Consider the following 144,179-nt stretch of genomic DNA (forward strand, 5'->3'; position numbering starts at 1 on the left):
CGTTTTGGCCATCTTGCGTCTGGCATACGCTGTAAGTGACCATACCAGAGTAGGCGCTTCCTTTCTGTGTAGTCTAGGCCCGCATCTCGTGGTCGTGCGGTAGCGTTCTCGCTTCCCACGCCCGGGTTCCCGGGTTCGATTCCCGGCGGGGTCAGGGATTTTCTCTGCCTCGTGATGGCTGGGTGTTGTGTGCTGTCCTTAGGCTAGTTAGGTTTAAGTAGTTCTAAGTTCTAGGGGACTGATGACCATAGATGTTAAGTCCCATAGTGCTCAGAGCCATTTGAACCATTTGTGTAGTCTAGGATTGTGCTTTTGACATTCATAACCTCTCTGATCCTATAATTTCTAATATGGTCAAATCTGGAGTATCCACAACTCCGTCTCCAGAATCCATCTCGACAGCCAGCAGGCGATCTTTCTGCCTCTGAGTTAGTTCCCACAACTCTGCACCATATGTTGCGCTACTTTCAATAATTGTATGGTAGATGGTATGTTTTGTTCTGCGCGTTATGTTTTTGCTTCAAAGAATACCATTTAGTTGTATTATGGTTCGCTTGCCCTGGCCTATTTTATTGTTTACATCATCCATACTTCTACCACTGGACGACATTGTCACTCCCAAGTACTTAAAATTATGACACCCTTTAACAGTATCAGAAAAATGGGTCAAATGGCTCTGAGCACTATGGGACTTAACTGCCGAGTTCATCAGTCCCCTAGAACTTAGAACTACTTAAACGTAACCAACCTAAAGACATCACACACATCCATGCCCGAGGCAGGATTCGAACCTGCGACCGTAGCGGCCGCACGGTTCCAGACTGTAGCGCCTAGAACCGCTCGGCCACTCCGGCCGGCAACAGTATCAGAACCGAGCTGTAAGTCGTTAACAGTGTTTTCTCCCACTTTCAAATATTCTGTTTTAGATGCGTTTATGACAAGACCCCATTTCTCATATTCTTCTTTTAATTTGCGGAGCATGTAATTTGGATCTTCCTCATCTCCAGCTACTAACACTTGGTCGTCAGCAAACAATAGAGTGAACAAGATCTCGTCGTCTATGGGGACACCCATTCCTCCGCATATCCTTTTCCATGGTTTTAGTCACCTCTAGGTAGATCTTAATGAGTGTAGGGGCAAGTGTGCTTCCCTGGCGTAGTCCCTTTGTCACCTCAAACTCTTGAGATAGTTGATTTCTCACTTTGACCATTGCCGTACAACCTTGGTAGAGGAGTCTGACAGCTTTCACATAGCTCGGTGACACACCATTATCAATTAGAATTGTCCACAGTTTGTTCTGTGGAACTGTGTCATAAGCTTTCTGGAGGTCTACAAAGACAAGGTGGGTTGTAAGGCCCTTTGCTGTCCTTTTCTCCACTAGGTTTTTGAGGGTAAATACTCCATCAGTACAGGAGCGACCAGATCTGAATCCATTTTGTTCTTCAGATTCAGTTATTTCTTCTTCTATCCTCTTTTTTAGGATACGGCCATAGACTCTCGCCATGGATGGCATCACACTAATACCACGATAGTTTGTACAATTCCTCCTGTTGCCCTTCTTAAATATTGATGCAATTGTTGCCTTTTTCCACTCCTTTGGGGCTTCGTCACCTCTAAGGCATTTGTCAAAAATCACTGCCAATATCTCAAAGAGTTTTGCGGTGCTGCTTTAACCAGTTCTATATAAATTAATCCTGGACCTGGCGACTTTCTGTTTTTCATGGCATTAATTGCATTTCGGACTTCCTTTGGGGTTATCGGTGGTATATTATCATTCCTGATTTCAATGCCTGGTGGGTTCTCAGTGAATGCAGCTCTTTTCTCAGTTAGTAGTCCTTAGTAGTGTTATACCCAATCCTGCATGTTAATGAGGTTTATATTTGCTTTATCTTTATTCTGTGTTCTCATTGTTTTTAATACCTTCCAGGCTTTATTTACTCGTGTCTTCCCCATGCTTTTTTCTATCTCTTCACCGGTTTTCTGCCAGGCTTCGTTTTTTTCCTTAATTATTGTTTTCTGTGCATCTTTCCTCCGCTCTCTGTATTCCAGCCAATCATTGTCTGATCTTGAGTTCAACCATTTATTATAAGCTTTCTTCTTACTTTCTACCTTCTCTTGTACCGAGTGGTTCCACCACTCATCATATATTCTATTAGTCTTTTGGATTTCTTTTTTTCCCAGTGCTTCATAAGCTGCGTTATGGATGGCTTCTTTAACCATCTCATACATCTTATCTGCAGAGGGTTCTTCAATGGCAGCAAGTTTTTCTGCTAGCCTTTGCTGGTACAAGAATCGGGTAGAACTATGGTCAAGGCTTTGTAAATTATATTGAATATTATTGGCTTTCTCTGGTTCGGCTTCCACTTGAATTTCTGTGTCTTTGATAAACTTGAATAATATCTTAGACATTGGCACAAAATGGTCTGATCCGCACTCTGCACCTCTCATAGCCCTCACGTCTTGTACTACTAGCTTTGTTGTTTGCTTTATTATGACAGTCTACAATGGACTTCAGGTTAACGCTTGGTTTCATCCATGTGTATCTGTGAATGTCCTTATGCTTGAACCATCCATTCATAATTCTTAAGTCATTTTGCATGCAGAATTCTATCAATCTTTCACCATTATCATTTATGGTTTCTTCACCATATTGTCCCACTGTGTTGTCATTATCTTTCCATCCTGTTCTGGCATTTAGGTTTCCTAGTAAAATGACTTCTTTGCGATTCCCTATATCTTCAAGAGATCTTGTCAGTTGAGTGTAGAATAAGTCTTTCTTCTCTACATCAGCGTCGTTGTTTGGCGAATAGACCCCAACAATCACCACAGGATGGCCCTTTATTTTCATCTGTACTTGCAGAATTCTATCACTGACATATTCCCAGGTGGTTAGGTTTCTCTTGAGTTGTTTCCTTATGGCAATAGCAACTCCACTTTGAGCTCGTTGTTCCTTTGGTACGCCACTATAAACGTATATGTAATCATTTGTCTCTGCTGTACTATACCCCTTCACTTTGGTTTCTGTTAGGCCCACTATGTCGACATCAAGGGGCTTAATTTTTTAAAGACTTCACGTTTCTTTGTAGAAATTCCCTGTATATTCTATGTTGCAATTCTCATTGTCCTTTTTCGTGCCTGTTGTCGTCTTCGTTTTGATCCATTCCGTTCCGAGGCTAAATTGGGAGGTTTAGCATTTGATTTCTTTTGCTAGGGTGGAGTGCAGGTCCAACGCCTAAACCCCCAACTTGGAGGCCCAGGTGATTTTTATTCATGGTTTTCTTCCACTAGACGATTGCCTTTCTGGGCTCAGGGACTCTGTCTATCCCTCCCTTGGGTTCCTCTGGAAATGAGGTGCCACTTACGCCAAGTCCGCCGTACCGAAGTCCATCTTCTTCGCCTTCCTTGCCGATGTGGTCTTCACCCGTAACCCTGGGCATGGGTAACGCGTTATGCCCCGCGATACTGGGTCCCCAGCAGAACTTTGCCACCAGCTCGAAAGCCGGACCCACCCCCGCGACATGGACGCGTCTGCTGAGAATTACCCAAGTGCGCTTAGAGGAGGGAGCTCTAAGCACCCTGGGCCGGGTTAATGTGCGTATATGATTCCACGCACAAAGGCTGTACGATCTTGTAACAGTTTAATAACAGATGTTGAATAATTATGTTCAGACTGTAACATTTTTAAGTTGTAAAAACAATTATACAAAAATAATTTTTTCGTTACTTTTGTAAGAGTACTCAACTTCATTTTAGGAATAGTTATTTATTTCTCGGGCAGGCAGTATTTAATTTTAATACTGGTCTGTGTAAAGTTTCGACAATATGCTTGGTTCAGTGATATTTTCATTGGAATGCAACTAGCGATCGTCATTCTGTACTATGCATCTGTGCATGAAGTTGGCTCGATTGTGGAATGGCGATGTTATCATGGCTTCACGTTTTACTACAAGGACGATGATCTACTGTGAAATGTCTTATTCGTAATATCTTTGGAAGAGTGATTCCAGCCACCACAACTCCATCGTATTTGTAAATAAACATCATATAAGCAGTAACGTATGCTGTACATTACAGAGGAGTTGATTAGCGTGAAAGGTTGTATAACCCTATTATGACAGATAAACGCAAACTCATTTGTGACGTCTAGTTGAAATCAATGCGTGAATCAATGTTGAGATCCTAAACCTGTATCTCATAGTATTTGTGTATTACTATTTGTTTTATAAATAAATTTGATTGCTATAGTTTCAATTTAACAGTGAAAGTAATTATTTCAGCAGAAGTTCTTGGTCACCTAAGGATATTGGAGAATTTTAATGAAGTGAAGAATACTTAATAGGAGACTGAATTGAGGAACTTGGAAAGCTCTGATGTGCTGAAGGAATTTTGATGCGGATTCTGGTAAGTTGGAAATTTAAATACACGATTGAAGCAGGAGAAAGACAGCTATTGTCAAAACAGATTTGAACCCTTTAACATTATAAATTATTCAATACGAGGGTAAGATGCTTCTGCTCTGCGATAGTGATCTTTATATTAGAAGACTGAGCAGTTACCATATTGCCAAACGTATATACAGTATACAAGAAATACCCAGATGCACTTTACTGTCGAACGAATTAAAACTCTAATATAATGTATTGCCTCTTTGCTAAAAAATTTCAACTCAATCTTCTATATACTGTCAGCTCAGCCTAAATACTATTGAGAATATATATTATGCTTATTTAAGAAGAGTTTTTCTGGCTTAATTTTATAGACCGAGTACTTTCATTGAAGCAACGAGTTCAGTAAGAGAGCATTTTACTAGACATGGACTGCACAGAAACAACCTAGGCAAGAAAGTGCTGGCGAAAGAAATTCTCCAGGTGATAAAGACAGCAGGAGTGGGTGCCTATGTAAAAATAGCACTACCTGCAACAGGTTTTCTGCCAATGACAACAGAAAAGAAAAGTGCACCAACAGCATATGAGGAAGAAACATCTGCAGATACACCCTATGATGAAAAAATTACAACTGTGCAAACATGTAAAGCGTCACAGTCACCAGTGGCATTATCAGTAGCAGCAGTGGAAAAGGACGTAACAGTAGCATCAACAGCAGAAGTTTCACCAGCAACAGTAACTATAGTGCCTCTAAAAGGAGAAATGAGAATTGCAGCAGGAGAAGCAGCATCAAGTGTTACGTGTAGACGGAAAACAGCACCTCCTGTCCGTCTAAATGATTTTTTAGTGGAAGGCAGCAGGATGAAGCAGCCCAGGAGATAAGTAGTGTAACAAATTTCACAACACCTCACCAAAACGTTCAATCTAAAATAAACAACAATTATGATCTTAAAATTTGCTATCTGAATGTTCAAGGACTAATAGATAAAGAATTTATTGTAAACAGTTTTGGACTAGATAACAAATTTGATATTTTCTGTCTGAGTGAACATTGGGTTACTGAGAGTGTACGTACAGTTGTCAAACTTGATAATTATAATGTAGCAAATAGTTACTGTAGAAAACTGCATATAAGAGGTGGTGTGGCAATATATATTAATCAGTCATTCAGCTCCTCCATTGTTAAGTTGGACCTAGATTATTTATGTGAGGAACAGAACTTTGAAGCCACTGGTATAGTTACGGACAGTCTTAAGTTAGTAATAGTATCCCTTTACAGGTCACCTAAGGGTATCATCAATGTATTTCTAGAAAAATTGGACATGCTGTTAGATGTACTAAGAGGGACCAGATGGTTGCATTATGACATAGTAATTGGTGGAGATCTGAATGCAGATTTTGATATAACAACACATAAACGTACTGTGATTGAGTTGAAAAACCTTTTAAGACAGTGCAATTTGCACTCAATCAATAACAGGCCCACAAGAGATAAAGCAAGAGACAATATTTTTGTCAACTTTAAAACTGCAGATGAATCATGTGCTGTTACAGCGTTTCCATTTTCAGATCATGACTCTGTATCTTTAAACTATACAAGTAGGTTCTGTATTGATAATAGTAATATTCCTAAGCCTGTCCCAAAAGTTATAATCACCAGGCCTGTCACAGATGACAAAATTGTTCAGCTCTGTAAGTCCCTTGCTGAGAGAGACTGGTTCAACCAATGTCATGGTGACACAAGTTATAGTCTTAGTGCTGATTTGTCAGGGAAACTATTATTTGAGAGATTTTTTAAAACATTTCTGACACAATTTAATGACAATATCCCCATAAATAAATGCATATTAACTGAAAAAGGCTTTACAAACAGGGCTACAAACAGACAAAATTCATGGTTCACTAAACAATTATCAAGTATGAAAAACCAAGTTATGGTGTTGCACAATATATGTAGCAATCAGAAAACAGAACATGCCAGATTAGCCTATATAAAATGCAGGAATGAGTATAAAAAAGCCATCGTGGAAGCCAAAAAAGCACATAATTTCAATACCATTGATAATTCTACAAATAAGTGCAAAGCTGCATGGAAATTAACAAATGGTGTTGCTAAAGATGTAAGAAGCAAAACAATTAATATAAGTCCCCAAAAATTCAATGATTTCTTTATTAAATCTGTTGAAAATGTAGGAAATACTATAATCAAACCTGATATCAATTCATCAGAGTTACTTTCTAAAAATGTTTGCAGAACACCAACAGACACAGGTACGTTTATGTTCTCCGAGGTCTCACTAGTCATGTCCTAAGCATTGTAAAACGGATGAAATCTTCAGACAGTGTAGATATATACGATATATCCTGTAATTTACTAAAGAAAGTAATAGACTATATTGTGTACCCCTTAACATTCTGTATAAATAAATGCATATCTTAAGGATATTTTCCCGAAGAACTAGGGTAATTCCAATATATAAAAAGGGAGATATGGACTCACCTTGCAGTTACAGACCAATCTCCATAGTCCCAGCTTTTTCTAAAATACTGGAATGTGTAATTTACCAACAGCCTTCTGTCTATTTTGAAAAATTAGGAATAATTAGTGAATCTCAGTATGGTTTTAGGAAAAAGTTGTCTACTGTGGATGCTATAGACGTTTTAGTCAAATACTTACATCAAGTGTTTGAGGATAAGGGCTATGCTCAACTCACATTTTGTGATCTAAGCAAAGCTTTTGACTGTGTAAAGCATAAGCCACTCCTAGAAAAACTGGAATTCTATGACATTAGACATAACAGCCTTAAATTAATAAAATCATATCTTCAGAATCGTAAGCAAGTTGTTTGTGTAGGGAGAGAAATGTCGAGTATAGAGCAAGTCAAGGTAGGTGTTCCGCAGGGATCTGTGCTGGGCCCCTTTTTGTTCCTGATAATGATAAATGATCTGCCGTCATTTATCAAGTCCACCACTGTGTTGTATGCAGATTATACAACATTTCTTCATGCTAGTGAGGATTTCAATAGCCTTAAAACTTGTGCAGCAAAGACAATTGACCAAGCATCCTATTGGTTCAAGGCAAATGGATTCCTGCTGAATGAAAACAAAACACAGCAGATGGTCTGTAGTCTTAGAGACAAGCTTCTGTCAGACGATCCAAGTTATGTCAAATTTTTGGGGTATACATTGATGATAAATTATCTTGGGGTCAACATGTACAATATATTAGTGGTAAATTGTCTAGAGTTATTTACCTGTTAAGGCGACTTATGGATTGTGTTCCTGAAAAATATGTTAGAACATCCTATTTTTCATTCTTTCAGAGTATAATAACATATGGAATTATTTTGTGGGGGAACTCTAGCTGTGTACATGACATATTAATACTGCAAAAAAAAGCTATTAGGTTAATTACTGGTTCTGCATATAAGGCACACTGTAAACCATTGTTCTGTGAACAGAAAATCATGACTGTTATAAACTTGTACATATACTATGTTCTAATTTATACGAAGAAGAAATTACCAGAAACAAAAACCAGAGAAAATGTACACAGCCACAATACAAGAAGGAATAGGTGCCTCTATATTCCTTACCACAGGTTGTCAAAGTCACTCAACAGCTACGAAATCATGGGGTACAAATTATTTAATAAACTTCCTCAATCTGTTCAAGAATTACCTGAACAATTATTCAAACAAACAATTCATGACTGGCTAGTCCTCCACCCATTCTATGACATAAGAGAATTTATCAACTGTAATATAATACTATAATGTTAACAAGAAACTTGTTGTTTCTTTCAAACTATTAATTGTATTTTAGTATGTATATGACGTTGTCTATTGCTGTAATGGCCGAATGACAATAAAATTATTATTATTATTATTATTATTATTATTATTATTTGAATGAAGACCTCCAGAAAGCAAATTATGTATAATAGGTTAAGAAATAAATAAATTTGTTTTCAGAGCAAATAAAATCATAAGTCTTTCTATGGTCCTCTTAAACAAATCCGAGCCCCTCCCCCCCTCCCCCTTTGACAAGATCCTGAGTGAGACTATTTGAAAGCCAGTAAATGCTACTTTTAAGGACCGTGATGAGCATTTATTCCGTATGCTCGGACTGATTACAGTAATAGTGTCATCATCTAATCTAATTACGCTTGTTGTACATTATACAGAAGATCGTTTAAACTTATACTGACGGAAAACAATCACAACCCCAAGAAAGAATTCTCCCACATAAATGAAAGTTGGTAGGCGTATTTCTGCAATATTATGTCTGTTCAAATTTCGCGCCATTCCCATAAGACTGGCTCCAGCAGAGCCAATATGAGGATGCAAATCAGGTTTGCTTTAAATACACGCCGTAATGGTCATGAGCATTAGATACCATTGAGACTGGACGTGGTAAATAAATGTCGTGTGACTAGGGCCTCCCGTCGGGTAGACCGTTCGCCGGGTGCAAGTCTTTCGATTTGACGCCGGGCGACTTGCGCGTCGATGTGGATGAAATTATGATGATTAGGACAACACAACACCCAGTCCCTGAGCGAAGAAAATCTCCGACCCAGCCGGGAATCGAAATCGGGTCCCTTAGGATTGACTTTCTAACGAGCTGACCACTCAGCTACTGCGGGTGGACACTAGACGGGGTGAGTTGATGTTAGTGAACAATGACTTTAAGGTGACAAAGACGTCATTATCAACACCTCACTGAGTTTGAACGAGGTCGTGTGTTAGGGCTACGAGAAAATGTATGTTTCTTCTGCAGAAAGACTTGACAGGTCCGCGTGGCACTGCCGAGAGCGAAGACCATCGTGTTCGGCGTATGGCTCTGGCGCATCGTTCTGCACCTACAGCAGCAATTTGAGCATCAGTTGGCACTACATGACGCAACGAACCGTTACAAATTGGTTACCTCAAGGACAGCTCCGAGCTAGACGCCTTGTAGTGTGCAAAACTGACCCCAAACACCGCCATTTGCAACTTCAGTGGTCTCAAGCAGGAGGGCAGGGACGTCTGTTGTGTTTTCTCTTGAAAGCTGGTTCTGCCTGGGTGCCGGTGATGGCTGTGTATTGGTTAGGAGGCCAGTTGAGAGCCTGCAACCAACCCGCGCTACGCGGAGTGGTCCTGCGGTTAGAGGCGCCACGTCACGGATTGCGCGGCCACATCCCGCCGGAGGTTCGAGTCCTTCCCCTGGAATGGGTGTGTGTGTTGTTCTTAGCATAAGTTATTTTAAGTAGTGTGTAAGTCTAGGGACCGATGGATGACCTCAACAGTTTGGTCCCTTAGGAATTCACACACATTTGAACCAACCCGCGTGCTAGACACACTGGCCTGACACTTGGAGTTATGGTCTGGGGGGTGTGATTTCGTATGACAACAGGAACACTCTCGTGGTTATCCCACGCACTCTGGCTGCAAATTTGTGCATCAGTCTGGTGATTCGACCTGTTGTGCAGTCACTCACAAGCTGCATTCGAGGGGGTGCTTTCCAACAGGATAACGCTCGCCCACAAACCGCCGCTGTTGTAACCGAACATGCTGCACGGAGTGTTGATATGTTGCCTTGGCCTGCTCGATCACCAGGTATGTCTCCAATTGTGCACGTGCGAAACATCATTGTACGATAACTCCAGCGTCATTCACAAACAGCATTAATCATTTCTGTATTGACTGATCAAGTGCAACAAGCATGGAACTCCATCCCACAAACTGAGATTCGGCAACTGTACAACACAGTGCATGGACGTTTGCATGCTTGCATACAGCATTCTGGCGGTTACAGCAGTTGTTAATGTATCAGCATTTCACATTTGCAATCGGTTATCTCGCACTTACATTAACCTGTGATCTTGCAATGTCAATCACTTAAATATTTTACCTACACAAATGCACTCCCGAAATTTCATTACTCCGCATAAATTATTTTAACGTGTTGCGATTTTTTCCGTCAGTGTACATGAGTAACAACAGTGGATCTAATGTTGAGCCTTGGGGAACCCCATATGTGACTTCTCCCGTTCAGAATAGTGTCCCCGGACTACATTTGCTGAATTAGTAAGAACAACTTTCTGCATTCTTTTAGCTAGAATGGGACGCCTGCCGTTCAAATTACGGATTACGCCAACCGGATGTCTTCGTGTTGCGCATCCAACGATACTCCACACCATCAGGCCGAGTGCAGCCCCCGTACGACGACGGCGGCTAATGCAGTCTCCTCGGTGCTGTCACGCTGGATACGCCCATTGTAATGTTGTACGAAAGATCAGAACTCATATGAAGAGACGCCTTTACGCCGGTACTGTGTCCAATATTGTTCCTGAGTCCCACTGTCACCGCTCCTCTTTCTCTTTCTCTCTCTCTCTCTCTCTCTCTCTCTCTCTCTCTTCGCAGCAGCCTCAAGGGAAGCCACTGTGATGGGGGCCTTGCGGGAAGTCCGCAGTGACCCAGACGTCGTCGCGCCAAGTCCAACCAGGTACGTCACATGGCTCTATGGTCCTTCTCAGCCGAGTGAACAATGCTTCTATCCTCTCTGGCGCTAGTCGCACAGGGACTTTGAAATGGAGGGTAACACTGAACACTCTGTATTCGCATGATGGTCGAGTCATACTGACTAACGCGAGGTACAATTGGGCCAACCACAATCTCTACAGGCCATGGCAGACGTTTCTCCTTTGTGCTCGATCTTCCCACAAACGAGTAACATTCAGATTCTGTTTCTGAATGAGAAAATGGCTGCTTATCCATGTGCCACTGCGCTGAAATGATAATTATTTGCAAATCCGAGCATGCAGAAGGAGGGAGTGTTGTACCTAGAGGATAGTATACATAGTGTACAGAGTGTAAAGGAACTGCTCTTCACACTTTTTTTTCGCGAAGTGTAGAAGAGCAGGATATACTATAGGTAGTTATGAATCTTGCGATTCACTTCCTGATTTTCGTAACACACGAGGTATGTTCGAAAATTCCTGAACTTAGTCCATAAAATTTTTCTACGGTAACCTTTTACTTACTACGCATGGGCTTCTTCGAAATACTCTCCTCCACAATTGATATACCGCTCGCAACGCCGTTTCCACTTCCGGAAGCAGTGTTAGTACGCCTCTTGCTGGATCGCGATAAACGCCGTCTACGAAGTTTCTTTTATCTCGTCTATCGTTGCAAATCTTTGTCTTTTCTATAGGCTTCTAAACTATGGAGATTAAAAAATGTCGGCAGGGGCCAGGTTTGAAGAGTACGGAGGATGAGGCAGCAGGTGATGAATGTGCGGGTGCGTTACCGTGATGCAAGAGCCACGAATTGTCCAACCACATTCCAGGCCGCTTCCTTCTCACGTTTTCTTGCAAGCGTCGCAACGCGTCGCTGTAGTAGCGTCGATTAACAGTCTGTCCTTGTGGCACGAATTCATGATGAGCTAATCCTTCAAAGTGAAAGAAAATTATCCTCATGGCTTTGACATTTGACTTGACCTGACGAGCTTTTTTTGGTGTTGGAGAACTGATAATTAAATCGCCACCTAAGCTGCAAACAGGCGTTGATATACATCATTGGAAACATGTTGAAAATGTGTGCCCCGACCGTGACTCCAACCCGGGATCTCCTGCTTACATGGCAGACGCTCTATCCATCTGAGCCACCGAGGGCACAGAGGATAGTGCGCCTGCAGGGACATCCCTTGCACGTTCCCCGTGAGACCGACATTCCCAACATGTCCACACCACTACATTCGTAGTGCGCCTAACAGACGTTTGCCTATCACACTCATTACTAGTGGCAGATTAATCTACCAAGTCCCTTACGAGTTGGGGCATAGCATGTGCGTTCGCACAAGAAGGTCAATGGCCGGGTAGCCGTATTTTAACTATATATGAAGGTAGTATCTGTTCCCGAAAGAACAGATACCACTGATGACCGTGCAGCTTCTTTGGAATGAAATGATAATTAGATCGACACCCTAGCGGCAAACAGGCGTTGATATGCATCATTGGGGATATGTTGAAAATGTGTGTCCCGACTAGGACTCAAACTGCCATGTAAGCAGGAGATCCCGGGTTCGAGTCCCGATCGGGGCACACATTTTCAACATGTCCCCAATGATGTATATCAACGCCTGTTTGCAGCTAGGGTGTAGATTTAATTATCATTTCATTCTAGAGAAGCTGCACGGTCATCAATGGTATCTGTTCTTTCGGGAGCAGGTACTACATTCATATATAGTGTTTGAGAACCTTTCCCGACCCATTGTGAAGATTGAATCCTGGTCTCAACATCATAACCATAGACTCACGTCTCACCACTAGTTATGATTCTCCTGAGGAACATCTCGTTCTCATTTGCGCGATCCAAAAGCTCTTCACAGACTGCGAAGCGAAGGTCTTTCTGGTCTTGACTCAAGAGCCGTAGGACGAACTTGGCGGCAACATTATGCATTTCAAGATGCTGTGTCAGGTTTTCATGACATGATCCAACTGAAACGTTACATTCTTCTGTAATCTCTCCGACAGTCAGTCTTCGATTGGCATGCACAATGTCATTGATGTTCCTGGGTTCAGCGTTGTCGGTAGTCGTCGAAGGGCGTCCTGAACGAGGGTCATCTTCTAACTTCCGTCCGGTCATTTCGAAGCCGAGTGAACCATTCGTAGCACCGAGTACGGCTTAAGCATTCATCACCGTAGGCTTCTAGCATCAAGAAAAAGTTTTTGGTTCAAATGGCTCTGAGCACTATGGGACTTAACATCTATGGTCATCAGTCCCCTAGAACTTAGAACTACTTAAACCTAACTAACCTAAGGACATCACACAACACCCAGTCATCACGAGACAGAGAAAATCCCTAACTCCGCCGGGAATCGAACCCGGGAGCGGGAAGCGAGAACGCTATCGCATGATCACGAGCTGCGGACGAAAAGTTTTTCCTGAGTTCCACGAGAATTGTAATGCAGTCGCGTTGCTCCTCTAACTCTGCCATCTCGAAATTCCCAAACTGTGCGACACAACGCGCTAGTCAATACAGCACCGAACAATAGCTAACAGACATACAACAATGAAACTTCCGGCAATTACACATTAAACATAGGCGTCTGCAGGGATGCCAACCGCATTCGCTCTAACACACCATTGGCGCGAAATTACGAATGTTCCGGAATTTTTTGAACAGACCTCGTATGTAACAAAACCAGTCTTTCTGCTTTTTAATGAATTTTATGCTTGCTTTGAATAAATCAGGTCACAACTAAACTACACTGGTTAATCATAGTTTTATATAATAGTTTCTTTGTTTTTTGTGCCCAATTATATGAAATTAATGGTTACAGTTATATTAGCTAAGAATACTTTATGTATGGGATGAATAAACGGTTCCATTATATGTTATCTGCTTCAGATTCACATTATTGGTTAATAGTAGCATCTTCCAGTTGTTGTAAGCATCACCCCGACTGTTTTTTGTTATGTGTGTGGCGTCTTCCTGGGATCGAAAGCAGTAAAGCGTAGAATAAAGGACGCTAGCAACTTGGGCTCAGCATACAGCTCTTATTTTGGTATCCCTGTGAGGGACCAAGACAAGAACTGGTCACCACATGTCATGTTTGGGTGTTGCAGATCCATTCCCGAGGCCTGGTGTAGAGGAGAAAACAGAAAAACGAAATTTAATGTACCTAGAATTTGGTTAGAACCAATAGACTATAAGATGGGCATGAAAACCAATGTTTCTGCGTATCATACTTGCATCATCTCTTAGGCCCATTCATTCAGTGAGCAGTTACCTTTTCCTCCTCCTCCTCCAATACTGAAAGAGTGTGAAGATTGCAGTAGTGAATCAAATGCCGAAGAAGACTTCTTAGAGGATGCTACATATCACTACCCCACACAAAATGATTTAAATAACTCAAGTCAGGGATCTAGGACTTACAAAATGTAATGCAGAAATCCTAATGTCGAGACTAAAGGAGCTGAACCTATTGGGAAAGAGTTGCAAAATATCCAACCAGAGGAAACACCGTGAAACTTTCTCACAGTAGTTCACTCGGACAGACAAACTGTGCTATTACCACAATGTGCTAGGCCTTTTCAATGAAATATAGTTTAACTATGATCCAATGAACTGACGATTCTTCATCGATAGCTTCTGCAGTTGTCTGAAATCTGTTCTCCTCCATAATGGAAACAAGTATTCCTCAATTTCAACCACTCATTCAAGTCACCTAGAGGAAGATTACTCAAGTGTTCAACATCTCTCTCAGGTGGTAAAATATGCTGAGCATCAAAGGAATGTAACTGATGATTTCAAAATGATGGCATTTTTGGTGGGATTGCAAGGAGGAACACTAAGAATACTGCTTCCTCTGTCTTCGGGATAGCAGGGATACAGGCAGTCACTGAGTCTGTTGAGTGTCCATTGAGGACGGCGTTTGTGGCCGGCCAGAAAAATATGAAGTGGGAACCCCTTGTCAAACAGGAAAAGATTGTAATGCCTCCCCTCCATATTAAGCTTGGACTTATCAAGCAATTTGTAAAGGCGTTAGACACAATATCAGACGCAATGAGCTGCCTCCAGAATGTGTTCCCCGAACTATTAGACACTAAGGTGAAGGGTGGAATTTGGCTGGGCCCCCTAGGGAAAAAATTGCTTCGTGACGACGTATTCAGCAAGCTTCTAGCAGTTCAAAGAAAGGCCTGGAAGAGCGTCTGGGATGTAGTGAATGGTTTCCTATGGAATCACAGGGAGGACGGTTGCAGGTATGTGGTAGAGCGTCTTTTGTAGAACTATAAAGCAATGGAGTGCAGAATGTCTCTGAAGTTGCATGTACTTCACTCACACACAGACGTTTTCAAGTATCATGTGGGTGCATATTCAGAGAAACTGTGTGAAAGGTTCCATCAGGACTTTCAATTGTTTGAAAGAAGGCACTGAGGCAGTATAATGAGCGAATGCTTGGTGATTACATCTGGAGACAGATCAGTGAGAGTGATGTAACTTACAAGAGGAAACGTAGGAAGGCAACACAAAAAATGGTTCAAATGGCTCTGAGCACTATGGGACTTAACTTCTGAGGTCATCAGCCCTCTAGAACTTAGAACTACTTAAACCTAACTAACCTAAGGACATCACACACACCCGTGCCCTAGGCAGGATTCGAACCGGCGACCGTAGCGGTCGCGCGGTTCCAGGCTGTAGCGCCTAAAATCGCTTGGCCACACCGGCCGGCAAGGCAACACATTTTCAAGCACACTGTAAACGACATGTAAACATTTTCATGTACTCTAACACTTTTGTCATACATAATTACTGCATATACATTTAAAACCTGGTATTTAAGAATTTATTTTGTTTAATTTCAAGGGTATATGTAAACGAGTATTCATTGCTCCAAATAAATGCATTTTCCTAAAAATTAAGAAAATCGATGCCATTTCCCTAAAAGTAATTTCCCACTTGCAACATTGTGTTTACATACTGTTTTGAAACAAACTGCATCAGGATCAATAAAAAATGAAATCAAACATAATCTTTTACATGGTGTAATCATTCAAGGAAATAAAATTGATATTTATGCTTCAGCTTATGAAATAACAATGATCTGTATCTCTTTGGTTAACAATTATCAATTATATCGATAGTATATGCATATCTTTGTAAGTGAAATTCATGTAGCGCTGGAATAATCAGCAAGTTGCTGGAATCTATCTGTCTGTTGTGGAGTAATGAGATGGAAATGGCATGGGATGCAGGATTGGACGAACAACCAAACAAAAATTACAGCATCAACGAGCACAAAATTAAGTAGAAGCAATGGACTTTAATTATTACCTTATTTAATTTTGCAAATGCTTGAAAAGTAAGAAATTTGTTAATTTCCTTGGTACTTCGATTATCGTAGTCAGTACAGCAAGGAATGGGTCAGACTAGGAACACGCGATGGTTTTTGGTCGCTACTTCAGTTTAGCGACTCATTTTGGAATCACATAAAGGAATGCGCACTAGAGACAGCCATAGGCGGTTTTCTCCATTTCCTACAGCTTTTGTTGTTATTAGATACGATGTTGCGTTTTGCACAACATTTGTAAATATTTCCTGTTCTACATACTTCAGTGCTTTATAATGCAGGGCGTCCCAGGAGGAATGGTCAGTATTCAGGGATATTACAGGAACAGTCATTCGAAGTAAAAAAAGTCTAATAAAGATGGGCTCTAAAGTGCATATCTTAAAGAGTTATGAGCACTTGCTCACCTTTGCCACTCTCAAACACATCTCTTCTGCTGAACAAGTACTCGCAGCTCTTAAGACATGCATTTTGGAGCCCATCTTTACTAGAAAATGTATTTTCCTGTTTCGGTGGACACTACTTCCTCGCAAAACATGAAAAGCAAAGAGCTCACAGTAGAAGAGATTTGTTTCAAAATATCGAAGATGAAGTGCTCATAAGCTGTTAAGATATGGATTTTAGAGCCCATGTTTACTAACTTTTTCGCTTCACATAATCATTTCTGTCATATATCACAATATTGACGATTCCCCCAACACACTGTGTATATTAAATTGGTTTATAATATATTTTTAATTCTGAAAGTACAAAATATTATGGTCAGTTGATTCTGCAAATTTTTAGAACTATTTATATAACATGTGGACAGTTTGGCCATCCTTCGTAGGTCGTGCACCATCTTGTAAGGTAGAAACAGAAGAACATCTTTCACCCGACAACATGTGATACTTGTGAATGAACTGAGTTTCTTTAATTTCTTTAACTGTTTTAGCTGTCTTTAAAAGGGAAATTTCTTTTTGTTTCCAGTAGCTTTTATTTCAAAATTTATTTAACTTGTAATTGGTTTTTGGTAATGTTCTCGCTTGATTTGATTTTACTTATTGATTGCTGGTGTGCTGTAGAGTAATAATGTAACAGTTAGACTATTGAATCAGTATTGACAATGTTTTATCGATTGCTGCACTTTTAAATTTCAATATAATATACTGGGTGATAAAAAATAGTGAGTATAAATTTGAAAACTGAATAAATCACGGAATAATGTAGATAGAGAGGTAGGAATTGACACACATTCTTGGAATGACATGGGGTTTTATTAGAACCAAAAAAATAGAAAAGTTCAAAAAATGTCCGACAGATGGCGCTTCGTCTGATCAGAATAGCAATAATTAGCATAACAAAGTAAGACAAAGCAAAGATGATGTTCTTTATAGGAAATGCTCAATATGTCCACCATCATTCCTCAACAATAGCTTTAGTCGAGGATTAATGTTGCGAACAGCACTGTAAAGCATGTCCGGAGTTATGGTGAGGCCTTGGCGTCGGATGTTGTCCTTCAGCATCCCTAGAGATGTCGGTCGATCATGATACACTTGCGACTTCACGTAACGCCAAAGCCAATAATCGCACGGAATGAGGTCTGGGGACCTGGGAGGCCCATGACGAAAGTGGAGGCTGAGCACACAATAATCACCAAACGACGCGCGCAAGAGATCTTTCACGTGTCCAGCAGTATTTTTTTTTTTTTTTTTTTTGTTCTAATAAAACCCCATGCCATTCCAAGCATGTGTGTCAATTTTTACCTCTCTATCTACATTATTCCGTGGTTTATTAAGTTTTTAAATTTATGCTTACTTTTTGATCACCCGGTATGTTCCTAGTCACATGAAACTGTTTGTACCTTGGAACATGTTTTCGCATTTGCAAAAACCCTGATTTTCCGGAGTAATTTTTGTAACTACAGAAAAAGACTACAGCACATAAAAAATGAATGCCATCACTTAATAATGGGCTGCCAAAATATATTAAACTTCTGTTACAGGCGAAAGTATGGGAAGTGTTGCAAGAGACAACAATGTTCTCTTACTAATGCCAATACTGCTTTCATGGTGCTACAGTAGTGTATTTTGACCAGACACTTCCGCTCTTTTAATTTTGCGATATTGATGTATCTACCTCTCTTCTTTAGAAAACGGATCGAATAAGCACGACATGATTAAGTAGTAGCGTACACATTTATGACACGTAACGTGCTGAAATAGGCATGTACTTACACATTTCTTTCAGAATTCGCCACCAAATTTTCGAGCGTCAGCCAAGCATTTTAGTTGAGATGTGAATTTTGGGAGGCCCCAAGGCACATGCTTTATGTTACTGTTTATTAACGCTGAAGGCTGTGCCGCCCCTGCGTTAAAGCGTCTACGCGGCGTATCCAATGAGCAGGATCACGAATTGTTCACGTGCTGGTCATCATCCTGTTAGAGCCGCCTCCGCAACTATCGCATTCGGTCCCAAAGACCTTTCAGTTGAGGCGGGACACTTAAATTTGCTTCGTCTCGCCGAAGTCTGAGTAGGCCGCCAAATGGACCACGTATCGAAGAAGGTTTCCGTTAACACGTTGACGGAAATCACGACCAGAGCTAGTTATGCGTAGCTGCTGCCGCAAGGAATGGTTCAAATGGCTCTGAGCACTATGCGACTCAACTTCTGAGGTCATCAGTCGCCTAGAACTTAGAACTAATTAAACCTAATTAACCTAAGGACATCACACACATCCATGCCCGAGGCAGGATTCGAACCTGCGACCGTAGCGGTCACGCGGTTCCAGACTGAAGCGCCTTTCACCGCACGGCCACACCGGCCGGCCCGCAAGGAATTAAGACCTGATTAATTTATATTTAAAAAGGCATATGTATTACTGGCTGTAGTAGGAAATGTGCATTAATTATATTACGTTGATAACTAAAATTATGTTAGCAGAAACTGTATGAAATAAGTCTGTTGAAGCAATTGTTGAAGAACTGATAGAAATACAATTTTTTCCACCGTGTAAAAACTCTAGAGACTGATGGATGAGAGGTTACGGAACAAAAAATATCTAATGAACTTATGTCCGGAAATGCATCGTTTCCATACTAGAGACTACTTATTCAATCATACCCTTCTGGCCATTAAAATTGCTACACCACGAAGATGACGCCCTACAGACGCGAAATTTAACCGACGGGAAGAAGATGCTGTGATATGCAAATGATAAGGTTTTCAGAGCATTCACACAAGGTTGGCACCGGTGGCGACACCTACAACGTGCTGACATGAGAAAAGTTTCCAACCGATTTCTCATACACAAACAGCAGTTCACTGGCGTTGTCTGGTGAAACGTTGTTGTGATGCCTCGTGTTGTTGTTGTTGTGTGGTCTTCAGTCCTGAGACGGGTTTGATGCAGCTCTCCATGCTACTCTATCCTGTGCAAGCTTCTTCATCTCCCAGTACCTACTGCAACCTACATCCTTCTGAATCTGCTTAGTGTATTGATCTCTTGGTCTCCCTCTACGATTTTTACCCTCCACGCTGCCCACCAATGCTAAATTTGTGATCCCTTGATGCCTCAAAACATGTCCTACCAACCGATCCCTTCTTCTAGTCAAGTTGTGCCACAAACTTCTCTTCTCCCCAATCCTATTCAATACCTCCTCATTAGTTACGTGATCTACCCACCTTGTCTTCAGCATTCTTCTGTAGCACCACATTTCGAAAGCTTCTATTCTCTTCTTGTCCAAACTGGTTATCGTCCATGTTTCACTTCCATACATGGCTACACTCCATACATATACTTTCAGAAACGACTTCCTGACACTTAAATCTATACTCGATGTTAACAAATTTCTCTTCTTCAGAAACGATTTCCTTGCCATTGCCAGTCTACATTTTATATCCTCTCTACTTCGACCATCATCAGTTATGTTACTCCCTAAATAGCAAAACTCCTTTACTATTTTAAGTGTCTCATTTCCTAATCTAATCCCCTCAGCATCACCCGATTTAATTTGACTACATTCCATTATCCTCGTTTTGCTTTCATCTTTCATCTTATATCCTCGTTTTGCTTTCATCTTATATCCTCCTTTCAAGACACTGTCCATTCCGTTCAACTGCTCTTCCAAGTCCTTTGCGGTCTCTGACAGAATTACAATGTCATCGGCGAACCTCAAAGTTTTTACTTCTTCTCCATGGATTTTAATACCTACTCCAAATTTTTCTTTTGTTTCCTTTACTGCTTGGTCAATATACAGATTGAATAACATCGGGGAGAGGCTTCAACCCTATCTCACTCCTTTCCCAACCACTGCTTCCCTTTCATGCCCCTCGACTCTTATAACTGCCATCTGGTTTCTGTACAAATTGTAAATAGCCTTTCGCTCCCTGTATTTTACCCCTGCCACCCTCAGAATTTGAAAGAGAGTATTCCAGTTAACGTTGACAAAAGCTTTCTCTAAGTCTACAAATGCTAGAAACGTAGGTTTGCCTTTTCTTAATCTTTCTTCTAAGGTAAGTCGTAAGGTTAGTATTGCCTCACGTGTTCCAACATTTCTACGGAATCCAAACTGATCTTCCCCAAGGTCCACTTCTACCAGTTTTTCCATTCGTCTGTAAAGAATTCGCGTTAGTATTTTGCAGCTGTGACTTATTAAACTGATAGTTCGGTAATTTTCACATCTGTCAACATCTGCTTTCTTTGGGATTGGAATTATTACATTCTTCTTGAAGTCTGTGGGTATTTCGCCTGTCTCATACATCTTGCTCACCAGATGGTAGAGTTTTGTCAGGACTGGCTCTCCCAAGGCCATCAGTAGTTCTAATGGAATGTTGTCTACTCCCGGGGCCTTGTTTCGACTCAGGTCTTTCAGTGCTCTGTCAAACTCTTCACGCAGTATCTTATCTCCCATTTCATCTTCATCTACATCCTCTTCCATTTCCATAATATTGTCCTCAAGTACATCGCCCTTGTATAAACCCTCTATATACTCCTTCCACCTTTCTGCCTTCCCTTCTTTGCTTAGAACTGGGTTGCCATCTGAGCTCTTGATATTCATACAAGTGGTTCTCTTCTCTCCAAAGGTCTCTCTAATTTTCCTGTAGGCAGTATCTATCTCACCCCTAGTGAGACAAGCCTCTACATCCTTACATTTGTCCTCTATCCATCCCTGCTTAGCCATTTTGCACTTCCTGTCGATCTCATTTTTGAGACGTTTGTATTCCTTTTTGCCTGCTTCATTTACTGCATTTTTATATTTTCTCCTTTCATCAATTAAATTCAATATTTCTTCTGTTACCCAAGGATTTCTATTAGCCCTCGTCTTTTTACCTACTTGATCCTCTGCTGCCTTCACTACTTCATCCCTTAGAGCTACCCATTCTTCTTCTACTATATTTCTTTCCCCCATTCCTGTCAATTGTTCCCTTATGCTCTCCCTGAAACTCTGTACAACCTCTGGTTCTTTCAGTTTATCCAGGTCCCATCTCCTTAAATTCCCGCCTTTTTGCAGTTTCTTCAGTTTCAATCTGCAGTTCATAACCAATAGATTGTGGTCAGAATCCACATCTGCCCCTGGAAATGTCTTACAATTTAAAACTTGGTTCCTAAATCTCTGTCTTACCATTATGTAATCTATCTGATACCTTTTAGTATCTCCAGGATTCTTCCAGGTATACAACCTTCTTTCATGATTCTTGAACCAAGTGTTAGCTATGATTAAGTTATGCTCTGTGCAAAATTCTACAAGGCGGCTTCCTCTTTCATTTCTTCCCCCCAATCCATATTCACCTACTATGTTTCCTTCTCTCCCTTTTCCTACTGACGAATTCCAGTCACCCATGACTATTAAATTTTCGTCTCCCTTCACTACCTGAATAATTTCTTTTATCTCGTCATTCATTTCATCAATTTCTTCATCATCTGCAGAGCTAGTTGGCATATAAACTTGTACTACTGTAGTAGGCATGGGCTTTGTGTCTATCTTGGCCACAATAATGCGTTCACTATGCTGTTTGTAGTAGCTAACCCGCACTCCTATTTTTTTATTCATTATTAAACCTACTCCTGCATTACCCCTATTTGATTTTGTATTTATAACCCTGTAATCACCTGACCAAAAGTCTTGTTCCTCCTGCCACCGAACTTCACTAATTCCCACTATATCTAACTTTAACCTATCCATTTCCCTTTTTAAATTTTCTAACCTACCTGCCCGATTAAGGGATCTGACATTCCACGCTCCGATCTGTAGAATGCCAGTTTTCTTTCTCCTGATAACGACGTCCTCTTGAGTAGTCCCCGCCTCGTGTAAGGAGGAGAAATGCGTACCATCACGCTTCCGACTTTGATAAAGGTCGGATTGTAGCCTATCGCGATTGCGGTATATCGTATCGTGACATTGCTGCTCGCGTTGGTCGATATCCAATGACTGTTAGCAGAATATGGAATCGGTGGGATCAGGAGGGTAATACGGAACGCCGTGTTGGATCCCAACATCCTCGTATCACTAGCAGTGGAGATGACAGGCATCTTATCCGCATGGCTGTAACGGATCGTGCAGCCACGTCTCGATCCCTGAGTCAACAGATGGGGACGTTTGCAAGACAAAAACTATCTGCACGAACAGTTCGACGACGTTTGCAGCAGCGTGGACTATCAGCTCGGAGACCGTGGCTTTGGTTACCCTTGACGCTGCATTACAGACTGGAGCGCCTGCGATGATGTACTCAACGACGAACCTGGGTGCACGAATGGCAAAACGTCATTTTTTCGGATGAATCCAGGTTCTGTTTACAGCATCATGATGGTCGCATCCGTGTTTGGCGACATCGCGGTGAACGCACACTGGAAGCGCGTATTCGTCATCGCCATACTGGCGTATCACCCGGCGTGATGGTACGGGGTGCCATTGGTTACACGTCTCGGTCACCTCTTGTTCGCACTGACGGCACTTTGAACAGTGAACGTTACATTTCAGATGTGTTACGACCCGTGGCTCTACCCTTCATTTGATCCCTGCAAAACCCTACATTTCAGCAGGATAATGCACGACTGCATGTTGCAGGTCTTGTCCAGGCCTTTCGGGATACAGAAAATGTTCGACTGCTGCCCTGGCCCGCACATTCTCCAAATCTCTCACCAACTGAAAACGTCTGGTCAATGGTGGTCGAGCATCTGGCTCGTCACTATACGCCAGTCACTACTCTTGATGAACTGTGGTATCGTGTTGAAGCTGCATGGGCAGCTGTACCTGTACACGCCATCCAAGTTCTGTTTGACTCAATGCCGAGGCGTATCAAGGCCGTTATTAAGGCCAGAGGTGGTTGTTCTGGGTACTGATTTCTCAGGTTCTATGCACCCAAACTGCGTGAAAATGTAATCACATCTCAGTTTTAGTATAATATATTTGTCCAATGAATACCCGATTATCATCTGCATTTCTTCTTGGTGTAGCAATTCTAATGGCCAGTAGTGTACATACAGACGCAGACATGCAGAAAACAGAGAAAACGCAATGCAGCTGTAGAATATGTAGTTGATGGTGACAGGAAGCATTCGAGAACAGTGCTATACTACACCATCTGACCAGAAAAATTGCGAATTTGCACTACTTGTTAACAATTGTACTACATTTACAAGCAATTTTAGAGTACGTGCGAGAAGTGGTCATGATCCTATCGATAGCAGCAACATAAAATCGATAAAATTAAGAAAAATTGACTAAAAATACTTATAAATTGAGGGAAAATACGCCAAAATGCTGGGGGAGGGGGAGGGGGGAAGAATTGAGGGTAGTGCATGTGTACTTGCATGTCTTCTGCTTGGTGCAGGAAAATTCTTGTGCATGAGAACGAGTATGCGACATCAAGAGGTATACGAGAAAAAGTTGACATGAAAGCACCCGGAACCAGGGGAAACACTCACTTTTTTGTCCACAGCGATAAGACGATTGGGATAGAATGTTTAACATGGATGACCACCAAATGTAGAGCAGTAAAGTTATATATGTCGTGCCACAAGCCCAGCTGTGACCCCAAAGTTACCAGCAACCGTCTATAATTTTTATAAAGTGTCCTTACCTAAAGAGCGTTGTATTACCAGCTGGGGTGACTACAGAATGGATCGCTTGTTTCAACCAGTGCAGGATTGTTCAGGTGTTTTAAACCCTAACAAACTTTATTTACAATGTGCTTCTCTGTGGTCTCCATCAGTCACAGCCACGCGATGTGAGATGACAATAACCTTACAAACAGTTGCTGTGTGGCCTTTTTTCCGTTGTTCTCTCGGGGTGTATCAGTTCTGTGGTGTAACTTGCGATCGACTCTTGTACAGTTTCGTGTTCTCTGTGTGTGACTTAGAACACTATCTACCTGCGATCATTAACAGCAAATCTCTCCATACCACAGTCATCAGAGGGCTTCCAACGCATGTGTGATGATGAAACATAACCATCAATAGAAAACCTGTTTCTGCGCCCTCGTCTAGACAAACGAAGATGTATGCGATATGCTCCATTTCTCTGTCACATCATGGACATAAATCGAGTGTTCAGTTTGTTACTATTTGTTGTTACTATACTTTTCATTCGTACTATACTTTTCATGTCCGTCCTATCCAAAATTCATTCAAGTGGATCATTGGGGAGGGCGCAGGACTTCTTAATTGATTGGTATATAAGATGCACAAATATTCTTGTAGAAAAGCAAACAGCCCATGAGTATGTCAGCCATATGACCATATACATGTGGAAAACTGTGGAAAAAGTTTAGAAAATGACGTAAAAATCGGTAAAAAATTTATGTTAGAGACATAAAAATTCACGGAAGTAACGTGTAAAATGGCGAAAACCTAGTAAACTTATAGAAACTGACTGAGGATACATAAAATTAAAGACAAATGCCATGAAAAGAGTACTGAGAAAAATCAATAAAATTGCGTATTCTGTAGGAGAAAAGTAGATTGATACACACCTTAATAATGGAGAGAGATGCCATTCTGGAGACGTGGCGTCAAGGCGAAACGGTAATATTATCCTGCACATGAGCAATACAACCTACCATCAGGCCATGGCTGTGGTAAACTGCGGTAAGAGTGTTTCAGCTCCCCTAGCTACAGATCGTGGTGTTTATTTCTTCGTATGCACTTTCGGCTGTCGACGATCATTTTATAGGACTGTTGTGAGCATACCATAATTTCCGAACCGTAATCGGGCCTGAACTTCGTAAAGGACAGGCGTCATACATCTCTGCAACCCTATTTAGTGTTTGTGTTACAAAAAATCGATGTTTTCTTTGTTGTGCGAGGTGGTAGTTTTATACTTTACAGTTTGTCACCATAGTTTATCGTAAGAAACTTGCAGGGAGAATGTGTGTCATGCGCTGGGAATATATTTTTCATACTGTAATATTAACAGTGTTGCATTCCACACGACTAATAGGTCCGAAGCCGAGCCGCTCTAGCATTACAACGGGTTTTAAGTGCAGAACCGTGTAGCTTTAGGAATGTATGTGATGTGTTTATGTTTCACGATCATTTCCCTTTTACCAGAATCTTCTTGGAACTGACCCCAGACACTGCACCAATATTTCTGAATTGATTGCGCAATTGATTTATGTAAAAAGCTTCAAACTACGTCCGTCTGGAGCTCCATCATGTAAAAACCTCCCGTTTCTTCTTCGTAACCATGTGTTATATTATCACAACACTCCCATATTTATTATACACCGATAAGGGGTGATAACTTACTCCACATGTGCGCGTCTGGAGAGCTCTTGTACACTTGGATGGGAGCTGTAAGATTAGTGCGGAACAATTTTTGAAGAACAGCAGTTACAGACTCGGTTTGTTCTGTTCCTTTACGAGACGTGGAATGTAGTGCATATAGTAGCCTCCTACTTCCGGTCGGCTACAACTGAAATCGGTGATAGAGTTTTAGGGAGTGTTGGTCAAAGAGAATGCGAGGAGATCTCTCAATCTCCAACTTTATGTTAAGAATACGAGAATGCCCTGTGACTCCCATCTGCGTAGGGAAAGATGGGAAATCATAATCGTAAATAACGGAATAAGATCGAAGTACTATAAATATGGAAATCAGTATAGGACGCTGTCTGATATACTGTCGGATATACGAGGGCTATCCACAAAGTACATTACGTTTTGGAATTAAAAATAAATAAAGTATTGGAAATTTTTTTATTATATACAGATGAAAGCCACACTTAAATACTACTTTTCTACATAGTTGCCATTTAAATTAAGGCACTTATCGTAGCGATGGACGAGCTTGGAATTTCCTTCGTCGCAAAATTCGGCCGCCTGCGCCTTCAACCACGTGGTTAATCAGTAACCCGGTAGAAATACGATTTTTGTGGATTTCCTGGAAAGAGGCACTACAATTAACCCTGAAAGGTATTGCCAAACTCTGCACAACCTCAGAAGAGCAATACAAAACAAGCGCAGGGGAAAGTTGGGATCAAAGACCTTGCTGATTCACGACAACGCCCGGGCCCACACGGCAAATGCCAGTAGTGAAGTTCTCTAATCTTTTAAGTGGGAGTTGTTTCCTTATCCGCCGTACAGCCCCGACCTGGCACCGAGCGACTTCCACTTATTCCCAGCAATGAAGAAGTGGTTGGCTATGCAGCGTTTTGATGACGCACAGCTTCAAGAACAGGTAACCACGTGGTTGAAGACACAGGCGGCCGAATTTTACGACGAAGAAATTTCCAAGCTCGTCCATCGCTACGATAAGTGTCTTAATTTAAATGGCAACTATGTAGAAAAGTAGTATTGAAGTGTGGCTTTCATCTGTATATAATAAAAAAAATTCTAGTACTTTATTTATTTTTAATTCCAAAACGTAATGTACTTTGTGGATAGCCCTCGTATGTGTTGGAAACATATGAATGGACTTAATGCACTGTCATCTAGCTACATTCACACTCTTGTATATGGTACTCGCAAAGCAGTGAGGGGTGGTTTAGCAATGATACAGAAATTGGGATGCAAGCTGCCGCCTCATTGGTCAGTCTTGAAATTATGGAAGAACTTGTAAAATTGCTAAAACTGATCGCACTATCAACTGTAGTGAGTCTTTTCCATCCTGTCTGTTCACTGGTACGTTGCTGATTACCACATGATGATTGACTAACGTCACAGTTGATTACCACATTATGACTGACTGACATCACTTGTTTGAGATGGAGAGAGAGCCTTAGTCCGAGCAACACCCTCCGGGATGGCCTGCACCAAAGCAGTGATAGCGTACATGACTGCAATATGATGGATCAGTCGAAATGGGACAGCTAGACATCTGCTACCACGTCATTGTGAAAGACAACTTTAAAATGTAGAAGTCATCAATCATCCTGAGAAAGCTGTTTGGCAACTCCCCACAACACCACAAAACTCTACTAGTTTCCATGTCACGACGTCTTTTGCATTTTTTTTTTTTGTCAGTACGAAACAGAACATCTGTCTTTTATTTCAATCATTCTGTGTGTATTGTGGGAACAGCAGCAGTATAATTTATACTGTGCAACGTCAAGTTTTCTGTGAGAACCAATGGATGGAGACCTGTTAACGTCGGTTTAGCACCTGACACGGACCCCAAAGTCGTGGTGGAAGAAACAAAATGATGGTGGTGTATGTATCTGTATTCATGCACTGCTTGGATATGTTACAGCTGAAAAAAAAAAAACAATGTATCAAACAACAACACAGGGACCCTCTCTTTCAATTGATAGTATGTAGGATATGGCCCTCCCACAGTATAGGTGACGAAACTTTACCCTGATCTATGGAAGTGACTTCGGTCACGAGCCACCAGCTCCAATGAACCAACACCTGTATATTTAATAGGATCGCCACATAGGCTATGATCAATGCCGCCACACAGACGATATTTGTTTTCAATATATGAGGAGACAGGGATGCGGTAATATCTTATTGAGTTCTCTAACAGTTGAAGTTAGTGGAGTTTTTATAGTTTGTAGTTTTTCTCTGTTGGGTGGTACAAAATAAAGCGGAAGAAGAGAGTGTTTGGGTGACAGGCATGAATGCACCTTGAGAGATGCAGAGCTCCTTCGGACTGCAGTACTTGTATGTATTTTGGAGAGGTACCACAATGCACTAGCAAAAACGCTCGTACTTCTTCCATGTCCTGCACGATGTGGAGTCTTCCTAATTCTCCCAGCAAGATGCACCATCCTATCTGCTAATATTATCATTTCTACTACTTCGTGTTGCAGGGGAAAGCTTCGTTTGGTGCTGGCTTTACACATTGTACACAGTTGGCAGACCTACAATAACATGTTCCCATTTCCACCGAGTGGTCAAAATGCCGTCCTCTCACATTAACTGAGCTCGCCCCGTTTCTCCATGGGATGCAGAAGGTCTTAGATATAGTGCTTTTCGACTTCCGTTCAGGTCCAACTTAAATTGGGACGATCACATGGACGAAGCTGCAGGGAGGGTGCGGCAGAGACTGAGGAACAGTTACAAGATACAGAGGGACTGTCTAAGAAACTGCACTGGAGTTTTTGCTGTATTGGATCCTTAGCAGATAGGTTCGAAAAAGGTGACTCGTTTAGAGATATGGGAGTGGCACAAATATGATTCACCAGTAGCTGTGATCGTTAAAAGACGTTTCTACAGGATCCAACACAAGTATTTGGTTGAACGGATAGGCTTGATTGCAAATCACAGACAGCATTTCTACCAGAAAGCGTAATACTATCAGCGACTCTAGTGTGTGCCTGTAGGCCCAAGACCACTTTTTATACAGGGTGGCGACAACACAGTAGTTATGATCGCGTTTTTGGTAGGGGGATCCTCACACGACAAGTATGTTGTGAGCTTTAGATCCCTGTGTGGCTAGCTTCAAATGTCAGTTCTCAGTAGTGTTCCTCAAAAAGAACATCGTCTTCCCTCGATGGATTCCCATTTAACCTATCTGGTGAACGTAATCCCACGGTTGGAAAAGAAAATTACTCACCATGCAAAGTGACTCTCGTGATCAATTTGTTAATCTGCCTATCAAGTTAATATCAATGATCTGCCGCCTGGTGGGTCGAAGAGATGGCTAGGACACCACATGGAATGGTTCTTGACAGATGTTTTGTTTCTTTTCTCGTTGCGGCGAAATCTTTGAACAAATTTTCAATCTCCCACCTACACAGGGTGGACTGGCTCTCATGATTTGCTTCGTAAACGCTGGTATGATATGCCACCACATTGGTAGAACGAGACCTGGTATAGTGTACAAAACAGCTACATCCTCTTGAATTACAGCTTTTTGTTGTCGAATGTAAAATGATTGTGTTTTATGCAACACGTGAGCCAACAGCGTTAAAGATTGTATTCTCTAATATTATTTAACGTGTCTAAAATGTTTGTAATACACACATACATGACAATTTATTTACAGACACTGATTTGAATGCGAGAGACGCTCTCAGGTAGTGTAATTTGTCCAACAGGCTTAAAGAAATTGCTTAAGGGGGGTAGGACGTCAAATGGGCCGACTTGAAGCAGGAGAGCCATCACAGGACATTTTAATTTCCAGTGACTATACTTTTACAAATAAATTCATCAAACTTTGTCAGCATCACCAGGAAAGATTCAGGATTCATACCCATTGCAGTGGAAGTTCGAAAACATAACAAAATAAATTTTCTTACGTGCGAAATTTCATCATTTTTTCACTTACTAATGGCTGCATTTGTTGCTATAGGTACACTTTTCTTCATCAGTTAGAGAGATTCTTCGATGAATTTTGCACAGCATATATATCATACTCACAGGTGTATGAAACTCTAGAATTTATTTAATTTATGAAAAAACGAATGAACTCTTATATTTTAAACTTTATGTTTAGAAAAAACACAAATTTTATAGTTAATTACCTCAATTTTTACCACAGTTTTTAATAGATTTGGAAAATTCTAGAGTTTCATACACCTTTAAGTATGGTTTGTATGATGTGGAAAATTCATCGAAGAATCTCTCTTACTTATGAAGAAAAGTGTACCTACAGCAACAAATGCTGCCATTAGTAAGTGAAAAAAATTGAACAAATTTCAAATATTAAAAAATTATTTCGTATGCTTCCGAACTTCCACTGCTAGGAGTGTGAATTCTGAATCCTTCCTGGTCATGCTGACAAAGTTTTATGAATTTGTTTGTAAAAGTATAGACAGTGGAAATTAAAATGTTCAGTGGTGCCTCTCCTGCTACAAGTCGGCCCGTTTGACGTCCTACCCCCCTTAACAGAGAAATTTTTCTTCAGAGTTTAAATTCTCGCTTTTCTTTACTCCGATCACTATTTCGAAATAACAAGGACATTCTGTGGTGATCAGTAATTTTCGCATCAAATGTGGAAGTTTTTTCCCTGATTTTACGCAGGGTGGACATGTCTCTGCTGAACATCTGTAATCGACAGCGGTACACTTTGTTGGATGTCACAAAATAATGAGATGTAAATTGTATCCTGCAGATGAAGGTAAAAACTATACCGATTTTGCTCATAAAACTAAAAGAAAATGGACTGTGCCTATTCTGGTGGAAAGAGGTCGTTTATTATCGTCGCAGTTGTGTTTTCCTTCTTAATAGATGCTTGATTATAGGAGATGCATTGAAGTTAATGGTTCAAATGGCTCTGAGCACTATGGGACTTAACATCTGAGGTCATCAGTCCCCTAGACTTAGAACTATTTAAACCTAAGGACATCACACACATCCATGCCCGAGGCAGGATTCGAACCTGCGACCGTAGCAGCAGCGCGGTTCCAGACTGAAGCGCCTAGAACCACTCGACCACAGCGGCCGGTCATTGAAGTTAAATATAACTTGGTTCAAATGGCTCTGAGCATTAAGGGACTTAACTTCTGAGGTCATCAATCCCCTAGAACTTAGAACTACTTAAACCTAACTAACCTAAGGACATCACACACATCCACGCCCGAGGCAGGATTCGAACCTGCGACCGTAGCGGTCGCGCGCTTCCAGACTGTAGCGCCTAGAACCGCTCGGCCACCACGGCCGGCTAAATATAACTGTTACAGAGCAGTGCTCAGAACGACGTGCGCATGCTGGCTGGGCTACTAGAGATGTGGTGGCCGAGTGCTGTAGGAGGTCACAGCTGGTCTTTCCGACAAGTAACTAACTGTAAGGATAGTCCTCTTTTATCATGGTCTTATTCTGATGGATGTAGCTGCCGCACTCTATTGTATGTGTAGCTTTTGTCAGTGTCGATAATTCTGACCACCCAGCCACATGTTCGCGGAGATGCATTGTACTAAAGACACTGTACTGGTGTCTGTGGCGCTTTAGGCGGAAGGCTTCCTGTTTCCAAGTAGCCGACTTTTCCTCTTCTTCTTGCCTTTTGTCTACCTGTGACTGATTTCCGCAGACTGGAGACAGGATCTCTTTGTACACCACCAGTGGTAAGATAGAACAGTCATATATCTGTATCTACAGTGAGGAGAGGGAGGGAGAGAGGAAGGAATGTGATGTGGACGGCGGGGGGGGGGGGGGGGGGGGGAAGACTACCACCAACAAGTTGGTTAGATTGTGAGCACCCATCGAGGAGAATGCATGTTCAACTACCACCCCCTCTGCAGTCTTTTGGGATGACGATCTTCCCAGTATATGTGTTACATTATGACCCATTTATTACAAGTGCTCGTTTTTTTTTCACGATGATTTCAATGTGTAATTAGAACAGTGATGCATTTCCCATCAGTTGTGGGAAAGTGGACTGGCTTCAGTTATCTAGGCTGCAGGGTGATTGTCAAGCAGGCATCAGTACTGAACTCTGACGTCAAACAGCAATAGATACAATCTTCACTTATTAAACTCCTCTGTATCTCGTCAGTTGATCATATTTCCTGCCAAAAGAAAAAAGATAGTAGCTTACACCCCAACCTTTTTTCAAGCAGCTTGTAGGTGAAGTGTAGTTCGAGAGTGTCTGTCTCCAGTTTTCAGCGATATTGCGAAATTTTTGAGCTGCATTGCGATTTTAGGCAGTCTGTGTAGCGCTATGCATATGGTTATGTAATTAAGGCCGTTACGATTATTTACTTAATTAGGACCGATCTTTACTTAATTTTCCCGACCATTATAAATAAAGTGCACTAACCTAAACTTTGTCTCCTGCACCTGGACATTTCCATGTGTTGGGGTGGGGGGAGGGGGGGGGGGGTGCACTTGGGCTTTCCATCCAGGACCAGGGTTCGAGTCCCAGAAAGGGTATCACCATTTTTAATTCTCTGCCATTTCCCAGATGGGGATGGGGTGGGATGTCAGTACAAGCCAGGGACAAAGAAATTCCAACCGCAATTCGAAATTCCCGACGAAATTCGCAATTCCCCTCATTAGGATAGGTGTTGGGGAGGGGGTGGTGTAGGGAGGAGGGGAGTGACCTGGGGCCCTCGAACAGGCTGAGAAAAACACGTGACATCATCTGGGAGTGGGGGTGGGCATAGTTGGGCACTGAGGTAATTATTGATCAATTTAATTAGTTTGCATATCAATTTGATATCAAATTTTGCACAGGTATCGCCATCTCTCTACTACTACCATTGGCGGCTGATATTTGTAGCTCACTCACTATCACAAATGAAGCTTACAAAGCCGGCCGCGGTGGTCTAGCGGTTCTGGCGCTGCAGTCCGGAACCGCGGGACTGCTACGGTCGCAGGTTCGAATCCTGCCTCTGGCATGGACGTGTGTGGTGTCCTTAGGTTAGTTAGGTTTACGTAATTCTAAGTCTAGGGGTCTGATGACCTCAGATGGTAAGTTCCATAGTGCTTAGAGCCATTTTGAACTTTCCGCTATACCCCTTTGGATACTGGTCGACTTGAGGCGACGCTCCTTCACCAACACAATAGCATGTATAATCGACTAAATAACATGAAAGGACGGCCACCCCAAGCGCAACTCGTTCGTCTAAAATATACCGACGCAGCCCTGTCCCAACACGGAGCCCCCATAGTCACGGGGCGACCACCCACAGAGTAGGCACGCTCCCAATGCTTCCACCAGGATGGAGAACACTTTTATTTAATATCAATGTAACTCTTTCTTGCAATCTGTTCAGACATTAGTCACGTCCATGCTACGTGTGTTGTTTCACTTCTGCATGCTCTCTGGGGCCCTGCATGATATTACGCAGGTCTACCTGTTTCTTTGGCTCTCCAGTGTATGTCAGCAGTGATGGTTATACCTCGAGGAAGCAATGCGTTGTACACCACACCGTCGCTGCTTCACCAGATACAGAACATTATCTTTTTTGGATGGGCGCAGGTCTTTGTGTGGAGAGATGCTGCTTTTTCGTGCTCAACCATTCCTTTCTTTTCATTATATTAGCATAAAGACACCGTTTCTCGTCACCAGTGACGATACAGAATAACAATGGTAGGTGTTGTTCATGAGCCAATTGATGACGAGCACATGGAGATGGACATAGGGGCACCAGCTGACTTTTGCGAGTTTAGCTTCTTCGATCATGCAATACTCACACACCCGAATTTTGAACCTTCCTCATTGCATGCAAATACCGCACAATGGCAGAATGATCGCAGTTAATCACTTTTCTAGTTCTCGAGTTCACTGATGTGGATCATTCTCGATTAATGCGTTTAAACATTGTTTATTAAACCCTGAAGATCTTCCTGAACGTTGAGAGTCAATGATATGGAAAGGGTCCTACTTAAAGCGAGAAAATGATTTTCTTACTGTGCTTGGTCCAGTGGCATTATCCCCATACACGGCGCAAATGTTTCTGGCTGTCTCCACTCCTGTCACCCCTCTATTGAACTGGAATAGAATTTGTAAAGAGGCTGTTTAGGTTTTTATGTTGGTAATGCCACGTAGAGCTCTGTATAAAAATCGCTGACTGCACTGTGTGCAGTCTGTGGCTGGTTGGACTCATTGTTGGAATATTCGCTTGTGTAGTAGAGATGGGCTAACTGAAACACGTAACTGTTTCGAAACAAATGAAACAGTACAATGTAATGTTTCGATACGCTGTTTCGAAACAGTGAAACAGTTTGTGCTTTGTATCTAATATACCTACACATTTTATCATCTTGACTGTCTACTGTATAAGTATGTCCACATAAACACAAATGAGGTGCGAGAGCGCTAATCATATCGCAGAAAGTATGAAATTATCATTTAGGCGTCTTGGCAGTTTCGTATTTCTGCAGCAAATGCGCTGCTTTCGTGTCGTGTGACTTTCATATTTTTCAATTGGCTGAGGACAGCCATAGCTGAAGACAGAAGAGCCACCACGAACGGAACTGGAGGTGGGAGCAAACTGCAGAAACAACGGATATGCTACTGGGATTCCCACATTCCGTTAGTATGGGTAATATACCCATCCTGCTAATTTCCATGCACACAAAGGGAATCATTGAGGATAATAGGCACAGTGACTATAGACTCATAAATAACGCCAAATAATTGGAATAAAAAAATATAACAGAAACTTTTTTGTCTTTCAAGGTGTTTCGAACCGTTACTATAAATTCACCATACTTCCTAGTCCTTCCCGTTCACCATTACACTATCAGTGATGTGAAACAGATTGCTTGCAATTATACCTACATCAAATTTATGTATATGTCTAATAACTTTCACTCTACGCCTTTTTTTATTCGAAATGTTGTAGGCTTACTTACGTTTCTTAATATGATTGCTGTACATGAAAAGAGAAGCATTTGTTATCAAAAAGTGTAATTTAACTGAATGATTTTCACATATTTATTATTTTGAATGTGAATAGTATGCGTTGTTTTATTGCTTGGTTAGTGTTTATAAAGCAGATGTTACGCCATTTCGGAATATGACAGTCAGCTAGAAACGAAGCTTTATTTTCGGATACCTTAAGCTTCATGCTATTGCTTGTCAAAAAGATTTTGACACTCTTGAAAGTGTTTCATGAAGTGGTATGTTAAATGTGTTTCAGTACCTGTGCCGAGCCCGAATCTCGCCCGACACAGAGGGGAATGAAACATCACTGTTTCGATACAATTAATCCGTTCCAAGCACTGGTGGACTGAAACAGCCTTATTCTGAAACAATGATACAGTTTCTGTGTCTGGCTCGAGACCGAATCTGGTCCAGTTATCCGAGACAGGGGTGGAATGAAACAACACTGTTTCGAAACAGTGAACCGTAGCCGTTCCGAAACACTGAAACAGTACCACGTATCGATACACTGTATCGAAACATAGAAACAGTGGCCAAGTCTATTGTGTAGTGTTGGGCAGTTGGATGTGAACAGCGCGTAGCGTTGGGCAGTTGGAGGTGAGCCGCTAGCAGTGCTGGATGTGGGGAGAGAGATGCCAGAGTTTTGAGAGGTTACTATGAGCGGACGATCTGGACGTGTGTCCGTCTGAAAAAGGAAATCTGTAAGACTGGATGTCATGAACTGATACATATATATATATATATATATATATATATTATGACCTTTGAACACTATTAAGGTAAACACATTACATCAAAATCTTTCATTTGCTAACTATGGCTATCAGTAGTTAGTGCCTTCAGTAGTTAGAAACTTTTATTTATCTGACAGTATTGGCGCTCGCTGTATTGCGGTAGTTCGAGTAATGAAGATTTTTGTGATGTAAGTAATTCATGAAAGGTATAGGTTATTGTTAGTCAGGGCCATTGTTTTGTTGGGATTATTGAAAGTCAGATTGCGTTGCGCTAAAAATATTGTGTGTCAGTTTAGTGATGATCAGAATAAGTAAACAGAGAACTGTCTGAGTACGTTCAGTTTTGCTCAGCCGTTTGATAATCAAATAACGTAAGAGTTTTTCCAGCACTGTCATTCTTTACATACAAAGGGGAAGTTTCAAATTGTTGAAACGTTCCCATTTCTCCACTTGGCAGTCCATTTTCCAGCATCCACAGCTCTATTCACTACCTCCAAATGACACTATGTAAACTCAAACAGCAACAGTGAACTACAAAAAAAATGATAATCAGTAAGTAAACCCTTAGCAAACGGAGGAAACCAGTTTGTAAAACAAAAACGCAATGAAATTAGGCATCAATATAATATACACACTGAAGTGACAAAGGTCATCGGATAGTGATATGCATATGACGGTAGCATCACAACACAAGGTATAAAAGGGCGTGCATTGGCGGAGTTGTCATTTGTTCTCAGAAGATTCACGTGAAAAGATCTCCGACGTGATATGGCCATACAACAGGAATTAACAGACTTTGAATGTGGAACGATACTGGTAGTTGTAGCTAGCCGCATGGGACGTTCTGTTTTGGAAATCGTTTGGGAATTCAATATTCCGAGATACACAGTGCCATGAGTGTGCCGAGAATACCATATTTCAGGCATTACCTCTTTGAGGTTCGCCGATGACACTAATTCTGTCAGAGACAGCAAAGGACTTGGAAGAGCAGTTGAACGAAATGGACTGTGTTTTGAAAGGAGGGTATAAGATGAACATCAACAAAAGCAAAACGAAGATAATGGAATGTTGTCGAATTAAGTCGGGTGATGCTGCGGGAATTAGATTAGGAAATGAGACACTTAAAGTAGTAAAGGAGTTTTGCTATTTGGGGAGTAAAATAACTGATGATGGTCGAAGTAGAGAGGATATAAAATGGAGACTGGCAATGGCAAGAAAAGCGTTTCCGAAGAAGAAAAATTTGTTAACATCGAGTATAGATTTAAATGTCAGGAAGTCGTTTCTGAAAGTATTTGTATGGAGTGTACACATGTATGGAAGTGAAACATGGACGATAAATAGTTTGGACAAGAAGAGAATAGAAGCTTTTGAAATGTGGTGCTACAGAAGAATGCTGAAGATTAGATGGGTAGATCACATAACTAATGAGGAGGTATTGAATAGAATTGGGGAGAAGAGGAGTTTGTAGCACAACTTGACCAGAAGAAGGGATCGGTCGGTAGGACATGCTCTGAGGCATCAAGGGATCACCAATTTAGTATTGGAGGGCAGTGTGGAGGGTAAAAATCGTAGAGGGAGACCAAAAGATCAATACGCTAAGCAGATTCAGAAGGATGTAGGCTGCAGTAGGTACTGGGAGATGAAGAAGCTTGCACAGGATAGAGTAGCATGGAGAGCTGCATCAAACCAGTATCAGGACTGAAGACCACAACAACTACAACCTCTCACCAGGGACAACACAGTGACCGATGGCCTTCACCTAACGACCGAGAACAGCGGCGTTTACGTAGAGTTATCAGTGCTAACAGACAAGCAACACTGTGTGAAATAACCACAGAAATCAATGTGGGACGTGCTACTAACGTATCCGCTAGGACACGGTGGCGAAATTTGGCGTTAATGGCCTATGGCAGCAGACGTCTGACCCGAGTACCTTTGCTAACAGCGTGACATCGCCTGCAGCGCCTCCCCTGCGATCGTGACCACTTCCGTTGGATCCAAGACGACTGTAAAACCCTGGCCTGGTAAAATGAGCACCGATTTCAGGTGGTAAGGGCTGATGGTATGGTTCGAGTATGGGACAGAAGCCGTGGTCCCAGGTTGCCAACAAGGCACTATGTCTAGTGGTGGTGGCTCTGTAATGGTGGGGGGGAAGTGATTAGATGGAATGGACTGGGTCCTCTGGTCCAACTGAACCGATCATTTACTAGAAATGGTAATGTTCGGCTACTTGGAGATCTTTTGTAGTTATTCATAGGCGTAATGTTCCCTAACAACGACACCGTATCAGTGGGGCACAATTGCTCACAATTAATTTGAACAAAATGCTGGACAATTCGAGCGAATTATTTGGCCAGCCAGATCGTCCGACATAAATTCTATCGAACATTTATGGGAAATAACTGAGAGGGCTGTTCGTGCACAACATCCTTCACTGGCAGCACTTTCCTAATTATGGATGGCAATAGAGACAGCCAGGCTAAATATTTCTGCAGGGGACTTCCAACGACTTGTTGAGTCCATGCCACGCCGAGTTGCTGCACTACCTGGTATTAGAAGATATTCCATGACTTTTGTCTCCTCAGGTACACTGTTGATAATATAATAATCTTGGATTTGAAAAATGACTTAAGTTCACATTTTCATGGTTTTGAGTTATGGGCACAGCGATTTTCCAATAGCCAACATGCATCGCTTAATACCAAAGAGACTATAGTCCCTAACTTCTGTGCATTATTTCCAGTAACAGAACATTCGTGTTTACCGGCAAAACAGCCTTAGTCCAGGACTTAAGTTGTTTTGCCTGTCAGGTACTGATAATTGTTAACAGATTCGTGTATAGCTTTAAGTTGGTAAAACGCCTATACTACTTTTGTTTGTGTGGTAGGCCTGCGATACGTTAGTTGACAATGAAAATGGCGTCTAACAGCAGTTCTCTATGTATTGGTGTTGTTGAAAATGAAGAAAATAATGCGCAAAAGAGGAGGGCAGGAATAAAAAGGGCTGCAGAATACAAGAGAGCTACGATAAAGCGTGCTAAGGTTAAAGGTTTGGAGCACGTAAATCACGTGGGTAAGCTAGTTTCAGCTAGACAAACAGGTCCTGCTTGCGCGTAAGCAATTTGGATTTAATTTCGTTTCACAATATTGTTGTACACAATATTCTTGTACACATCATTGTAGTTTACTGAGACTGGTTATTACTAATAATGCAGACTCTTGTTTATAAAAAGTTGTCATATATTTCAGATGCAGGAAACAATGTCTCAACTTGATTTCCGAAAATGCATTGTTAGAATCAGTTAATTACATGAATGTTTTTTACACTAAGAACGAACAAGATATGTCTTAAAGGGACAAACTGAAAGTATTGCCATAAAAAGACGAAGCGGAAGGAAAGACGAGCCTGGTACTAGGGCAGCTGTGTTCAAGTATTATGTAAAAGATTCAGACAAGCAGATAGAGGTATGTAAGAAAGCCTTCCTCAGTGTTTATTGTGTTACGGAATCCAGGATGAAGAGATTGTGACAGTTGCTGCTTCGTGGCAAGTCTCCTGAAGACTAGCGTGGAACAAGAGGCTGATATACTTGCTTTTATTCATGCCTATATTACGTCATTTCCAACCAAACAAACCCACTATGGAAACACGGATGTTTTCTACTTAAACAGCGAACTAACTTGAAAACTATGCCGGCCAGTGTGGTCGAGCGGTTCTAGGCGCGTCAGTTTGGAACCGCGAGACCGCTACAGTCGCAGGTTCGAATCCTGCCTCGGGCATGGATGTGTGTGATGTCCTTAGGCTAGTTAGGTTTAAGTAGTTCTAAGTTCTAGGGGACTGATGACCTAAGATGTTAAGTGCCGTAGTGCTCAGAGCCAGCCATTTGAAAACTATGAATGAAATGTTTCTTGTCAAATATCCTGATAGTAATGTGTCTTACCACTATTATCACAGATATTTCAATAACCATTTCTGTTTGAGATCTGATACGTCCAGTGTAGACACATGCATTACGTGTGAAGAACTGAATGTTAAAGTGAAAAGCAATGCATTTTATGATTGTGTTAAACATGTGGCTGCAGCAGAACTCCTTGTTCACAAACATCGCAGCAAAAAGTTCCACAAAACACTAGAAGAGGCAACCAAGTTATGCACTGAGAGAGAGAATTTTCTTGCTTTAACATTTGACTGCATGCAAAATGTATGCTTGCCTAAAATACCAATTCAGGACATGTATTATTATCGTCAACTGACAATTCCAGTTTTCTCTGTGCATAACATGAAGACTAATTCAGTATCCTTCTACATCTACCATGAGGGGCAAGCTAAGAAAAGTCCAAACGAAGTATGAAGTTTTCTCCTCCATTATTTCAATACCTGTGTCTCATCTTGTGTTAGAGAACTCGGGTTGTTTTGTGACGGCTGTCCAGGCCAGAATAAGAACAACACTCTCATCAGGTTTTTAATGGCTATAAGTGCTCAGAGGCGTTTTTTGAACATCAGACTTGTTTTCCCCATCAGAGGACACTCCTTTCTGCCAAATGATAGGGACTTGGCAGTAGTGGAAAGACGATTGAGGCGTGTGGACAGACTCTACACAATGAAGGGCTTGTGTGAACACATAGTCAGCTCTAGCGCCAAATGAAATTTTACAGTTACAATCGTTGAAAGAGGATGTTTATGATTACAACAACTGGTGGGCACATTACTACAAAAGAAACGCAAATTCCATAGAGACGCCTGTTAAGGGCGTTTCTAGTTATAAAAAGGTATCTTTCATTGTTTCAACTTTTATGGAATTCTGCTTTTCTGCAGAACAGATCGGAATAGTTGTGGCAAAACCATTGATAGGAGAAATAAGTCAACATTCTTTCATCCTTGGGCCAACATATCCACACATCCCAGAACTATCACATAGACATGGTTATCCAAATGGTGTGTGTCCAATCAATGAAAATAAAATTAAAGATATACGCAAAATGCTCAAGTACATTTCCGACTGTAATGAATCCAAAGCATTTTATTAGAAAATTGTAGCTTGGGAATCAAAGACAAATGAGCAAAATTGCCGTTTCGTTCTGGAAACTTTGTCCTGTATGTTTATTTCCCTGGATGATTTACTGTTCTATGTATTCTGAATGTGTTTTTCAATAAAGAAAATACATTATTATGTGTTTATATGCATGAATTTTATTACGTAAGAAGCAAAACCGAAGTTAATTTGAAAAACGACTTAAGTCCTTTTTCAAACCAAAATTTGAACATAAAGGAAGTACAAGATCATGCTTTTCTAGTTACAGTCTTATGTAGTTTCGGTGTATGTAACATATGCAATAATTTAGTGCAATATTCATTTCAGTAAGATAATAGACAGTTTTTGTTGTTTCTGAAAATGTACCTCTAGGGACTTAAGTCGTTTCGCAAATTCACGATTCAATTATGATTTAATTCTTTAAGAAAAACTATTCTTGGCTAATTTTATAGAACATGTACTATTTGTGTGAAGGCCTGCTGAAAGCAATATATGTTCATGAAATTAGTAAATAAATAAATATGCTTTCAGCATAAAATGAAAAACGCGAGCCTTTTTAAGGCGCTTTTTAACGCTCGGATTCCCCCCCCCCCCCCCCCCCTCCTTTTTTGACAAAATCCTGGCTCGTCCTTGGCTTCTTGCATCGAGAAATTGCTGTAATAACAAGCGTTAATCGGACTTACGCCTCGACAAATGAGCGAATTAGTACAGATGTTCACGGTCGTGCTGTGCACTGCAGACTACAATGCTGATTTCAGTATCTGTCATTTTCTTTCCTATGTTAGATTTCACGATTGGCAGACGAGCGCGAATACAAATTATATAACATAGAATAAAACGAGACACTAAATTTGAAATCGCCAGTGTATAATAAATATTTAACAGATACACATTATGTTGATGAGCATTTTCAACTTCTCTCGACGTAATGAATAGTCCATTAAATTTCGGGCACATTAAATTTAATGGATACATTATGTTGTTCTTCACATTCACTTCTTTCGCTTTTAGTAGCAGGTATGACGTCAAACTTCAGTTGCTTAAGTACATTAATGTATCATTTTTGAGAATCTCGCATCAGATTATCTTTTGATTACGGACATCAATACATAACGCAGTTTCATATACATTTTATACATCTTCTAGACATTCTGAAATCAACTGCGCATTTACCGGTGAAAAACTGCTCTGGATATGGTTGCTGCGGTGTGGCGTATGGAGGGGCACCCCAAGGCCAAATAAATAAATGAGTAGACCTCTCTGGAAGCGTTCGTCCAGTGTGTGCATAGCTTCGCGGCGTAGAGCATTGGTGCTGTTGCTGTTGTATTCGAAGGTCTGTATTACGCAATAATCTGTGTTGTATGACTGTCCTGTGCACATACAATGACAGTTGAGGATATACTTCCATTAATTGAATCCACTACAAATCCATTTCATTGCGTATGCCAGTAACCGTAAGTTCTTCGATAACTTATAATGCACTTTCACGTTATAATATTAATGACGACTGGAAACGAAATGTATGACATAAAGCAGTTAACAATGTGTTCCTGGAATATCATCATAATTATGATCGCGCGGTATAGCGGTGGCGTCTTATCCATGTAGCTCGTGATACGGGCCCCGCAGCTGAACTGCCCAGTACATTGGGCGGAAATTAACTGATGACAGTTTTGAATTGAAAACAGTACTTTTTTGTATTATGTATGCATGGCTGTTCAGCATTTCAAGCACTGCATGTAATAGGTCATTTACATAAAATAGTGCGTGTTTTGAAATGTTTTGACGTATGATACTTGAGTTCATCATATTTCTCGTGTAACAAATAGGCACAAGAATTTTATTTGCATGTTGTGTTCCACTCGGGTCTGCCGTTCATTATTTGAAATTGTATCACAACATTGTCGACAGAAATGGTTCGCTAATCATTGTTAAGAAAGCGCACCTAAAAACCGTTGATGTATCATCGCGTCAAACGACTTAGGCTTAAGCGAAACAAAATAGCTGCCAAGTTTGGCGACTTGTTTTTGAAAGTTAGTGCTGATGCAGCTCATTTATAGCTATTTTTACGTTCCTTCACGTCTTTTCCACTAATTGTACATCCACTACCGGATGTTTCAACACATTTCTGCAAAACTTTTCACGGGTGATTAATATGTAACCTAGTGTGCTTTTTGCAAGGAACATAGAATAAAGCTTTTTGTTTCTCGCCGCTATCATAGTTATAGGTTTTAAGTTATTATCAGTATCGAGAAATTTATAAAAGACAGCACGTCTTTTCCATTAATTTGATGTTCATCCGCTACCATATGTTTCAACATATTTCCGCAAAAATTTTCATCCAAGCTTTAATGTTTAACCTAGTGTGACTGTTTCCCGCAGAATGTCGCAGTGTTAGGTTTTAATTTATTATATCAGTATCGAGAAATCTATAAAAGACAGTATCTGCTGCGACGGAGAACAGTCAGTTCCGCTTTGTGGTAATTTGAGCGACGATAAAAACCTTGAACAGCGGTTAATCTCCTCTTTCCACTTAGCGAAAAGCAAAAGTAAGAACGTCCTGGTCAGAGCCCTTATATACACTGTCTTAAGTAAGTAGTGATGTAAAATTTTGTTTGTTTTATGATGGAAGTACGTATTATTCATAAAAGTTAGGCCGAATAAAGTATTGTGACTTTTGACAGTGCTAGTTCGGCTACAATTAACGTGCCCTAAAATTGTCGTCTTCCACAGCATGTACATGAATATCCTGTGCGTCATAAATACAATGCTGAATATTTGCAATACGGCCGTTTTCTGTATAAATATCTTCGTTTGTATGTTTTCTCGTATCAAGGTTACTAATAAATAGATTTTCACGTGGATGTATGCGTGCTGAAATCCCTCTATGTGTGAGTGTCCCATGATAAGGCGTTTTCTCGTATTCTTTCTGTTGGTATAAAGACTAACTGTCCGAAAACCACCTTGAATCTCATCAAGAGGACCAACTTGAAACGACCTGGAGAACTTTTTTAGTCACTGTATAAAAAACTTCTTATTCGAGAGAGGAACAAATGTGGGATGACATTTAACTATTCACTCATCTAAATTCCTTGCTTTGTTAACGAAGCAAATGAACGTCAAATTTTGAATAATATTTCTTATGTTGCTCAGATAATGATTCAAAAGTCAAAATGGATAACATCTACTATTGAAATAAAATGTTATTAGACGTTACGTTCATATATTATATGTAAGTAAAGGGAGTTATATTTTTAAAAAATTAAGCAAACTGGACCCCAGATTCGTAAATACACGGTGTACATGAAGTCCGGAAACGCTTTCGATTATTTATTGCACAAGAACGAAACACTGCACAGATATCATACATATCTCATTTTGAAGAGAAACCCAGAAAGTTTTTTTCGATGTAACCGCCACGGCGTAGTTTGGTAATTTGCCGATAGTCAGCGCTAGTCGCAACTCGCAAACATGGCAAGAAGTGAGCACAAAACAATGTGGCGCACTGTTTTCGGTGCATAGTCATACTTTCTTATTAAAACCAGAAAACATCCAACCTAGTACCGATTACCTGAGATACGCTACAGCTACCTGGTATAGAATCAACGTTTTGGGTGGTTCTACTGTTTTCAGCGGTTATATCTCTTTGTGACGTCATAGACAGACAAATCATTTGTCTCGGACTATATTGAAAATGAGCCGCGGTTCTTGATCATTCGTACCTCCTGATTTTTAAAACGGAATCTCTGATTTTTTGTTTACGTTTGCAGGTGTTCTTTTGTAGTAACTTCAGTCTCGTTGGTTTTTACGTGGTAGATACTTTCAAACATTTTAACTTGAGCTTAAAAGCTGTTTTTTTTTTCTCACTTAGTCCATTGGCAGCGATGGTTGACACTTCCGAGACTACATTCTAGGGCGTTGCATGTCGAACCACACGGAGCAAGGTGGTTCGGTGGTGCCGGCACTGAAGCTCGGCGTGTTCGCTAGGGACTGTCCACCTTCTGTAGTAAAAAACTGAGTGAAGTTCTCATCGACAGAATTTGATAGCTGTCGTGCTAGATAAGCAAAGAAACACTAGCGACATGACGACCAAGAAACAGATAAAAAAAATTGGTTAGTACACTGGACTCGCATTCGGGAGAACGACGATTCAAATCGCGGTCTGCCCATCCACATTTAGGTTTTCCTTTAGTCGCTAAAGGCAAATGCAGAGTTCGGGGCACGGCATATATGTTCCGTAATCCGAACTTGTATTCCGTCGCTAAAGACGTCGTCGTCAACGGGACGCTAAACTCTACCTTTCTTTACTTTTTTGTCGAACCGCTGGCCCTCTTGTTGCATACATAGTTGGTACGCTGTTGATACTGCTTATCCTCTGTTTTGATTCTGAGCTTCGGATAGGCACTGAGTAGGCGTTCATTTTTTAACTTAGTTAACAGGCTTAACTGTGTACTGGAACATTAAATTATATTTATTCAGTTTCACTTTTCAGTAGTCATTACGTTTTTCAGAAATTGTTTGTTTTAATTACATCATAAAATTCATAACAAGAAAGTTCCGACTTAATTTTAACATTTAGCAAATGTTTAACAGTAGATTTTGAAAGTCTGTCCCTTTCTGCAGACCAGTTGTTCCCGATAATTGAAAAAAAGCTCTCAGCTAGAGCAGGCGCCCCAGGCAAATACAGCACACTTCAGATTCCTGTTAGTCCCGTCTTTGGATTTAAAAAAATTCTTTAATCTTTGGTGAAGGAGTACCATTAATAACACTCTTTTGTTTTCACGTGGTCTTAAGCATCACCTTTCCCTTTATTTATTTTGCAGTACACAGTGTACAATAAACCACGTTCATTATTACTGTCAAAGCACAAACTCAAAAATTTGTATTCCTGTTGCAGGTTAACATGAAACGCGCACTTCGTTTGCCCATTGCCCAACGATGAGACCAAAAACCAGTAGATATAAAATGGTGGAAAACGTGTAGACAAGTCACTCCGCATGAGAAAACAAAATGAACACATTGCCCTTGTTGTGTTGCCGAATGACAGAATTTGTGGCGGAGCCCATCGAATCACCGCCACGACCGTGTCTAAAAACGCAATGTCGAACATATAGCGCTAAAATTAAAAAAAAAAAAGAAATTTAAAAAATCCCTGCTGGCAATAGAATTCTCAAACCCTGAACATTTTACAACCCCGGGCATTACTCGGACAGCACTAAAAACCAGCACTATCCGGAATAATCACGGACGTGTGGTAACACTACCACTGGGAAACATACGACATTTATTTACAACACTTGAAATATGTACAGAAATGTGTTATAATTTTATTGGTGGGGCTTAGAAACGTTTACAGTTATGATGTACATCTCATCTTCATGTCTCAACCTCATCGGTTTCTGGTGAATAGTTGACTGTGGTTCAAAAGCACAACTCTAGTCTTATTCCTCACAACACTGCTATGCACCGAGAAGCTGTTGAGTTTGCAGAAAACTATAAAGGCTGGCGGAAGAAGTGAACCGATGGCGGTGACATCAAGCAAAGAACATAACTGTAGACCGAAACGTCATATGTTGTGTCTACAGCACTAGAATGTTAAGGCTCTCCGCACACAGAGATATTCAGAAGCAACTCGTCGCCGACGTGAGCTGGTAAAGTGTCGGCAGCGAATTGCTTCCTGTGTAGTTAAAATATGACTAGTCAGACGGAACCACTGCTGAGTGACATACCAGTTTATAGCTTACAGCGCGTTGCCGGCGACTCGGCCCCCCGCGTTGCCAAGCGATTTGAGTTGCGCCGTGTCCTCGCACACAGCTCTGTATTAGTTTCATTTAAAGATGAAAGAGCAGGTTGTGAACATTACGTTTCTCCGGAAAGTCGAAAAACCTCCCATTTTATACAATTACAAGCTCCCGGGCTACTGCAGGCGAGATTTGACAGAGAAAGTGGGGTAGTGAAGTGGGAAAAGAATTTCAAAAATGGCTCTGAGCACTATGGGACTTAACATCTGAGGTCATCAGGCCCCTAGAACTTAGAATTACTTAAACCTAACTAACCTAAGGACATCGCACACATCCATGCCCGAGGCAGGATTCGAACCTGCGACCGTAGCAGTCTCGCGGTGCCAGACTCAAGCGCCTAGAACCGCTCGGCCAAAAAGGCCGGCGAAAAGAATTTCATATTACATGTGTAGTGTGCTGTTTATCTATTGCTTAAAATAAAATTATCGGTACATCAATGAAGCAATGTACAAACAATTGTAAATCATACCGATAATATTCTTTTGTATGACTCAGCTTCTGTCATTCCATTAAACTTCATTGTCGAGTGGAAACGGACAGTTCAAAATGTTCGAATGTGGGTGAAATCTTATGGGACTTAACTGCTAAGGTCATCAGTCCCTAAACTTAGCCGGCCGGAGAGGCCGAGCGGTTCTAGGCGCTACACTCTGGAACAGCGCGACCGCTACGGTCGCAGACTCGAATCCTTCCTCGGGCATGGATGTGTGTGATGTCCTTAGGTTAGTTAGGTTTAAGTAGTTCTAAGTTCTAGGGGACTGATGACCTCAGAAGTTAAGTCCCATAGTGCTCAGAGCCATTTGAACCCTAAGCTTACACACTACTTAACCTAAATTATCCTAAGGACAAACATACACACACACCCTTGCCCGAGGGAGGACTCGAACCTCCGCCGGGACCAGCCTGGATACGAACAGTGAAAAGCTACAAATCTCCGATACGTGTAAATACAAAAGTGTTAACATACAAATAATTTAACGAGCACAAACAACTATCACCACAATTCTGTGTATATTAATCTCAGGATATTTGGCTTTGAAAAGAAAAGTTACGATCTGTTATGGCGGGAAGAAGTCAGCTGCCTTAAATCACTGTAGCATTGTTTGTTCGTTCTATAAAAAACTACGAATTTCGAATCTGCCTGTTACAGCTCCTTGGCGGCTACAAACAGCCTGCAGTTTATATTTCTTTGGATCTCCGGAGGAATCCAGAATTTTCGTTGTTTTTTTTATTCCTGTGTAATAATAATAGAGGATCGCATCTTCCTCTGAGCTCGAATATGAACTCGACATGCCCAGTCTAACCAAAAGAGGATCGGGTGCGACAAACAATACTCCCTCTTCTCACTCTTGCACACGGCAACTACGATTTCTCATTTCTGAGTTGCAAGTTAGTCGGCAAGCAGTTGCCGATGTTGATGGCCGATGGTTGCGTTGCTTTCCAGTCTCCCCGAGTGCAGGCTTCACGGCAGTCGTTGAGACAGGCCCTGCCTAGTGTATATAGAGCTGCTTACCGGTGGAATGCACAAACGTTAACTATATCGACTTATCGGTGTTGGTTGCATCCAGTAACCATGCTGCTGCAGTTGCTCGTGCGTATGCTTAACGGTACTTTCAAAAGCGCCATCACGATAAGAATGGTTTTCGTCGCCTGGAGCAACAACTACTTCGGGAAACCGGCAACCTTCGTCCGGAAGTAATGGACAGAAATCGTCTAAGGACTAGACATTCTCCACAGAGGACGCGATTCATGAAACCGTTCACCAATCACTTCTGCGAAGAACCCATGATATTGCAAGACAATTCCAGATAGCTCAAAGGTTGGTTGTGAAAGTATTGCACGATGAAGAGTTGCATTTGCATTATTATATGTTAATACCAACAGCCAAAAGGCCGCATTCGAAGAGTGCAATTTTGTGAATGCCTTTTGAACCAAGTGCAAGACAACGAACATTTATAAATAACGTGATATGTACGGATGAGACGGCCGTTGTGGCCGAGCGGTTCTAGGTGCTTCAGTCCGGAACCGCGCTGCTGCTACGGTCGCAGGTTCGAATCCTGCCTCGGGTATGGATGTGTGTGCTATCCTTAGGTTAGTTAGGTTTAAGTAGTTCTAAGTCTAGGGGACTGATGACCTCAGAAGTTAAGTCCCATAGTGCTCAGAGCCATTTGAGCCATTTTGTTCTGGTCTCCACGTTACCCAGGGGAGCTTCATGCACTAGATCTGTATTTCTGAGGACACATAAACGAACATGTTTATAGTGATCCACACGACCTAAAAAGCTCGCGGGAATGCAGCTTCGGCAATGGTAGATAGAGGCGTGTTACCATGTAACACACGTCTTAGGTAACATACGTACGTATGACCCAGCGAGTGGTGAAGTGTTTGCTAATGAATTCGGTCCTGAATTGGGATGAGGAATCGCATGCCGATTTTTTCGTCGTCCTGTATAATGTATTTGTAATTTGAACTTCCTGAGAGTATAATAGTCCTCTGATACCGTAAACAATTTGCGAATTTTTTGTGGAAAAGGACAACATTTCTCGCCCTGCAGATTGAAATGACAACAAATTTTCGGTGCTTACACAATGTCGGCTCGCCATTGCTGCTATTAGGTAGCACCGCTGTCAAATCTGATCGTCCCCTGTTTCGTAGCTGGGAGCTGGCGTTTCTGTTCCATTGTCTAGACCATATGGTGCGCGCGCATTTCCCCCACTCCCCTACTCCTCTACTCGCGAGCAAGAGCCTGAGCTGGCGCCAGTCAAAGGTGGCGTTGCGCCAGTGCTCATTCTCACGTCAAAACCAGCGAGTTGCTAAGCTCTGAACTAGAGTTTGTGAGCGGCGCTGCTATCGACCTCATACTGTAACGGAGCAGTAAATCAATCAGCAGTCTCGAAACTTCGCAGCAAAAACCTCCCTTGCATGCGAATTGCTATAATAGCTGAAAAGGGCGCTTCTACAAAGAGCTGAAAATGTTGGCGTAGTCTCCCTTCTGCAGTGTGCGTTGCTGGAAGGATATACTGTTTATTTTCTGTTTGTTTTACTGAACGGCATTTACTCGCAACTTTTCTTGGTAACACAAACTGAATAAGTAGTTTTAGCTCACTTGTTACCGTCGAAACAGTACATTTAATTGCTATACGAAAACTATGTAACACGATATTTTTTTATTTGAAGAGGTGCGTTATGGTGCTTGCGTATTCAAATTTCATTGGATAGCAAACAGCCAGTAACAACCCAGTATACGCCCTACCGGCGCCGGAAGTGGACAGCGAGCCTGGAATACCAACGCGGCCAGTAAACACGTAGTCGCAGCAGAAGCGGTGTTTCAGTGGCGTCTAACTTTGTGTCTATAAAGCACATACCTTCCTAGGAATACAGCGTGCTGTAAGGTCTGTATTTAATTCTTTCCTCCCAGGGCCAAATTATTGTTGCAGCGTTCATGTGTGAAACAAGCAAGTCCATTATAAAAATGTGTAAAAGTTGCATGACAATGAAAAAAAGTTTGACCGTTCTTCGTCGCTCATCCCTCATTTTTTCGAACAATGGAATTTAAAAGCGAAACTCCTCTGCCTTTAGTGTATTTCTCAGTGGATAAGCTAGCTGACGCATACCCGTCTATAACGAGCAAGCTTAGTGATCAGAGTTGCTGAATAAACAGAATTATCTCGATAGGTGACTCTCACTATATAGCGGATTTCAAACTGTCGCAAAACTTCCTGACGTAGCCACAAAATGTTTTTTAGAATGAATATTTTTCTTTGAAGCGCGTTTAGGAAATTTCGCGGCAGCCTACCCCGCCATACCTTCCTAGCAATTCTACACGAGCAATGCGCAAAATACAGTTTGGAAATTACGGTCCACAGAATTGAAAGCTGTGGGGGCGCGTCATGAGTCGTTTCGTTTGTTTTAATTATTTCAAAATATCGTTTCTTCGAAATTAAAATGAACTAAAAAAAGGAATTCTTCTCACAACTTTAACCAGTGTCATATATGGTAATTGTCATTGCTGTCTTTCGTGTGTTTAATGTGATGGAAATAAGTTTCAACCCTTTAACTAAGAAATTGGAAGTTACAAAATATTCTCAAGTCTGAGCAAAAATGTACTCAAAATTACATCCAGACTTGTCACACCATAAGAACTAAATTTTACAGGTATTCTAAAGATCTGAATTGTATGAGAATTTTGTACTGATTGACATCTCTGGAGGACGATGATGATGATCCCTCTCGCTCCCTTTAAACCCGTAAATTAGCAAAGTGCTTGAGAATGTACGTCGCACATAATACGGCACATTATGCTAAGAATACAGTATGTTGCAGTGTAGAATTGCCACCGAATATTGATTCTTATGATGTTAATGATTGGAAGTAGGGTCTGTGGTATGGTAACTAACTTCTGAAATTGTGATCCCCAAAAGGAGCAAACACACAGGACGAAGTTGCTGAATAAATAGAAATATGTAATATCGTCTATAACGCCACATTTTTTTCAGTGGAAGTTCGTATCTAATATGCTCACCAATAAACTGAGAACTTCATTTTACTTTACGTTCTAATGTCGTTGTCGAATTTTTACTGTCTTTTTTTCTGTTTCTGTGTTAAGTAGTTGCCTGTTTACAGAGCATTGATTATTTTACTGTAAGTCAATTATCTTTCTCACAATATGAATTCAAGGTATATGTCCAACAATAGATTGTTTGACGTTAGTGAACCGCGAGTACTCGATAAATAGATTTTCACATTATGCGTAATAAGGACACGTTCCTGCGTTGCACGGTGCCTGATAATTACCAAGTCTGCGTTTATTTTCTCACATGTGTTCCTAAATTATTGAATTTTTCAGTAATTTGTCAGCCTGTTTCGGCTCTGGCACAAGTTGTTGGCTAGTTGCCTGTGGCTAAATGCGACGCAGTGCGTAGTAATAGTAAACATGCGTGCTTCAAACCGACGATGGCTGCGCGCGTGGGAGGACTGAGTTCATACTTGTCGAGCAGTTTAATCTCTGTGCATGTTAACATGCTTAGGCAGAAAACATCTTCCGAGATTGTCCTCAATGCTTTCTCCGAAAATTATTTCGAGCAGTTAGTCCACGAACCCACGCGAATTGTAAATGGTTGCGAAAACACACTTGACCTCTTAGCCACAAACAACCCAGAGCTAATAGAGAGCATCATGACTGATACAGGGATTAGTGATCACAAGGTCGTTGCAGCTAGGCTCAATGCCGTTTCTTCCAAATCCACCAGAAACAAACGCAAAATAATTTTATTAAAAAAAGCGGATAAAGTGTCACTAGAAGCCCTCCTAAGAGACAATCTCCATTCCTTCCGAACTGACTATGCAAATGTAGACGAGATGTGGTTCAAATTCAAAGGTATAGTAGCAACAGCAATTAAGAGATTCATACCTCATAAATTGGTAAGTGATGGAACTGATCCCCCATGGTACATAAAACGGGTCCGAACGCTGTTATAGAGGCAACGGAAAAAGCATGCGAAGTTCAGAACAACGCGAAATTCGGAAGATTGGCTAAAATTTACAGACACCCGAAATTTGGCACGGACTTCAATGCGAGATGCCTTTAATAGGTTCCACAACGAAACATTGTCTCGAAATTTTGTAGAAAATCCGAAGAAATTCTGGTCGTACGTAAAGTACACAAGCGGCAAGACGCAGTCAATACCTTCGCTGCGCAGTGCCGATGGTACTGTTACCGACGACTGTGCCGCTAAAGCGGAGTTATTGAACGCAGTTTTCCGAAATTCCTTCACCAGGGAAGACGAATGGAATATTCCAGAATTTGAAACACGAACAGCATGAGTTTCTTAGAAGTAGATACCTTAGGGGTTGCGAAGCAACTCAAATCGCTTGATACGGGCAAGTCTTCAGGTCCAGATTGTATACCGATAAGGTTCCTTTCAGATTACGCTGTTACAATAGCTCCTTACTTAGCAATCATATACAACCGCTCGCTCACCGATAGATCTGTACCTGCAGATTGGAAAATTGCGCAATGTTGCACCAGTGTTTAAGAAGGGTAGTAGGAGTAATCCATCGAACTACAGACCTATATCATTGACGTCGGTTTGCAGTAGGGTTTTGGAGCATATACTGTATTCAAACATTATGAATCACCTCGAAGGGAACGATCTATTGATACGTAATCAGCATGGTTTCAGAAAACATCGTTCTTGTGCAAAGCAGCTAGCTCTTTATTCGCACGAAGTAATGGCCGCTATCGACGGGGGATCTCAAGTTGATTCCGTATTTCTGGATTTCCGGAAAGCTTTTGACACCGTTCCTCACAAGCGACTTCTAATCAAGCTGCGGGCCTATGGAGTATCGTCTCAGTTGTGCGACTGGATTCGCGATTTCCTGTCAGGAACGTCGCAGTTCGTAGTACTGATATCAGGTGTTCCCCAGGGAAGCGTCCTGGGACCTCTGCTGTTCCTGATCTATATAAATGACCTGTGTGACAATCTGAGCAGTTCTCTTAGGTTGTTCGCAGATGATGCTGTAATTTACCGTCTAGTAAGGTCATCCGAAGACCAGTATCAGTTGCAAAGCGATTTAGAAAAGATTGCTGTATGGTGTGGCGGGTGGCAGTTGATGCTAAATAACGAAAAGTGTGAGGTGATCCACATGAGTTCCAAAAGAAATCCGTTGGAATTCGATTACTCGATAAATAGTACAATTCTCAAGGCTGTCAATTCAACTAAGTACCTGGGTGTAAAAATTACGAACAACTTCAGTTGGAAAGACCACATAGATAATATTGTGGGGAAGGCGAGCCAAAGGTTGCGTTTCATTGACAGGACACTTAGAAGATGCCACGAGTCCACTAAAGAGAGAGCTTACGCTACACTCGTTCGTCCTCTGTTAGAATATTGCTGCGCGGTGTGGGATCCTCACCAGGTGGGATTGACGGAGGACATCGAAAGGGTGCAAAAAAGGGCAGCTCGTTTTGTATTATCACGTAATAGGGGAGAGAGTGTGGCAGATATGATACGCGAGTTGGGATGGAAGTCATTAAAGCAAAGACGTTTTTCGTCGCGGCGAGATCTATTTACGAAATTTCAGTCACCAACTTTCTCTTCCGAATGCGAAAATATTTTGTTGAGCCCAAGCTACATAGGTAGGAATGATCATCAAAATAAAATAAGAGAAATCAGAGCTCGAACAGAAAGGTTTAGGTGTTCGTTTTTCCCGCGCGCTGTTCGGGAGTGGAATGGTAGAGAGATAGTATGATTGTGGTTCGATGAACCCCCTGCCAAGCACTTAAATGTGAATTGCAGAGTAATCATGTAGATGTAGATGAAGTGGATATACAAGTAGTAAAAGATCACCCCACTTTAATTTCGGTCGGAACGGCGTTCCGGCATCTCCCAGGGAATTTTTATTGGACTCACTGGAACAAGTCTGCGGCGGAGATTTTAAATAATACACATGTATGCAATGTAACTATAATTTGCCTCTGCACCGTCACCAGTGAGCACGACAATGGATGACCAACGTGATTGGATGGGCAGGTGCTTAGGGGCGAGGTACTGTGTGTGTGTGTGTGTGTGTGTGTGTGTGTGTGTGTGTGTGTGTAAAATTTGCTTCAGGTAATATTGTGTACATTAAATCTTGTAGTTTTTTGTTATTATCGTAAGAAATTGTATTTTAAAAACATGAATTTCGGAACAGAATTTTGTTAAAAAATTGTTTTTCATTTCTGGACAGAAAAATAGAGGATAAAATGGAACAGATCAAAAAAGACGTTCTGAACTCCTGATCTTAGACATTATACTGTTTTATAGAAGAAATTAGTCGAATTAGGATCACCGATTTGTGATTATGTATGCAAATATCTAGGTACAGTGAACAAAGTTTTAACATGAAATCGCGTAAAACTACAAGCTGCTAACCACAAAATAATTTTGCAGACCATAAAAAATACCGTGTAATTTAATACATTTTACTTTCATTTGAAAGGAAACAAAAATCCTTTAAGACGAGGAGACTTCGCTTCTCGAATGAACAAATAGGCCTACATCTGTGGCCAGGGGGTAACACAGATGTTGTGACTTAATACTTTTTTCTGTTAGGCCGAACGAAGTACATATTGGTTTCTATAATATAAAACTGTTTCAGAGTTACAGCTTGTTTGGGTACTGCCATTGTCTAAAAAGTTCGTTTCGTCATATTGGAATTCGTGATGGGTGTTCGAAATGTGTAATTTTTTTTATTTTTTCAAAATCGTCTCGTTGTTTTTCTGTTTTTAAATCTTTTCTTATTTCTTTAAATAATAAATAGACTGAGTCACAAGGAAGGTCGTGTAGAAAGTTTTTGTAAATATTTCGTGTAGAAAGTTGTTGTAAATATTTCGTGGAAATTGGCTGCACTATGATGAATTTAGGTCTGCCACCGCTGTGGAAATGGTGACATTGCCATCTAGCTGTGCAGACGCCTTAACTCCAGGCAGCAACAGAACTTGAGCAGATCCCGAGCCGGGCCTGATGCGTGTGTGTCAACCGAAAGATCGCGGGATAGAATCCTGGCTGGATACGGATTTTTCACAGTCCGTTAATGTACCATTCACCTCTTAATTATGTGGACATAGCCAGCAGATTCCGTTTAAATTGTAAGTGTATTTTCAAGAGTAGAGTTGAAGTCGAGGTTGGAGGTCTAGTGGTAAAGTGGCATGCTTGGTAATGAAAATTTAGTGGGATCTAACCCCGGCTGAGTCTTCAATTGTTTTGTTTTTCTTTCTTAACCTAGTAATCACCTCTTAGTAATATTTACACAGTGAATGGCCTTTTCGCGTTTGGGCAACTGGCTAGGAAGACACGATACGCCGAAGTGACTTCCAGTTGAATCACTTACACTAGGACATTGAGCCATGCGAAGGAATTTGTACATATACATACATTTTCCTTATATTAAAGTCCCCAGACGCCTTACTCTGCCTATAAACGGTGTCCCAAACCTTTGAGTCAAATTGAAACAGGTGATAGTGGGTCCACAACCGATTATATTTAGATATGGAAACAATGGTCGCAAATGTATGTTTATTGTGTTATGGACATACACAGCATACACTACATAACAATGTAGCCCATAGTAGTTGTTCAAAGCGACGACCGCCAGTCTCAATGCATGTACTGCAACAGCACATGCAGTTCTGCCGTCTCTCGCAAGGATCCCAAGTGTGTTATACACTGGAACAAGCAGCGGGTGATAAACGGCATACACCCAAGATGACCACCAAACAGACATACTATACACAACTTATCTCATAGCACATGTGCCATGTGAAAACCGCATGCATCGCACTGGCGCATTAACTTGTGCCGCATGCACACCACTATCCCTTTTGACAGTTGTCCATCGCGCCAAAGAGCGTGTGCTGTGTCCATGGTGAGGTGTGTTACTGTGTGCTGTGCGTGACGCGTAGTCAAAGATGGGACATTACTCGTCACAAGAGTTGGCAGACACGCATGTAATATATGGTCCGGCAGGGTGTAGTGCCTGTAAAGCAGCACAAATGTACAGAGAACACTTTCTCAACAGCCTTCATCCTATGAAACTACCTGGCAGATTAAAACTGTGTGCCTGATCGAGACTCGAACTCGGGACCTTTGCCCCCTTTCGAGTCTCGGTCGGGCGCACAGTTTTAATCTGCCAGGAAGTTTCATATCAGCGCACACTCCGCTGCAGAGTGAAAATCTCATTCTGGGGGCTTCATCCAAATTGTAAAAAGTTTATTTACCAACTTAATAGAGATGGGGTTAGTTTACGCCAAGGGTCCTGCCAAAGGCATGTGCGAACACCAGACTTAGGGGAGATGGTGTTGGATCTTGTGGCTGACCACCTAGCAATAAGCACCCACCAACTAGCCCATGAAACACGCAATTCAAAGGATACAGTACGCAAAGTACTGGTGGAACAGATATTATACCCCTGTCATAAAGAAAGTGGCAAGCACTGGGACCAATGGATTTTGAGCCCCACATTAACGTCTATCTATGGATTATCCACCGCTGTGCTGTAGTGCCGAACTTCGTACAGCTTTTATTCTTCACCAGTAAGACCTCATTCACCCATGATGGATGTTTTCAACATCCTTGTCTGGAGTTAGGACAGTCCCCACACCACCCACGTCGGTGACCACCAGCATCGATTCTCTGTCAACGTATGGGCGGGCATTGTCCAAGATCGCCTGATAGCACCAATCTTATATCTACTGCCTTTATGACTGGTCAACGTTACCCAGTGTTCCTGTGAGTTGTGCTGCCACAATTCTTGGAGACTGTACTCCTTGTTATTAGCGAAACGGGTTGGTGCACCAGCCCACTTTGATTTTAATGCACTCAAGCACCTGAAAAACGCGTACTCCCATTGATGAATTGGAAAGGGAGGTCCTGTCCCATAGCCAGATCACCAGATTTCAAACTCCAGGACTTCCATCTGGGGTTACATCAAGACGTTGGTGTATTGAACCCCCTTAGAAACGGATGAAGACCTGCTCGCTAGTGTCTAAGCTGCCTGTGTCCTGGTACAACAGACCCCAAGGATCTTTGAGGTAGTGCAGAAGAAATTTAGGCACAGTTTCCAAGCATGCACTGAGACTGCCGGTCGTTACTTTATTTTGAGCTACATTGTTGTGTACGCTGTGTGTTCCCATAACACAATAAATACACATTTCCAACCATTGGCTCCCTGTCTCAATACAAGTATAATCAGTTGTGGACTCTGTCATCTGCTTCGGTTTGACCCCAAAGGTTTGAGGCATCCTGTATATGAAGGCTAATCCTAGGAATTTTGACAAGGTTTTCATTAACAGGTATAGGGATTCACGAGGAAGTTGGTCTATTCGGTTTATAAAAATTTGGTGCAAATTGGCTAAACCATGATGAATTACTGTCTCCAGCCACGTTTTTCTGCCTGTATGTTAAGACTACTTTGTACGGATTTTGATGCTGCCAGAACACATGCGCGACCGCCCCATCGACAAATGAGCGGCTGCAAAGCCTTGGATGCAAAGCTCGCATTGTTAGCGGGTTGTCCACGCAAGCTTTTGGGTACTGCTGTGTGCCGGAAGTGGCGAGTGCTGTTTAAATCGTTTAATTTATGGTAAAGTGATGATATTCAGTTACCTTATGTCGTTTCCTGATTTTCAGTCACTGCACTGCGCAGTACCCCTTACCCACACACCACTTTATCGGCCAACCGACTGATAGACAAATTTCGTTGCAGCCTACACGAGTTCCAATGGACTTTACTCAGTGTTTACAGCACTGCAGTGACAAAAGAACTTTTGTTGTGTCGTTGGTCCAGCAACGCTACACACGGCATAATTTGTTGGTTAAAGTTGGGTTGGTTGCCCAAAGCGTCTACACGCATCCAGTTTGTTGGGTCGGTAGTAATAATTAAAAATATGTAATAAAGGGAAACGTCTGCAGCCGTCGTTTCAATGTTATTACATTGCAATCAGTTTCGGTGATTAAATACGTCATCTTCAGTCCTTAACTGATGCTGAGTGATTGAACTGCAGTCATATACGTGATCCCACCAGTGGCCAACATCTGTGAACTGGCTTTCGTAGAATACTGTACAAGCGAGGTTGTGACTGCAAACATGGTTGCAGACACAACATCGCTTCTACAGTATCCTACGAAAGCCAGTTCACTGATGTTGGCCACTGATGGTATCTTCCCAGCATCACTTAAATCCCGAAGATGGTGTACTGAGCCACCGAAACGGGGTGCAATATAACGACATCCAAACAACGGCTGCCTGTTTTTCATTTTATTATGTAAGTGAACGACTGATATCCGCAGACCATAAATCGCTGGGATGGTCATAGGAAAAATAATTAAAAATAGTCCATATTAGATTCGAGCAAGGCATAAAATGTATGACAACATATAATCTCTAAGATATATACTGCGTTGTGTTTTTGGTTCAAACTAGCTATGTTTCAGAACGCTCTGTTATTAGAATCTTATCGAAATGGTGTATTGGATTTCCTGCAATTCCAGGATGGCTGGGACATTTCCTAAAAAGGTGTGGCATAGCGTTAACTAATGAACTACTGTTTTCGGCAAAGTCATAACCAAAGTTTACCGAGTACGACCACAGGCTGGTTGCTGCCTTCAACACTTGAATGGGAAAGATGTCTTTCAAAACTGGTTAATTTTACTGCTGCTTAGCCAGTAAAACTTCATCGTGAACGGACAGTGCGTTAACTGGAATGAGCGTTTCTCACCGAGGCAGTACAATGTGTGATGCTACTCAAGATACTAAGCAGAAGCAAACCAGCATTGGTGGAGTGCATAATAATGTAGTTGAAGTTACTTAAGTGGTTCAAACTGAGACGAGTGATACGACACCTACAACTAATAAATATATCTATCGTATCACAACAGGGATTGCTGCACCCAACTGTATTGTACGATAGAAGTTTAGAGTCATCAGAAGTACTTTAAAGAAGAAAAACTGTTTCTCGACTTAGTTTCTCAGTAAAGCTTTTACGTTATGTGTAACAATTAAAAATCACGGATGTTAGATTCGCTACATCTGAGTGAACTACCGGGCACATTTTAAAAAATTTGCAGTGAAAAATGTAGTCGTTGGAGAGTTTACGTTTGATGGGTGTTTGGTTGTTCAGTGCTGTGTACGAAATATAGCTATTATATCGAAATTGCATTTGACTGTGGACGAAGAGCAGTACATCTTTCCATTCTTGAGAAGTTATGTGAGATGTACTGGAGGTTGTCTGCCATGTTGCCAGCTACGCAGCACGTGCCACACGCGGGGGGGCTGTTGCTGCCTGCCATGCAAAGTGCAAAGCTGTCTCGCGATTCTTTTTTCCATATGCTGCTAATAGGGCCGAAACAGGGTGGTGGGTGACCGTCCGGGGAAAATCGGGTGCAGGTGGTTTCAAGGACGCTCAAGTCACCTAAGTGATGTCCAATTGAAAGACTTGCATAGGGCTGTCATGCCACATATTTTTATTATTCTGAATACTTGTCAAGCTGACCATATACTACATTCTGACCATAAACTACTTTGTGAAATTGAACAGTTGCATATATACTTTTCTAACTTAATGAATTCATAACTGTTGTATTTGTGAATGGTGGAACAAGAAATAAAACGAGGCGTGAGTAATCAACGAGGTTTATTCTTCCACAAGTGAACACTTCAATGACGGAGCTAGTGCTGCCATTGGGACAGTGATCAGCAAAGTCCTTGGTTGAACCCCCTGTCTAGAGTGCCAAGTGGTAGAAATCCATGAATAGACCAGTTCCATCCATTGTCTATATCCAGAGGACTGCTAACTGAACGGTGTGGTGCTGAGGTATTGGCCGCAGAGAAGTCAAAGACAAGACTTCCGCCGTGAGGTGCTGTGTGCATCTACATAGCCCTGGTGGGGTTGGAAGATGCACGCTGTCGAAGAGTCTAGGGTGGCGTGGCACTGTGTGATTCGTGATACCATCGTGCAGTTGTTTGACGTGGGTACACTGACCAGGAGTTGCTCTATTACCGCAGAGGCAGCTACGTGCATGGGCCACAATTGTGCTGTTCGACTGGGTGGCACTATGGATTAGCCAGAAATAGTAGATCGTGGGGTGTGTGAATCTGACCTGCGACTGTGTGAAGGCAGGCACCAAGGTGTAGACAGTGTTGATACCGTAGACTTCCCCCTCAAAATGCCTCACTGTGATGGGCCACAGTGATGTTTGAGAGATCTTGACCAGAGGCAGGATGTTGAGGTCAGACCAGAAGCTGGATGTGGACTTGACTGACCTACATTCTAACAATTGTTGCACAGGTATCTGGGAAAACTGGAGGCAGAATGCACCTTCTACCTGTCCTGGTGTGGGGAATCCCACGATGGCGTAGGCAAGTCCAGGTCCGTGGACACCGCAGTAGACGTGCAAAGAGAACAGTGGCTGCAGCTGAGATGGCAAAAGGTGCAGCGACTGTGGCAGTGACTACAGCAGTGGCAGCACCACAGCTTGTGATGACAGAGACTGCAACGCCAGTGCTGCCATGGTGAGGGGAGTAGTGTCCTTTGTCGAGCTGACCTAGGCTCCAAAGGCTGTGACGAAGATGGTTGCAATGTGAGAATCCTACTGGTAGTGCACAATAAGTGGTTCAAAACTTGCTGTGGTTAACTGCTGGGGGAGATGATCTCTGCCTGAGCACACACAGGAACAGAAAGATCCACAAAAGGATAGGGAAGACCTGCCATGCAGAAGTTCAGCCGAACATATTTCCCTGAGGCATCATACGGTATGTCGATAAGGACAGAACCAGAGCACTTCCCTTGGAGTGTGAGTGAGTGCCTAATTTCGACATTTGCGCTTTGAAGGTGTGCACTAATCGTTCTGCTTCACCATCAACTTGTGATGAGAAAGATGCTGATCTGATCTGGGTGATGCCGTTTGCCTTGCAGAAGATGCGAATTCTGTTGAAGTCAGTTGTATATTGTTAGCAGGTACAACGGTAGTTGGTAATTTCTCTTGTCATGATATAGTTGCTAAAGCTCAAATTGTGCTGGTCAGTGTTGTGGAACTCAGAGGGACCTCAAAAGGAAGTGAAATGGCACAGCTAAATGTATGCGAATTTGTTGTCAGGGGGTGTCTAGTCTTGCCAGTTGTAAAACTTTTGGTGAGGAGCAGGTAGGTTCTCAGCACATTCCTTGCAAGCATGTTCATGTGATCAATGAGTTTGTCCATCCCCAGCTACATTCAGTGCCGTCTAGCCAAATGTTTCATATGAATGATGTGCCAATGTCCTTTATGAAGTGATTGCAACACCTGATGCCACATAGATACCAGTATCAGCACCCATGTCTTTTTGTTTGGTGTGTGTAAGATCACATTATTTTGGACCGAAAAGGCGCCCTGCTGGAAAACCAATGCCGAAGGGACTCGTTCAGTAGTGATCAGTCGCAAGGCTAACCACTGTGGCTTCATTTACCTGGTCAATGTGAAAGCAAGAGCTTCGTCAAAAGATTCAAATTCCTCATCTGATCTGAGAGGAAGACGAGATATAGTGTCCACATTGGCGAGATATGCCCAGAAACGATAAAGAATCTCTCAGCTATAATTGGCCAGGGTAAGCACTCATCATTTGCTTTTTTGTGCCATCTCGATGGGCACAGTTTTGGCTGGGTTGAGTAAACTAATGAGAGGCTTGTGGTCCATTAGCGGGAAAAATTTTCATCCCTAAAGATGAAAGTTGGAAATGCTGTACAGACAATTGCTAAGGCCACCTTCTCTAATCAACTGTAAGGTACCTGAGCTTTGTTAAGCAGTTTTGAGGCAAAAGGAATGGGACAGCCCGTGGTACTGATCCTGTGGGATAGCACCAGCCCAGTGTCATAGGAGGAGACATCCACCATGAGGACTATGGGTTTTGCAGGATCAGTGTGGACTAGACATCTGTCTACCAGACGAAGGAAACATTTTTCCACCTGAGAGCACATAAAGGTGCTGTGATTTCAGCAATATTAGGTATGAAGTGAAGATAATAAGAGATCTTTCCGAGAACAGACTGGAGATCAGTGAGATGTTTCTGGAAAGGGAGCTTCGAAATAGCCTCCAACTGTTTGGCGGAAGGGTGGACACGTTGGAAGTCGTTGATGTGACAGGGGTATTTGATTTGAGTACAGAAAAAATCGCATTTCTCGCAGTTGCATCTGAGTCCTGCGTTAGTGAGGGTTTATAAGAGGCTTTCCAGATTGTGGATGTGCATCTCTGGAGTACTGCCTGAGATAATGATGATGTCCAGATAATTAGAGCAGGACATCAGCTCCTCTAAAAAGCTTTGGAAGATGGCCTGGGTAGAACCACTGCCGAAGGGTAGACGCTCGTGCTGGAACGGCCCATTGTGAGTGTTGATAATGAGGAAGCGTTTCATTATGCCTTCCAAAAGGAGCTTCAAATAGGCGTGCTTGAGATCTATTTTCGAGAACCACACACCCCCTTGTAATTTTCCATTAACTGTTCAGGGAAAGGGAAAGGGTACAAATCCAAGATAGGCAAAGCACTGACGTTGGACTAAAAATCTCGGCAAATGTGGAGTTATCTGTTGAGTTTTTTGACTATGACAAGAGATGACGCCCACTGACTGGCAGATATAGGCACGATAAACCCCAGGTCCTCCAACGTCTTCTTGAATTGTGTCAAGGGACCTGCTGTGCTTTGATGAATCGTCGCTATGTGGTATCTTTCAAGTTAATGTTGCCAGAAAAGTCTTTCGGCATACCCAGAGAGTCCTCGAAAAGCTAACTCTTTATCACAGAGCTTTGTGATGCTGCTGTTTTTTTTTTTTTTTTTTTTTTTTATTATTATTATTATTGGGGGAGGGGATTGTTCGTTGCCACATTATCTAATATTTGTAGTCCAAAGATGTCAAAGGCATTGAGGCCAAAAATGTTAGGACTGTCATAAGAGTGAAGCACCATGACTGGAGTTGCCTTAGTTGTAGATCTGTACTGCATCTGTAGAAGACAAGTGGCAAGGACAGCTCAGCAATTCCTTTGTATGTGGTGAGGGCCTGTGTCAGAGTTCAGAGTTGTTAGGATCCAGGCTTTTCAAACGTGCACTTATTGATCAATGTAATAGAAGCACCAGTATCCAGCTGGAATTGGACATACTGAAAGAAAATTTTTTTGGGAAGCACGGAGGGATGCTGGGGACGACTGACAACCTGGAAAGATATGGGTTGTGGAAATGCTATAGCAGATTTGAGCCAGGAATGACTCATCAAAAACTGATGGGTTCAGTAGCACGGTTTCATTAATATTGACCTGATGGATAGGTATCCATTGCCTCAGAATCACGAGTGGCCATGTTAACAGACAGTCATTTAGTTTCTGTGAGCAAGCATCTTGGATGTGCCCAATCTTTTTAGAAAACAAACATTTGTTTTGGTAGAAATGACAAGTGTCTCTACCATGAGAGTGTAGCGCTGAGGGCAGGATTGCTATTTGCCGTCATTACGCGGCTGCCTTGGGTGCACGGTAGGTTGTTTATGGTGCGTGGTGTGTGGAAGAAACAGAGAACCCATGTGGAGAAGACCGGCGGATGTTAAGAGTGGCCACCAGAGGCGGTGACTTTTCCAACTGAGCGGTGTCAAAAAATTTTTGTTCCTCAATTATACCAATTACTTCCTTAGGCAAATTATCGAATAGTTTATGGGCTGCTTACCGAAGTCTGGAGTCAGAAACATTTCAAGAAATTATTTCCATAGCATGATGTCCATGTATGACTAACTGTGGGGACATAAAAATTTGAAGGTGCTGGTCATGCCTCTTAACTCTGAGCTATTGCCATTAGGTCTGGGTAGGATGGTGCATAGTTCAGAAGAACTTATACCGTGCGACGACAGCCTGGGAGTTAAAATACTTATCGAGAGGTGCAATGACTTCTGGGAAAGGAATTGATTCAGACTTGAGTGAAGGGACAAAGCTTTACGCAAATGCAGAAGGTATCCGTGCCAACTTCAGTTTGTATTCGACCCACTCCTCTCCAGCAATGTTGACCTCGCAGAACGGCAGAGCCAGTCAGTGTCTGCTGCCTTTGTCAACAGCATGAGTGTTAGCAGGGCTTTCTGCAGAAGGTGTCGAGTCCTCCAACAGCAATGTCGCTTTGTCTACCAGTTGAGTGAAATCTAAGAAGTTCCTATAATGACGCAGGTTCCTCTTTTTGGGCAACTGCCATAAAAATTGCTCAGCGATCCCATGTTGGTAGTAATTAGATACAGAACTGGAAAGCAAAGATGTGCCACCACGTCAAAAATCGGAAACCAACACAAGAACCAGCATGTGTCGCCCCTAACTTGTTGTAGCGGCGAATGGTGGCACAATGAGTCGTGTGTGTGAGTTGCATTTGCAAGAGAGTGTACTGGGGGGCCTATCTCTCTCTCTCTCTCTCTCTCTCTCTCTCTCTCTCTCTGTGTGTGTGTGTGTGTGTGTGTGTGTGTGTGTGTGTGTGTGGAGGGGGGGGGGGGGGGGGGGGCGCACACCTATCTGCAACTAAGCATCTCCGCTATATGGTGAGCAGAGTAACAACTGTCCTTCTCATAATACACATATGATTAATGAATATTAAACCATTATTGTCCTTCTTTCCAAAGACATTTCTCATACTGACTGAATTTCTGTTTATGTTCCACATTTTTGTTGTCAATCTTATTATGTGATTGTGAAAGAAAGTAACAATGCAGCCTGGAAGTTCATTCTGAGTCTTCATTTACAGGTCAATAACACCAGAAAGATGGTGTCACATAACAGTGATGTTCACTAGCTGATACCTCTTCAGATTCAAATTCTTTATCATCATTCAGCATTATTACATGCAATAGACTTCATTAAAATGTAACCTATTCCTTCAAATAATAATCTTGAAAATTGCGTACTGAACCACTAATTCTATGACGCATGTGTGGATGCTTCACACTATAGCAGTTATCCTGAATAGGTGTTGCAAACTGCATAGTGACAAAAAATGAAAGCCATAAATTTCATGTGGTACCACAACTGATGACACATTTTATTATGTATTAATATTTTTAGTGTTGATCAATATCCTTGATAAAACCATCACTTTTAAGATTGCCATAAATAATAATATGTACAAATAATGCAGAATGTTTTTGTACATTACAATGATTTATTACAGAATAATTATCATTGAGTAACTGATATTGATGAATCTTAATCCAAAACCAGCCGCTGTTTGAAATAAACTTGTCGTAAAACGTGCCAATGATTCGTTGCACTTGTCTTACAAGATCCCCTTCATTGACAGCTGGTAAAAATTCAACATAATCCAAAGTGAATCAATTTATTTTGTGTTCACTTTTCAGTATGTCATTTAATGTAAGTGGGAGTGATGAAAGGTAGTGAACCGATGGCAGAAATTACAGACTGCCGTATCTCATAGCGCCCCCCTCCCCCGCCCCCTTCTGAGAAGTGTTTTCGATGGTGTAAATATATTATTGTCATTGTCATCAGCTTTTGATTATGAGGAGAAAACTCCAGACAAGAAAAACATTTGAAACATTTGTCTTTAATAAGGCGATAAGCGAATTTCTTAAAATTTTACAGTCCATGTCCTTTATTGCAAGTACGTATTTGAAATGTGATACAGTATCAAAATATAAACCAGTTCTGAAATGTACATATCTACATTTTATTTTTTCTCCGTGTTTGTACTTGTGTAACATCCTGTTTTATAAAGACGTTCATTCTATCGGATAAATGTATTACATAAGCTGAGGTATAACATTTTGTTTATATCCTGTTTAACAATTTTCCAGTTTTGTTTTACGGTATTGATGATACTGTTTCTTCTGCTATGAAGTGCATAACCTTTTTAGAGTGTCAATTTGCCCACCTTCCATTGCAGAAGATGGCACCGAAGTACAAGTTGACTTACTATCCCTCCAAGGCAATAGGAGAACCTATCCGTTTGCTTCTGTCTTATGGCAAGATAGAGTTTGAGGATGACCGTTTTGATAGAAAGGACTGGCCTTCAATAAAACCGAGTAAGTTTTAAAATAAGAGTCTCTCATTATCTGACCTTTCTCTTATAATAAGTTGACATACTGTGGTTTTTTATTTATTTATTTATTTATTTTTTTTTTTTTTATTATACTTATGTATGTAGAAGTTAGGGAGAAATTTTTTCAGTGGGACCTTTTTTTTTAAAAAAAAAAAAAAAAAATCAGTTGTAGGTGTTTATATTCTTCAGTGATTTTTTTGAGTTCTTGAGACCTAAATATATTGAATATAATAAATTTTATTGTTGAGGGGCAGAAGAAATTGTCAAATGAGTGGAGTGATTTGTCCTCGCGTGCATATAATATCCCGTCTTTCATTTTTCAGTAATATATTCTGGACATTCTTTTGAAAAATATGCTCCTTTCACTCTAGAAGTCAGTCTTTTGTTAATTTTATTATGAGACTTAACATTAATTATCAACTACTGGAGAAAAGGCTTCTGTAACTTTTTATTGTCTTTTACTTGGAATTTTGTTCTGGTAATCTTGGATCCTTAATCTTAAATTTCCTCAGGAAATGGAAACAAGTTATTTATTTCAGAATGAAATTTTCATTTTGCAGTGGAGTGTGCAGTGATATGAAACTTCCTGGCAGATAAAAACTGCGTGACATATCTGTTTTTCAGGAGAACTTTTGTGAAGTTTAGAAAGTAGGAGATAAGGTACTTGTGGAAGTAAAGCTGTGAGGATGGGTCATGGAGTCATGCTTAGGTACCACAGATTATGGATCACTTTCCCATGAAAGTCAGGCATCCTGAGTTCGATTCTTGGTACAGCAAACAGTTTTAATCTGTCAGGAAGTTTTAGAGTCATCCCTCCTTTGCATAACTTCAGAAAATAAAAATATATATTTAGCCAGTGGAATGGATGAATGTGATTGCTGTTTTTCTATTCTATTACATCCCATCTTCTTATTAAGTTTTTAAATTTTACCTGTTTTTATTTTACAATGTCTATATTGTATAGATTTGATTGTATGATGCACTCTGTCTGTTCTTGTAGACACTCTGAAGAGGGCATGTTGATTATAAAACTTTGAATAGCACATTGAGATTTTGGCGATGCTATAAACTTATTGTGCTTTATTTAAAATCCCAATTTTCTGACAGTCCACAGCACATACAAATTTGCATAGCAAGCATAGATAATGAGAAACAAGTAAAATGAAATTTACAAAATAAGTTTCTTAGATGGCAGAAATACTTATACTGTACATATGCAGTCATTAGCAGCTATGACAGAGCTTTTCCACAAATTAAATTTATTTTTATTTTTGTAAGGAATGTGGAGGTGGCTCTACCAGAAGTTAATAAATGCTTTGCGTACAGCCAGTTTAGAGTTGCATTTTTTGTCAGCATCAATCATATCTGTCATCTGGGTTCTAATGCCATCCTCAAATGCTTCCACCAACTTTTTGAAGTGCTGAAGACAGCTACCTTCTCTCACAAGATGGGAATGCAGCTCCCAACTGTAGTATTGTTCCTAAACTGACTGTGGTCTTCTGGTTTGTAACCATGTCAAAGGCTCCCATCAGCGCTGTGCTGATTTCATGTGAAAAATACTTGACCTACGAATCGCCATCCACAGGTACCAGAGTATTGACGGCTTGTACATAAGTCTATTACAAGTTAGAAAAACCTCTCCACAATTTCAATAAGTGGTTACATGTAGTACATCAAACAGTGAAGATCAGGTCTCCTGTATTTGTTATAAAGGAGAATATACATCCTTCAATTCAATTCAATCCATCATATACATGATATAGGAAAAAGAGAGCAAGAGCAAGATTTATGTTTTCGACAATTAAGGGAAATAACATTTTCTTAATTACACATTACATATTTTGTCTTCTTTTTATGTACAAGTCGAAAAAAAAAAGGTTTGTGCAGAAAAATCAAAAGATGAGAACTGTCTCTTTAGACACAAAGAAATTCATCAACATTATAGAAACTTTGACCTAATAGTAGCCTCTTTAATTCTTTTTTAAATATATGTAAGTTTCGAACACTTTTTATTTCTTTTGGTAAGGCATTGAACATTATTTTGGTTAGATACATCACACTATTTTGGTACAGGGCTTTTGAATGGTTTGATAGTCATGTACTTCACTGTTTAGAGGAGAGAATTCTTGATTTGACTTCAGGAAACATACGGATTCATAGATGAATAAACTAGGTATGATCAAAATTTTCAACTCCTTAAAGAGTCTTGTATTGTATTGTATTTATTGGTCCAGTAAATCTTACATGTACAGTACAGCACATCAGATATTGGACAGGTCAAAGTATATCTTACAATTAAAACACTTTAGAAACTAGAAAATTATGTTCACAAAATTTTACAGCACTTCATATACTGGGCAAGTCAATGTGTAAGTTATAATTAAACCACATTAGAAACTTGAAGTTTACAACTGAATACATGTATAAGCCAATATTAACGATTAAAGTATTTGCATGATCCTCTCTTAACCTCTAAGGATTTTTGAGGAACTCTTCTACACTATGAACTGACATGTACACTAGAGAATTACATTCACAGAATTTTACTTCATATACTGGGCAAGTCGCTATACAACTTATACTTGAACCCCATTATAAACTTGAGAATTACATCTGAATGTATTTATAGGCCAATATTAATGGTTACAGTATTTGCATAATCATCACTTAGACTCTCGAGGATTTTGGAGGAACTCTTCCACACTATAAAAGCAATGTGTCAACAGATATTCTTTTAATGCTGCTTTAAAATTTTTTACATCTGTCATTACTTTAATTTCTCTTGGCAATTTATTGTAGATAATTTTTCCATGGTGTAATGTTCCTTTTTGGCACAAACTGGTTTTTGTATGGAGTACATGAAAGTCAGTTTTCTGTCTTGTATTATGATGATGAACATTTTCATTTTTGGGGAGGATACTAGGATTTGTTATTGTATATTTCTTTATAAACATTGCACTTTCAAATATGAAAATACATGGAAGGGGAAGAATCCGCATTCTTTTAAATAATGGTCTACATGGTTTGTTCCTTTTTATTCCAGCCATGATTCTCACTATTCTTTTTTTGCATCTTGAATAGTTTTAGGCAGGATGGCGAGTTACCCCAAAAAGTGATCCCAAATTTAGGACAGAATGTATATTAGAATAGTAAACTGTCATTAGACAGTCCTTATGACAGCAGTTTTCTAGCACTCTCATTAAATAACACATGGTACTTAGCTTCTTTAATATGTTGTCAATGTGAGTTTCCCATCTAAGATTATCCTGTAGCCAGATCCCCAGAAATTTTGTATTAGGCACACTTGCAATATCCGTGTCTGACATCTGAATTCTTATATCCTCTTCAATGTTTCTCTTGATATTACGAAAATTTAATGCTACTGTTTTGCTTTTATTTATTATTAGTTTGTTTTGGTTGAACCAGTTTACAACATTTGTTAATGCCTCAGACAGTCTTGTCTGTAGTATCTCTGCAGTCTTCCCGCTGACTAATATGCTTGTGTCATCTGCAAACTGGATAGTGCTATGGTACTGGTTGGCTGATGTTAGGTCATTTATATATATCAAAAATAGGATGGGGCCAAGTACCGAGCCCTGCGGTACTCCATATTTTTACTGCTTTATAATCAGAATAATGTCTTGTTGATTTATTTTCTTTGTGAAAATGTATGTCTACTACTTGCTTGCGGTCAGTAAGATATGATCTAAGCCAGCTGTTAGGCATACCTCTGATACCAATTCTTTCAAGCTTCTGCAGCAATAGAGTGTGGTCTATGATGTCAAAAGCCTTAGACAGATCAAGGCATATGCCAGTTACTTTTTGTCCACTATCAATTTTTTCAAGTACTTCATCCAGAAATTCATATATTGCTGTTTCTGTTGATCGGCCTTTCCTGAAGCCATGTTGGGTTGTGGATAATATTTTGCACTTTTCTAGAAAATCTAGCAACCTCTTATGAAAAATTTTTTCTAGTATTTTAGAAAATGTAGATAGCAAGGCAATAGGTCTATAATTGGCTATGTCTTCTTTCTTACCCTTTTTGAACAGTGGTTTTAGTTTCACTGTCTTTAAGCAGGAAGGAAAGACTCCATTTGTTAATGAACTGTTGAAAATGTGGGCTAATGGTATTGCAATGAGGTCCCCCACATTTTAATGACATAATTTGGAATCTCATCCACACCTGTTGAAAATTTTGTTTTTAACTCTCTTATTGATAGTATAATTTCCTTAGGGTTGGTTGGAGTAAGAAATAGGGAGTTGCAGTTGCTATTTTGATTGGATGGTGTTGTAGCAGGATTTTTATTTGGAGATTTTATGTCAGATAGTAATTTTTCACTAATATTTGCAAAGTATGTATTAAAAGCATTGGCTACTTCTTCTGGATTTGTAATTTTTTTGCCATCTTGGATTACCTGGAGATTTACATTTTGGGAGGTCTCGTTTCCTACTTGTTCTCTGACTATCTTCCACATGGCTTTCATTTTGTTCCTGGCCATTTTTATATGGTGATCATTTGTTGTTTTTTTAGATTCTTTTATGACTTTGTGAAGCACTCTCTTATAATTCTTGAAATGCACCAGAAATTCTTCTGTAACATTTTGTGTTTTTGAGATTTCATAAAGTCTCCTCTTTTCAGCACATGATATTTTAATGCCTTTCGTCAGCCATGTAACATTTCTTTTTTTAGTTTTTAATGTTTGGTTTTTAACTGGAAAAGAAATATTGAAATAATGGGAGAATATTTCCATGAACATGTCAAACTTTTTACATGTGTCCTCATAGTTGTCTATATCATTCCATGTTTCTTTTTTCAGTAAGTGCCTGAAATGTTCTAGGTTGTGCTTGCTAAAATTTCTACCTTTTCTTGTCATTTGTTGTTCAGTATTTCCTGCAGTGTCTACTGGGAATTCAATAAACTGTGCATAATGATCACTGAAACCTGTATTCATATTTCCAGATTTGTATAAATATTTATCTGTATTTATTAGTATCTGATCTATAACACTGCTTGGATCTCTGTAGACAACACTCTTCAGAATACAAGTAGCTTTATTTTGGAGCTTAAAACAACTTTTTGTGAAACCTGTATTCCCCCAAAATGTAATACCATATCTTATATTACTATGTAGGTAAGAGTAGTGGGCACATAGTACGTTTCTTGTAGTTTCCTTAATGTATAATAGTATTTACTAAGTTTTTTTATTCAATAGTTCAACATGTTTTTCCCATCTCAAGTTATTGCCCAGCCATACACCTAAAAATTTTGTACAAGAAGTTTGTTCTATCAGACATTTTCCAATCTCTACTCTGTTATTTTTTTATTTTGTTCCTTATGTGCCTAAAATTCATCAAAGTGGTTTTTTGTCATTCATAATTAAGTAATTGTTCTTGAACCATTCAGCTGCCCCAGTCATCGTTGAAGTTATTTTTTCTTGTAGGTCAGCTTCACCAACTCCCTTGATAAAGACTCGTATCGTCTGCAAAAGTAGTGATTCTGTTCTTGTTAGATGGTTAGGAAAATCATTCCCAGCTAGCACTCAAGCTTATTTCAAGGTGGATATTGAGTTTAGGTTCAGCTGAAAATTCAAGATTGAAAAATCAACCTGTTACACAGCTTGTTTCAAGGTGGGTATTGAGTTTAGGTTCAGTTGAAAATTCAAGATTGAAAAATCAACCTGTTACACAGTTTATATCAAGCTGTAAAAATTTAGCTTGAATTAAAATAATTTTCCCAAGCTTGAAATAAACTGTAATTTCCCTGGAAGGCTGTACAGCAGATGCGCGCGCAGCATAGCTTCCAGAGACGTCCACGGGAAGTGCCACAAGCGTTTATAAGCCGTGACGTAAGGGTGTTGTCGTGTGTGACGTCATGACGGCGCGGAGTTAATGTTACAAATGTTAAATATTACGTAACGTAAAGTTACGTTTACGGCCATTTTACCTTTGTGACGCGCGTTAATGGTTGTGGTTTGTTGACAAGTTTGTTTTATACTAGAAAACAGTTCGGTACGTTAATGTTACAAATGTTAAATATTACGTAACGTAAAGGAATACCACATTCTTTTACGTAGAAAAATTGAGCCTGGATAAAAGTGAAATGGATTACCAGCTAAGAATACATATTACAAGTTGTTGTGCAAAAAGAGGTCATTTTAAACTAACACTCTAATACGTGGCACAAATAAATTAAAACTTCTTCATAATTTTTTCACACCAGTTCCATTCTGATATTTATTTAATTAATTAGGTTCAATAAATTCAGATTAATATTTATATAGCTTAAAACAAGCTGTAAATACCAGGCTGTATTCCACGTGTGTAGATACAGCTGGAGCCAAGCTTGATAAGTCAAGCTTGAAATATAGCTTGAACTCTGCCAACTTTGATGTTTGTTTCAAGCTTTAATCCAGCTAACACGCCTGAATATTCCAGCTTTGATCAAGCTTATATACTTGAACTTTACAGCTGGAAACAAGTTTGAAGCCGGCTTACTGTGCTATCTGGGTTGATAAAAAACTAAGAAGAGCAGAGGGCCTAGAACAGAACCCTGGGATACACCACAGTTGACTTCCAGATATGTTGAGCAATATTTTGTGCCATTATGTATTATTTCAACACTTTGATATATGTTGCACAGATACGATTGAAACCAGCTGTATGCTTTTCCATGTACTCCATGGCAATACAGTTTCTCTAGCAAAATATCATGGCTGGTGAAGTCAAATGCCTTGGATGGATGTAAAAGTATTCCACAGTTGAAGTCCTCATTATCCATTGCAGTTAAAACCCGTTCCAAGAAGTGATACACAGCTGTTTCTGTAGGCTTCTTTTTCCTGAAGCCATTCTGTGCATTGGTTAGAATTTTACTTTTGTTTAGGAAACTCAACAGTCTCTCATACACAATCCTCTCAATTACTTTTGCAAAACCTGACAGTTGTGACAATGGTCTATAATTTTGTGTGGTATATGGACAGTCTTTTTTTGTAAAGTGGCTATATTATTGATTTTTTAAGTGCATAAGGGAATTCACCAGTTTTAATTGATATATTAATAATATAAACTAATTCAGTTATTATTTTGTTTGCAATATGTTTTATGACATTATGAGGAATACCATCACATCCATAGCACATTTTATTTTGCAGCTTATTAATTGCATTTCTTACTTCTCAATGTATAACTGGATACAAAATCATTGTCTTTTCATTTGTGGGAACTTTTGACTTACTACTTTTTGAGTTACCCAGGTTCTTGATAAGATTTTGTGCACTGTTAATGTAGTAGTCATTGAACATATTGGCAACAGATTGAGGGTCTTCAACAACTTTTCCTCCCTTTTTTATGATAAGATTATTGTTTGTCACTTTGGATTTACCAATGTTATGCTTTATGGCCTTCCAAACTGATTTGGTTTTATTGCTGTCTTTTCTGATAATCAAATCACTGTTCAGTTTCTTTGCCGCATGAATAACTTTTCTGTAGACTTTTGTGTAGCGTCTAAGATATGAGTTTAATGCTGCATTATGGTTTGAATGCCAACCCAGATTTCTAAGAGTACGTAAGATTTGTTAATTCCTGCAGTTAACCATGAATTAGATTTGAGAGAGATTTTTACTTTTCTAAGGGGGAAAGCGACATCAAAGCAGTATTTGTAATCGGAGAAAAATGGGTCATGTTCAGAGTCTACAGCTTTATTTGGATCTCTGTCCCATTCAGCACTGTACAATATGCTATGAAAATTCCTAAGGCTACTTTCATTAATGTATCTTGTTTCTATGTAGTTTCCATTGCCATGTTTTTTTCCTAGCCATATTTTTTAGTAAGAGCTTGATTGCCATGTGGTCAGAGAAACAAGTATCTGTTACTTCAGCCTCATAACTACAGGTCTCTTTGTTAATAAACACCTGATCAATTGTCGTCTCACACCCATCTCCATACCTGGTGACATAAGTTACTGTGGCTTCTAAATTATATGAGGTGCAGAGATTTAGCAGTTGATCTTTGTGTGCTTTATTATTACTTCTAAAATTGACGTCAAAATTATGCAATACAACTGTTGATTTTGACCTAAGTCTCAATTCATTCATTAGATCCTCAAGATTTTTTTAAAAAAATAAAGGAATATTCCCTGAAGGTGACCTATATATACAGACAATTACCAAACCACAGTCACAGTTCACAGACACAGTATTCAAATTCTTTTTCTATACACTTTACTTTGTTTAACTTTACTTCTTTAGAATGAAGATTGTCTCTAACATAAATACAAACACCTCCATATTTGTACATTTCTCTGCAAAAACTGCTTATGATTTTAAATTTGGAAGGGCTGCTGTACATATTTGAAAGTTTTGCAACCAGTGTTGACTGACACATACAACAGATGATGCTTGGTTAAAACTGTCTCTTAACAAGACTTCAAGTTCACCCAACTTATTACATTACTTGCAGGCCAGAAAAACAATAAAATTAAAATCTATCATTAATCGACAACAGAATCATTGAAGATAATTTTCTATAATTATTCCCACCTATTAACTGTGATAATGAATGAGATACTTTAACTAAAAAGCTGGCCGGAACTACATATCAGTAATATCAAAATCCAAAAGAGAATACCTGCTAGAAATACACTTAAAATGAACGCCTGTGGCTGTGACATACTTGTTGTTGCATATAACTCAATAATGTATAATGAGATAAATAGAGGAGCAAAATGTAAGAAATCCGAATGAAGACATGCATCAGCAGTGCGTCAAAAGTATGTCAGATGTTTCTGCCCCCACCTACATTATGTACTGAAAGCTTCAAAAATTTATATTTCCCTGAAAGTGCCTTAGTGATATGAGGAAATTTTGTTCTGTCACCATAGAATGGGAGATGCATCCATTCAGAATGGGAGGGTGGGGCAGATATTCTTTTGACTTTGTGTTAACTCATTTTCCAGAAGCTATGTTGGGCAGTTGGTTAGACAATCTATCCAAGAGGGAAACATCTGGCCTGTTGTCAACAGAAATGCCCTAACTTTTTGATCCACTGGATGCAGAGGTAGGAACTGGCGATGTCAAGGCTATTATAACATCATTGAACACTAGTATCATATGAAAAGTTAAGAAAGGGGGGAAGAGAATTCTCTTTAACACGTGTGACAATGCAATGATTAGAAACTGCCTGAACAACTGACCATAAACATTATCTCTGAGAAGGATAATGTGTGTTGTGTGTATGGCAGAAATTTGAAGATACTATAGGCCACATGCTAGGTGTGTTTGTGCTGTTAGAAGACAGTGAGGAATAACAAGGACTCGCAATAAAAATATTAGAATATTGTTACAAAGGCATAGGGATTTCTGTAAAAGTTTCAAACAAGACAAAAAAAAAATCTTTGATGCATGAAACCTAAACCTCTAAACAAGCTGTGTCAGAACCAGTTCATAAATTCAGTATCAATTTATTGCACACCAAGCTGTCAAAAATTTCATGGATCACAACATGTCTTGTGCTTCTGGTTGTCACATGGATGTGAAAATTAGAGAAGGAGAAAAATTCAGTATTAAATGAAAGACAATCAGTTGAGATAAATCTTCTGAAATTGACAGGGTGCAAAAAGTACGAGACAGTTCACCCCCTCGAGCAATTCTTGAAACAAATCTATCACATTAATGGAAAAAGGCACATATTATTGTTAACAAGTGGGTTCACAGAACATAGGGATTGAACTGGAGACTTACCTCACAGAGAACAGTTTGCTTGCAGAATTTTGAAACACATTTTGCGCTTGTTCACAGTGAATCATAGGTTGTGTACTAATTTGCACAGATTCTGCAAGCATCAGACATTAGCAGCCTAATTATAGTTCCAGATCACCACCTAGTAAACATAATATATGCTTAAGGAATTTATGAACTGTTGTGTGTACAAAGAGAAGACCTCTTTGATAATATAACCCAGTACATTGTTCTTAATAGGAGAAACCACCAGAAGTAACAGTAGTGTCCTATGTAATTAAGGAAATGTGGTAGGATCATTAATGTTCTCTCTCTCTCTCTCTCTCTCTCTCTCTCTCTCTCTCTCTCTCTCTCTCTCTCACACACACACACACACACACACACACACACACACACACACACACACACCTGGAAGGTAGTATTTTTATTTCCCTGAAGTTATTTGTAGATAACAGGACTGGATAAATATGCATAAACAGATGAAAATACTTAATGTTATTCGACTGTGTAATCAGAATTAATCACAACCAACAAGTATCTTGAAGTAGGTGTCTGGGGTAATTTAAGATGAAACAATTATGGCCTAAATCTAAACACCTGAAAGCCAGATGTTAGGATAGATTTATTGGAAGAGTTGTGGAGAAGTTTGGTTTATCCATCCATGTAGATCACTTAACAAAAACCTTGTTCAGTCAATCCATAAATAACATTCATCGGTCTTTGGCCTTTACCAAGGTGGATTAATGGAAAAAGAGACAGAATTTTTGACAACGCGGCGTGTAAGAAACTGCTTCTGAATGCACAGAAGGCTTCTCACATAATAGCCCTAATGATCAGGTACAATCAGCTAAATTCAAAGAGCTGCATGCTTTATTGTAGGTTCTGTCTAAACAGCAGGTGCACTGCTGATAGCATTACTCTTAACATTGAGTGCCTATATTACAGTATAAGTCAATAACATGTTAATTGTACCCCTGTGAAGCCCAAGTTGGAATATCAAAAATATTATAAAAAGAATAGAGCACTGTTACCCATAAAAATGACACACTGAGTTGCAGACAGGCACAATGAAAAGACTGTTATACATTGAGATTTTCACCAAAGCTTCTACAGAAAAGAAAAGAAAAATCCAACATCCACACAAGCAAGCATACCTCATGCACACATGACCGCTATCTCATGCCAGAATGCAACAAAAGCAGCAAAGTGGAGTGGGGTGGGGAAGAGAGTGCAGGGTAAGGGAAGGGGGAGAAGAGCACTGCCTGGTGGAGTGTGCAGGGGCTAGATGGCACCGGGAGAATGCTAGCGGGTACAATATCAGGAGGCAGTGGGAGAGGGGGCTGAGTGAAAAAGGAGAGGAGCAGAGAAGGGGTGGGGGTGGGGGTGGGTGTGGGGGGGAGCTGGTGTGCACATTGGCAGAGAGTGGTGCACAATGAGGGTGAGACGATGTGAACTGGGAGAAAGTGATAGGACAGGGGGCAGAAATTTTTGAGTGGAGGGTGTGGGGACAGTAGGTTACCATTGTTTGAGGCTGGGATAATTTTGAGAACGGAGAATGGGTTATACAGATAACTTTAATCTGTGGAGTTTAGAAGAGCTGGTGGTGGTAAGGAGGATCCAGATGGGGGGTTGTGAAGAAGCTGTTGAAATCAGGCATTTTATGTACAGCTGCATGTTGTGAATGGTCCACTTTGTTCTTGACTACAGTTTGGTGATGGCCATTAATCCTGGTAGACATCTAGTTGGTAGTCATACCAGTATAAAAAGCTGTACAGTGATTGCAGAAGAGATGGTATATGACATGTCTGCTGTCTCACTGGTGACCTGCCCTACAGTGGGATAGGCTAAGTCTTTGAGAGGACTGGAATAGGAAGTGATGGGTGGGTGTATTGGACAGGTCTTACACATGGTTATGATCCTTGTGTCAAGGGATGGGGTTTGGAGTGGCATATTGATGGACTAGGATGTTATGAAGGTTGGGTGGGCAATGGAACACCACTTTGAGGGGTGAGAAATATCTTGGGTAAGATGTCCAAAAATTTCAGGGCATAATGATAGATAATGAAAACCCTGATGAAAGATGTGATTCAGTTTTTCCTGTCTGGGATGGAATTGGGTGACGAAGGGAATGCTTCTTTGTGGTTTGTTCTTGGGGTGGTGGGAAGATTGGGAGTGTATGGGTCTATGGCATGGGGAACATGTTTGCAGACTAGGTCTGGGGGATAGTGCCTGCTTCTGAATCCCTTTGTGGGACCTTCAGCATACTGGAGAAGGGAGTTCTTATCACTGTAGGCACACCAGCTCTGGGAAAGTCATGATGACTTTTCGTGACTGCAGGTTCAAATGGCTCTGAGCACTATGGGACTCAACTGCTGTGGTCATCAGTCCCCTAGAACGTAGAACTACTTAAACCTAACTAACCTAAGGACATCACACACATCCATGCCCGAGGCAGGACTCGAACCTGCGACCGTAGCAGTCGCACAGTTCCGGACTGCGCGCCTAGAACCGCGAGACCACCGCGGCCGGCATGACTGCAGGGAGCTACTGCTCATTGTCTTTCTAGAATGTGGTGCCACAGTTAACGACAGTGGTATATCAACACCATCAACTCCAAAACACCCAGGAAAGTTGGACAGCATCATTGTGTTGCAGAACAATGCCTGCCCACATATAGGTTTGACTGTACTGCAGAAGTTTTGCTGAGAAGGCCTTACGCATCCTCCATAAAGTCACAATCTCTCCATGTGTGATTCCCGTATTTTTGGAGCCCTGGAGAAAGACATTCGTGGCCATCGACTTAACTTTGTCCAAAGAGATACGTGCCTGGGTACAATAATGGTTCCATAGGCAACCACAAACCTATGAAGGCAGTGACATTCTTATCTCACAATGAGGTAAATGTATTAATAGTTATAGTGAAATAATAAACAGTTTACTTACTTTTTTCTGTCTGTCTTGTTTTCATTTGAGAGCCTGTAATACTGTAGGTCAAAGTTCTGTCTTGAAAATGAGAAATAGATAGTTCTTTATTCAAATCACTTCCTGAAAAATGTATATCTATACATACACCATTACTTAAAGTGTGATGCTTATGAGATAAAAGAATGAACATATCTGGTAAATCATATTCTCGATGAAAATGTGTTCCCCAATGTCTGAAAATGACAGTTACACTTCCAATTTATAAGAAAGGTGAAAGGAAAATCCCAAGCATTTATAGACCCTTATCAGTAGTTTTCATTATATCAAAAGTCATAGAAAACAGTATACATAAGAAAATTTACAGTTATTTTGAAAGCAATAAAGTACTGAGTAATAGCAAGTTTGGCTTTACATTTCAGCTATCAACCATAAAAGCACCAGAATGGCTACTCAATAACATATATGAAGGATGAGAAAAAGAAACTAACTTGGGTGGAACCCAATTAGATTTAAGTAAAACCTTTGATTCTGTCACACATGACATAATAATGATAAAAAAACCAGAACATTATGGTGTTGTAGATAAACCACTACAACTATTTGAGTGATATTTAAGCAAATAAAATAAAATCTTAAGAAAATTGCTTTATTTTAAAGGCATTTAAACCAGATACACAAAGTGTTAAGTTACTGGGATTGCATTTAGATCAGAAACTCACATGGGATAAGCATACGAATTGTCTGCGTGGCAAACTTGCTTGTACTCTTTCAAGCTGGCAAATATTATTAGTAAAAACTTATTAATTTCTTAATACTTTGCTTTCTTTCAATCACAACTGCACTATAGGGTACTACATTGTGGTAACTCAGTGAGTTCAAATACCATCTTCAAATGGCAGAAGAAAGCAGTTAGTTGTATATTAGTCCTAGCAACAAGACAAAGCTGCACAAAACACTTTAAAGAACTAAAGATGATGACACTGCCTAGTACGTGTATCTACAACTGTTTAATATATGCTAAAGAAAATAATATATGCTAAAGAAAACATAAGCAATCTTTAAGATTCCAAGTCTATGGTTGTAATACCCAAAGTAATAACCTAGATCTTCCGTACTCAAAACCGACATTTAACGCATAAGAGCCATAAATACCTATGTTTGAAAATCTGTAACGAACTCCCAAAGCAAGTGAGTGACCTACCAATGAATGGTTTTAAGCATACCATAGAAATGTTGATCAAATGTATGCCATACTAAATTGATGACTTTTTAAATAGTGATACACAGGAGATAGACAGTAGGCAGCTGGTAATTACATTACGAAGTATGCCTATATGTGTGTGACCGTAATGTATAAGCATTTACACTTTTTTGCATGGTACTTAAGTTAAAACATAATTATAAATGACACTCTCATGCAATATGTAATAATAACAATAATAATATATAAAAACAAAGATGAGGTGACTTACCGAACAAATGCGCTGGCAGGTCGATAGACACACAAACAAACACAAACATACACACAAAATTCAAGCTTTCGCAACAAACTGTTGCCTCATCAGGAAAGAGGGAAGGAGAGGGGAAGACGAAAGGAAGTGGGTTTTAAAGGAGAGGGTAAGGAGTCATTCCAATCCCGGGAGCGGAAAGACTTACCTTAGGGGGAAAAAAGGACAGGTATACACTCGCACACACGCACATATCCATCCACACATACAGACACAAGCAGACATGTCTGTGTTGTGTTGGGTATGGATATTTCAATTAGTTGTGTTAATTTCTTCTTTTTATTGGTGAGTATGATGTCAGGCTTGTTATGTGGTGTTGTTTTATCTGTTATAATCGTTCTGTTCCAGTATAATTTGTATTCATCATTCTCCAGTACATTTTGTGGTGTGTACTTGTATGTGGGAACGTGTTGTTTTATTAGTTTATGTTTTATGGCAAGTTGTTGATGTATTATTTTTGCTACATTGTCATGTCTTCTGGGGTATTCTGTATTTGCTAGTATTGTACATCCGCTTGTGATGTGATCTACTGTTTCTATTTGTTGTTTGCAAAGTCTGCATTTATCTGTTGTGGTATTGGGATCTTTAATAATATGCTTGCTGTAATATCTGGTGTTTATTGTTTGATCCTGTATTGCGATCATGAATCCTTCCGTCTCACTGTATATATTGCCGTTTCTTAGCCATGTGTTGGATGCGTCTTGATCGATGTGTGGCTGTGTTAGATGATACGGGTGCTTGCCATGTAGTGTTTTCTTTTTCCAATTTATTTTCTTTGTATCTGTTGATGTTATGTGATCTAAAGGGTTGTAGAAGTGGTTATGAAATTGCAATGGTGTAGCTGATGTATTTATATGAGTGATTGCTTTGTGTATTTTGCTAGTTTTTGCTCGTTCTAGAAAGAATTTTCTTAAATTGTCTACCTGTCCATAATGTAGGTTTTTTATATCTATAAATCCCCTTCCACCTTCCTTTCTGCTTAATGTGAATCTTTCTGTTGCTGAATGTATGTGATGTATTCTATGTTTGTGGCATTGTGATCGTGTAAGTGTATTGAGTGCTTCTAGGTCTGTGTCACTCCATTTCAATACTCCAAATGAGTAGGTCAATACTGGTATAGCATAAGTATTTATAGCTTTTGTCTTGTTTCTTGCTGTCAATTCTGTTATCAGTATTTTTGTTAGTCTTTGTCTATATTTTTCTTTTAGTTCTTCTTTAATATTTGTATGATCTATTCCTATTTTTTGTCTGTATCCTAGATATTTATAGGTATCTGTTTTTTCCATCGCTTCTATGCAGTCGCTGTGGTTATCCAATATGTAATCTTCTTGTTTCGTGTGTTTTCCCTTGACTATGCTATTTTTCTTACATTTGTCTGTTTCGAAAGCCATATTTATATCATTGCTGAATACTTCTGTTATCTTTAGTAATTGGTTGAGTTGTTGATTTGTTGCTGCCAGGAGTTTTAGATCATCCATGTGTAGCAAATGTGTGATTTTGTGTGGGTATGTTCCAGTAATATTGTATCCATAATTTGTATTATTTAGCATGTTGGATAGTGGGTTCAGAGCAAGACAGAACCAGAAAGGACTTAATGAGTCTCCTTGGTATATTCCACGCTTAATCTGTATTGGCTGTGATGTGATGTTATCTGAATTTGTTTGGATATTAAGTGTGGTTTTCCAGTTTTTCATTACTGTGTTTAGAAACTGTATCAATTTAGGATCTACTTTGTATATTTCCAATATCTGTAGTAACCATGAGTGGGGTACACTATCAAAGGCTTTTTGGTAATCAATGTATGCGTAGTGTAGGGACCTTTGTTTAGTTTTAGCTTGATATGTCACCTCTGTATCAATTATCAGTTGCTCTTTACATCCTCGTGCTCCTTTGCAGCAGCCTTTTTGTTCTTCATTTACAATTTTGTTCTGTGTTGTATGTGTCATTAATTTCTGTGTGATGACTGAAGTTAATATTTTGTATATTGTTGGTAGGCATGTTATGGGGCGATATTTAGCTGGGTTTGCTGTGTCTGCTTGATCTTTAGGTTTCAGATAGGTTATTCCATGTGCAAGTGTATCAGGGAATGTGTATGGGTCTGCAATGTAACTGTTAAATAACTTAGTTAGATGTGAATGTGTTGAGGTGAACTTCTTTAGCCAGTAATTTGCTATTTTATCATTTCCAGGGGCTTTCCAATTGTGTGTAGAATTAATTGCTCGGGTGACTTCATGTTGCAAAATTATCACTTCAGGCATTTGTGGTATCATCTTGTATGTGTCTGTTTCTGCTTGTGTCCACCGTGCATGCCTGTTATGTTGTACCGGGTTTGACCATATGCTGCTCCAGAAGTGTTCCATGTCTGTTATGTTTGGTGGATTGTGTATTTTAATGTGTGTGTTATCCAATGTTTGGTAAAATCTCTTTTGGTTTGTGTTGAATGTTTGGTTTTGTTTCCTTCTATTTTCACTTTTTTTGTATCTTCTAAGTCGTTTGGCCAATGCTTGCAATTTCTGCTTTTTTTCATCTAATTGCTCTATTGCTTCTTGTTGTGAGATTTTACCTAACCTTTTTCGTTTTTTGTCTGATATTTCATTTCTTATAAATTGTGTTAGCTGTCCGATGTCTTTTCTCAGTTTTTCTATTCTGATCTGTAACCTGTGTTGCCATGCTGGTTTTGTGGGTTTCTTCTGTGTGTTGGTTTGTTCTGATCTCTGCCTAGTGTGTATATTTAGTGTAGTGAGTGCTCCTATATAAACCAGTAGTTGTAACTCTTCCATAGTTGTGTTTTCATTTATTTTGTTGTGTATGATTGTGTTGATAGTTTTTATTGTTGTTTCGACTTGTGGGTTATTTGGCGGTCTATGCAAGAATGGTCTAATGTCTGTATTTGTGTCTTTGTATTCTATATATGTCAGCTGAAATTTCTCTTCTATATCTAACACGTGTGTCTCTTCGTGTTCTATTTGTGCTTGTTCTGGTGGCTGTCTTAAGATTTCGTTTTCCTCTGATTGTTTAATTGATGCGTGTTGGTCTTTGTTTGTTTGCTCTGGGATGTTTGAGTCCATTACTGTGTTTTCTTCTTCTTCTGATTGCACATTATTTTGTTCCAGTATTTGTTGTACTTGTTGTTTGATGTTTTCTAATTCTGACTGGGGTATCCTGTTATTTTTGATTATTACACGGATCTGATCAGCTAGTCGTTGTTCTGTTAAAAATTTTAATTCCGGGTATCTGGTAATAAATGTTGTGTATACTTGTGATCTGTATCCAGTTGTGTTGGTTCCTAGGTTTGTTGCTTGGTAATAACAGAACATGAGGTGTCGATTAACTTCATCTGACCATCTCATCCTCTGTCTTTGTTTTCCTTCTAGGGTGGTTGCAGGAAGCATATCCTGCAAAACACCTCTATTCGGATTTAAATCATTTTCCAGTTGGCTAGCAGTGTCGTTACCATTGTGGGCAGGCATAGGGTTCAAGCGTCGTCCCCGACCATGACGGCGCTTGTCCGAGGCTTCTTTAGTTCTGTCCTGAACCAAGTAATCACACTAAAAGGGGGGTTAGCCCTATTAGTGGTTTGTTCTTTTCGTCGCCTTTTACGACTGGCAGAACATACCGGAGGCCTATTATTATTATTATTATTATTATTATTATTATTATTATTATTGCTACTGTTATAGTAACACAGTATGGTACCACTATGTATAGGGGAAATGATAATTAAGGAAAAGGTGGGTTTGGGAGGGATGATTAAGATATTGATTTGGGGTTGATCCATCATTCTTCATTTTCTTATATTGGTTCATGGTTTTTTGTGGAATTTATTTATTTATTTTTCTGTGAACTTCTGGGTTTATGTGTCTGTATGTATGTGCTTTAGATATCTTTATGCATGTGTTTTCTTGTGATGATGTGTTTCTTGGCGTATGTGGATACGTGATTTTTGTTGTCTCTCAAGGCGAGTTTTGGTTTTTTGCGGAGGAATTTGCACATGGTAAGTTTAGTTTTTTATTTTTATGTTTTACTGAATTTGTCTTTTTTCATGTATTTCTTTGCTGTATTATATTGTTCTGCATTAAGTATGGGTTTGTGAGCTGCAGTACGGAATACACATTTTACAGTTGTTGCTCTTCTTCCCTTCACTATCACTAGTATTACTATGATTTTTTTTGAGTCCATTCTAGCATTACTGAAGGCAAAAAGACCGACATGTGTAAAATTTATATCCCGTGCTTAAGTTGACCTATATAGGTCAACTGACGAATAGGAAACTGGTGCTAGCTAAGATGAAAAAGCGATACATGTAATATTGGTATCATTTACCTATATAGGTCAACTGAAGAACAGGATAAAAACATTATGTTTGTTGCTATTTTTCGGCTTCGGCAGCACCAGTATCCTATTCTTCAGTTGATCTATAGCTCAGCTGAAGAATGGGGTACAAATTTTACTGTTGTCAGATTTTTTGTCATCGCTAGTAAGACTATTATAATTTTCAGTCGATACTAGCAGCATTGAAGACAAAAAAAATTGTCCCATACTTGAGTTGACCTATATAATTGAAGTGTTGCATACAAATTTTAGTGTGTCTCTCTTTTCTCGTGCTTCAGCTGAGGTACAGGATGTCACTGTTACTTACTTCGATTTCTTCATTTTCGTTAGCATTGTTGTCCTATTCCTCAGTTGACCTATATAGGTTAACTGAAGTAATGGATACAAATATTATGTATGTAGGTCTTTTTGCCTTCGCTAGTAATAGTACCTACAGAAGAACAGAGTGCTAGTAGTAGCAGACACGAAAAAAGCAATGCCTATAAAATTTGTACCCTGTAATTTAAATAGGATACTAACATTAATGAAAATGAAGAAATCGACGTATGTTAAATTTGTATCCCATACTGCAGTTAACCTGTACAGATCGACTGAAGTTCAGGATACGCTCATATGTATGTCAACTGAGGTATTCCATTCTAATGTTACTTCTGTCCTTTTTTTATTTATTTTTTACAGAAGTATCCCATTTTTCTGTTGAGCTGTATAGGACAACTGAAGAATGGGATACTAGGATTCAAACACGTGATATATTTAACATTATGTTCAAAATATTAATGGACGTGGTATACGTCTACCATCTGTTTTCTTTCTCCTGCATTCCTTTGTTTGTGAAGACTCATTTCACCTGTTGAATCTGTATAAATCTCTGGTAAATTTTGATGTCATTCGTCAAAGCCAACAGGTTGTATCCCGTTCTTCAGTAGTCCTGTTGTTTATTGATTGTATGTTATGTGGTAGTTTCCTGAATATCTTTTTTCCAAGGTGCAGAACTCTTTATTTAGCAGAGCTTGGCTTTTGTATGGTGGATATTGAGATATATTTTTTGCCTTGTGTTGTGAGTGTGCACATCTTCATTTTTGAGAAGAGTGCAGTACTTTCAGTCACATGTTGCTGTATGTATACTACAGTTTCCTATACAGGGTGTTACAAAAAGGTACGGCCAGACTTTCAGGAAACATTCCTCACACACAAATAAAGAAAAGATGTCATGTGGACATGTGTCCAGAAACGCTTAATTTCCATGTCAGAGCTCATTTTAGTTTCGTCCACCTACGCTCAATGGAGCACGTTACCATGATTTAATACGGGATACTCCACCTGTGCTGATAGAACATGTGCCTTTACAAGTACGACACAACATGTGGTTCATGCACGATGGAGCTCCTGCACATTTCAGTCAAAGTGTTCGTATGCTTCTCAACAACAGATTCGGTGACCGATGGAGTGGTAGAGACGGACCAGTTCCATGGCCTCCACGCTGTCCTGACCTCAACCCTCTTGACTTTCATTTATGGGGGCATTTGAAAGCTCTTGTCTACGCAACCCCGGTACCAAATGTAGAGACTCTTCGTGCTCGTATTGTGGACAGCTGTGATACAATACGCCATTCTCCAGGGCTGCATCAGCGCATCAGGGATTCCATGCGACGGAGGGTGGATGCGTGTATCCTCGCTAATGGTGAACATTTTGAACATTTCCTGTAACAAAGTGTTTGAAGTCACGCTGGTACGTTCTGTTGCTGTGTGTTTCCATTCCATGATTAATGTCATTTGAAGAGAAGTAATAAAATGAGCTCTAACATGGAAAGTAAGCGTTTCCGGACATATGTCCACATAACATATTTTCTTTCTTTGTATGTGAGGAATGTTTCCTGAAAGTTTGGCTGTACCTTTTTGTAACACCCTGTATATGAAGGCTTGGAAGTGGGAGGATTTGCAGTTTTTTGCAGAGCGGCTTACAAGATTTTCTGTGTTTGGCACCTTCTGTGATTCTTAAGATTCTTTTTTGGATTCTAAATAGCTTGATGGTGTTTGGAGAAGCTCCCCAGAAAATGACTCCATATTTCAGGATTGATTGGACATGTGCATAGTACACACTTTATAGGCAGTCTTTGCTACAGCAGCTTTCAAGAAAGCTCATCACGTAGAAGGATGTATTCAATTTTTTGTTGAGATTGTCAATATGAGTTCCCACCTGAGATGATCCTGGATCCAGAGCCCAAGAAACTGTCAAGTCAACTCCATTTACAGGTTTGTTTGACAGCTGGATATTGATAGTTCGTGGAACTTTTTCTTTGACATCATGGAAGTTGATTGCTACAGTTTTTCCTTCATTTCAGCCATTCTGCTGATCAATTGTCTTAGTTACGTTTTCTTGTAGTAAGTTTTGTGATTTTGTAGTAATGAGAAAGCTCTTTGGCAAACTGGTAAGCATTTTGACAATGTATGTGTGTTTGTAGGTCATTATTTACATATGAGGCACAGCACTGGTCCCAGTATTGATTCTTGGAAATACCATATTTCGTGTCTTGGTAATCTGAGTAATGGTTTGTGGTTTTATTGCAATAAATGTGTTGTATTTCTACTGTTTGTTCCTGTCCACAAAGGTATAACTTGACCCAGTCATTAACTATGCCTCTGATGCCTAGTTGATTTAATTTCTGCAAGAGTGCTTCATGATCAATAATATGTTTCAATTTTGCAATTTTTAGACAACAAGGGAAAGTCCCTGAGCCAGTGAACTATTGCATAAATATGCTAGTGGTTTTACAGTGAGTTCACTACATCTTTTTATTATGTTATCAGGTATACCAGCTACTCCTAAGGACTCTTTTGTTTTTAAGGTTTTTATGATGGGATCAATCCATACAAATTGGTCCAACAAAAAAATAATTGGTTCTTGACCATCTCCGAAGAATTTTATATTTGCTGGGTGAATTCCCCATGTTTAGTATTCACAAAAATATTTATTTTTTTTTAATTTAATGTTTATTATTTTGAAATGGCGGCCATATTTGTTCCAGGCTGCATGTGTTTTTTCGTATTTGCAAGCATTTATATTTTTACAATTATTCAGTAGTTGATTGTCCTAAGCCTTTCAGATAAAATGCATTTAGTTCAACACACTCTGGGCCTACAAATTAACATCATCATTTAGCTGAATGTATTTTTAATATATTTTTAATAGCTCATAGTTATCAGCCACAAATTAAAAAACAAAACCTCAATATTTGAACAGTAGTTTTCCAAAGATAGATTAATTTCTCAACTTTAATAATTTTTCTGTTATAGAGTATCAATGGTGAGCAGCTTACACTTAAAAAATACACTATTTTAAAAAATGGATTTTTTTATTTTTCCATTTTGTGGCCTGCAATATCTTTGTTGAGCGACCTGATAAAAGTCTGAAAATTTCACAGTTAATAGACCTTTATGATATCAAACTTCAGTATAAATTTCAACTTTGAGATTCAGTTGGAAGTTATGGAAAAAGATTACAAACACAAGTCAAAAATACATTTTTTAACATTTGCGATATTTGGTAGGCTAATCAAATAAACTATACAAATTGCTTAATGTAACACACCACGTTACACTAGGTAATGATTATTTGTCCAAACTGTGCTGTGGTAATTGTTTCAGCAGGCTAACAATTGCATCTGCAAGCCTATACAAGTCTGAATGTTGTCTTCCCCCTTACACCAACAATTGTGTACTCACACTTATTTAGCCAGAAGTTCTTGAAGTGTGCAGTTGAAAAATGCTGTCTCAGTGTTCTGTTTGTGTTATTATTAATAAAGCATGTCATAAAAGTGTGTATTCTGTTCACTTAGGATTAGTTCTTCCTTGACTAATTCTGTTTGCCAAGGTTTTAGGTATTGGTATTGTATGGAAAGCAATATACTGCCAGAGATCATCACTTAATCCTGTTTTTATGGTTCCAGCCTGGAAGTTGTTTTTTTCTGCATTTATGAATATTTGGTCAATGGGCAGCCATATTCATTGTAATCATGCTATTTCTGATGTGCAAACCACTGCAGAAATTATTAGTAAGATTATTAGTTAAAAGAAAATGCTGTCCTGGAGATCTAATAAAATTTCTGCAATCAGAGCAGAACAGTAATTTAAAATAATTGACAAATAACAAGTCACAATCAGGGGTGTAAACAGGGCTGTGTTTTGAAATTTTTGTGATGTTGCAGCTTTGTGTTAGGTGCATTGAGTTTTCACTCTGATATTCATGTTGAAATGCAGTGTACTGAGTCTTATTCAAACGCTTTTCGCTCTTATCTGCATCAGTGGATTGAGCAACTTGTTCCTAGCGAGGGAAGATGATACACTCCTGGAAATTGAAATAAGAACACCGTGAATTCATTGTCCCAGGAAGGGGAAACTTTATTGACACGTTCCTGGGGTCAGATACATCACATGATCACACTGACAGAACCACAGGCACATAGACACAGGCAACAGAGCATGCACAATGTCGGCACTAATACAGTGTATATCCACCTTTCGCAGCAATGCAGGCTGCTATTCTCCCATGGAGACGATCGTAGAGATGCTGGATGTAGTCCTGTGGAACGGCTTGCCATGCCATTTCCACCTGGCGCCTCAGTTGGACCAGCGTTCGTGCTGAACGTGCAGACCGCGTGAGACAACGCTTCATCCAGTCCCAAACATGCTCAATGGGGGACAGATCCGGAGATCTTGCTGGCCAGGGTAGTTGACTTACACCTTCTAGAGCACGTTGGGTGGCACGGGATACATGCGGACGTGCATTGTCCTGTTGGAACAGCAAGTTCCCTTGCCGGTCTAGGAATGGTAGAACGATGGATTCGATGACGGTTTGGATGTACCGTGCACTATTCAGTGTCCCCTCGACGATCACCAGTGGTGTACGGCCAGTGTAGGAGATCGCTCCCCACACCATGATGCCGGGTGTTGGCCCTGTGTGCCTCGGTCGTATGCAGTCCTGATTGTGGCGCTCACCTGCACGGCGCCAAACACGCATACGACCATCATTGGCACCAAGGCAGAAGCGACTCTCATCGCTGAAGACGACACGTCTCCATTCGTCCCTCCATTCAAGCCTGTCGCGACGCCACTGGAGGCGGGCTGCACGATGTTGGGGCGTGAGCGGAAGACGGCCTAACGGTGTGCGGGACCGTAGCCCAGCTTCATGGAGACGGTTGCGAATGGTCCTCGCCGATACCCCAGGAGCAACAGTGTCCCTAATTTGCTGGGAAGTGGCGGTGCGGTCCCCTACGGCACTGCGTAGGATCCTACGGTCTTGGCGTGCATCCGTGCGTCGCTGCGGTCTGGTCCCAGGTCGACGGGCACGTGCACCTTCCGCCGACCACTGGCGACAACATCGATGTACTGTGGAGACCTCACGCCCCACGTGTTGAGCAATTCGGCGGTACGTCCACCCGGCCTCCCGCATGCCCACTATACGCCCTCGCTCAAAGTCCGTCAACTGCACATACGGTTCACGTCCACGCTGTAGCGGCATGCTACCAGTGTTAAAGACTGCGATGGAGCTCCGTATGCCACGGCAAACTGGCTGACACTGACGGCGGCGGTGCACAAATGCTGCGCAGCTAGCGCCATTCGACGGCCAACACCGCGGTTCCTGGTGTGTCCGCTGTGCCGTGCGTGTGATCATTGCTTGTACAGCCCTCTCGCAGTGTCCGGAGCAAGTATGGTGGGTCTGACACACCGGTGTCAATGTGTTCTTTTTTCCATTTCCAGGAGTGTATGTTGTCATGTCCTACAGTTAATCATGTAACTGTGTGTCATGTCACAGAATAAATGTGGTGCGGTGATTTTGTTTATTTTTTAAATTTCATTTAGATATGCCATTTGGACAAGTACCAGTTCTTGAAATAGATGGGAAGAGGATATATCAGTCCCTAGCAATAAGCCGTTATCTTGGTAAGCAGTTTGGACTGGTAGGTGACAATGACTGGGAAGATCTTCAGATTGACATGGTTGCTGACACAGCGATGGATTTGAAACTGAGTAAGTTTAGTATTATTGCTATGCTTGTCATTTCTATTGCAAAACATAACTAGTTTTTCCTTGTAAATTTAAATTTAATCTAGTCACATGTGCTGTCCCCATTCTTCACACAGCCACAGACCTGCACCCTACATTACAATCTTCATATTTATTTTTTCTTTGATCTCATTGTGTTTTTATGTCATTTTCAGTTAGTTTTCGCCTTTCACTATCAGCCTGCTCCTTCGGGTTTCATCTTTTTTCCCCATACTACTTCTGTTTCATTCTTTTTGTGATTTTTTTCCCAATGTATTTTGGTGTATTATGCCTAACATTTTTTGCACATATTTCTACATTATTTACATTTTTTACATGTTTTTATCCTACACCATGGTTCCTTGGGGATATAAAAATGTAAAAGCTGGCATACTATGCTTACTTTCATTCCATAATGTCATATGGGATTATTTTTTTGGGGTAATTCATCATGCGAAGCTAAAGTTTCCTGGGTGCAAAAATGTGCAGTAAGAGTTATAGAACTCAAGAACATCCTGCAGAGGCCTGTTTAGGGAACTAGGGATACTAACTACTGCTTCCCAATATATTTTTTCCTTAATGAAATGTGTCGTTAAAAATATATCGCTTTTTTGAAACCAACAGCTCAATTCATGGAATCAATACTAGAAATAAGAATAATCTTCAAGAATAATCTTCACAAGGATTTAATTTCATATAGTGTTCATTAAAAAAATGATGACCATTGCACTTGGGACCTGTGGAATGGTACATTAGCTTATTTGTTTAAGTTGTAAATATTTGTCATGTATTATTGTTTTTCTGACATGCTCTACATCCTGAAGGACCTCCTCACTATGGATCAATTGGACTGAAAGTAAATGTAATCTAATTCATCTTCGTCAATACAGAAAAGTTTCCTTATCCATGACCAGAACCAATTTCCACATACTGTTCCTGCATTGTTGCTTGGCTCAGGGAATCCCCTCAAATGGCCTTAACATCAAATTACCCATCTCTAGCTGCAACCCCTTCTTCCAAAGTGACCTCCGTCTGTTCAGATTCCACCAGTCCTTAATCCTCACCAGTGTAGTTTTGCAAAACCATGTCAATCAGACCCAAACCTTCTTGCAATACCTCCTCTCGAACTGTAAAATTCTCCTGCTATGCAATCCCAAATTCGTTTATCCCATATCACACACTGAAACTCTTTCCCTCCAGGAACTAGAGCAGCATGCACAATGCCACCTCAAAAAACTCTCCAGCCGGTTCACTTCCTACTCCCACCTTGGACTATCACTTTCTACTACCTCTACAACAACCTCCAAACCTCTCCCACATCCCCTCATAGCTGACAAACCCTGCCTTGCAGATGTACTACATTTACCCCACCTGCTAAAAGTCATGAACCTTTCCTCCAAAAGCCTTAGCCCCACAGAATATTACTCCTTTCCAAAGGCCTCATCTTTTGTCCAATTCCCAAATTAAATAATGCTGGACTTGTTAAACACCTTCTCTCTTTCTCCCAGTCCCTACAGTGGAAACACTTTTCCGCCGCCAACCCTACCAATCAGACGCAACCAAAGATCTATGTTGAACCCTGTGTGACTCAGTTCATTCCTCCATCCAACCATGATCCACCCCCACTGCCCCCAAATCACCCCCTGTTAACTTTCCAGAGTTTAACTTTGAACCTTACATCACCACCATTGCCCAAATCCCTCAACATGAAAGCTAACCTTACATCTACAGAAAGAACCGCAATTCACTACCTAAACACTGATCCCGACCTTATTATCCTACCTGCTGACAAAGGCTCAATCACTGTTGTTTTGAACTGCAAGGATTACCTGGAAGGAGGACTCCACCAGCTGTCAGTCATCCTCCTAAAAACCGTGCAGCATTGGCCCCTTTCCAGAAATCCGGCAGAATCTCCAGTCTCTCCTCAAACCATTACGCCAATTCCAGAACCTCTCCCCAGAGTCCATCTCTCTCCTCACCCCAACCACTCTCCGCACTCCTATCTTCAAGATCTTCCTGAATTCCATAAACCCAACCACCCAGGATGTCCCATTGTGGCCTGTTACTGTGTTGCCCACTGAGAGAATCTCTGCTGTCGTAGAGCAACACCTTCATCCTATTACCCGCAACCTACCCTTGTATATAAAAGATACCAACTGTTTCTTCCACCAACTCTCCATAGTTGCTGTTCCTTTACCATGTGGTGCCCAGCTTGTTACTATTGACACCACCTCCATTTATACTAACATCCCTAATGCCTGTGGCTTTGCTGCTATTAAACACTACTTTTCTCAACCTACAACATCATTCCTAGTCATCATGACCACCTATATCCTCCACAATTACTTTTCTTTTGAAGGCATCACCTACAAACAAATCCGGGGTACGGCGATGGGCACCATCCTATGCCAACCTATTCATGGACTGTCTAAAGCAGGGCTTCACAACATACGTGCTCGCGGAGCAAGCTGTGAGCAGCAAGGCGCGAGCACGGAGCAGCGCGTGCACACTACCCCCACTACTGGACCAGAGCGGAGAGTGGGGAGAGTCAAGTGGGGCACACAACAGCTGCCGCCAGTCAATGTAAATCCGCGGCCACCTGCAGGGATATCGCTCACGAATTATTACTGTGACAAATGAAACAAATAAAGGAGAATGTACACGTGCCACATAATTTTATTAGCTTTGTGTATGCCTCTACATTCGCATTAATTTGTGAACTGTTACACAATAAAAGGTGTCACTGAACTGTGGGATTCTCTGTTATCTTTTACTGTTTGCCCTTTACAATTGCGTCTATGTTCGGAGTAATTGTTCTTGTGCATCGTAGGCGCAGCGTGCATTTAAATTTCGATCAAACAATGCATTTCTCAGGCGCGTCTTGTTACATTTCATTGCAGAGAACAGTTATTCACAAACATACGTGGAACCGAACATTGATATTATTGTAGCCGCCAGTTTGTGCAAATGAGGAAATCTATCCTGAGGGAAGTGTCTGTAAAATTCCAAAAGTTTTTCTTGTTCTGAAATTTGTCTCTGTATTCTGTCACCCTGCAGGTCAATAATTTCTAGTTGCTGCTCAGGAAAAATCTCTTCAATATTCGCTGAATATGGAGAGGAGAACAGATCAGAATCACTGTCTAGTGCTGTCAGATCTTGAAAGTGTTGATCAAATTCTTCCTTAAGGGCAACTAAACTATGTGAATAATGTTCACAGTCTTTGTGAATATCTTGCATGGATGATAATTTAGGAAAATGAGCTAGATTTCCTGTTTCCAGCTGACTCACCCAAAGTGTCAATTTCATTTTAAAAGCTCGTATTTGATCTATGAAATGAGTAATTAGCAGATCTTTACCTTGTAGTGAAATGTTCAAAGCATTCAGATGGCTAGTTAAATCTGCTAAGAATGCGAGATCACATTTCCATGAAGGCTCTTTCAATTCAGGAACACACATGTTATTTATTTCCATGAACATATTTATCTCATCCAATAGGCAAAAATTCGATTTAATAATTCCCCACGACTAAGCCAGCGGACCTCGCTGCATTTTGCAACACCATCTTTTTCTGTAAACAGATACAATTCCTCCCAATGTGGGTTGAACTGCGAAAGCATGGTTGGGGTTACACAACGGCGACTTGACATGATTCTTAACCAGCGAAGTGACTGTTAGAGCTGATCGTAGTACTTTTAACGTTACACAGTCGGCGCGAATTCAATAGGCACGCTGCGGTCCTATTCATATGTGCGCGCGCATTTGCCCTCCCTCCCCACCCCTCCCTCCCTACTCCGCAACCTTGCACCTGCTCGCGAGCACGTGCCTGAGCAGACGTGAGTACTCGCGCTCAAAACTGGCCAGTTGTTAAGCCCTGGTCTAAAGGAATCCTTTCTAACACCCAGAATCATCAACCCTTCACTTGGTTCAGATTCTTTGATGACCTCTTCATGATCTGGATTGAGGGTGAGGGACATATTCTTCCAACACCTTCTCCTCCATTCACTTCACCTAGTCCTCTTCAACCCAACAAGCCACCTTTCTTGGTGTTGACCTCCACCTCAAAGATGGCTACATCAGTACCTCCACCGTATCAAACATCCAACCACCAGCAATATCTCCACTTGGGCAGGTGCCACTCATTCCATACCAAGAAGTCCCATCCATAAGAAGTCCCATCCATAAGGCCTAGCCACTCGTGGCTGTGGCCGTCCCTCGTGAAATATACCAAGGGTCTCAAATGAGGCCTTCACAGACTGGAATTACCATCACAATCTTGCCCCAAGTCCCACTGTCTGGCCACAGAGGAGCAGTCCTCTCGTGGCTCAGTACCACCCGGAACTGGAGTAACTGAACCACATTCTCCACCAGGGTTTTGACTACCTCTCATCGTGCCCTGAAATGACGAATGCCCTATCCGCTATCCTTCTCACCTCTCCCACAGTGGTATTCCATCAACCACCAAACCAACACAATATCCTTGTCCATTTCTACACAACCCCTGCTTCCCACCCCTTGCCTCATGGCTCATATCCCTGTAATAGACCTAGATGGAAGACCTGCCCCATACATCCTGCCACAACCACATACTTCCAGTCTGTTCACAAACATAACCTATTCCATCATAGGCGGGGCTACCTGTGAAACCAGCCATGTGATCTACAAGCTAAGCTGCAACCCCTGTGCTGCGTTCTACTTGGGTATGGCAACCAGCAAGCTGTCTGTCCACATGAATGACCACCAATTAGGGTAATCACCTATGTAGGAGTAGTATGAGGGACAAGTGCCAATAAAGAGAGAAATTTCAGGATTTTGAGGGACACAGTACAGCATGAAAATTAAATCTGTAGCTGTGGAAACACTTTTTCGCCACCAACTCTATCAATCGGACACAACAGAAGTCCAATGTTGAACCCGTTGTGACTCAGCTTACACCTCCATCCAACCATGATCCACCCCACTCTCCCCAAATCACCCCCTGTTAACTTTCCAGAGTTTCTTAACTTCAAACCTTACATCACTACCATTGCCCAAATCCCTCAACATGCGAGCTAATCTTACATCCACAGAAAGAACCGCAATTCACCACATAAACACTGATCCCGACCTTATTGTGTTCTCTTCCTTCTCATATGCATAGAAAAATGGTTTACACACTTACTAACATAAAAATCAGTATTTAAATTACTGTAGGATTATAAATTATAAACTTATTTGAGATGATTCATTTTTAGAAACACACGTTATATTATTTCTTGCAATGTAATTCATACACATAACAAATACTATTTATGTTTAAGAGGATATTTCTTTTTGCACATGCCAAACTTTCCTTATCATTTAGGACCATATTGGGAAAGTCTTTACACAGTATGTTATAATATATTTTCACTTGAAACTCTGCTTGGAGTGTGTTCATGTGAAGCTTATCTGTCCACAACCTTAGTCCCAGGCTGAAAGTTCTTCCAACAAATGCATTTGTTGATAGAATTGAAAATAAAACTCTAACAAGTGAGCCATTATTTCTTCCACTGCCATCCATTTACTTACACAAGATTCTTTACTTTTGTTATTTATTGTAATGCTAAATGTAGTATCCTTGTCGCCACCATAGTGTCTCGTACTGTATGGGACCAAGGGAGAGGATGTTGTTATGAGTGGCCAGTGTCCTCTTTCTACAACAACAATACACATGTGAATTAACGTGGTTCTTTATTTACTTAACTTGAATAGAGTGTGTGTTGTGGTACAAGTTGATCAGTAATAATCCTCTTGCAGACAATATCGGTAATCTTGCTATTACAAACTTAAGTCTCACTGCTGGGAAAGTACAAGTCCCACTGTAGTCACTAATCAGATCGCTATATACTGTCACAGCCTGTGATGTGAACTAAACCTGCTCTGTGATGAACTGACAGACGCCAATAGAATGAGTCAGTCAGTGCTCCTCCGGTCAGCGGCGGTGGCTGTCTAGAGGGTGTGGGCAGCGTGTTGCTTGTCGGTGTGTCCCTGACCCCTCTCGTGATAGGCACACTTGATCCAGTACCTACTATCGATCTTCGCATTACATCTTTGCTGACCAGTGTGCTGGTCACAGCTTACACCAGCACACTAATTGGGTCCTTTACTACTAAAAAATCTTCATCAACTTCTATTTTCTAAATTTAATTCCTGAAGTATTTTTAGAACAGAGTTGAAATCAATCTCCTTCTCCAAATAAATAATACTCCCTAATTACAATAGCTAGGATCAATACTAGTTTGTTTTCTTTTCTTGCTGTTATTCTTCCCAAAAATTTTGATGATAGAATCCGTTATCTGAGCACACATTCCACGAATTTACAAGCTGGTGCAAGTTAATTTCCCCTGTGAAACCTATTCATTCAGATTATGGAACCCACTGTTCTGAACATTTTGTATTAATTAGTTTTGCTGATGATGTGTTTGAAAAGTTATTTTATTTCAACGTTTTCAACCTAGGAGGTCTCATAAAAATCTAGTGAGCTAATAAATAGATTCAGAAAAGTAGATTATCTCAGAACTGTACGCCAATTTTTGCTCATTTCCAAGACATGTTTTCTTAAGTTCAAATGTAATCAATTCAGGAAATGTAATTAAAAAGATTTCAACCAGCCCAAACTTTCAGCTTATATTATGGCCAAACCACTATAAATTTCTGGAATATGTTTATATACTATTGATGGGCTAAATTTTCTATACCCAACAACATTAGTAGCAAATATGTAATTGCCATAGTTAAGAATTACATAATTTTTAATACCCACATTTTAGTAATCAGTGGGCTGCCATACCTAATAGTCAGGAATTCCCATAGTGTAAGCATAAATTGGTTCTGCTCATATCGATAATTTGATAAATAAAGCCTGACAGTCATTAATACATCTATTTAGAAAACAATAATTTGACCGAGGGAAATGTCAAGTAAGAATTAAATAACCAAAATCACATAATATTCTTGTGCGCATCTCTATAATGACAAAATGTGCAGAATTCCATAGTTACACATCTCATTTTTCTTGGAGTTAACAGTTTGTAACTTGCTCAGAGGTTTTCAGTATTCTCTACGTTGTGTGCTCTAGTGATGATGTTTGAACGAGCCTCGGGATTATTGTAGGATATGAGCGGTTACTATTAGAATCAGCAATAGACTTAACAAGTAACATTCGTAAACATGCCACTGTGTCTTAATGAACTATTATCATCATTCTGTGTGCCTTGCAGACAATTTGTTAATCTGCTATAGGAAAAATTACTTTGTGTGCCAATTAAGTCATGATTCCTATCCTTTCAATGGAGTGTATGAGGAGACCTGCATAAACATTTTGGGTCTGTAATGAGATCTGGTCTTTAGATATAGCAATCAAACTCTGAATAAATATGCGAAGTGGTTTTATGTACACAGTTGAAAAGAACTGCTGGACTTTTCTTTTTATTTATTAAGAGATACAATCCTATCACAAACATTTTTAACTAAAGGACCAGTGACTCAGCTATTGACAGACAACATTAATCTATAGGTAAGTCCACCTTGTATCTGTACACATTGATTGCATACCTTCTGCTGGCAGAATATTGAGACAGGTCACAGTTTTGAACCCGAAGAACCTATCTGATATTCTTTGCTCTACCTGTTTTTAAGGGATTCCATTATGGAAAACACTTCAACAGCCAACAATTATCTCTTTCCAAGGTCTCCACAATAACATCGACATTTTTAGACAATTATAAAAAAAAACAGCAATGTGTTTCAGAAACATCCTCATCACCATTCTGAACATTCTGGAAAAACTTTTGTATGACTACTGGACAGTTCTCCCCCCGTGATACAAACTAACATCTTATGACTGGAAAGGAGTTTAGTAGCCTGTCAACAGCTGCATAAATGCTCAGTCATCTTGTTGGAACATGTCTTAAAATTCCCACGTATTCAGTATCACAAAATTCAAAAAACTCCTTCAAACCCTCTAATATTTTTAAATGGCAGGCAAAATAGTTACAAATTTTTGTAGCAGAACTCTAAATCAAAAAGTTGAAATTTATCAGTTTCAGACTTAGATGTGTTGATCCGTTACAGATTTTATGAGCTGAACGATGTGTTGGGATTTAAAAAATATTTTCATTTCTTAACAGTAAATACTGAACGTTTGTTCCCAAAGTTAATATGTGCACTACCAGCAGAGTATGAAGAAATGTTATTGAGGCTTAAATTGTACATTTTTAATCTGCCTTTAATTTGATCAAAAATAGCATTTGTCATGATGGTCACTATAACAGTCTAATGACCCATGTAGTACACCTTTATTAAAATTTAGATACATAATCATAACTGGAAATGTTTAGAGGTATCACTTGCTGTTGAGTAAAACATATTTCTATCAACAAGGTCTTGATGTTGCTTTTGTTCTCTCCAAAGAAATGCTTGTAATGATTTCTGAATTTGGAAGTGTCATAGGCACCAATTTTGTGCCATGATCATAATAATGGTAAGGCACATTGAGTTAACATTGATACACCTTGGTCAATTCAGAAGTTGTAACGTTATCCTGTTGCATGCTGTTTTAGAATTTGATCCAAAAAATGAAATTGTTACCTTATTCTTGATTGAGAGGCTCACATTTGTTTGTGTTTTTGCTCATTTGCAAGTTTAGTAATGTCATTAGAGCCTCCATGACCAACACTAAATGTCTTATTACACATTTTTCATATGCCTTTGAACCTGTTACTTGCGCATGATGCCAAGAATAATGCATTCATTTCCCATTCCATACACAAAAAAACTTTAGTTTTGGAGATACTTACCAGTTTACTCCTTTTTGTCACTATCTAGTTGTGGATCCTATTTATTTCTGAACTCTCCATTTTCATATACAACCACAGATTACAGCAGATTAAATTAATGTGTGTAGAGTAGCCTACAATATAACAAATGAACCAACAACTGAAAAGTTGAGTTGAGTAACATAAGACAATCAGTTATCTGAAATTTAAATACATGTACAGAAAAAATTGAAGTAAGTCTAAAACACATTGTTTGTGACAAACCTGATCCTGCTCTGGATAGTTTAAAATGTATCTAAATGCAGGATTGTACTGCAAAATTTGGAATGGGTGGTCACCCTACCACCGACGTTCTCTGGCCAAGAAACAGCTGGACCACCAAGTTGCTGAGTGCACTGCCCAATGCAATGTTCTTCATTTTAATGATTGCTTCACAGCCTGTGCCATCCAGATCCTTCCTACCAACACTAGCTTTTCTGAATTTTACATGTTAGAACTCTTCCGTGCAATATATCCTACATTCCTCCGGCCCTCCCATGTCCTTGACGAATGCCTTGCTGGCCAAAAGCTAACGTTCTGACAGTCTTTGTGTTGCGCCTTTCTGTGATTCAGCATCTCCACTGTACGATGGGCAGCAACTATCCTTTTCACTACACTGTTACATTCCATCCTGGATTTACCATTGTGTGTATGTATATGTTTCCTAATTCCAATGAAGACCTTTTCAGCCAAAAGCTAATTTGTTTGACAGTCTTTTTGTTCTAGCTATCTGTGACTTATCATCTATGCTATATGGTGAGTAGCAATCTATCCTTTACATAATATTGTCATTATTCCATCATCTATTTTCCCGTGTTAGAATTAAACAAAAATTTCCATTATTATTACCATAATTCGGTGTGAAGGTTTCTGCTTGTGTGTTTCAGGATATTTGCACTGTCAAATGAATTGCCAGTGGCCACTTTAAGCATTCTTATGTAGTCACTGAAAAGAATAGTTAACGTGTTTCTGTAATTTTCTTGTGTACATTGTGACGTTTATCATTTTCCCTGATGCTGCTGTGGTTCACCATAGTTAACACCAAGTGTAATGCCACCTTCTCTTTTTCTGGTTGAATGTACAGTATGTTAACACTGGATTGATGGTCGCTTATTATGTGCTGACCCTGCTAGTCTGCTCCAACTTGACTTCTTGCCCTGCTTGGTAACTCCTTTTTTCAAGTATGAATGCTTCACTGAAAGAGTGTGGTTTCTGCTATCTTTAGCTACGTAAATTATTTCCAACTGTGACTTTGGTTTAAGCACTGTTATTTTCTTGCATAAACTTCCACAATTGCATTTCACAACTATATGACAATAACTCTTAATCTGGGCCTTCATCCAGAATCAACCAGTCTCTCTTGTGTCTTTACTACTTCTATTGACATTTTTGGAGTGGTCTGCTTGCATATTCTATGCAGCTCCTCCAAAGCACCTTCAACTGGTGGCAGCATGAAATAGCATGCTCCATCAGCAAGCAGAGATGTCTGCTCACCGTTCAGGCTGCACACACAGGTAGTGTCGTACCTCACTTGATTCTGAACAGCTTTTCCACGGATAGTTACTCTTTCCCCCTTGTGCATAAGCTTGATGCAGTGTGCACCCCTCAACTCTTTCTCCCATCACACTAAAAAATGCAGTTGGGCCATCCCTCCTTTGAGTCCACCCTAACTCGACATAGGTTCTCCTCTGTGGGGTAACCTACTCTATAAACCTCCCTTCTCTCTCTCTCTCTCTCTCTCTCTCCTCACACAGTGCATCACATCACATCACATCACGTAACTACCACTATGAGGTATCCTAAGTCTTTCATCGCTCTTCAACCTTCTTGCCACATCTCCTGGTGCCTCCCTGCCAGACCTTTTGACTTTATGCTTTGTTTTCTGTACATCTTGTTCATGTCTTCCATTTGGTTTCAACATCTCCTTAGCTTCCCTACAGCACATTCCCTTCCCATCTCCCCACGTGTGTGACCGCATTCCCTAGCACTCCCATCGTTAGCTTGCTATCTCTTTCTTTATCTCCTTAGGATGGTCCCAAGTTGTAACACCGCCGCCCCCCCCCCCCGCCCCCCAACCCTTCAGCCCCATCACTCCCCCGAAAAACATGACTAAGCTAATATTCAAGATGATGAATGTGTTCATATCACTGTATGAACCCGCCATAAATTATCATGAGTTGTACACAAAAGTTAGAAAACCTTATCCTGTCATTCACGGAAATTACTTACCGTATTTACTCAAATCTAAGCCGCACTTTTTTTCCGGTTTTTGTAATCCAAAAAAACCGCCCGCGGCTTAGAATCGAGTGCAAAGCAAGCGGAAGTTCTGAAAAATGTTGGTAGGTGCCACGCCACAACTAACTTCCGCCGTCGAATATATGTAGCACTACACAGGCATGCTTTGCAGGCACAAAGATAAATACTGGCGCCAAAACCTCTGCATCAGTAAGTAAATTAAAAAAAAAAATATGTGGAAGACGAGCTTTTTTCTCCGCCCCGAGTTCGACCACTGCATTTTCATATATTATCCAACGAAGTAAATACAAATTCTGTATTGTTCATCTTCGACTGTAGCAGCATTTCAATGTACTATGAAAAATCCGACTGGCAAGACTGTTTGGGATGTTTGTCAATATGGCCAACTGTACGTTCTGAATTTTTTCCTACCTGTTAGAAGAGATTGTTGCTAAAAGAAACTTTTATGAATTGTGAATCACATGCAGTATTCTCTTGACCATAAGAATAATATGAATTTAAACATGTTGCCATGTATTGTTTCATGTTTGTTGCTATCTCATTTAAATCCTGTCTGCCTAAGAAATTACGAAACTAGAGTGAGACAAGAGCAAACGCGGAAGAATATACATATAATGTCACATTTGTATTCGTGTTATTCTTATTCCTAATAGTGACACAGCCAGAGATGAAGCACGGCAATTGACTTGATTTTTAAATCTAAGATGACTCTAATTTCTGTGCAGAATTAATGTAATAAAGAGGCGCCTGCAAAGATTTTCAAATGGAAAAAAATTTTTGTTAAATTCTCGTTCAGAACATCTTCTATCATATGCAGTCTATTATTTGGTTCTTGTTGATCATTATCAAAGAAAGCAGCAGTGTAAGTAACAACAAATAGCAGTCTCTTGCCATTGTTTCGTTAATGAAAAAAAGGGGGGGGGGGGGCGGTAGCGCGCACAAAAGCAAGCCATGCCGTGAGCGGCGACAGGCCGTAAACACTCATTATCAGAATGTGACAAACAATGCATGACACAGTACAGTAACGCATTTTCAGCTTATAAGATTGATGTAAACACCTATAACAAAGAGAACGGCACTTATCATATCAAAGAAAAATAAGCAATCAATTCAAACCAGACGAACCACGTGAAAAAGGAAGGGTACCCGTATAAATACGGGCGGAGCGCCTGATGCATAGCAATGGCTACCTGGTAAAGCTTAACTGCTAAGCTTACGACTCGAACCAAACTACTGTAGCTGTATCGTCATTCATTCGACCTAAATTGTGTCTCATATTACAATGGACCAACTTTGCTTCGATTTGGAGGTGCGGCCTAAAGCTTTTCTCCCCCCTTGAATTTAGAGTCTCAAATTTCAGGTGCGGCTTAGAATCGAGTGCGGCTTAGATTCGAGTAAATACGGTATTAGTATTGGAAAATATAAGAAAGTAATAGACTTTATTTTTTTCTGTTATGCTGCTGCAATATATCATGCATCACAAAATTCACAACTAGCTATGCTCAGCTTGCTGTACTATTCCATAAAGGTTATTCTGGCTGTTTGTAACGTTTTACCAGTTCCACATTATATAATCCTTTTTCCAATTGTGTAGTTGGTTGTACTGGAACAAAGCTTTCAGGTGTAGAATCTTTCTTACCATACATGATGTGCTATATTGATGGAAAAATTGGCTTGTCTCCTTTTTGATGTTTGGATTTAACTGGTGATCAAGAATCAATATCAATTTGACTATCTTAAATCCTGGAACATTTGTGTGACAGTTACACTGCCGCACCCTTAGTTCCGTGCGTAAACAAAATTGTCACGTACCTGTAATTGTATTTCATGCATAGACGTTGCTTCCAATTTAGGCCACTTAAACATTTTTAGTTTTGGTTCCCCAATAAATAGTTTGCCCATCACTTCCACAGGTGATAAGCTCATTGTCATGTGTAGTTCACTGATGATAATATGGAACTCAGAAATTAATTGTGCCCAAGAAGTATGTTTAGTAGGACAACAGATTCTACATAATCGTAAAAGCTTCATAATTCATTCAAAAGGGCTACTCTGTTGGTTGTATTTTGAGATAGATAAATGCTTAACTCTTTCCCATATCAAAAACACCTTGACTGAAAAACTGTGGATCATTATCTGTTAGTAATCTGTGTGATCTTCCTACACTTTTGAAATGTTTTTCTCAAACAGTGGCTCACTGTTTCTGTATTTGCATTTTTTTATGGGATACCATTTTACATATTTCAACCAGCACTCAGGTAGTACAAAATTATGTTATTCCCCCTCTACTCATTGGAAGTTGACTGAAAAAGTAAACTACAGTAAGGTTATGTAAACATTTGGTATTTTAGCATACAACTTATAACTCACAACTTTATCATCTTTCATTTTCTGTCATATTTCACAGGATCTTAAACCTAGTACTACTTTTCTACTTAAACCCACAAAGTAATTGAATTTGACCATGTGCTTGAAGCACTTAAGTACTCCAAAGTGTTCATATCTCTTGTGGATAAACTTAATAAGTTCTGCCTCCACAGTCATTATTATACATACTCTCTAGAAAGTCATATAGTTCTTACTCTCCAAAACAAAGCATCATCATGTATTATCAATCAGCTGTGTTATTATTAACAACCCCATCTTGTTTCATGGTTAACCACTTATCTTTAAAATATGGATCCTCAGGTGCATCTTGCATTATTTTCACTGCCAAGTTTTGTACATCGTTTTTGGTATAACTTGAGGCTAAAAAATGTATATTTCATGTAGGCTTACGTATTTACCTGACAGAACATTTTTATACATACAAAATTATCTTTCTGTATCACAAGAAGTGACAAATGCATATTTAGGTGAAGAAATTTCAGACAATTGTGATATAATCTTTTACATTCTTGTCAGAAAACATTTTTTTATCTACATCATAAACTCAGAATCAGGATTTGATTAAATAACTTTGTTCACATTACCTTTTGATGCAACACCCACTTGCGCATAGGATGACTGCAAAGGTTTTTCAGCATCCTAAATAATTATGAAAGATTTCACCTGTGGCTGGGGTGTGGTTTTCAGCTTTTGTGTTGCTGCAGACAAACGTGCAAAGCCTAATATGATGTAAATCAGGTCGTGCTTCAAATCCATTTTTTTGAATGTCACTTGTACATCTTTAATGCAAGCTGCATCAGTGGCTTCAAAAGTGTCTATGAGCTAAGTGTGAAAAAAATCGTGGGCAGTAACTAAAGGCTTTGCAATAGAATGAAGTAAATGGATTTGTGTGAATTTACGATCTCTTACAGACCTAACTTCATCAAAATTATTATATTAAAAGATAGCTGCATTTATCAAGGTATCAATCAAGTTAAAATAAATTGTGGCGACAAGCTAAATTTGGTGGTATATCTCTAAAAGCAGCAGCACGGGCAGGTGCTTTCAAGAATACAGGGAAACAAAAGTCAGCATATGATTTAATTAATGCTGTTGGGCTTACCAAACCTTTGTATTTTAGGTGCTTATTTATCTTCTTTGTGGAGGATACCAGCGTGTTCACATTGCCTTATATTAGATATACTGTTTCAGTTGCATGATGCAGCACATGGGCTAAACATGTACTGTGCTTTAGGTTACGATAAAATATTTTAATTGCATTTCTGGCCTTTGTTATACACAGGGCACAATTACATAACAAGAAGACCTTTTTGCATTTGAAATTATTTGCTAACATTATTCCTAAGAAACAACAAAAATGTCCTGCTACATTTTAAAAACGCAATGTTCAGTCTGTAAGCGTTTTAGCAAATCCAGTCCCCTTGGTTTGCCGGTAGAAGGAAACTAGCATCCAGATTATCAAAAGGTGAGGAGTGGTGTTGGAAGAATAAGTTCCCATCACTTAGTACAACACTGACAACACACATTTCATGCCAATCATCTGCTTCAGTAGAAATGTTGCTGGTCGCTGTGAACCCTGAAGTAACATGGAAGCACTTAATAAAGCAGCTCTTGATTAGTCTGATATTTAATTGACAAAACAATTAATATGGATATCAGGATGAGTTATAAAATTAATTTTTATGTTCGTTTAAGAAAATCATTCAAATTGCCCTCTTTCAAGAATTTTTAAAAGATAAAATCCCTGCATTTTTAAATGTGTGCAAGTGGAATCTGACTTTAATATTGCTTTTCACATACTTGTGCATATATTTGAAATAAAATCTTTTAAAAGGTGGTAAGATCTGGGATATTTTGTTTTATGTATTGTTCTAAAAGTAATGGGCATGCAGGATTCACCAGTTTCGGAAACTGTGTGCTTGCTGCCGTCAAAGCATCACATAAATCCACAAAAACTAGATTTTGCATTTGCACTAATAAAATGATTGCACACTTTATACTTTTATGTCTTCTTGTAGTTTCACCTTTGCTGTATGACATGCAGAAGTTACATGCTGATGTACTTGAAACTTATTTCAGCGTTGATCTGCAAATGAAATATAGCCTGTATGAATGCGCAGAAGAGAGTAGTTGCGTGGAGGGAAGTATCTCTCAATGGTGGCTGCTTACTTTTCATGCCATACACATAAATTCGTGCCACACACTGTAGATATCAAGGATTGGCAACAGTGTGAGAAAGCATGAAATATGTTGACTTCTGTCAACATCTTCCAAGCTGAACTACGGTGCTGCCAATATGAAAAACATCTGTAAAAGGTGCTGTCTTGCAAGTTATTGTAATAAATGGACTCGAGCCAGAACAGTGATGTAACATCTGTTATAAATATCAATGTTGCATGACTGAACCTATTGTTCTTCGAGGGTTTGTGATAGTGTTAAAATGTCAGTGTAGAATCCTGTAGCTGTGTGGCCTAACTATTTGTGCAGTTCCCATGAGTACATGTTCTTTTATCAAAAAAACAAAGTGCCAATAGGGGGTGACTGTCTGGCTTTGGTGAGCACTGTTAGCAAGTGGGCTTCACACAGCCTTTGTGAGGCCAGTTGTGGAGCTTCCTGATTTAGAAGTAGTGGCTCTGGTGTTAAAAGCTGACAACAGTTGGAAGAGCTGTGTGCTGACCACATGCCCCTCCATATCCACATCTATAGTTGAATTCTTTTATCTCGCGCATGCCCGCCCAGACGCCGGAGATTGCTGCGTTGCCAGTTGCACACGACACACGCGCCAAGAGAAGCAGCGCCATAGTATAGCATAGTTCGCAAGCTTACGTTTTGTGGGGAGCGTGCAGTACATGAAGTAAAATCACCACGGCCGCATTAACCCTTTCGCTGCTACAAAGACGTGCTCCCTGCATTCCGCACTGTGCATGATTTTGTCACTGCACTGCTCGCCTGTGCAGACACATGGTGTTCCCACTGCTTTGACACTCCTATCATTCGATTCCACAAAAACTATTTGGCCCAAAAATTTGATTTTTACACATCTTCTTGACTGATACCTTCCCCCCATAAATGACTTAATTTTGTTTCGATGTTCAACGCAGTTATTATGCAGCATTAAATATAGTAAAGCATTGCACGAAATTTTGAAGAGTTTGCAGAGGTAAAAGTCCATAGAGTATACTTTCCTTATGGTCGATTTTTTTCCTCTCATGAACCATGGACCTTGCCGTTGGTAGGGAGGCTTGCGTGCCTCAACGATACAGATAGCCGTACCGTAGGTGCAACCACAACGGAGGGGTATCTGTTGAGAGGCCAGACAAACGTGTGGTTCCGAAGAGGGGCAGCAGCCTTTTCAGTAGTTGCAGGGGCAACAGTCTGGATGATTGACTGATCTGGCCTTGTTAACTTAACCAAAACGGCCTTGCTGTTGTGGTACCGCGAACGGCTGAAAGCAAGGGGAAACTACAGCCATAATTTTTCCCGAGGGCATGCAGCTTTGCAGTATGGTTAGATGATGATGGCGTCCTCTTGGGTAAAATATTCCGGAGGTAAAATAGTCCCCCATTCGGATCTCCGGGCGGGGACTACTCAGGAGGACGTCGTTATCAGGAGAAAGAAAACTGGCATTCTACGGATCGGAGCATGGAATGTCAGATCCCTTAATCGGGCAGGTAGGTTAGAAAATTTAAAAAGGGAAATGGATAGGTTAAAATTAGATATAGTGGGAATTAGTGAAGTCCGGTGGCAGGAGGAACAAGACTTCTGGTCAGGTGAATACAGGGTTATAAATACAAAATCAAATAGGGGTAATGCAGGAGGAGGTTTAATAATGAATAAAAAAATAGGAGTGCGGGTAAGCTACTACAGACAGCATAGTGAACGCATTATTGTGGCCAAGATAGACACGAAGCCCACGCCTACTACAGTAGTACAAGTTTATATGCCAACTAGCTCTGCAGATGATGAAGAAATTGAAGAAATGTATGATGAGAGAAAAGAAATTATTCAGGTAGTGAAGGGAGACAAAAATTTAATAGTCATGGGTGACTGGAATTCGAGAGTAGGAAAAGGGAAAGAAGGAAACATAGTAGGTGAATATGGATTGGGTCTAAGAAATGAAAGAGGTAGCCGTCTGTTAGAATTTTGCACAGAGCAAAACTTAATCATAGCTAACACTTGGTTCAAGAATCATAAAAGAAGGTTGTATACATGGAAGAATCCTGGAGATACTAAAAGGTATCAGATAGATTATATAATGGTAAGACAGAGATTTAGGAACCAGGTTTTAAATTGTAGGACATTTCCAGGGGCAGATGTGGACACTGACCACAATCTATTGGTTATGAACTGTAGATTAAAACTGAAGAAATTGCAAAAAGGTGGGAATTTAAGGAGATGGGACCTGGATAAACTGAAAGAACCAGAGGTTGTACAGAGTTTCAGGGAGAGCATAAGGGAACAATTGACAGGAATGGGGGAAAGAAATACAGTAGAAGACGAATGGGTAGCTCTGAGGGATGAAGTAGTGAAGGCTGCAGAGGATCAAGTAGGTAAAAAGACGAGGGCTAGTAGAAATCCTTGGGTAACAGAAGAAATATTGAATTTAATTGATGAAAGGAGAAAATATAAAAATGCAGTAAATGAAGCAGGCAAAAAGAAATACAAACGTCTCAAAAATGAGATTGACAGGAAGTGCAAAATGGCTAAGCAGGCATGGCAAGAGGACAAATGTAAGGATGTGGAGGCTTATCTCACTAGGTGTAAGATAGATACAGCCTACAGGAAAATTAAATAGACCTTTGGAGAAAAGAGAGCCACTTGTATGAATATCAAGAGCTCAGATGGAAAGCAAGTTCTAAGCAAAGAGGGGAAAGCAGAAAGGTGGGAAGGAGTATATAGAGGGTCTATACAAGGGCGATGTACTTGAGGACGATATTATGGAAATGGAAGAGGATGTAGATGAAGATGAAATGGGAGATACGATACTGCGTGAAGAGTTTGACAGAGCACTGAAAGACCTGAGTCGAAACAAGGCCCTGGGAGCAGAGAACATTCCATTAGAACTACTGACGGCCGTGGGAGAGCCAGTCCTGACAAAACTCTACCATCTGGTGAGCACGATGTACGAGACAGGCGAAATACCGTCAGACTTCAAGAAGAATATAATAATTCCAATCCCAAAGAAAGCAGGTGTTGACAGATGTGAAAATTACCGAACTATCAGTTTAATAAGTCACAGCTGCTAAATACTAACATGAATTATTTACAGACGAATGGAAAAACTGGTAGAAGCCGACCTCGGGGAAGATCAGTTTGGATTCCGTAGAAATGTTGGAACACAGTGAGGCAATACTGACTGTATGACGTATCTTAGAAGAAAGATTAAGGAAAGGCAAACCTACGTTTCTAGCATTTGTAGACTTAGAGAAAGCTTTTGGCAATGTTGACTGGAATACTCTCTTTCAAATTCTAAAGGTGGCAGGGGTAAAATACAGGGAACGAAAGGCTATTTACAATTTGTACAGAAACCAGATGGCAGTTTTACGAGTCGAGGGGCATGAAAGAGAAGCAGTGGTTGGGAAGGGAGTGAGACAGGGTTGTAGCCTCTCCCCGATGTTATTCAATCTGTATATTGAGCAAGCAGTAAAGGAAACAAAAGAAAAATTTGGAGTAGGTATTAAAAGCCAGGGAGAAGAAATAAAAACTTTGAGGTTCACCGATGACATTGTAATTCTGTCAGAGACAGCAAAGGACTTGGAAGAGCAGTTGAATGGAATGGACAGTGTCTTGAAAGGAGGATATAAGATGAACATCAACAAAAGCAAAACAAGGATAATGGAATGTAGTCGAATTAAGTCGGGTGATGCTGAGGGAATTAGATTAGGAAATGAGACACTTAAAGTAGTAAAGGAGTTTTGCTATTTGGGGAGCAAAATAACTGATGATGGTCGAAGTAGAGAGGATATAAAATGTAGACTGGCAATGGCAAGGAAAGCATTTCTGAAGAAGAGAAATTTGTTAACATCGAGTATAGATTTAAGTGTCAGGAAGTCGTTTCTGAAAGTATTTGTATGGAGTGTAGCCATGTATGGAAGTGAAACATGGACAATAAATAGTTTGGACAAGAGGAGAATAGAAGCTTTCGAAATGTGGTGCTACAGAAGAATGCTGAAGAATAGATGGGTAGATCACATAACTAATGAGGAAGTATTGAATAGGATTGGGGAGAAGAGAAGTTTGTGGCACAACTTGACCAGAAGAAGGGATCGGTTGGTAGGACATGTCCTGAGGCATCAAGGGATCACAAATTTAGCATTGGAGGGCAGCGTGGAGGGTAAAAATCATAGAGGGAGACCAAGAGATGATTACACTAAGCGGATTCAGAAGGATGTAGGTTGCAGTGGGTACTGGGAGATGAAGGAGCTTGCACAGGATAGATTAGCATGGAGAGCTTCATCAAACCAGTATCAGGACTGAAGAGAACAACAACAACAACAACGGTCGATTTTAGTTGCCACAGTGTTGAGAATGAAATGTGGACAAGATACCTAAATTTCATATAAAATTTACTGTATAACAATATCTCATTTAATTTAAGTACCACATAGGTGTCGTATGTAATAGTGAGAAATATTTCATCTTTCGCGACTGTAACAAAAGTTTTATTTACACCGGTCATGTTTGGTTTTATTTTATAGCACTTCAATCAATCAAAAGGCAGTACACAAAATACATTAAACAAAACTGTGGACTTACAAAAACATTAGGACTTGAATATACCGTCTATGGAAGTGCTCTGAGCTATGTCAAATACAATTTTTGTGTGTGGCACACACAAACAACATTTATTAGCTAAAACACTGATCAGCCAACACAAACGTTGAATATTGTGTTAACGCAGTACAAAACTACGAAAGGTGACTTGGCAATGGAGGAGACAAAATACTGTCCATTGAAGATGCTTCAAAAGAGAGAAACGCATCTGGTCTAAATAAGTCGCTTATTACAGTTGCAGAAGAGGAATATATTTCAGTGTAAATAAAACTTTTATTACAGTCGCGAAAGACTGAATATTTCTCAATATTACATACGACACCTATGTGGTACGTAAATTAAATGAGATGTTATACAGTAAATTTTATATGAAATTTAGGTATCTTGTCCACATTTCATTCTCAACATTGTGCCAACTAAAATCGACCATATGGAAAGTATACGCTATGGACTTTTTACCTCTGCAAACTCTTCAAAATTCCGTACAATGGTTTACTATATTTAATGCTGCATAATAACTGCGTTGAACATCGAAACAAAATTAAGTCATTTATGGGGAGAAGGTATCAGTCAAGAAGACGTGTAAAAATCAAATATTTGGGCGAAATAGTTTTTGTGAAATCGAATGATAAGTGTGTCAAAGCAGTGGGAACACCAAGTGTCTGCACAGGCGAGCAGTGCAGTGATGACAAAATCACGCACAGCGCGGAACATGGGGAGCACGTGTCTGTAGCAGCAAAAGGGTTAATGAAGAGACAAAGCACTAGAAATTTCAAAAAATTGCACTCAAACGAATAAAATTCGTGAAGTATCGCACTTCAATATTGTTTTTAAATAAAGAAAATATTACACACCGCACAAGGATTGAACTCTTAACCTATCACATAGAAGCCCAACACCTTAACCGTTACGCTAACGCAGCTCATCTGTAGTCGTTATTCCTTGAGATGTATAACACATCACGCAAAATACTGACAAACACTGTTGGTATGACTATGAATATTCACGCTTCGTCGAAATACAATAGAAAATAAACAATTACCGCTGTTCTTTATTGTGAAAAAGCGGTTCGTGAGATTGACACAAACACCTTTCCTTGCTATCGCCTGAATTAGGAGTCTTATTGCTTGTTTGGTTTAATTATTAATAGAATATAAAGCAATTGGTATAAAGAATGCTTTTTCCAAACTTTCTATAAAAGAAAGTCTGCTATCAAGACATTGCTTTTGTTCTATTACTTTATTTATGACTGAACGTTTCTAAAACTGAAGACACTCGTCCATGCTCTGCACTGCAGTCGAGATCTGGCAACGTCGTTCTCTGTCCATTGGCTGACACTGTTTTGTGACATCAGATGTGCAGGACGAACCTAAACTTGGCCGCCAACATAAATGACGTGCACTTTAGTGACACCTCTCAGCTGAGGATGACGTGTTGGTTGGTTGGTACCATTGGACCTCCTGATGCCTGTTCAAATGGGACTATAAAAATAAAGTACATACACATATATAATTATGAAGAGAAATGCCTATGAAATGCTCTGAATAATTGGCTTCTATGAGAGTTACATTACATTACCTTGCTTTTCTTATTTTTTTGTAACTCTGTTCTGCCTCGATTAAATTGAAAGTTGAGTCCTCATCCCATCCATTCCAACAATGTTTTCATAATTTAAAACATTTCAACTCCATATATCTGTTGGAAAGAGCATTTATGTTTCTTCAAGTATGTTCTATTGTAACTTCATGTAAAGAGAGGAACATCACTCTGCAGTAAAAAATCATTAAAGTAGCAATACCAATGCAATCTGAAAACATGTAAGTGCCCTGTTCCTGTTTGTTACATTAATTTACGTGGTTTTTCAAAGCTATTTGTTAGTGGAAGAAACTGAGCGAGAAGCCTAAAAACATCATTAAGAACCATATAATAGTCACTTTCAATTCTGTGGCAACAATTATCTACCTGTATGGTGGACATTTTGTTAAAATAATCATTCTTTTATGCAGAGATAGACAAGTTTTTCTATGAACCTGATGAAGTTGAAAAGGAGAAGAAGAAGACAGCAATTCTTAATGAACTGGAGACAATAATTATGCCAAGACTTGATAATTTGGCTAAGGAAAATGGTGGTTATCTTGCAGCGGGCAAAGTAAGTATATATATGTTTGCTTGAAAGCAAAGGACTGTACATGCTACTTGAGTATAGTTTTTGATAGGCTTAATTCATTTTCATTGCACACTTCCAGATTTTCTGCTGAGGTTCAGTAACCCCACAGCTATAGTGGTATTAAAAATACACAATATTTTTTGTTTCATTTTATCACAAGAACAAATTTTCTTCTCAGTACCAAGTTACAGTTGCAAGAAAATGTACAATAGACATAAATTCATTGATACATTACCATGCTTTTGTGATCGCTTACTTTGTCCTCTTTATGTAATATTATTAGTGCATATGTATCCAAACAGACACGCATTTGAACACTCAAGCTTTTGATTTATAAATTATTATGTGACATGTGCTGCAGCAGCAGCAGCAGTAGCAATGTCATCATATACCATGCAGTGGAAAATCCAGGATGGAATGTAACAATATAATGAAAAGTATAGTTGCTACTCAACACATAGCGGAGATACCGACTCGCAGAAAGGCACAACAAGAAGACTGTCGGAAAGTTAGCTTTCAGCCAAGAAAGCAGAGAGAGAGAGAGAGAGAGAGAGAGAGAGAGACGCAGGCCTTGTTAGCTGAAAGCTAACTTTCTGATAGTCTTTGTGGTTGTGCCTTTCTGCAACTCAGCATCTCTGCTATATGGTGAGTAGCAACTATCATTTTCATTATATTGTCAACATACACCATCATTGACATGACACTGATGTTGATAGTCAGTGACTTGCATTGCTGTTAATCCAACAGATACTCTACCAGTAATCAAATATGATTGTGGTGTTGGTGGTCATCATTGTAGACCAATGAGCTAGGGTGATAGGTCTATGCACTTTCCCATTTACAGCCATTCATATATACATACATACAGTTTGAAAAGTGTCAGGGTACTCTCCAGTGCCCAGCGACCCTCTGTGTGCCTTAAAGTTTAGCACTGTTCTCCAGTTTCAGTTAACAGTGCCTGTCATCGACCGACATCAGTCTGATAAATTTTCCAGTACTTCTTACATTCTGGTTTTATTGTTTTGCTTTCTTAGATCATAATTATTTCATTTTGCCATATAAAAATGCTTTTTTATGTCATTTTTTTTTAATTGTCAAATGTGAGTGCTATTAATGTGCCACATCATACAGTGCTAAAGTGCTGATACATAGTGACTACTTACGCACACAAGATATGTAATCAGTGATGAGAACATATTTCAGTACAACCTTGTTGCCAAAGGTGACGGGCACATCTGAATTTATGTAGTTTCGAGAAAATGGTGATTTATTGCTTGTAAAAATTGTTGAAAATTCATGATCACACATAGTTACATAAGTCAGTTTATTTCAGAACTGGTTTGTCACTAACAGAACATCTTCAGGTGTCTGCATGCAACAAAAAACCAAAACAAGACACAGCAAGTTATTACAAAAACTATCATGAATGTAGTACAGAACCAACTGAGAATGTACACTGCGAATTTGTAATCAGATGTGCGACACGTTGTAACCACTATTTACTACCATGGCACAAGCCTATATCTCCATTTAAGTATAAATCAGGAGCACATACAACACCCAGTAATTCTGTGCAAAGCATTTGACAATACTCGTGTAACGTACAATTCTCAGTAATGACTATGTCAGCACATGTTGCAGTCAGGGCAGCCAGAACCTAATATATCATTTTGAAAAGATAAGACTGCTTCAACTTTAAATCCTATATTTATAGGCATGACCAGTTTCACATAATTTTAGTTGCATCGTCTGGTACAATAAAAGCGAGTCGTGTTCCGTTCAAGAGAAGAGAATGGGATGATCCAGTGTTCATAGTCAGCAATTTTTCACTAAGTAGTGCACATCAAGCATAAAACAGGGTAAAGTAACATATAGCGCTCCTGTGACAAGCTGCCATGATTCCATTATTAGCAATATAAGGTGTAACAGTTGTAAATTGTCGTGGCTGTGTTGGGAAAGTACCAGAGCTCCAACCACTAATAGAAAGCACTGATGCTCAAATCGTTATAGGTACTGAAAGCCAGCTAAAGCCGGATATAAGCTCAGCCGAAATTTTTGTGAAGAACCTAACGGTATTCCGAAAGGATAGGCTAAACACGGTTGGCGGTAGCGTGTTTGTTGCTGTCAGTAGTAGTTTAACTTGTTGTGAAATTGAAGTAGATATTTCCTGTGAGCTAGTACGGACAGAGGTCATTGTTGGCAACCAGAATAAAATAATAATAGGATCCTTTTACCGACCTCCCAATTCAGATGATATGGTTGCTGAAAGGTTCAAAGAAAACTTGAGTTTGCTTTTAAACACGTACCCGACTCATACGATAATAGTTGGTTGTGGCTTTAATCTACCCTCTATATGTTGGTGAAAATACATGTTTAATTCTGGAGGTATGCATAAAATATCATCCGAAATTGTGCTGAACGCATTCTCTGAAAATTGTTTCGAGCAGTTAGTTCATGAGCCCACGTGAATAGTAAACAGTTGTGAAAATGCACTTGACCTCTTAGCAACAAATAATCCTGAGTTAATAACGAGCATCAAAACCGATTCAGGGATTAGTGAGAACAGGGTTGTCGTAGCAAGATTGAATATTGTAATCCCCAAATCCACCAAAAATAAGCAAAAAATATACCTATTCAAAAAAGCAGATAAAAATTCACTTGACACTTTCCTGAGAGACAATCTTTACTCATTCCAAATTAATAATGTAAGTGTAGACCAGATGTGGCTTACATTCAAAGAAATAGTATTGGCAGCAATTGAGAGATTTATATCAAATAAACTAACAAACGACGGAGCTGAACCTCCTTGGTACACAAAATGGGTTACAACACTGTTGCAGAAACAATGAAATAAACATGCCAAATTTAAACAGACGCAAAATCCCCAAGATTGGCGATCTTTTACAGAAGATCAAAATTTAGGGCAGATATCAATGCAAGATGCTTATAACAATTTCTGCAATGAAACTTTGTCTCGAAACCTGACAGAAAATTCAGAGAGATTCTGGTCGTGTGTGAAGTATGTTAGCAGCAAGAAACAATCAATGCCTTCTCTGCGTGATAGCAATGGAGATACTATCAAAAACAGTGCTGCCAAAGCAGAGTTACTAAACACAGCTTTCCAAAGTGCCTTCACAAAAGATAAAGTAAATATTCCAGAATTCAAATAAAGAACAGCTTGCAACATGAGTAACGCAGAAGTAAATATTCTTGGAGTAGTGAAGCCACTTAAATCACTTAATAAAAGCAAGTCTTCTGGTCCAGACTGTATACCAATTAGGTTCCTTTCGGAGTCTGCTGATGCATTAGCTGCATACTTACAAATCAGCGAAACGTCCGTACCCATGACTGGAGAGTTTCACGGGTCACACAAATATTCAAGAAAGGTAGTAGGAGTAATCCACTAAATTACAAGCCCATATCGTATATATATGAAAATAGGGAAACATTCCACGCGGGAAAAATATATTTAAAAACAAAGATGATGTGACTTACCATACGAAAGCGCTGGCAGGTCAATAGAAACACAGACAGACACATACATACACACAAAATTCTAGCTTTCGCAACCAATGGTTGCTTCGTCAGGAAAGAACTCTTTGTCTTTAAATATGTCTGCTTGTGTCTGTATGTGTGTGGATGGATATGTGTGTGTGCGCGAGTGTATACCCGTCCTTTTTTCCCCCTAAGGTAAGTCTTTCCGCTCCCAGGATTGGAATGACTCCTTACCCTCTCCCTTAAAACCCACATCCTTTCGTCTTTCCCTCTCCTTCCCTCTTTCCTGATGAGGCAACAGTTTGTTGCGAAAGCTTGAATTTTGTGTGTTTATATAAAACAGAGAGAGAGGGAGAGGGGAACATTCCACGTGGGAAAAATATATCTAAAAACAGGTATACACTCACACACACACAAACGCTTTGCTTTTACATATGTCTGCTTGTGTCTGTATATGTGCGGATGGATATATATATATGTGTGTGTGTGTGTGTGTGTGTGTGTGTGTGTGTGTGTGTGTGTGTGTACTTGTCCTTTTTTCTCCCTAAGGTAAGTCTTTCCACTCCCGGGATTGGAATGACTCCTTACCCTCTCCCTTAAAACCCACGTCCTTTCGTCTTTCCCTCTCCTTCCCTCTTTCCTGATGAAGCAACCATGGATTGCGAAAGCTTGAATTTTGTGTGTGTGTTTGTGTTTGTTTGTGTGTCTATCAACATACCAATGCTTTCGTTTGGTAAGTTACATCATCTTTTTATATAGTGTCAAAACATTATGAATTAACTCGAAGAAAACGATCTATTATTGACAGACAGTCAACATGGGTTTAGAAAACATCATTCCTGTGAAACACAACTAGCTTTTTATTCACATGAAGTGTCGAGTGCTATTGACAAGGGATTTCAGATCGATTCCGTATTTCTGGATTTCCCGAAGGCTTTTGACACTGTACCACACAGGCGGCTTGTAGTGAAATAGCTTGCTTATGGAATATTGTCTCAGTTGTGTGAATGGATTTGTGATTTCCTGTCAGGGAGGTCACAGTTTGTAGTAACTGACGGAAAGTTATCGAGTAAAACAGAAGTGATTTCTGGCGTTCCCCAAGGTAGTGTTATAAGCCCTTTACTGTTCCTTATCTATGTAAACGATTTGGGAGGCAACTGAGCAGCCGTCTTCAGTTGTTTGCAGATGACCCCGTCTTTTATCAAATAATAAAGTTATCAGAAGATTAAAACAAACTGCAAAACGATTTAGAAAAGATATCTGAATAGTGCAAACAGTGGCAGTTAACCCTAAATAACAGGAAGTTGACCATAAATAACAAAAAGTGATCAGAATAACAAGGTCATCCACATGAGTGCTTAAAGGAACTCATCATACTTTGGTTACATGATAAATCAGTCTAATCTAAAAGCCATAAATTCAATTAAATATCTAGGTATTACAATTATGAACAACTTAAATTGGAAGGAACACAGAAAATGTTGTGGGGAAGACTAAACAAAGACTGTGTTTTATTGGCAGGACACTTAGAAAATGAAACAGATCTACTAAGGAGACTGCCTACAATACGCATGTCCGTCCTCTTTTAGAATACTGCTGCACGGTGTGGGATCCTTACCGGGTAGGACTGATGGAGTACATCGAAAAAGTTCAAAGAAAGGCAGCACGTTTTGTATTATCACAAAATAGGAAAGTGAGTGTCATGGAAATGATACAGAATTTGAGCTGGAAATCGTTAAAAGAAAGGCGTTTTTCGATTCAACGGAATCTTCTCACGAAATTCCAATCACCAACTTTCTCCTTCGAATGCAAAAATATTTTATTGACGCCAACCTACATAGGGAGAAATGATTGTCGTGATAAAATAAGGGAAATCATAGCTCGTACGGAAAGATGTAGGTGTTCATTCTTTGTGCACACTATACGAGATTGGTATAATAGAGAATTGTGAAAGTGGTTTGATGAACCCTCTGCCAGGCACTTAAATGTGATTTGCAGTGTGTCCATGTAGATGTAGCTGATGGGGTCCCAGTCCCCCATTTACTTACAGCAAATGTGCACACTGGATTTTTGTACTAACTGGTGGCGTGTCAAGATGCAACTGTGGAAACGCCAGATAGTGACGTGTGTGTGTGTGTGTGTGTGTGTGTTTGTGTGTGTGTGTTTGTGTGTGTGTGTGTGTGTGTGTGTGTGTTAGTTTGTGTTTGTGTTTCTATGTACTGTCAAAATTTTAGAAATACCATCTGTCTTTCCATGAAATTTTGAAACAACCTGGCACATGCTGCACTCATTTCTTGCAAGTTTCCGTTGATAGGCCTAAGATGTTTCAATTTGCAACCTTGAGTGTCTCATACACGATGTTAACACAGTTGTATTAATTTCAGCTCTCGTGGGCAGACTTCTATTTTGTTGGTATACTTGACTACCTCAATTATATGGCTGGGTTTGACATCACAAAGGATTGTCCGAACCTCATTGCACTGAGGAAAAAGGTCCTTGAACTACCAGGTGTCAAGGAATGGGTGGCTAAAAGGCCATACACAGAACTATAAGTTTGACTGCTTACTTTGTTTTGTACGGTCTACAATGATGAAAAAAATTATGAATTGTTGAACAGAAAGTAACTCTGCTTAGATGTTAGTCTTTATGTTTCTTATTAAAATACTGCTGCAGAGAACTTGAAAGTAATGTTTAATGCTAAAGCTTAGTTTGACTGTTACTCTTTAAATATGTTAAAGTTCATAAAGAAGCAATGTGTCATTTTCTTGTATGTAACAAATGTAACACTTTTTTATGTTTAATTTGTTCAGTAAAATTTGTATGTACAAAAAAGTAGTCTTGTATTTGGTACCATATTTATTTTAATTAATCTTCTATAGGTCCACTATTACCTTAAGTCTCGAACAAATATTAAGTGAATAATCGCTAAATACAATAACAGGAAGTTACTCAGGCAATCCTTGATATCATTAACAATAGAGAACATTATAATGGCAGTGTCACAAAACTTTTCAGTTTTAAATCGTAATCACAAGAGTAACTTTGATTACCTCTTGCTACTGAACACTACACCATTAATACTTGTCTGATTACCAATTTTGACTGATTATCATCATCCTACCATACAACAGTCATTACTGCAGTAACATTTTGGGAATATTATACACCTTGTTGTACATAAATAGAAAATGAGTTTCTAGTTACATGTTTTATACATCATACATAAACATTACAATGTGGAATGTGTCAGCTGACTAAAATTTGGACATGCTTCTTAGTGAAGTATATTTCTGTAGTTGTTCGTAATGGGATATTTATATCTATTTAATTTCTTTGCAGTTTAAAATGAAGTTAAGTAAAAAAACCTCAGCTGTTAGCAATCGAACAGAAGGTTTGCGTGCATGTGTGTATTTTTCCAGTTCTTGTTTTTATCATTGAACACACAAGAACTTTAAACTGCCTTGCTGATATGGTATATTAGCTGGTGGTGGTGGTGTATTTCTGTCAGTATAAAACTGGATAAGCTGCCCTGTGTCACAAGTTTGAAGAGCTAGTTCATTTGTGCAAAGCCAGTTAATAAGTTCCACAAAGCATTATTTAGTATTTTTCATTACTGTTGAGATTTACCCAATTTGACAGCTGTCCTAGCACTGTCTGAAAAACAGACAATTCAAATAAAATTCACAAACAAGACATATCTCCATGACCTGTAGAAAGCAGCGTAACTAGCACCTTATGTTGAGCTTTGATTTTGGTGGTCTCCCTCTTTACCAGAGTGCTACTTGCCGATTCTCACAAACTGATCAAGGAGAAAATAAACTCAACATTGACTGACCTCTTTATATTTGTCCTCACATCAACATTATTATTATTATTTCCTTCTTTTCTCAGACGTTATGTCTGGTCAAAAATGGAAAGTGACGCGGACCTTGATCAAGCGTGACTTCCTTTTAACTGTACGGTATATGTTATATTGCATTTAGGGACTTTCAGGTGATTGAACATGTATCAATAATTACGGATTTCTGTAGTTGTATATATAAGTTTGGATGTAGCTGTATTGCATTGATGTACTGGTGGATATTGTGTGGTATGACTCCTGTAGTTGATAGTATAATTGGTATAATGTCAACTTTATCCTGATGCCACATGTCCTTTACTTCCTCAGCCACTTGGATGTATTTTTCAATTTTTTCTCCTGTTTTCTTTTGTATATTTGGTGTATTGGGTATGGATATTTCGATTAGTTGTGTTAATTTCTTCTTTTTATTGGTGAGTATGATGTCAGGTTTGTTATGTGGTGTTGTTTTATCTGTTGTAATGGTTCTGTTCCAGTATAATTTGTATTCATCATTCACCAGTGCATTTTGTGGTGCATACTTGTATGTGGAAAAGTGTTGTTTTATAAGTTTATGTTGTAAGGCAAGCTGTTGATGTATTATTTTTGCTACATTGTCATTATTATTGTTATTATTATTATTATTAGTAGCAGCAGTAGTAGTAGTAGTAGTAGTAGTAGTAGTATGAACTAGCATATTGCATTGCCATACCGTGCCCTCTTCACAGGTACTCATGAAGCATTTCAAAGAAAAATCTCTCTAAATAGCTGCACCAAAGCCCACATGCTTTTACAGATATGTTGATGGCATGTATGTAGTGTGACCACATGGAGTGAAAGGCTTCAGGAGTTTCTCCAACATCTGAACTCTGCGCCCCACCATCAGATTCACTATGGAGGTGGAAGAGAATGGCAAATTCTGCTTTTTGTACCCATAGTCAAGCACAAAGCGGATGGCTGTATGTGACAAAGTGTGTAAAGGAAAACCAGCCATACCAATTTGTATCTCCACGCCTCAAGCTGTCATCATGCACCACAGCATGAGGCGGAACAACATAAACTGGTCTCTAGGGCATGTGCAATATCAAATGAAGAAATTGTACCAAGGTAGCTCAACCATCTTCAGGATGTATTAAAGAAAAATAGATATGTTGGGAGACAGGCAGAAGGTACAGGCCCAGAAAATAGAACACAAACCATCTCCATAAATGCATGCACTAGTAGGTATGGTGGAACATGAAAGGGGGGGGGGGCTCTGTAAACTGAGGTCTGTCATATTCCACACAAATGTGGTAAGGCGTACATCAGGCAGACATTGTGGGCAGTCGAAGAAATGTGCAAGAAGTGCAGGAGACACCCGTAATTTAAGAAAACAACAAAATCTGTGGTTGCAAAACATTACGTGCCTACTGAGGAATGCAATAAAATATGAAGAAACAAAAGTGCTGAGATGGACCGTGTCAGTTTGAGACTGTCTTCTAAAGGAGACTGTTGAAACATGGGTGGCCAACATCCTGGTCAACAGAGATAGTGGCTTCAGTCTCAGAGTAAAGCATGGAACCCAGTGTTCAGCCATCTGTAGTTATAATGTCAACCATGTGTGTCTTCTGCAACTGATGGGTAGTATCAGAAGCACTAAGGGGCCAGTGTTTGCACCTATCATTTGGCAGTCATTCCCCCCTCCCCCCCCCCCCCCCTCTGCCCCCCCCCCTCCACCACCACTCCACCTGACACGACATGCAAATGGATAGTGACAGAAGGGATGGGAAGCAATAACAGTAGAAAGGAGGTATGTAATGAGGATACTCACTCTACAGTTATCACCTGAAGATGACGGCAAGGTGTGCTGTCAAAATATCGTGTTTCATAAACAACAGCATATGGCTGTACACCTGAGAGTAATGAAAACAATTTAAATAAAGTATAAAATCATTAGCATAGAGCAAGAAAAGTAGTGAACTCATGATTGAAATCTGCAGTATGCCCACTGTTACTTTTCCCAATGCAGGTGATATGTGGTGTTTTTGTGAATTGAACAGCCTAGTGTACCTTTCGGCATAAGTACAGTAAATAACAGGAAGTTACACAGCATAACTTGATATCATTAACTATGGAGAACATTAAAGTTGGAGTGTCACAAAACTTACCAGTTTTCGGTCTTGATCGCAAGAGTAACTTCGATTACTACACTACACTATTAATACGTGATCTGATTACCACTTGTAATTATCATCATCCTGCCATACAATAGTACTGCAATAACATGTCAAGAATATTATACGCCATGTTGTGCGTCAGTAGAGAACGAGTTTCTTAGTTACATGTTTTGTACATCGTACATAAACATTACAATATGGACTGTGTCAGCTGACTGAAACTTGGACATGCTTCTTAGTAAAGTGTATTTCTGTAGTTGTTTGTAACTGGCTATTTATATCTATTTAATTCCTTTGCAGTTTAAAATGAAGTTAAATGAAAAAGCTCAACTGTTAGCAGTCAAACAGATTTCTGAAAAGACACTGATGTCTACAGCCTTCCAGGATTTATTTGAAGACATTTTCGTGTTGCATTTTTTTAAGGAGTAGTGGAGGGAGAGGGGCAGGAACTCAATGACAAATATTAGTCTTTAAAACTAGCATTGTATAAATCAAACTTCATTGCAGTTAATATTTTTTAAGCTTTCTCTTAAATCAAATTTTGATAAATGATTAACCAGGATATGATTTTTTAAGTGTTTCTGGTCTGTGTATGCAATGAAGTTATTATTTAACTTACAGCATATCATATTTCTAACACACACATAAAACAGAATATCCTTGTGTTTAACTTCCACTTGTCGGAAAACACTATCTGAGTGCTACTATCTTGAGTAACTCAAGTATTGATACATATGACTACATCATAATTTCAATGGCCTTAAACAGCATCTCTGGATCATGTTTTCCATCAGATTCTTTCATGAAATTTACAATGAAATCTCCACAAATTGGCAACCTTTCTGATTTGCCTGACTGTACAATAAGTGATCAAAATTTATCATGAAAATATCTCTCTGACCTGGTGGGACCTGTATACTAAAACATTTACAAATATTTCTTTTTCAAATACAAAATAACACGCATACACTTCCTTACTTTTATCTCTACCTAAACTACAGTTTGTTAGTTTTGGTTACATAAATGATGTAATAAACTGTAGAATTACCGATAGTATTGGTAGCATTGCTAGCGAAAGAAACATAACTGAGTAGGGAAAGAAACATAATTGAATGTGTAAGAGACAAACTAGGAGCCGACGATTTTATTTAGTTTTTTGTTTGTTTTGCACACAATTAGAACTGCTTATTGTTCTGTGTTAGTCCATAATCTTACAAAATATACATTGCATCATCATCATCAAGACTGATTATGCCTTTCAGCGTTCAGTCTGGAGCGTAGCCCCCCTTATAAAATTCCTCCATGATCCCCTATTCAGTGCTAACATTGGTGCCTCTTCTGATGTTAAACCTATTACTTCAAAATCATTCTTAACCAAATCCAGGTACCTTCTCCTTGGTCTGCCCCGACTCCTCCTACCCTCTGCTGCTGAATCCATGAGTCTCTTCGGTAACCTTGCTTCTCCCATGCCTGTAACATGACCCCACCATCTAAGCCTGTTCGCCCTGACTGCTACATCTATAGAGTTCATTCCCAGTTTTTCTTTGATTTCCTCATTGTGGACACCCTCCTGCCATTGTTCCCATCTACTAGTACCTGCAATCATCCTAGCTACTTTCATATCCGTAACCTCAACCTTGTTGATAAGGTAACCTGAATCCACCCAGCTTTCACTCCCATACAACAAAGTTGGTTGAAAGATTGAACGGTGCACAGATAACTTAGTCTTGGTACTGACTTCCTTCTTGCAGAAGAGAGTAGATCGTAGCTGAGCGCTCACTGCATTAGCTTTGCTACACCTCGCTTCCAGTTCTTTCACTATGTTGCCATCCTGTGAGAATATGCATCCTAAGTACTTTAAACTGTCCACCTGTTCTAACTTTGTTCCTCCTATTTGGCACTCAATCCGTTTATATCTCTTTCCCACTGACATTATTTTCGTTTTGGAGATGCTAATCTTCATACCATAGTCCTTACATTTCTGATCTAGCTCTGAAATATTACTTTGCAAACTTTCAATCGAATCTGCCATCACAACTAAGCCATCCGCATATGCAAGACTGCTTATTTTGTGTTCACATATCTTAATCTCATCCAGCCAGTCTATTGTTTTCAACATATGATCCATAAATAATATGAACAACAATGGAGACAGGTTGCAGCCTTGTCTTACCCCTGAAACTACTCTGAACCATGAACTCAGTTTACCGTCAACTCTAACTGCTGCCTGACTATCCATGTAAAGACCTTTAATTGCTTGCAAAAGTTTGCCTCCTATTCCATAATCTCGTAGAACAGACAATAACTTCCTCCTAGGAACCCGGTTATATGCCTTTTCTAGATCTATAAAGCATAGATACAATTCCCTGTTCCACTCATAACACTTCTCCATTATTTGCCGTAAGCTAAAGATCTGGTCCTGACAACCTCTAAGAGGCCCAAACCCACACTGATTTTCATCCAATTGGTCCTCAACTAATACTCGAACTTTTCTTTCAACAATACCTGAGAAGATTTTACCCACAACGCTGATTAAAGAGATACCTCTGTAGTTACAATCTTCTCTGTTTCCATGTTTAAAGATTGGTGTGATTACTGCTTTTGTCCAGTCTGATGGAACCTGTCCCGACTCGCAGGCCAATTCAATTATCCTGTGTAGCCATTTAAGACCTGACATTCCACTGTATTTGATGAGTTCCGACTTAATTTCATCCACCCCAGCTGCTTTATTGCACTGCAATCTATTGACCATTTTCTCCACTTCCTCAAATGTGATCCTATTTCCATCATCATTCCTATCCCATTCTACCTCGAAATCTGAAACATTCCTGATTGTATTTTCACCTACATTGAGCAACTCTTCAAAATATTCCCTCCATCTGCCCAAGGCATCCACAGGGTTCACCAGCAGTTTTCCTGACCTGTCCAAAATACTTGTCATGTCCCTCTTACCTCCCTTTCGAAGACTGCTAATTACGAGTACACTCCAGAATGGTTTTCCAGCAGCTTAACCCATAGTCTCCAACCTGTTTCCAAAGTCTTCCCAAGATTTCTTCTTGGATGCTGCAATTATCTGTTTGGCTTTGTTTCTTTCTTCAACATAACTTTCTCTGTCTACCTGAATTCTAGTATGTAGCCATTTTTGATACGCCTTCTTTTTCCTTTTACAGGCTGCCTTGACTGTGTCATTCCACCAAGCTGTTTGCTTCATCCTACTTTTACACACTACTGTTCCAAGACATTCTTTAGCCACTTCTTGTACTGCGTCCCTGTACCTTGTCCCTTCCTTTTCCAATGACTGTAATTGACTACGTTCAACTAACTGGTACCTTTCTGAGATTGCTGTTATGTACTTGTGCCTGATTTCCTTATCCTGGAGTTTCTCCACTGTTATCCTCCTACATATGGACCTGACCTCCTGCACTTTCGGCGTCACAATCCCAATTTGACTGCAGATTAAATAATGATCAGTGTCATCAAAGAATCCCCTGAATACATGTGTGTCCCTCACAGCCTTCCTGAATTCCTGGTCTGTATTATATAGTCAATGACAGATCTGGTTCCCCTGCCTTCCCAGATATACCGGTGAATGTTCTTATGTTTAAAAAAGGAATTTGTGATTACCAAGCCCATACTGGCACAGAAATCCACGAGTTGTTTCCCGTTCCTGTTGGCCTCCATATCCTCTCCAAATTTACCCATAACCTTTTCATACCCTTCTGTTTGATTTCCAATCCTGGCGTTAAAATCACCCATGAGCAGAACACTGTCGTTGTCTTTTACTCTAACAACTACATCACTGAGTGCCTCATAAAAACTATTCATCTTATCTAGATCTGTCCCTTCACAATGCGAATACACTGACACAATCCTAATTTTCTTGCTAGACACTGTCAAATCTATCCACATCAGTCATTCGTTTACATACCTTATTGCAACTACGCTGGGTTCCATTTCTTTCCTGATGTAAAGCCCTACACCCCATTGTGCTATTCCTGCTTTGACTCCTGACAGGTAGACCTTGTATTCTCCCACTTCCTCTTCTTTCTCACCCCTTACCCGAATGTCACTAACAGCTAAAACGTCCAGCCCCATCTTACTTGTAGCCTCTGCCAGCTCCACCTTCTTCCCAGAGTAGCCCCCATTGATATTAATAGCTCCCCATCTCATTACCATTTGTTTGCCACGTCGTATCTTAGGAGTCCCTGGTTTGTCAGTTAGAGGTGGGACTCCGTCACCTCCAAAGGTCCGAGGCATTTTGGTCTGATTGTTGCCAGCATCATATTTAAAGTACCAGGGAAGCAGGTTGCTAGCCTTACTTGCCCCGAGTCCCATTGGGTTTTACCCCTAACGGCTGAGGGACTAACCGGTGGATTTGGTAGTCTTTGCCGTATGAGCACAAAGGTGACCACGACTCAGAATATGTCCGAGATGCCCAGCCTTATTCTAAAGTAACTGGTATCCCGACTGTCGGGACCACTTACTTGGCCACTCATACGTTGCCCGTGGTTCATGAACTAGGACATGACTAGAGGAACCCACACCATGAACCACTATACATTGCCTTTTATAAGTAATAAAAACTATGTGTGTGAATGTAACCAAACAATTACTTTTGATGCAGGTACAGTTTACAAGCACAAATATAAAAAGAATTATTATTGGTATTTTGTACTCAATAGAACATCCTTCATCATGATCAAAGGCAGTAGTTGAATAGTGTGAAATTTGTTTATGAATAACAGAAACATATTCTGACATGGTTTTTGTTTTGCATTTTTTAAACTTACCTTTCTTCAGGATATTGCGTTTTCTAGCGCTATGTGATAAATCTGTATCGTTTTATATGTTTACTTCTGTTCTGTGTTACAAATCAACAATTTTTGAATAAAACCTGAATTAAAGATTGACAGTTTCAATATTGTCATAAATATAGTATATCTTTAAGTTACAGACAGGATGATAACTACATAGAACAAAAATGTTCCGTAGATTATGTGGCCCTTTTTATATCCTCAGTTTGTAGACAGTTCACGGCTTCCAATTTCTAGGTGAATCTAGTAAAACTGTTTATCACATATGCAAACAAAATGAGGTAATGCCCATTAGGTATGCAACACACTTAATTTACAGGTAACACAGTTATGATCTTAACTGACGAAGGCTTCTAGGAAAACTACCATAGCCCACACTTACTTATGGCAGTCTAGGGTAGCCAACAGTAGTTTTGCAACTCTACTCTTATCTATACAGAATTTACACCTGCATTACTAATTTTATTCTTATCTTTTTAATGAATGTGACACCTTCAGTGTGTTCTTACCATCAATACAAGACAATTTTTTACAGTTTCTGTCACCACTTACGTATTGGTAGCCAGTCATATCCTTTCTATCCTGCAGTTCACGGCTTCCAATTTCTAGGTGAATCTAGTAAAACACTTATCACATATGCAAACAAAATGAGGTAATGCCCATTAGGTATGCAACACACTTAATTTACAGGTAACACAAAACACATTATTAACCACACAAATTCACCATGACATTTGTTCAGAAACAAATGAAACATCATTCAAGACCACATGAAATAAGAAACGCAATGTTTACTGGCACAATACCAGAGGACCCACACCACAAGGAGTAGCATTAGGCACAATGACGATGCAAAGCACATCAGATCATCGTTGCTTGCCTCGGTGAGTTCCGTTAGATGGACAGTGAGGTAGATGTTTTCTGGCCTGACACTGCAGGAGCAACTGTACTAGAACTGGAACTCTAGCTGCAGCTGCAACTGGTCTACTGGAGGCTGTGTCTGGCCTTACACACCCATCAGGCAGAACTATTTGTATTCATGTGATGTGTGGGTCATGTTCTTTGGTAGCAATGCTGCTGGTTTCCTGGTGCGCGCACTTCTCGGAAGTGTAGTTGGTGCCCCCTGGTGGAGTGTGGAACAAATGGCGTATAACCATACTGTTTTTATGCAACACAATGTTCTGACATGCAATGCCCATTTTATATGAATACGCAGGCGGACAGTGGGTAGGAAACTCCGCATGGCCGAGACATTCGACTGGCAGTGGATATATCCATCCCACTTAAGGAGATGGCAAAGCCATCTTGGAAGAGGCCGGCCATGGCTGCTGCATTGTGGCGAAGGTGCAGAGCCGCATTGGGCGCAGCTAATGAGAGGGAGCATGATGGCCGGGCAGGGCAACCCAGTTTAACACCATTTGAGTTGCAGCTTGTGGATTCAAACAGGTGCTGGCACAAGAGCCATTAAAGGCACTGGAGCCTAATGTTGCAAAGGAACCTAACTGGGAGGTGCTGGACCAGCCCAGACACATGGGCTATGGACAGGTTCCCTTGACTGGACATAAACTTTGAAGTAGAAGATAACAATGAACAAGACTTCTGAGCTTCAGGTGTAGGGCCCATTACATTGGAGACAAGAATAGAAAAAGTACATAAAACACTGTATAACAACTTCCAGAAGCTCAGTGCAATTTGCATGAAAACATAAAATTGAACCATTAAGTAACACAGGAAAATGGTCCAAACAAAACAAGCATGCCGTGTCCGTGTAGGGGAACATAAATGACCATTGCAGGAAGTGATGTGGAACACTGGGTGTCGGCAGAGCTTGCGGTGAAACCTCAAAGAAGCCACAACCCAGAGCCTGCATGAACATGCAATAGGATCAGTGGCGCATACTGGGATGGAGAGCGGGTGGCAAGACTGGCAGCAACAGTGGGAGCAGCCACATGGTCGGCCACAGCAATGCCAGTGGAGACAACTGGGCTGGCTATAGCAATGGTGGCAATACGACCAGCCCTGGCCAGGCCAGTGATGAATACATTAAGACAGCTGGCATCAGCATCTACAGAGCTGCTGATGGCTGGTTGAAACAGGGCCAGCGGTGTGAGTTAATGAGCATTTCGCTCTCATTTAAGTATATGGCAGAAAGTCAGGCTTCAGGGATTGTGAAATGAACCCCATCATCCAGGTCTGTCTGCCACAAAGGGTGCACATTCACCCTGAGATGGGGAAACCCACGGGCGTCTGTTGTCTACTGAGGCCTAAGCACTGTAGTGTGCAAGTGAGACACATGAGAACCTACGTCACAGGGAAATCCAGTAGAAGGCATTTGTGGCCAGGGAGACATAGCAGTGTTAAATATGGTGGACCTAAGATCGACCATAAAGGGAAACATTTATGGAAACTATTTAACTCTTTAGATATTCAAGAAATGAAGCCACAGTAATTTTAATCTGCCATCCTCCATAAATTTTCATGGTGATCCCAATAAAACTTTAATATTGATCATATCTATAATAGTTTAGTATTTACTGTTAAAGTGAAATGAACAAGTTTTGTAACAAAGACCTCAATGCTAAAATCTGAACGCTTTGGTCGGTCTTACCAAACGACATTTCTTATAGAAGTGCATCACTAAAATGACAAATGTTGTGAATATCAACTCAACTCAGTAACTTTATTTGTTTAAAAGATAATAGTAAATTTAAACTATCAGTATTTTCAGTTAAGCATCAAATCATCATTTCCTCCACACAAAACACATAGAACAATGACAACCTCATTGAATCATTAGGTAATAGAATATTTGTTGTAAAGTTGAATGCATAAAAGCTACTTTTTTATTTATTTATTTATCAGAAAACACATTGGTGCAAGACTGTCGCCCATGACATTCAAAGTTAAAAAGGAAATTGTATTGGTTTTATGTAAAAGAATGTAAAGCTTATTATGTCATGGGTATTATTGTTACTTTATTTAGAACGTGAAAAGGTCAAGCTTTGATGAAATGTAAAATAATGTAGAATAAGGTGTAGCCAATCAGGTGGACAGCCTTAGGAAAGGGAACTGCCCTAGTCAGTTGAGTGAGGATGTTTGGCATTGGAAAAAGTGGCCGGGGACAGGCAGAGGGACAGTTCGAATTGAGATGCAAAAGTGGACAGTCGGTCTTTAGGGAGCTAGAAAGTGAAACGACTTAGAAAATTTCGCGTTGTGTGGTATCGTGGGACTTAGTCTCTGAGTGGTGAGCAGCCGCGCGCCTGGTGTGAGCTCTAACTTTTCGTGTAAATATCAAGGTGGAGTATTGGGCCTGCGTTTTACGATGAGATTGTGAATGATCTAACTGTGTCAAATGGATATGCCCTCAAGTGTAATAGTAATTTTAAATGCGACCACTTTTGCTAGTAGTTTTCTTTCTGAATAAATATTATTCTAACCATATTGCAGCTGTGTGGCCTATATCATTTGTGGGTTGTTAATTTAGTTCCCGACGTTGTTATTACTATTATTATGTTACATTAACTTTGTTTCATACAATTTCGCAAACTTGCCATTAGCCAGACAATTTAACCAAAGGGTCACAAGTGTCTTAATTTAAGGCGTGTAATGCGACACATGTGGTTCAACCCCTAGACGAGTTTGGGCCAAAACATTTCGATGAAGAGGAAGCACATGTGAGCCTGAACATCTTTGGGATGTTAGCTCGCAGGATTTACAACAGGACGAACATTGTTGTGACAGATGTGTTGATGACTAAGAGAGTTGGCTGTGACAGGGCTGGTGATGTGCAGACTGACTGCATGACTGATTTCATTGCAGGCGGACTTGGTGATGCTTGTGGGCTGACTGTGACAGGGCTGTCGATCTGCAGACAGTGGAAAAGTCTGATGCCACTGCTGACAGGCTTGGCTACAACAAGAGAGACAGCTCTAACAGAGCGGGCAATGACGACTGAAACCAACGACAAGAGAGGTGGCATGTGACGGTATCAGAAGCAAGAGCTGGGCCGTGAGCGGTGGGACTGCTTTCATGGAACTCTGTGAACATGAAACTGAATGTTGCATGATACAACAACATAGCAAACAACCTGACTGAAGGTGGTCCAGTATGCCACTTCTGGATACCCCATCCAGACCGTGTTCATGAATACTCATTGGAACACTTTGGTGAAGACTGGTAGGCGAAGATGCCTTGTCGAAGTGTGCACATGTTGCATTTGTCTGTCACTACAATTAAAATGCACATCTAAGTGTTTCTCCAACAAGTTGTAGTCTACATCTTCTGGATGAGAGTCCAAGAAATCCCAACAACACAAAAACACAAGAAAGTGACCACTGCACTGCTAATTTGGCATGCCTTAAGCTATGAAATGCAGTCCCAGTTGTTGATGGTACATGACCCTGTCCTCCTCCTGACTGTCAAACACCTGAAACTTTGTTGCAGGAACAGGAGCAGCGTGAGATACGGCTTTTGCAGCCAAAAGCTGTGTTAAGTCCTGCAGCAGTTTCTGAATTTGCTGCTCCTGTCAGTGAACAACATGAGACAGACGACTTCACCAATGGGATAGACATGGTAATGTAAAAGGACACTCAAACCCGAGACAAAAATACACTGCCAAGTCTGGGACTTGAACTGTCACAGAAATACAAAAAAAGGCACTAGTTAACCATTGTAAACAATACAGACCAACAGCATCAACTAAGAGAATTTCTTTGGCAACAACACATGAATGGAAGACAACCAGTGGGACACAAAGGTACCATCAAAAGATTTGCAGAATGCAACTAAAGCCACTGAATATAGGCTATGAGAACACCAAACACAGGAAAACACTGCCCTCTCAAAACAAAGCAGCACACAAGGGAAAATCCATTTGCTGAAACTTCATAACCAGTGAGAAAAAAAATAGACCGCTACTCCAGCAAACAAACTAGCACACAGCAAGAGCCATAGACCACATGAGAAAAGTGTTGTCACCAATGAGCTCTATGGCGGACAAGGCAAGCGTACCAAAAAGCCACAGTAACAACTATTTGCTAAAAGGTGGATGAGGGGGGAGAAAAGAACTTTGATAAAGTACTTTAACACAGGTGGACACAGACTTGTTGCCAGTTTCCTGTCGTACTCTTTATAGGCAGTTGCTTTCTGTGTTAAAAGATGAATCTCAAGTTGCAATATAAAACACTTTATTGACTGCACAAATTCACAATGATGTTTGTCCAAAAACAACAGCTAAAAGATCGTTAAAGATCACTTGAAACAACAAAGACAGAGTTTACTTGCGAGATACCAGATCTTTTTTTTTTTTTTTTTTTTTGGGGGGGGGGGGGGGGGGGAGGTAGGTGTGCTTGCTTGTTGTGTCTGTCTCTCTTTTACTGATGTTTGTGGGTCTGTTATTTTATTGTAATTTTCATGACTTTCTGCGTTGTTGTGGTCTAATAATGTAGTACCTGTTATTTTTTCATGATAGTCCACAGAAATGCATGATCATGAATTGACATGCCCTGTATGATTTGAGATGAAATTGCCCTAATGATATTCCCTATAGGTTCTTAAGTCTTCCCTGTCTCATTTTTATGCGTGTGGACTATTAATGATTCTTTCGGTTCTGTTGTTATGGTCTCAGTTTCTCTGATTATAGTATGTATATCAGGTGAAACAAACTTCTATACAGTGCCTCTCCTTCATATTTTAGTATTTCAGCTGGAATTCCTCCCACTTGCCTTACCATTTTTAGGCATTTAATACTTTCCAGCACGTGTTCATATGTTGTTTCTGGAATATGATCATTGTAAGAGCTGCTGCTGGAATTTGTAATTGGCGAGTCTGGATCAGAGCAGTCAACTATATTGTCAAAATATTACTTGCTTGTTGATAAAATTTTGTTTGGTTCATTAGGCAAATCAAATTACCATCCTTATACTTCATGGCCTTATGTTCGTGATTAAAGCTTCTTTCAGTTTTGTTGACTGTGTCATACATTTTTAATTTAATTTATTTATTTATTTGGTCCTGTTGAGTACATATTATACAACCAGTGTACAAGTAATATAGGACAAATCAATTGATACAATACAGTAGTAGATGAACATTTGTATTGTATTGTATTGTATTTTTATTGATCCAGGCAATCATAGTATTGAACAGCTGTACATATGATATTGGATAGGTCAAGAGAGCTATTTACAAGTAATGTTTACAAATTGATTTTTACATTATTTTGTTGCAAGGAAATTCTCTATCTTAAACAAAACAGTTAATACAAATCATAGAATTGTAAGGTTGTACATACGATATTGGACAGGTCAGGGGAACACATTTACAAGTAATATTTAATAAATTGATTTTACATTATTTTGCAATGAGGAAGTTAGCTATCTTTAACAAAACAGTAAATACAAATGTTGTATGGTAAAATACAAACAGCCAATACAAATGTAATAGTAAAGTAGTCCAGTGCATTTCATAGACATGCACAGTATATAATAATCCAGTATATTTCATAGACATGCACAGTATATAATTTTCAGACCTAATTGAACATTTATCACATTGTTTACATTTTTAACCCCTTTCAAATAATGATCAACTGCATAAAAACAATGGCCCAAGAGATATTTTTTTAACTTATGTGAGAAGGCTCTTGGGTTCTTTGTTGCTTTGATTTCATTGGGTAAATTATTATACATTTGTATCCCAACATTTAAAACACTTTTTTGGTAGCAGGTAGTTCTGGACTGAATCATATGTAGGTCAGATTGCTGCCTTGTTGCATAGTTATGAATATCTCCATTGAATTTTAGTGTGCAGTCATTGTTTAACAGGTATGACTTGACAAATGAGACGATATTATAAATGTAAGCAGAGGGCAGTGTCATAATGCCATTTGTTTTGAAATGTTGTCTGCATGATTCATATGTCTTAGATTACATATTATGCGTATTGCCTGTTTTTGCATTTTGAAAATATATCTACCTCCAGGTGAGTTCCCCCAAAATATGATTCCATACTGTAATGTAGATTGGAAGTAAGCATAATATACATGTATGAGAACAGATTTTGTGACTGATTTTTTGAGTATCCTTAAAATGTAACACACAGTTGAGAGCTTTTTTGAGATATAGTTTGTATGAGTCTCCCACTTAAGATTTCCTTCAAGCCATATGCCAAGAAACTTGCCAGAGTCCACACACATAAGCTCTTGGTTATTTAGGATCACATTGGGCATTTCTTGTTTTTGGGATGAGAGTCTGAAGTTGATGTACGTTGTTTTCTGTATGTTTATAATCAGTTTGTTTTCGTTGAACCATTTGCTGAGTGACGACATAAGCAGTTTAATTTTTTGGTTGTGGTCCTCTGTATCAGTACCCGTTATTAGTATCCTTGTGTCATCGGCAAATAGTGTGGTACGTCCTGTAGCAAGCTTCGTGCTTATATCATCAATGTGTAGCAGAAACAGTATGGGTCCCAGGATTGAGCCTTGTGGCACACCATATCTAATGGGCATTGTGTCAGAGGAGTGGACAGTAGATCGATGGGTGGTTGTATTCTTTTTTTCAAAATTAATTTCAACTTTTTGAAATCTGTTTGACAGGTAACATTCTAACCATTTGTTTGCAATTCCTCTTATACCTTTATTTGCTAACTTCTTAAGGAGTATGGTATGGTCAATTACATCAAAGGCTTTGGATAAATCTAAAAAGATACCAGTAGTGATTTCCTTATTATACAGTGCTTTGAAGGTTTTGTTGAGATACTCATAAATAGCTGTGGTAATTGTCTTTTGCTTTCTAAAACCATGCTGGTGTTTTGTCAATAAGGATAGTTTATACATCACACTGCACAGACATTTGTTTATTTACCAAGAACAATTACTTACATGCAGTATTAAAGCCTGCCTTATGACAAAAACAGTTTAAGTGACTGTTTAAAATAGTAGAATTAGTGATAGCGCATATTTTTATGCTACTAACATATATAAGCAGGTAAATTTGCTTCATGGTCATGGTTTGGATTGAATACAAATTTTAACTGCATTCCTTAAGAAGAGGTTTAAGTGAATGCTCAAGAGTGTGGGATACATGGGAGTTCACATTTTCTCACAATGTCATAGATAAATTTACATTTTATCACCACAATTTCAATTAAACTGCAAGTAACAGCATCACACTTTATCTTTAAGGAAGTGCTTTGCTTAGGCAGTTTCCCCAACTCTTTATTCCTTATAACTTTAAGTATTCATTCATTTTATAGAAAGTTTGTTTGATGAGGAGTAATTTCAGTTTCCTTTTGAAAACCTATACATTATTTCTTTTTTTATATTGATAGAGAGCTTATTGAAGACCTTTATACCTGACTCAGTATTCCCATTTGTACTTTAGTGAGAGTTGCAGAGCCTTGGCGAAAATTTTTCACCTGTCTTGTGTCATGGTTGTGATTGTCACAATTTTTCTGAAACAATTCCCTATTGTTGGCTACAAATAACATCAGTGAGTATATATACTGACCTAGGATTGTAAGTATCCTGAGAGATTTGAAGAGACCTCTGCAAGAGGCCTCATTAGGGACCCCACATATTAGTCTCACTGCTTGTTTTTGTATTGTAAAGACTTTTTCAACAACTGCAGCATTTCCCCAGAAGATTATGCCATAAGACAGAACAGAATGGAAATATGCAAAATATGACAACAACATTATTTCTGATAGAGAGTTCTTATTGCAAAACATAATGAGCTAAGTTTCTTGACCAGCTGATCAATTTGTTCTTTCCATCTTAGGTGACTGACTATCTGGATACCTAGGAATTTTGTATGTGTGGTTTCATTAATTTTGTGATTGTTAACATGTATTTCAGAAACTTTATTTTTTTCAGAAAGTGTATCATATTGGTTTTTGAAAGATTTAAGGTTAGCCTATTCACAGTGAACCATTTGTGTACTTGAGTAGAGACTGTCATGGCTGTATCCTGCATTGTGGAGTTGGGTCCTTTTATGAGGATACTTCTATTGTCGGCAAACATTGCTATTTTTGCTCTGTTGTTAATTATGATTGGTAATCATTAATGTAGATTAGGAAAATTAGTGGCCCAAGAATCGAGCCCTGCGGGACTCCATACTTCATATTTCCCCAGTCTGATTTTAATACTGTACCTGCCCCCCTTAATACAACCCTTTGCTTCCTGTTCTGTAAGTATGATTCCACCCAAATCAAAGATTTGTCTTTAATGCCATAATGTGGAAGCTTTTTTAAGAGTGTGTTGTGATCTACACAGTCAGATGCCTTTGCAAGGTCACAAAATATCCCCATTGGATACCTTTTGTAATTTAGTTCACCTAAAGTTTCATCTGTTAGGTTAAATACAGCTCTGTCTGTGGAGGAGCCCTTACAAAAGCTGAAATGTGTAAGAGCCAGTGAGCCATTTTGTGTAGTATGACTATAAATCCTATCATACACTATTCTCTCAAAAACCTTTGATAACATTGGCAACAGAGAGATGGGCAGATAGTTGGATATTTCATCCCTTGCTCCACTTTTGTGGATTGACATCACTCCTGCTTGTTCTAATATACCTGGGAACACACCAGTTTTCATAGATTGTTTGGACAAATAGTACAATATATAACTGATTAAGTCTGCACATGATTTTAAAATCCTACTTGATATGCCACCGTATCCACAGGAATCTGAGTTTTTGAGTAACTTTATGGTTTTTTTCAATTTCTTTAGGAGCTGTACTTCTGAAATGAAGTGCTACTTTAGATGTTTTTTGCATGCGGTTAAGTAGTTCAATAGCTTCTGTGTGAGACTGTTTATTATAGTTCACTGTTTTCTCAGCTGTAGTGAGAAAAAAATAGTTGAAATCTGAGGCTGCAGCATTGTGGTTATTATTGTCAGCTTTTATGTTCCTATTTGTCTCACTTTTTATGATGTGCCATGTGGTTTTTATTTTATTGTTTGAGTTGCTAAATTTTTGTGCTTAGTGCAACTGTTTGGCCTTCTTAATTGCTGATTAAAATGTTATTATTTTGATAATATTTACAAATATTGTGAGTTGTTTTCGGTACCAATTTGGTTTCTTTCTCTTGCAATTTATTTTATTTGCCTGTTTTTGTGCCTGCAGATATGTCAGGATTCTTATTTGCTTGCAGCCATTTTATGCATAATTTCATAACCTTGTTCTGAGCTTCCTCAAATTCTTGGTCAATCTACTTATTCCTGCTTTTTCTCACTTTCCGTAGGTTATTACTTGCAGCGGTGACGACGACTTCTTTTATTCTACCCCGGCACTTACTGCTCGTCATTTCATAATTTTCTCTCTTACTACTTAGAATGTCAAATCGGCCTGAGACTTGACCTTTGTATTTTAGTATTTCTGTTCCAATTATTTTTTCCAGCTTAATTATGGTCATGTTTCCAGGTCAAATTTCTGTTATAGTTGCTGCTTTCACCGTGACTATCATCATACTTATAACTAGGGGTTGTCCGACCACATTTCCTCTCGTCGGAAGTATCGTACATTTCTAATTGCCTTTTATGTCCGTTTTATGTGCGAACAACTGGAATGGATCTGATTGTGACCAGTAGGTCGTGGGTGACGCAAAAATTTACCATAAGATGTCATTTTGAAAGACAAATGCGTAAAAAACTTATGATGATGTAAAGCTGTATCAAACTTACGGGACGTGTGGTATGATTAGACTACCACATTCAGGAGTTCAGATCTTCTTCGTATATGACAAGTTAGAAATGCATTAGGATCCACAGACGAAAAACTAACCAAGAACACCTACAATTTATTGTAGGTGGTCTTGGACTAACGAGGGGCGCGGCCTCATACAGTTACGGTTAATATACATAAGAGCGGTGTTGGTAAACCATACGGTAGCTAACATACAATATAGCAATGAGTACTACCTTACTGGCAGTACTGCGTATATGTATTACAATACACATAAAATAAAGGTATATTGCAATTTCCCCCATAACCCGCTCGTTTCTACACATACTTGAGGCTCAGGAAAGTCGTGGGTAGCGTGGCCGAGCGGTCTAAGGCGCTGGTTTAAGGCACCAGTCTCTTCGGAGGCGTGGGTTCGAATCCCACCGCTGCCATAAATTTTAACTTTGATTTCATGTACGTTTCTCATAATCCTTTGAGGTTTAAAGAAAAATCCTATTACTTAAGTGTAACGATGTTTGCTCCAGTTATACCACATTGCTTTTGCGGACAACAAGGTATTCATAAAAATCTGTATACCTTTTTTTTCGGAAAGCAGAATAATTCCTTATTATGAAACCTCGAAAGAAGTCACTTTTCATCGTCAGGTGACGGGGAGTATCACCTGGCTACAAAAATGGGTGAGTCACAAAACACAATAGTTTCAAATGTAGTGTGCTTTTTTCTGTTCTTATTCAGTGTGACTGTCGTATGACAGGTTTCAACTGGAGGCTCTTCATCGTTGTCTGATCTGACCATTTTACTTCATCTGTTTGTATGTTCGTCCATTTCTATTGTCGTCTATCATTGCAGTTTTTTTCGTACCTCATCCCATTTCCTCTTTCTGATCACTTTCAACTATTTTCTTTCTTCCCCTGTTTACTTCATTACGGTACTTCTACGTTTATAAGCGTGTAGTCCACTTGAGATTAAGCATTGTTCTTCACATCCACATTTCAAAACTTCCCAAATGCCATTCTTCTTGAGCCGGTTCCGGTTCGACACCATTTTTCCACACAATCCACAAATGACATATTATTATCCCACCCCCATCACCATGGTCGCCTTTCTTTGGGCTCTTCATAAGACCTTTGAAAGTATATCATGTAGTGCTGGTGAAATTGAATTGTTTATTTCTTTTAAAGTAAGTTCTATATAGGCATTATAACAGAAACAAATCTATAATTCTTCAGCGCTAAACAGTGAAAGAGAAGCAATTCATTTCCGTTTAAGGTGATTCCTGAGATCTTTAAAAGCTTTTAATAAAAAGCAGAGAAAACTAGATCTACTGAATTGTTGTTGTTACATTAAAAATGTGCTCTGTATTAAACGGAGTGGAATGAATGAAAATATAATATTTTGATTATTTTTTAGTTTTGCAAAGCTACCTTTTAATTCTGTGATTTCCAAATTATTTCATTATCCATCAGGGAAAGTAGAACATAAAATATACAAAAAATATATTCTTTTATACTGATGTGATATATATAAAAACTGTTTAACTGTATACGTCTACTGGTATGTTCCATCTGAAGAAAACTCGCCACTGAGCACTTAAATTCTAGAAAATTTGCCGTGAAAGTCGTTTGAAAATAACGAACATGGTCAAAGTTTTTATATATGCAACTCAAAAGAAAAACGCAAATTTAGGTCTGATACAAATGTGAAGTATTCCATTACTAAAGTCACATCTTCTGACAATTTTTCTTTTAGACAAATACGTATACCAGTAATAATAATTTTTTAAGTCTTTAAATTAGGAAATTCTCTCAAAAAAGAATCTGGATCTACAGATTTCAGACATCGCTTTCAGTGACTAAGTTGCTAGTCGACACACTAATTATGCACTTAACTTTTGTGCCATATGTTACTATACCTATTTAACTACGGTACAGGTATTTAATAGTTTTACTAAAATCAACCAAGGAGTTTCGCTAGCTTTTATTTTAGCTGTATGTACGTCTATAATTTTATAATCTGTTTAAGCAGAATAATGTTTTGTTATAAAGATGTGTTGATACGAATAACAAGATTTTGTACATGATGTAAATATATAATATTGCATATCTTTTGTACTTCGCCAAGTCCAATATCATGAATGTGATATTATGGGCGCTAAATAAATAACTAAATAAATAAATGTGCCTGCGTCAGACAACACTATTAATTGCCAAATATTCGATAGGCTGACGACATTAACAATTACTTGGTTGAAAAACTGAAATGTAATGGTCATTTCGCTATTCAGCTGGATGAAGCTACAGGCTACCACAATTACGTGATCCAATTTGTGTGCCGCTTATACGTGTGAACAAATTTCATGAGGATCTTCTTATGTGCAGGAAAATAACGCCTAGAACAAAATCAACAAATATTGTTGAAATACTACACCATTTTATGTTTAAAGACAATATTAATTTGGAAAGATGGTGTGATATCCATATTTACTCATGGATATCGTAGTATGGCTGGCTGTTACAAGGGACTGAAGACTTTCGTAAAGAGGCTCACCATGCTATTTGATAACACTTTTATTCGCCGAGAAACTCTCTCCGTCATGAGGTTCTTCAATCAGTGATCGAAGGGAATCATTAAAAGTCGACCACTTTAGTTAAGACGTTTCCAAGAAATATGCACAGACTTGGGAACTGAGCACACGTCCCTAATTTTTTGCAGTAACTCTACCTGACTCTGGCATGCGAATATCATCAAAAATGTGTATGAACTTGGGAATGAACTTTTATTTTACTCTTACCTTGTTCAAGAGAAACATTTGAGTTCCGAGAAGTTCGTAGACAGTGACAGTATTCTGAAACTGCATTATCTTTGTGGCATCCTTTAAAAATTCAGTTCATTGTATGTATCCCATCGAGGTAAACAGTGGTATGCGGAAAAGTGTGGTGTGAAAAACCTAAGATATGCATAGTTCTGCGGAACTAGATACAGTAAACAGCAAGTAATGGAATGAAAAACGTAAGAAATGCATAGTTCTGCGGAACAACTAAAAATTAGACCACAGCTACCAGTGTCTAAAGATCAAAAACATCAACGATGTGCTTGCAGACGGCATTTCCCGCTGTAAGTGAGAAATCAAGCGAAAATCACCACCACTGGTGATGCTTTACCCCAATAAAGCGCAACGCTCCTGGTGAAAAAAAAAAAAAAAAAAAAAAATTACGCATTTTTGCAGTTGCAACGACAGAACAAAAATACCCTCAAGAATTGTAAAGCAACTGCGGACAACATGGCTACGCAAATGAAGAATTTAAAGGTGTATATGTTTGGTAATACATATACCACACTGAATGGACCTAAAATGTGAATCCGGTTCTTGGCAAGAACTCCACGACAACGAGCAGATACCAAGTTACGTATCCTGATATACACCGGCTACACAGCCTGTTCACATTTCGTCGAATTTCAACTGTCGCAAGTTTACATAGATTCATTTATATTTAAAGAAAAAGACGTTACGTAGCACAAGTGATTTGCGATATTTAAGAGTTACCCGTAAGAGAAAGCAACGTTACAAGAAATAAACGTGACAAGGGCTTAATTTCGGCCGGAACGGTGTTCCGGCACCTCCCAGGGATTTTTTTTAACTCACTGTAACAGTACCTGAGATTTAAAATAGTACACGTGTAATTAAATCGGAACATAACTATAATATGCCGCTGCGCCGGCCCCATTGAGCGTGACAATGGGTGACCAACGTGATGCGATGGACAGGGATATGGGGCGAGGTACTGTGTGTATGTGTGTGCGTGTGTACACAGTATACTCAAGATACGTTTAGTTTCTTTCCGAAATTGTGATCGTACCTATCGGTAACCTTCGTGTCGACTGTCTTTTGTTTACGACCGCCAGCATCCCCAGACAGCATCCAGCCAAGATAAGTTGATCTTTGTTCCGAAGTTGTGGTCGGTACACACCGCCTTTTGTTTACGACTGCCAGCATCCTCAGCGACCTAGCAGCACGGCGACGACTCCTGTTACGTTTGTCAGTGAGAAACAAATAACGTAAGGAGTCTCTGAACGCAAGCGTCTGTATAATGTGCTTTCACGAAATCTTGCCTCTTCCATGTCGTAAGTTTACGCCATAGCTTCTGATCTGCTGCGTGCGGCGCACACAAGGCTGAAATTGGCAGCCTTTCGAGCCGATGTGTAAACATCCTTTGCCTCACATCACCTTGCCCGTGGCGCCCGAGATCTGTTCCTCTTTCCTTGCCCCATACCCCTGTTAGAACATAGGTCGACGCTCAACTCATCCTGGATTACCTATACAGCAGGGTCAGACGGTAGCATCTGTTGTTTATATTAATTCTTGTCGTTTTATTACTTTGATTATCGGGACACATGTGACAGCCAAGCACTACCTAATATATTCCAAAAGCCGCGCATAAAAATGGGACTCTTCCGAGTCTCCTATCTCGGGTTCCATTGGTGATAGAAGGGTAGGGTCAACTGCTTTGGATACGCCTTGGACTAGGGACCATTTGTATACCTAACAGAAGGATCGTCGTACTGTCACTATCCTACAGTATGAATGTTACGCTCTTCTTCCTGCTAAGACAAACGGAGCAAATCAGGTGGTTCTTTTGTATTTAGTGTGGTCTACGGTGAGCCTTAAAAGAATTTTGGAAGCACGTGGGTGGTTGCATAGAAAACCACAAAAATGGTTTTTACCGGTTTTCATACCAAACCTGTGCCACGGATTCCAAGGCGGCTATGCGTAGCAAATGGTTGAAATTTTTCTCTCGACTAACCTTAAAAATTTTCATGATTTCTTTATTGGTATTCGACACACAGAGGTTCGAAGTTATTAGCTCATGTGAGGTTCGTTAGAGAACCTTGAAAATTTTCTTTATATCTTTATCCGTTTCCGAAATACATAGGCTGAAATTTACCCTACGTGTACACGTGAAATACGCTCATAATATCCGGTGTGAGGCGAAAATGTAGTTAACAAATTGACGCAGCACGGGGAAATGTGCTGTAATGTGTCTCCGTTATCATTAGAAAGGCTCTGGTAATCGATTGTTGCAGTGCTGAAGCACATGCAGAATTTCTGTGTACGTAAAATCCTGTCTGAGATGTAAAATTAGTTTTCGGTTATTTCTATTTCACATAAGTAAACTATCGACATTTACTGACTCATAATTCTTTTAACATGAGTGACTTGCCCAGCTGTGGCAGGGAAGAGAAGGGAACCAGAGGAAAAATGCTAATATCATTCGTTTAAAAGAGTCCGACTGAAAATTGGGGTACCAGCTGCCTCATTCTATCCTCCTCTACTCCGCCTTCAGGCCACAAGTGGCCCATCGGGACTATCCGACCGCCGTGTCATCCTCAGCTGAGGATGCGGATAGGATGGGCATGTGGTCAGCAAACCACTCTCCTGGTCGTTGTGATGGTTTTCTTTGACAGGAGCCGCTACTATCTGGTCGAGTAACTCCTCAATTGGCATCACGAGGCTGAGTGCACCCCGAAAAATGGCAACAGCGCATGGCGGCCCAGGTGGTCACTCATCCAAGTGCCGGCCACGCCCGACAGCGCTTAACTTCGGTGATCTGACGGGAACCGGTGTATCCACTGCGGCAAGGCCGTTGCCTTACCCTCCTCTATACCCTTAAAATTTCCCCATAAATTTTGGCATGCGAACATATTTGTGAATTTTTTATGCTGAGGGGGAAGGAGACATTGGCAGTGGGGAAGAGAAGGAAAAGTAATAAATCCTAAAAGATATCAGACAGTGGTTGTGGTATAGAAAGAGCGAAGGAGATAATGGGAGTGTGAGAGAAAGAGAAGCAGCGGCAGTGGAACATACACTGTTATCCAAAATTAAAGCAAGAAATGGAAATTTTGCAAGTTGCCTTTATTTTGCACACAAAGCAGTATAACACAGAATGAGATTTTCACTCTGCAGCGGAGTGTGCACTGATATGAAACTTCCTGGCAGATTAAAACTGTGTGCCCGACCGAGACTCGAACTCGGGACCTTTGCCTTTCGCGGGCAAGTGCTCTACCATCTGAGCTACCGAAGCACGACTCACGTCCGGTACTCACAGCTTTACTTCTGCCAGTACCTCGTCTCCTACCTTCCAAACTTTACAGAAGCTCTCCTACGAACCTTGCAGAACTAGCACTCCTGAAAGAAAGGATAC

At 39.8% G+C, this 144,179-nt stretch overlaps 1 protein-coding gene, 1 non-coding gene and 1 pseudogene across 3 annotated transcripts; 2 read left to right on the forward strand and 1 right to left on the reverse strand.

Annotated features, from left to right (window-relative positions):
• Positions 1-41,930: 41,930 nt before the first annotated feature.
• On the forward strand, positions 41,931-119,325 carry LOC126418504 (glutathione S-transferase-like). 2 transcript variants are annotated; one of them, XM_050085309.1, is made up of 5 exons: positions 41,931-42,006; positions 65,887-66,025; positions 90,397-90,564; positions 112,838-112,980; positions 118,878-119,325. In XM_050085309.1, exons 2-5 carry the CDS (start codon positions 65,890-65,892, stop codon positions 119,043-119,045), a joined length of 615 nt encoding a protein of 204 aa, XP_049941266.1. In that variant the 5' UTR covers positions 41,931-42,006; positions 65,887-65,889; the 3' UTR covers positions 119,046-119,325. The 2 variants fall into 2 exon arrangements, with proteins under 2 accessions (XP_049941266.1, XP_049941256.1); XM_050085299.1 differs by lacking the exon at positions 41,931-42,006 and adding an exon at positions 49,706-49,863.
• Positions 119,326-138,328: 19,003 nt separating this feature from the next.
• Positions 138,329-138,410, forward strand: Trnal-aag (transfer RNA leucine (anticodon AAG)). Its single transcript has one exon. It is a non-coding gene; the product is annotated as a tRNA-Leu (tRNA).
• Positions 138,411-143,508: 5,098 nt separating this feature from the next.
• Positions 143,509-143,626, reverse strand: LOC126426688 (5S ribosomal RNA; annotated as a pseudogene).
• Between the last annotated feature and the right edge of the window lie 553 nt (positions 143,627-144,179).

The sequence above is a fragment of the Schistocerca serialis genome, chromosome 1 (genome assembly GCF_023864345.2).
Source record: "Schistocerca serialis cubense isolate TAMUIC-IGC-003099 chromosome 1, iqSchSeri2.2, whole genome shotgun sequence".
Lineage (NCBI taxonomy): Eukaryota > Metazoa > Arthropoda > Insecta > Orthoptera > Acrididae > Schistocerca > Schistocerca serialis.

Excerpts from the sequence above, each read along its gene's own strand:
- LOC126418504 (XM_050085309.1), top strand. The coding sequence starts at position 65,890 with ATGGCACCGAAGTACAAGTTGACTTACTATCCCTCCAAGGCAATAGGA. Across the intron at positions 66,026-90,396 it reads CTGGCCTTCAATAAAACCGA|ATATGCCATTTGGACAAGTA; the intron begins GTAAGTTTTAAA and ends AATTTCATTTAG. Across the intron at positions 112,981-118,877 it reads GTTATCTTGCAGCGGGCAAA|CTCTCGTGGGCAGACTTCTA; the intron begins GTAAGTATATAT and ends TATTAATTTCAG.